At 38.6% G+C, this 120,557-nt stretch overlaps 4 protein-coding genes across 7 annotated transcripts; 2 read left to right on the top strand and 2 right to left on the bottom strand.

The window, feature by feature from the left end:
• The first annotated feature begins 2,101 nt into the window (after positions 1-2,101).
• Positions 2,102-15,454, top strand: LOC108678719 (cell wall protein DAN4). Of its 3 annotated transcripts, none has more exons than XM_018167183.2 (13): positions 2,102-2,340; positions 4,388-4,466; positions 4,867-4,999; positions 5,244-5,750; positions 5,953-6,057; positions 6,599-6,733; positions 6,903-7,025; positions 7,744-7,867; positions 8,470-8,530; positions 8,700-9,959; positions 10,608-10,901; positions 12,280-12,443; positions 13,795-15,454. In XM_018167183.2, the coding sequence occupies exons 1-13, from the start codon at positions 2,299-2,301 to the stop codon at positions 13,918-13,920; spliced, it is 3,153 nt and encodes a 1,050-aa protein (XP_018022672.1). In that variant the 5' UTR covers positions 2,102-2,298; the 3' UTR covers positions 13,921-15,454. The 3 variants fall into 3 exon arrangements, with proteins under 3 accessions (XP_018022672.1, XP_018022670.1, XP_018022673.1); XM_018167181.2 differs by having other exon boundaries at positions 6,392-6,733; XM_018167184.2 differs by lacking the exon at positions 12,280-12,443 and having other exon boundaries at positions 6,392-6,733; positions 13,795-13,893.
• A 45,773-nt stretch (positions 15,455-61,227) lies between these two features.
• Positions 61,228-103,569, top strand: LOC108678720. Of its 2 annotated transcripts, XM_018167185.2 has the most exons (15): positions 61,228-61,505; positions 90,339-90,430; positions 90,838-90,981; positions 92,774-92,885; positions 93,382-93,550; positions 94,763-94,901; positions 95,217-95,420; positions 95,673-95,791; positions 96,169-96,236; positions 96,603-96,686; positions 97,083-97,247; positions 98,366-98,986; positions 100,673-100,870; positions 101,252-101,446; positions 101,815-103,569. In XM_018167185.2, exons 1-15 carry the CDS (start codon positions 61,454-61,456, stop codon positions 101,901-101,903), a joined length of 2,451 nt encoding a protein of 816 aa, XP_018022674.1. In that variant the 5' UTR covers positions 61,228-61,453; the 3' UTR covers positions 101,904-103,569. The 2 variants fall into 2 exon arrangements, with proteins under 2 accessions (XP_018022674.1, XP_018022675.1); XM_018167186.2 differs by lacking the exon at positions 98,366-98,986.
• On the bottom strand, positions 103,333-106,227 carry LOC108678714 (forkhead box protein J1-A). The gene is made up of 4 exons (XM_018167173.2): positions 105,632-106,227; positions 105,229-105,355; positions 104,784-104,850; positions 103,333-104,539 (listed from the first exon to the last, which is right to left on the bottom strand). The coding sequence occupies exons 1-4, from the start codon at positions 105,957-105,959 to the stop codon at positions 103,583-103,585; spliced, it is 1,479 nt and encodes a 492-aa protein (XP_018022662.2). The 5' UTR covers positions 105,960-106,227; the 3' UTR covers positions 103,333-103,582.
• A 6,686-nt stretch (positions 106,228-112,913) lies between these two features.
• LOC108678722 (TAF5-like RNA polymerase II p300/CBP-associated factor-associated factor 65 kDa subunit 5L) lies at positions 112,914-118,099 on the bottom strand. The gene is made up of 8 exons (XM_018167187.2): positions 117,897-118,099; positions 117,479-117,612; positions 116,382-116,529; positions 116,066-116,157; positions 115,562-115,655; positions 114,337-115,259; positions 113,858-114,079; positions 112,914-113,465 (listed from the first exon to the last, which is right to left on the bottom strand). The coding sequence occupies exons 1-8, from the start codon at positions 117,963-117,965 to the stop codon at positions 113,339-113,341; spliced, it is 1,809 nt and encodes a 602-aa protein (XP_018022676.1). The 5' UTR covers positions 117,966-118,099; the 3' UTR covers positions 112,914-113,338.
• Between the last annotated feature and the right edge of the window lie 2,458 nt (positions 118,100-120,557).

Here is a 120,557-nt window from a genome sequence, read left to right as displayed (position 1 = left end):
CTCCCTGCCTTCGCCCAACTCCCCCCTCTTCCGGTGCCGGCTCCCCGCCCACCACCAGAGCCTCCCCCCGGCGAGCGTGACGGTCACAATGAACAACAACGACGACAACCTCACTCGTCCTAGGCCATGTCATCACTGATCAGTAATCAATCAAGGATCATCACTCTCGTGCTCATATTGCACTCAGCACTTTTGTTAAATGTTAACAATTAAATTGTGTTTATTTCATCAAGCGGTAAACTTGCGGTTCCAAAAATGGTTGGAAACCTCTAGTTGCGTCGGTCTGAAAGTAATCTATATAAACCAAGCCTACGCTGGAGGAGGAAGTTCAAACTTCAGAGATGGAACTTAACGCAGTAAATTTCCAGTAAGTCAGACAATACCAGATTTAGGCAAATATACCAGATCTAAAATATTCATACCAGACACCTTCTGAAAATATACCAGATCTAAAATATTCATACCAGACACCTTCTCCTTCTGAAAATACCAGATTTGTAAAATCTGGTCTAGAAATATACCATCCGGCAACGCTGTACTGGACTAATAATCAAATAAAACTGCTACTTTCGGATTGGCTAGTGTTTTTTTTTATAATTTATTATTATTTATTGAAATTGATGGTCACCTAAGCTGGTAGTATAGACTGCAGAGTTTTTTCCATGGACGAGAATATTCCATTTTTTTTAACTATTCTACAGTATTGCATTCGTGGAGTTAAACACTCGATCGACAATTCTACGGAACCGCCTGCGGACTCGCGCAACTGGGACTCTCATAATTCCTTAAGGGGACCGACTACCTAAAACCGAGGTAGCCTATAACTCCTACATATATTATCCGATCATCATGAAACTTCACATACATACGTAAAATGTAAAAATAATAACATTTTACTTCTATGAATTTTTCAAAAAAAAAAATTGATAGAAAACGTGATATTCATATAAAACGGACAAATAACGGGTACTATAGAAAATCTATCTCCTCCCACAAATATCGTCCTACAAAATGGATACCAAACTACAGGCTTCTGTAGCTTAATCCACTCAAGGATGCTAGCAGCAACTTGTAGCGCACCTCTACGTACAATGTTAGGAGGGTAACTGAGCTCAGATGCCAGCAGCCAGATACACCAAGATATGTAGTCTTGTCGCCTTAATTTTCTTAGGTCTATTTAGTGAAGGAACTCCACCCCCGCCCCCCATTAAAGCCCGGCCATCTGCGTCAATATTGCCGTACATGGATCGCAGTAGTATCGTTGGAAAGCTCAGAATGTCAGCTTTAAGATGAAACTAAACATGTAACTGCAGCACAACTCAAGTAGAGACTATATTCAAAGATTTCAGCAGCTAATTACTTTATATCTAATTACTTAAAGAAATCCACCACCCGTTTCCCTTTAAAGAGACGTCATGAACGTAAATATTGGCGTACATCGATGGCAGTGGTACCATTGGAAAGAGCAGAATTCCAGCTTTCAGATGAGCACAAAAACCGAAAAACGCCAAAATTGAAAATTTTAGGTAGCCGGTCCCCTTAAATACTTAACGGATCTGTATGAATTTTGGAATGTGAATATTAATTATCGATACGCTGCCGCAGGAATTATTACAGATTTTCACATGAATTATTTTTTAGTTAAAACCAATAAACGTATTTTTTAAGCACATCTCGAACAAATTTACGGCCTTAACTGTGTTATAGTGTACAACCATAGTATTTATTTATTTAGCTACTAGGTAGGTCATTTTGTTAATGGCAATATGACGATAATTTAATTTATGGTAGGACGGGTAGATTGATTTTTTCTCAAATCTACAAAAAATATGCAAAGCTGGTTTTATTAATAATGCCAAATGAATGAAATTAATGCTTTCCAACCTCTGATTCTATATGTTAATTTGTCAATATTCGGATTTAGTTTCCAAGATTAGACATTTGGGATACCTTGACCTTAAAATTTTAACGCGCAATTCTCGCAAAAATTGTTAATATTTTCTAATTTTACCGGGTTTATCGTAACCAAATTATACTCATGGTGAGCGAGTTAATCATGACAAAATTATAGAATTTGGATATTCCGGATAAATTTGAAGTCGAGGGCGGCCCGGCGAAATTGTAAATGCCTCCATAATAGCGCGTTATTCGTTCTCGCTCCAATGGGACTTGGGAGCAACGTTTATGATTCGTAATCTGCATCGAGTTCTAGCTTTTACTTTACATAACTCAGAAATGTTGTGCACCTTTGCATGCGATTAAGCTTTACAGGCTGAATTTACTCCGTTCATAACAATTATGTCTGCGCGTGTGTTTCAAAACTTGCCTCCTGCAGTTAAGGTGAGCGTGAGCCGTGAGCGCTGGCCGCTGATTAGTGATTAGCCTAGTCGAATGGCTTGTTGCAATTGAATTTTTTATTAGCAATGACAATGCTGAATGCAACAGCCAGCATACTAAATTCGCCCTTTTATAAATGGAGTCGTAGTTGTGTGTCATTTGTTATCTGTTGAAACTTGGTGTTGGTGAACTAATGAACATTTTTCAGAAATGTGTAAACCTTAAATGACTTTGAAATTGAGTTATCCTGATCTTGCTTGTAAATTTTTAAAATAAAGGCTGGGGGTTCATATATTCAGTATTGATCCAGCCTGAACGTAGCCTATTTGATCAGTTTCTAATTAGGTATAAACCACACTCAGGATGATGTATGTTTTTGGTGAATTTTCCCGCACATTTTCACTTTTTTAAGCTATTGCTGTGCACAGTTGGCGCAATGTAATGAAAATTGATTCTCTTCGCGCACGTGTTCGCGCAATCCCGGCCATCAATTCTATGTCGCGCTGCCGCGCACAAGCAGTTTGTGGAGGATCAGATTCAGACGTAATACTCACATTACTCAGTACAGTACCGGTATGCCTTTAATTATCTTTCAATAATATATGATTTTTCTTGATACGGAAATTTGGTGAATGAGAAATCTAGAACTTTATTTTAGAAGAAATTTTCTCCAAAATCATATGGCAACACTGAACACTGTCTGTTTACATTTTGTATGTATATTAGCCGCAGTTTACAATTACCGTACGTTCCGTATCCGACAAGGCGGACAAGCGGAAGAGTCAGAAGTAACCCGGACATGTCTTGCATTTTATTATTGTCAGTTCGACTCACGTAGTCAATATACTCGCGTATATTTTTGACTAAAATAGTAGAACTATTTTAGCTTTCTAAAGTACGGCGCATGGCGCATTTTTTTACCAGCATAGTACGGCGCACCGCGCAGGTCGTTAAAATGACGAAATAAATTCCCGCGCACCTGGCACATCTTCCTGACCATGGGGTATAAACTAAATGTAAAAAACCTATAGGTACATTGTTATATCAAGACCTAATTAATACGTATGATGGCAGATGGATTGGAATTGTCCTACTTATGAATGAAATTTTGCTGCTCCAAAGTGAAAGTGACAAATGTTTCCTGCATTTGAAATCTTGGGGACCTTGCATCCAAAAAAGGGTGTTTTTTTAATTATATGTTTTTGGGATGTAGATTAAGAATCTGAAATCCGTTTTTGGCGGTCAGCGTCGGAAATTTTTAATGGAGCCTGTTCCTAACTGGACCTAACCTGCGAGGTTTTTGTTGATTGGCTAGGTTTTTTCTATGTTTGGAGTCCGTGCGGCGGCCGGAAAAACCTAGCCAATAGGTTTTTTCTATGTTTGGAGTCCGTCTGGTGGCCAGAAAAACCTAGCCAATCAACAAAAACCTTGCAGGTTAGGTCCAGTTAGGAAGAGGTTCCATTAAAAATTTCCGATGCCAACCGCCAAAAATGAATTTCAGATTCTTAACCTACACCCCAAAAAACATATAATTAAAAAAACACCCTTTTTTTAGATGCACCAAATTTAAAGTATTACCATATTTTATTTTTCCCTTGCTAATAAACTTATGTCTGAGAAATGGGTCTTCAAAGTTTGTTTGAACCAGACATCACAATAACTGCTTCATACTTGTAAAATAATAGAAATAATTCTAGCAAAAACGGGGAAATATCTTAAAAGCAAAAGTGGTATACCTATATTGATTGTATAGAACTAGTATGGGTCTGCTCAGAAAAATGATCTTTATGTTGCATTGAAAGTGCTATATGAAATTCTCTGTTTTTTTTTTTAAGATTTACTTCCTCTTGATAGGCTAAACTTAGTCAGAACCCAATAGAAAATGGTTTGATTCTATGCTAAAACATTTCAAAATAAAGTTATTTTTTTATTGTTATGATGGAATGTTTTCTTAAATAAAGAACTAGACAGCAAATATAACTAATGTCATGATCAAGGAGAATTGAACTAGTTGTTATTTATTTGTTCAAATCTTTTTTTTTAATTGCAGCAGGTTGACGATTTGCTCCGTTGTGGCATCTGCTATGAGTTTCTGCAGACTTCTGTGATGACAACATGTTCACACAACTGTAAGTTTTAAGGCTTAAATTTTTTCAAATGTGCCTTACTTTAAGCATTTATATAATAATAACAGAAATATGAATCTGTAGTTTATTAAATGAGTTGCTTGCTTGCTTATATTGTTGCCTTTATGATCATGCAATTTTTTCAATAAAATTCAGATAACTTTTTAACTGTTCATTGTCTTGTGTAGGAAGTTATTTTAAAGCTAAACTAACACTTTGACTTCATAAATGGTAATTTAAAAAGAAATTATCAAAACCAGTTGACAGAAGAAAAGACTTATATTTCATGATTGTCCATGAAAGTGTTTGTTTCAAATTTTCACCATTCATTAATTGAAAAATATGAATATTTATATTTGTAAATGATTTGAATGTTTCTTCTAAAAACCCTTGTGTATTCCAGATTGCTCCCTTTGCATTCGGCAGTCTCTACTGCATAGGCAGTCCTGCCCTACCTGCCAGTCGTCCATTTGTGACTCTGAGTTACGTCCAAATAGAACTCTGGACTGCATAATAGAGCTTTTCCCTGCTATCAGGTAACATTTACTTGTGTTAGTTTACAAATTATTCTGATCACCTGAATGAAAATTCTGAATTACAGATTTCAATGATTACAACTTGAATGATTCCATATTATGATTTAAGTTTGTTTCACTTTTGGATTAACAATGAAAAATTATTCAATGCAGTTGGATTTCAACTGTATTACTTTTACAAAGATATTTTATGACAAGAATTTTTCATTGATGATGGTGATCTATTATATATCACGAATTTCAGAGATGCTCTACAGCGTTACTATCATGAACAGCTAAGTTCCAGTAGCTTATCATCCTCTGCAAACACTGAATCTAAACTGACCCCAAGGATTCCAGAATCTGGCAACAAACATTATAATCAATACGACTCTAAACAAGATGATTCTGCTCAAACTGGTCTCCAGTGCAACCTTCCTAGTAATTTCTCTGTCCTACAATCTGGTGAAATTAAAAACAGTTTCACTTCACAAAATAATTCTAAACATGGAAAAAATCTTGATCCTAGCATGTGTTCCTCAACTTCTAAAAGGAAGCTTAGTGTTCATCCTAGCTCACAATTCTCTGAAGATATTATATGCCTCGAAACACCAAGCAAAGCAAATTATGGTGCAGGATCCTCCACAAGTTCCAACAAAACTCCTCAGAAGAGCGGGGGCAGGCTGACTGCAGCTCTCAACTCCATCAATGATGGTGTGGTTGGGAGCCCTTCTAAGAGAACGAGTCTGTTGGATTATTTCTCTCCCAAGAAGTTAGTTATTTTCTTGTGGGAAAAGCTCTTTTTGAGTTGGCATGTTGATTTTCTGATACCCTAATGTGTATTTATTAGCTGTACAAATTTTGTGTGGCATTTCACATACATGTTGAGATGGATTCTTATTAAAGTTGAGATGATTGAACCCAACCATGATTAAAACCTTTACCTATATTCTAAAGTAATGTTTATTTTGTAGGTGCACTCCCACAAAAGTGGCCAGCACCATAACAACGTCATTGACCAGCTCTCCTCAGCAGTCCTGTGGTAGCTTGGCCTCCATTTCTTCCTCTCCTGTTATTAGGTAGGTTTTTTTTATACTTTGCTATTAACAGACTATATTAGTTTACGCAAGACTCTTTATGTAGACCTTGTCAATATGAGTCATCTTTGGGTATGGATGGAAAATATGGTGAAATTAGAAAAACATTTGGACAATAACCAGAAAATCATCTATGTAACATTTTTGCTGGGTTTAATTTAACATTAATTGTTGTTAGGCTAGAATTAAAGGTCAAAGTGAGAAGATAGTGTATGTTTTGTTTTTTTAACATAGTAATTTTTTAGATTACTTGAGTGAAAATGTTCAGTTATATTATTTAAACAAATTTAATAAATTATTTTTGTTCCCATGACAGCCATATAGAAGATAGTCCAAGCAAAATAGGAAGCACTTCTATGAATGCCCTCAGCAGTAACCATCATCCTCCTCCATCAACCTCCACCAGTAATTCATGCAGTTCCAAATCCATCATTAATCCAAGCAGCATAACTACTAATGCAAGCACATCAACATCAATCAATCATACAATCAGCAGCAATCACACCACCAACGTCCTGAGCAGCAAGGAAGAGACAGTGTCATGCCCGGTGTGTGGTGTTGCTGTAGCCCAAAACAACATCAATCGACATCTCGATGCTTGCCTCCAGAGAGATGCTGCTACTGGTGCTGCTGTTCACCCCAATCCTGCACAGTTGAAGTACATTACATCATGCCTGCATTCATATTGTATTTCTCTTGATATGAGATTATGTTAATAAAACGAATTGCATGCATGCATTTTTATGTTTTTTTTTACTGTAAACTCCAGTTTTGATCTGAAGTTCTATTAATTTAAGTTATCATTAACGGCATTTCTATCTTAACAGGCGACCTCCTCTTCCAAAGTTGGTTTATCATCTGCTCAGCGACACCAAGCTACGCAATGAGCTGAAGAAAGTTGGCCTCTCAACCAACGGCTCAAGAGATACACTCATTAAGCGTCACAAGAAGTTAGTATTTATAAATTATAATGCTGTCTAAAGAATTAAGTAACTTTCTATAGACAGCATAATTTTGCAACGTAGCATCATTCATGCCTTGTGTGGGTGTAGTTGTAACTGTCCAGTGTGAGAAAAGTTAAACTATTAGCTTTATGCTGATAATTATGGTGCCAGTTTGTTCAATTAGTGTTTTCATTCACTCTACTGATTCTAACTGTAATATTAATGACAAAAATACTTGTTAGGTAATAAAATTAGATGAATTTATGTTTTGGCATTGCTTGAGTCAAATATGGCAAGTTTTAGTTTCACTGATAATTAGTGTCATGAAATAGAATCTGACTCTTTGGAAGCAGGTATGAGTAAAAGAAAAGTCGTGTAGAATTGAAATTCGTCATTGATACCATTCGATAGTTTTCTCCCGACGCTCTAATGGTCATAGATGCTGAGGAATATCCATGGATAACATATGAAAAATATAAATAACTATGTGTGTGAAGGCGTAATACAAGAACAGTGACAACGAGGCTGTACAATATCGCCAACCTTACGATATTTGTGCCGCCGTGAGGTAGTGCACACGCAATGCAACATACATTAGCTGTGTCACCATGTGCACCAGCAACACCACATCACCATACATTAGCTGTGTCACCATGTGCACCAGCANTGTACAATATATCTCACGTGCAGGTACGTGGTGCTGTACAATATATCTCACGTGCAGGTACGTGGTGCTGTACAATAGCGAGTGCGACAAGCTGGAGCCCCGGCCTATACAGCAGCTACACAGACAAGCAGCGCGTGAGGAGCAGATACAACCTACACAGTCTACTCAGACTATACAGTCGGTGTGTGTCTTGCTTGACTGTGTTCTTTGACTGAATTCAAAGTGAGTTTGTGTCTTACTGTGACTATATTTCTCACAAACAATGAGCTGTTTGGCTGAAATTTCAGTTCAATGTTTTGCTTGTATAAGCAAAAATTCAATGTTTCATAGTTCACTTCATTGTTCATATAAAAATTAACTAAGCTGTTAAGTGAAAATTTCAGTTTAATAAATTACACTTAACTGTTGGACTCGAATTCAATAAGCTGTTTGATGAAAACTTCTGTCAATAACCTTCATTGTCTGAACCACTTTCAAGTTCACTATTAGAATCACTCCTCATTTCACTATTTGAATCACTCTTCACACGATGATAAAATTTCCCTTCAGATCACTGTTTGATTCACTCTTCATGCAGTTCACTGCTTGATTCACTCTTCAGTTCACTGCTTGATTCACTCATCAGTTCACTGCTTGATTCACTCTTTAGTTCACTGCTTGATTCACTCTTTAGTTCACTGCTTGATTCGCTGTTTAGTTCACTGCTTGATTCACTCTTCAGTTCAAGTTATCACACGCGCAGTATTTTTTTCTTTATGATTCAAACACTTTTCCTCTTTACAGATTTTTTCTTACGATTGTAAGTCGTCTCCTACCGTCATTGAGGAAGGGCAGAAAAAAATTCGTAAGCTATGCCTGATAATTTAAATTTATTTAAATCAAATTAAAATTAAGTAAGGTTAATTTTTGATTTGTGATATGCTTTAATTTCTAAAAGTATACATGAATAATTCACTCTGGTATTATGTGTTTTCTGAAACTATCTTCTCCCGATGATGCTCTTCATTTTTCAGAAAAAAAATTCAGCAATCAATTTGCTTCCCTTTTGGCTGACCTGAAGAAGAGAAGAAAACTTGAAGGCCGCGCTAATACTGATGTCAACATCAAACCTGAAGTCAACATCGAACCTGAAGTCAGCATTAAACCTGAAGTCACCATTAAACCTGAAGTCAGCATCAAAACTGAATTAAACATCAAAACTGAATTTCCTCCCTCAACAATGGTCAGTGGAAGTGCCGATGATGAGGCTCGTCTCTTCAAAATTGAGCCTGATGATATAAGTGATCCAAGTGATTACCTCTATTGCGAGGTACCTGGTAACTCGAGTGTAAATCAGCCAACGCTTTCCTCTAAACTCTCGGCACAAAAATGGAGCTCGCCTCCTAGCCATTGTAACGTTGCAGGAACTCGTGAAATTCCTCGTTCAAGTCAATGTGAGGCTCGAGATGAAATTTTCACTCCTAGAAGATCCAAATTGACTGTTCAGCGAAGATCAAATTTAAGTTATGATATTATTAATCAGACTCCAGCAAGCAAAATTTGCGATATTCCCGCACCTACGTCTCCGATCTTCAGAACTGGTAACAGTAAATCGTTGGAGAACACTTCCGACTCGAACTTTAATAGAGCTACTAACGTTCCTCCATCCACCAATGATTCAGTGAGAGTAATGCCAAAACATTATTCTTTTGATGAGGATGATGATGACTTTGACGATTTTTTATTTGAAGATATTAGTAATGAAGGAAAGTCCAACGTGTCAAGAGGCAGCGACACCGTTTATGGAGAGCAGGATTCTACTAGGCTTTTGTCTGCGAACGAGAATCTTGTTGATAATTTTGAGCCAAGTGACCGCAAATCTAAGTCGCCTTTGGAGACGGTAAGAAAATGCAAAAGTTTCCTCTCAAATTTTCCTTCTACTAGCAGTGCTGGAGCAAAGGAAGCTGACACTGACGATGATATACCGTCGTATGACTCAATGGAAGCTTCCTCTAAGCTACTCAGAGTATCTGCCGACAATGCCTCTGCTGAATTGGAGCCTTACGTTCGTTTGGAACTTATAAATGGCTTATCTGCATCGACGCTCAACACAAAATCTTTAAATTCCGCACCAAACATGATCATTCAAGCACCATACAACGGTCCCAGTGCTGGCAGCTCTTTGCCTCCAGGCGCTCGTTGCAGTCCTGATCTCTTCACGGCAGACGCCGAAGACTCTGATGCCTCCAGCGAATGCAGCTACAGCCTCCTTGATGACCGTGCTGAACAGCTCAGTGAGTTTTGTTCTGTCTTGACGTATATTTAGCTCATTAAACGAACATTATTATCATTAGTTTGGTTAAATCTTAAATTTACTAGCAATTTAAAAGGTTAGAAAGTGACAAATAATTTCACAGTATTTCACGCAATGAGCTCGTGCATGATGTAAATGTTATTTTCTTTGCTTCTAAATCCTATGACGAATATCATGTCTCTTTTTCATTTCAGCTACCTATTTCAAACGTTATTTGCTAAGGCATTTTCACAGTTTTGTATGGCTGTCCGCTTACTCCCCAGTTTCCCTTTCTCACTGATAAAAATCGAATCATAATTCTTCATTTTATAATTAAATGAATTCTCATTTACCGTTTGAATGCTAATTTGTGTCGATTCCTTTTTCAATATTAATATTGTGCTGATATATGATGGTCCATACATATATCACCTTTATTTTCATGCTGTTCTAATGATCCAAAATATTGCTTTTCTAAGTAAGGGCTCATGGTCCCCAACGCAAGGGCGCGTAAGGGCTCATGGTCCCCTCCGTGTACCTATTATAATTTAATTATTGATTGATATTGATCCTACCACTCGGAGGACTCCGGATTAAAAAATATTCGTGCCGTGTAATGTGAAGCTTAATCCTCGCCCATATCCTACAGTGGATGTGGACATTTTGGAGGATTCTCGCCCACCTGCAGTGCAGTCTACTGAACATCCTGATACTGAAGACGATAGTAGCGATGAAATTCCAGCCTCGCAACTCAGGCTAAAGCAATCCAAAGTGTCTCCTTCTTTAAGACAATCGGAGGCTGCGAACCTGATTGTTGAACAGCTTCCCTTGGACGACAATCACGCAGGGGCGTTCGACAGGTCCTTTGAAGCCTACGGACGCCTGCATGAGGAGGACAGCGATGACGTCTTGGGTGCTGCTGATGCAGATCTTCCGTCGCTAGGTGAAGATAACGGGAGCCTTGCCTAGCGAAATATTGTGTAGGAAATGTGGAAATGTAGGACATGTGGATATGTAGGTATATATGTAGGATATGTAGGAAGTGTATATCTAGTGTAGAGCTCTTCATTTAAGCAAGTTTTATTAAAAATTAAGCGGTGAAATTTATTAACTTGTTGACCCTACCACTAAATCTATAATTGGACCGCTATGGAAACTAAACACTTTAGATAAAATATTATGTAGGAACATTGTTAATACAGTTAGTTAAAACAGTTATGTTGCTAATGTCTCAGCTTACCGCATCGTGGATTCAACAATGCTAAAAATAATTACCATACGTGGGTTCAATCTGAGTTAATCAGCTTTACCAAGTGAGAATGTATGCGTTTTCATTACCAATTTGAGAGTTGAATTGAGAATGGATAGTTGGTGTCTCGATCTTAGATGTGGGTCTTCATATCACGCATGAGTCTATGTGTGCGAGTTGAATGTTTTTATGTTACCATTTTCAAGCCAGAAACTACTAATATTTCTTGCTGCGCTTTGCTATACCAATAATTAAATCTATTGGACGCCATTTACAGATTATTTTCAGCATAAATTTGTTAAGGATTATACTCTATCGGATGGAGTTCTCGATTCCTAACTTACTTAGATGCCCAGCGCACGTGGTGGGAATTTTCTTGTATAAGACATACAGAAAATTGTTCTCCTGTACTTAATGCTGAGAATCGAACTAGGGGGATTTCCAAGCTCAATCGTTAGCATTAGACAACTGAACTTCCATGAACATAACTTTCATGAACCTAAGATTAAAGAAGTTTTATTACTGATAAATATTGCGCTCTGTTATTATACATGCGACCGCTCTTCGTGCTGAATACTTGCGCACTTTGATATTCGCTGTTCAATTGTTTATTTTCCATGACTCGTCACGTTTAATTAATCTGTCCTTGCTCTATGGAAGCGTTATTTGTAAAATTTTGGCCTCGCAAAAAAGGTTTTGATGTTTTCTTTTCGGTTAAAACGTGTCTGTTATATATTCAGAGATGTGCTTAAGAAATACCTGAAACAAACCTAGCGGTAGGAAAATTTCTTTTCAAATCCCGTGTTTCAGAAATGGAACAGTAAGTCATAACATCAAAATTAGTTTAACCTATGGCGTTAAGTTGTACGAGATGATTGGTTTAAATATTCTACATTTCCTTGATAACTCTTGCAGAAATTTCTATCCAATTCGATACGCTCGATTCATTTAATGCTAATTTCCACACTTAAAAGAAAAAGTATTCCTAAAGTGTTTAATAACAATCATTGGCAAATCATAACAAAACCAATTGGCATATAAATATTTTACCTCATCTCTGTGTATGTATCAGGAGCAACGGGATGCGAGAGTCCCGTGGTGAGGCGGTCGGGACGCCGGCCTCCCGCCCGCTTAGCGGCGCTGTCGCATAAAGTGGCGCTCTGTCGCAGAGACGTCGCTCCTGTCGAGTCCAAGCTGGACAATTCCGTGCCTTTAAAGTCCAAGCGAGATAATTCTGTGAGTTCTGGAGTCTGGTTTTGTTAGCGGTCATGGACTCTTTACCTGGTTTACCTCGTGAGGATTCTGGATTCTGGTCCTCGGATCCTCTCTGGTTTACCTCGTGAGGATTCGCATGGCACATGTTTAGGTTTCTTGTCAGGGTCATGCTGGTGCGTGTCTCCTGATCGGGCAACCCACCTCGCAGTAACGATATTATGGCTTGTGGCCTGCAATGTTAGTGGCGTCTGCTCCCTTGTAGTCTGTTTCCGTCACCTCCTCTCATTCAAGTGAAAAGCGCTCTGTGCATGCGATACCTGGTACGAATGTGTAGCTATTGGCTTTTTAATTTTTCAATTGATCATTCATTTATTTAGATTATTCTCTGCCGTGCTGTCTATGTATCTCAGTTCCAGCGCTTATCCTTCAAGATCTTCCATTTCTTTGTCGTGCGATTTGATCAACTGAGAAGTCTCTAGCTCTCTTACTACGTTTAACCTCTATGGTGATGCATAACTCGAAATATAAAGGAGCAATTTCATCAACTTTGATATTAGGACATGGTAACAGGCATTAGAAAGTTGATAGTATTAGTAAAAATTTTGTTTACCGAAGATTCCCAAACTTTGAAATGTTGTCATGGGAATGGCCTATATTATGTCCGATATCAACATTTTCATCATTCATAAGCTATTACAATAGAAATAATGATATAACATTTGAAGGTCGTATATAATTGACCGAAAAAGAAGCACTTGCTTCTAAAAAGATTGACTTCTTTGTCGCCTGAACTTGTGATAAACATTCGGTGTTCTATGTTCACTGGCCAACATGGAAAGTCTTTGGTTTTTCACAGGTTTCACTTTCAGTATCTACCCTTGACGATTGTATTGCATTTGTGATTTTGGGTGTAAAAATGCATGTTGTAGAACCAACCCAAAGCATTTTAAGCAGAATACTAAGTTTTTTAAGTCTTTTTTTTTGTGCTGTTTCCATTAAAGTATAACTTCATTAGCTCATTGTGTTGTTGATCTTGCATTGCATTTTTGAAGTTCGCTCGCTTTCGTTGTGTGTTCAAAGTTCCATTGCGTGGGCAAAGTTTTCGAAGTTGTCCGTTTTGTTTCTAGATTCCAATTTTCAGTAATAACTACTTTTCACTGCAAAGACTCTCCTTTCCTTATTTTAGTCTTCAAAGTTCTCTTTGATTCATGCAATTTTCATGACGATCGTGAATAGTTGTTTCATACCTCTGTCTTTTTCCTTTCACACATTTTATGTCATTAAACTGTGTTTTTTGTATGTATGGACATGATTTGTGTCCTGTCTGATTCTGTAATGATTCAAAGGAATATACTAACCTTTTTTATTTCAGAATTCGAGTTCGAAGATCGCTGGACGTAAACGAAAATCTTGCGAGCTCTCCAGCGGGCCAAGCACCGCGCCCCGGTGCGACGAAACCACGGCCAAGAGACGCTCCACACGTCGCAGGAATTTGTGATATTGTGTGCTTGTTCTCTGAAAACGGGAATTTCATGTTAACTTCTGAATACAATTTATTTCTCAATTCACCTAAGCAATTTTTGAGAAATATCCCGTTTTACAATCGGAATTAGCGTATCAGGTTCTTCAATTTATAGCTAAGATTAACTTTTATTTCACCACGAAAATCAGTGAAAAATATTATGTGTTTTCTCACCTACAGTCAGTATCAATGCTCAAGATCTTTCACGTTATCTTCTGACTAAATTTTATTCCTCACATTCAATGTAAGTCAATTTATGAACAAAAATTTCAGTGTGAGTGAAAAGCTCGTTTTAAAATAATTTGGTTAGCTGTGATCGCGAATTTTGATTGCGATTCAAGTTATTATGCGATAATGAATCGGTTTGAAATGTACAGTCTTTCATTATATGTGTTTAAGATCAATTGTGTAGCGTGCGTGCGTCATTCGTTATTTGGATTTTTCATTAACTAAATTGTGGCCAAATTGGGTCGTTAATTTCGATGCCCAAAGCTTAGCTTTATTAATAATACTCCTTTTCAGTAATAATATTAAAATAGCTGCATTATTATTATTATTATTATTATTGAAGAAGGCATCTCATCACCGCAATCGTCCGCAAAATAGCCGGTGAACGGATTCAGTTACGTCACCTCATTCTTCTTGCTGAAAAACTAAAATTTCATATCCGCATGTTAATCTAGAGTATTAATTGTCTCTTCTTTCTGTTCTGCTTGTAATTGCCTTTTTTCTAATAGGTGCTCTTTCTTGTAATGTTGCGGTAATTTTTGTGTATCATAGGTTGAGAAATTTTTCGCCAGCAAAACTATGACGAATACTAAGTCTAGAATTCGTCCTGTGACCAGGAAGCGGCTATCCAGATTATAATAATTATTTCATCGCGATTGAAGTGAATAAAGTAGAGACCAACGAGTAAGTCTAAGCATTTCGATATTTGCTATGCAATTTGCGCATATATTTGCAGCCCACTTAGTCATTGAGAGGTTACTCCAGCCCACGAATTCAACGATGTACAAAGGCCAGAATGTTAAATATTACACGCCTTCCATCAATAAAAAATCCGATAAGACACGTAAAAATCCGCCAAATAAGTGAAAATTAGAATAATCTTCATTCGTTGGTATTTTGTAAAATGTTATATTCCTACAAGTATTTTGTAATATGCTATATTCTTAAAAATATTTTGTAAAATGCTATATTCTTCCAGTATTAGTGTCTTACTTTGTTCGAATTACTCACCATTATTTTTCTTCAATTCGGTAAACTAGATGGCAGCTCTAGCTTAGCTTTTTTACGTACTTTTTCTTGTGTATCACTGAAACATTTTTTCTATATTCTAGTGATCGTTAATAATTAAACTTCTTGTTGTGTAATCATCACACATTCTCACATAGAAATGCGAAACTAGTAGCTACTGTGAGTATCTAAATGTATATATAATACATGATGTATTGTTAAGTACTGTCATACCTTTTGTATGTTTTTATATAAACGCATTGTTAAGTTCAAATGCGTTTTCTTTTCCCCACGTATGCATACAAAGGATGTGTGCCAAATTTTTGTCTCGCTGTCGAATGAAATTTGACATCTTTAACGGTATGAGCTATTAGTTTTCGTCTTCAGCCTAATTTATTGTGATTAGAATTTTCCTTTTTTCAATTAGTTATAATTTTTAATACTTATGAGTTAAATTATATAGTTACGTTTTACTGCTTACGTGCCTTCACGGTCGCATCGTTTGACATTAACTATTGAAACGCGCGCGCTCGTTTAGGTTGAGACATCAGTAGATAAAACTGTTCAATATTAAACAGCCGGCATTTTGAATAATCATCTGTCTTATCATTTTTCATTGATGCCATCTCGAAAAATTTGAACAGAAGCTCAATTTGTTGATTGCTAATAATTGTGGTTCAAATATAAGCTTCTACTATAGTAGTGCCTGAGCTACATTTGTTGTGCTTAGTCACGAATAAAAAAGAGTTCATAAAAATTACTTCATTTGTAGGCTTTAAGTCATCCATTTGTTCAAATTTTTTTCTCATTAACTGTGTTTGATGTTATCGCAATGAATCGATAATTCGTCGCAAATCTGGCGATAACTTGGCTGTAAAATATAGTTAAATGAATGGAACGCGCTTGCTTGATAAGACAAATTAATGATGCGGAGACCAATAGAGGCTAGCAAGCTCGGTTTTTTGGTTCCTTGACTTTAAATAGTCGAGAAACACTTCAATGTAAACCATTGATGTTAAATAGTCTGAAGTGAATAGACTATTGACGCTCTCATCTTCCTCTCCACCTGCCCCACCTCTCCACCAACTCTCCCTCTCCACCTGCCCCACCTCTCCACCAACTCTCCCTCTCACCGGCGTCGTGCAGTAAGAGTGCTCCAAGATTGGCTTCCTGAGCGCGTGCTGAGATCTACCTCAGCTAAATTAATTCTATCAATGAGACTCCTTGATATAATATCATATTTTGCCTGCTGTAATAAAATCATGTTTTCTCTGAAATCGTATTATCATATATTCTCAAATAATATGCTATTAAACACAAAGCAGTTTCCATTATTGGTGATTGCTCAATTTGAAGTTTGTTTGTCTAAATTTGTCTTAGAAGTCAAACCAGTTATTGACTATTGTCCAACACGTATTTGCTTTGAATAAAAAATCACATTTTGTCAACTAGAAACATTTATTGACTGAATAATAAAATTTATCGTTAAACTAGGAAAGCAACAAGACCTCCGCCGCCGTTGGTGTTTCAGTGCGGGCTGCAAGTTGGTAGTTTGCTTGACCCTTGACCTCGCAGACCCCTAAATGAGTCTCTCTTTACCTCAATTATCCCCTTTACCACCTCGCCATTATTCAGACTTACGAGCTGCCGTCCAAACTAATCTCCTCGAAATGCTTCCCCAGGATCTCGAAGATTAATTACCACAAATTCTTCACAATTTCTTTACCGCCCGTGGGCGAAAATTACATTCCTGGGACAATTTATGTATTTTATGATCAAATTGCGTGAGGTTTTTAAACACATTTTTATTTATATTGCCTTTTTAGTTATTTCAAGCGCGCTTTCAACGCACGAGGAAAAATGTGATCAGCTGTTACTTTTATTCGTGTTCCGCTGTTACTTTACATGTTTATACACTGTATATTTATACACTGTTATTTTAAGAGCAGTCATATTAGAACAAGTAGCTGTTTTCACTTCATTCTCGTTCTTGCTGGGAGGTCTTCTCCGCTTCAGTGCCTCTAAGAACCTTTTTTTGCGGTTCAATTGTGTTTTTTCTCACTTTCCCTCCAGTTATATATTTTTCCCTTCGCATAAATTCATTAACAAAAGAGTGTTTATAAACAAACTAAATCGTAATGTCTTCTTCGCGACTTTCTGGCTGTACGAAATCAAGATAAACAAATTTATTAATGCTGGAATGGGCAATGACGTGATCATAAATAATTAAACTTCTCGTCGCCACTCAATAAAAACCGTACAATGCTGGTCGAATCAGAACTATGATTTGTAGGGCCCAATTATCACTGATTAACTATGAAGCTTTTTCGATCTCGCTTTAAAGTTGTAGTTAAATAAAAATATTAGTTAAGCTAAATATTTGTTTATAAAATAGATCGTTTTCTATTGAAGGCCGGCGACACAAGTACTCTGGCGACTCAAGTGGCATTGACGGTACCGTACGCATTCAGCATTCCCATGCCTGTCATATGAGTGTAGGCTAATGAATATTTGACTTGCATCCTAGCAAAAATATTCAAAATCTGGACGTTTTCATGATTTTATAGAATGCGTCAATTATTTCGAACTTTCTCAAGACCATTTACACATCTATAGATTCATTAATAATTCCAATGAACTATGAGTTACAATATACAATTTGTTGCCATTTATAATTAACTTGACTTGAATCAAGATGCTCACTGAAGCAGGAATATAACTGCGTATGGACACACTGAAAGCTTTGCGCGACGGGAATGTAAGCATGAAGTAAATAAGTGGTAATGAAGTAAAAAATTGCGTGCACTATCATCATGTCTGCCATTTGCGCGCACTATCATCATGTCTGCCATTTGCGTGCACTATCACTATGTCTGCCATTTACGCGCACTATCACTGCACTATCACTATGTCTGCCATTTGCGTGCACTATCACTATGTCTGCCATTTACGCGCACTATCACCATGTCTGCCATTTGCGCTCACTATCACCATGTCTGCCATTTGCGCTCAATATCACCATGTCTGCCATTTCGCGCACTATCACCATGTCTACCATTTGTGCGCACTATCACCATGTCTACCATTCCTATACGCTATCACTATGCCTGCTGTTTGATATCACTATTCCGGCCATTGTGGAATATGAGTTATCAATCAGTGTGGACGCAACATGAGCGGGAGGCGCCTTTTTGCGTAAGTTTTTGCCCCGTGGAAAGTTTTGTGTCGTGCGAATATGAAGGAAAACTACGCATTGCAGCGGATGTTGCAGGATGGCTGGGCGTTGGTCGCACGGAAGGAAGCAATTCAGCGGAGACTCGTGCAGCTGTCGGGGGCAACCCGCCGGGCACTGGGCGAGCTTTGACGGCAATTATTCCCCAGCGATTAACTAATTTTATACGGGGACATAAGATCTCACAATCAGCATCGTAATCAGAATTGGTTTTGCGATTAAAATCTTTGTGAAATTTTAATGCTGAAAAAGCGTTTGATTGTTATTTAATCCAAATAGCAATTATTACTGTAAAACTCCATTTAATAGGTATGATTATATAAACGAAAATTCTCGACTGCAGTCGCGTCACTGCCATCGTGAAGTATGAAGTATCGATTTGAATTTCAAAAATTGTTTCTGCAAAACACGACAAACTCCTAATATTCTACAGAAAATCAGTCGATTAAAGTAAATTCGCAGGCTTCTGCCTGAGCTATCGCAATGAAGATTGGAGGCTGGAAGTTGAGCCATTACTTGAAATGCCGTAAAAGGTCACAAGATTCAACTCACTCACAGTGAGCTGATAAACAGACGCGTGTAGAGGTCGCATGCATAATGAATCAACCCTGGTATTTTCCTATGTGTGGCGCAGTTTACGTTTTCTAAAACCTTACGATCGGTAAACATAAGTGTTTCCATGTCGTATAAAAGTCACTTTAGGTCGGAAGACTAATGCCTTTTTTTAGCAGGAATGTTTTCAAAGTTTTAAAATAGAATTAATCCCTTTGATTACATCCTAGATAAATATTCGGTCAGCGTATGAACTAAAGCGTAGGTATGCCAAATAATATTTATTATTTTCCATTTCTATCCGAGACGAAAATTCCGAATTCTTTGCAGCGTTCGTCTGATAATTGAATTCAATGAATTAATAATTCATTGCATTACTATCTGTGTTACTTATCAAACTCGTTATTAAATTACCTTAACCTAAGATTTATAAATGAAACTGATTAGTACAAAATGGAACTTTTTAATGGTTTTGAATATAAACTATACTTTTATAGCTGAGTTCTCTATAAATTGAACCTGGCAGGTATAATAAAATGCTTGAGGATGGATCAACTAGAACCCACTTATGCTAACACTATTAGCTAATGATTAAAAATTATTATGTAGGCCAACAAAAAAATTCTACAGTAAAAATTCGCTCTAATGCTCTCGCAGTCCAAAATAATTTTTTAAAACGGCCTTAAAGTAATCGTGCGCTTAAGCTTCACTTGCCACTAATAATCTGTAGGTAATGGTTAACTAATATTACTAGTTCAACCATGACCTAGCTAGTATTGATAATGGTTGAATATTACGTATAATTAATTAATAGTTGAAGAAATATGATGAGTTCAACTGTAACCTAGTTAGCTATATAGTTACGTGTCTTCCGAACGCAGGCCCCGAATGCCGTTGTCCGCATTGGTCTAAATTTCCCCCCACGAGGTCGCGTTTCCTCCACTGCGGTCTACTTCGCACATCGTGAATTACCGTTACAGTTTGATTGTTGTACGTGGTCTTGATAGGCTATTAACTCCCGGAAAACTATCATGCAAGTGCTTATAATTTATGAGGTTATGGTGTTGTATATGTATATAATAATTTGTTCAAGTTATTCATAATATATTCTACCGACTAGATTCTTGTATTATATATGACATATTGTATTGATTCGCATGACTTTTAAGCGTGTTTTAATCCAGGGGCGTCCACACACTGCAGGATCGAAATCTTACTATGACAATTAACCTATGAAAATGCTAGAGTGATGGAATTTAAGTGGTTTTCAGAGGAGTTATATACTGCAGTATCTGCAGAACCTTCGCCACTTGCATGATGATAAAAAGCAATGGCTGGTCGTAACAAAATTTAATCTGGCACTTGGTGGCAAAGTTAATTACTATAACATTTACATTTTCCTGCAATAGACGGCATTTCTCTCCGCTTTTACGTGGTTCTCATGAACTGGTGGTTGGAGCATCTGTCCGAGCAGCATGGCTGTCGTAACCGCAAACAGTTCCGAGGCTCCAGCACGAATAACAGCTTTTAACCGACTACGTGGCGAGCATTAGCGTTCCGTGAAAGGAAGATCCGTATTTTAGGCAGCACTAAGATGCGCTTGCTGCACTGCAGTCACGTTTTCTGCGAGGCCAAATTGATGTTGGTAGCCGAGAAACCAAATAAGGTGCGATGCTTAACTCTCGGTACAGCGACTTGTATTCGTAACATTCTTGAAACATTGTGCGCTATATATAAATATGGCGGCTAGGTTCAGACCAGTTAATGTGGGTGAAAAAATGTCTCGTATTCAAAATTTTATGTTATTATAGCTTTATGTTGTAGTCATTATGTTATTTTGTTATCTTAGTTATATAATTATTTACTAAACCAAGAATTTTTTACACAGTTCAAAGTGGAATAAACTGCTGTAATTCGACTAAGTGAGGGATTATGAACTTATATACGCGCGTCATGACTCAAGTCTAAGCGACTGCATGGTGTTATTAATGCATTAGTTGCCAATAATACAATAATAACAGAGTTTTCTGAAATTCGATGCATTAATCTGGGACAGGCAATAAACTTGATATTTTTATGTATGATACAAATATCTATTAGTTATATAAATGCCTACTTAGATTATATATAAGCATTTATATAAGCATTTATATTAGTTATATAAATGCTTACTTAAAACTTACATTTTAAAATCTCATTCCTGTTGAGCTGTAAAGTAGCCTTGCAAAAAGTAATAAAAGATTGTTCCTCTTAAAATAACCAACTCTCAATATTATAATTTACGTAACCACTTTGATTGCAGGATGGATAAGTCTTACATTACACATCGAAATTGAGTTAATAAAATATCTAAACTTTCGACTCAAAAAACAAAAATACCAGTCATAGAATTGCCGTTAGAAACGCTGTTGAAAAAAAGGCTTTTTCTCCTGGTTTCCTCTTATAAAGCAGTTTTTTATACTTCAAAAACTTCCATAAAACAGTAAATAGATGACGTGAAAGGCATGAACTTGAATACCATTAGTGCTAATGAGATTAAATATTTAATGACTTCAATAAACCCTTAACCTTCCCAATCCTTCACTCACTTCAATTCAGGTGAGGATCGTAAATTAAATTAATTACTTCGACCGTTTTGCGGTTTACCTAAGTACAGCGCTTAAGGTTTTAGCGTCAATTGATAAAGGCCCGTCTTCGTTGTGAAGAGAGTGCAGGAACATTGACGTAGTATATACCGGTTGCTTTTCTTTCAGCATAAATTGAGTTTATTATTATCAAAAAAGGTTAAAACAATGTTAATGCTGACCCAATTTCTACTTTTCTACAATCACGGCTTCGAAAGAAGCCCTTGCATTTCAGTCGACAGAGAACGACGCAAAAACTTTTCAGTGCATGACATGTATGGGCAAACGCTATAATAAAACAGGCGCCAAAATGCCGTAATAAAACATACGTCAAGCGTAATGACGCACAATGGCTGCTTTTACGGAATGAAAAACTCCTGTACTGTGGTTATGGTCCCATATAGTGTAGTGCGGCAGGTTGTATTTTTATTTTTCATTATCAAAATACCTTCGTGCCGATCGGTCCCAGGTATGTACATAAAGAATTACTTATTCTTGATCAAAATACCTCTGTACCGATCGGTCCAAGGTATGTACATAAAGAATTATTTATTCTTTTCGCAGCACAGCAATGGCACCGCCTCTTGTTCAAAGTTAAACAGCTTGCCCGGCTCCTCACAAAGGTTTCTTTGAAAGTTTGACGTCGCAGTTAAGGCTGAAGGTTAATTTATAGGTTCTTTTGTGAATGTAACGGAGCGGTGACGGGATCACTGGAAACGATGGTTCGGTGCAACGGAGTGGCAAATTTGAGTATTAGTAACGGCGGGTCTTAATTGTGTGGACATTTGAATGCGTCTTTGTTGCGACTTACATGATTTTTCAATGAAATTTGTGGACACATGCACCGACGTCGTCTATTGTGGACCATGCGCACGGCTTCTGTAATTGATAAGGAATTGGTGAAAACACGCCGAGATTTCCTTCTAACGCCTTGGTGTCTTTTGGAATGCGGGGCCGGTGCAAATATTAAGCGTTACCATGAAGCCGTTTCAGTGACCAATTTTGAAAGCATGGATATGAAATGAAAACAATGAGGGACTCGTGTAGAGTCCTTGCATTAGATTTGAATAAAAATGTACAACTAAAATAGCCATTCTGGAACAACTAAAGGCAGACTTTTACTCGGTCGTTAAAAGTCTTGAATTATGACATTTTTTGATCGTTTAGTCGTCTTGTTAAATGTTCGCACTAAATTTTGAAATAAATTAATTCAATTTGTGGCTACCGCTCATTTTTTTTCAAACCATAAAGTCCATGGCCAGAAAGGTCCATAGCCATGAAAAAATTTCCAGAAAGTGGGCTGGTATAATGTCCCTTCTGAATGAGGGAGCCGCGGTGCCGTCATAGAAAAGTATGATCTATAGAAAATTCTGCTTTACAGATCAGCGTAGCGTTATTCCTGGGGGCTGAGTTCAAGGGAGGTGCGTTTCAAGGCGCTGTAAAGTGATGTGCAAAGGAATTAACGAATAATTTCATTTTTTATCTGGCTGCTTAAACGAGTAATGATATTTTTTTAACTTTGTTTGATCTAGAATGAATATAATGTGGTTTATAATTTCATAAACCGATAAAAAAATTGATTTCATGCTTGATGGACAGAAAGATTGTCAATTGTAATTTTGGGTACTCAAAAGAAATTATATAAGTTTGCCTATAAACCCCAGATGTTCAAGAGTCTGATCGATTTGGACCAGTCGCCGTGGTGCGACATCAAAAGTATTTACTCGCGCGCGATAACATGCTAGGGCGCGAAGCCTGCGGTCACGTTTAAGTGATGCTCCTCAGATAAACTTCGCTCTGATTGCGGATCGGCACCGTGGGAAGACCAGCTTCGGCGTTTGAGCAGGATTTTTTTCAGCGGATCCCAACTTCGTGATGCAGAGGGTGTGTTCGATCAGTCGTGTGGCGTGTTGAAAATGCCAAGGGCTCTCCAACCCTTTGATAAGTCTTAGGTTATCTTTGGTATGACGGTGATTGGCATGACCGCGATCAGCATGACCGTGAATGGGATGACTGTGATAATCATGACTTTACGATGATATTTAGCTTTCCTTTGGTCGCAAGATAGGATTCTTCACTTGCGATTGGCAAGATTTATAGGACAGAACTGATGGTAACGTGATTTTCATTACCGTGACCTTGTTTGAATTGTAGTTGACATGAAATCGCAGACTCGCAGAGCTCAATACCGATGAGCGGAACGATTTTCAGTGCTAAATCCTTAAAGACTTGAGATTTAAATGTTCATGAACTCTCAAAATAATAGACAGGTTTACTTAATTGAAGGCTGGGATGTATTTAAAACAAACCATTAAACAGGATACAGTCCACAGGTAACCACTATACTGAACGTTCCAAGTCGAAAGCGTTGTTTATACAAGAATATTGTAAACAGTATGCGTCAAGTTCGGACCATCTATTCTAGTTCACAAATAAATCAGCATGCAGATACAGCAATTAGACCGAACCAATCCTCGAGCAGGCTGATGGCCTGACTCAGTGCTAATTGATGATATAATTAAGTTATTCTTTCTTGCTCGTCCACCCATTTGCCTGAATTTGAATTCCACGTCAGAAGTTAATTGGCGATTCGTTTACGTAATTGAGTTATATTGAAGAAAAAAATTATTGCTGCTTCGATTTACTTCGCTAGCATTAGCATCAAATATCCTAATGATTTTACTTGACAATTTCTACTTGCTACTTAATTTGAATTACTTCACCCGAAGCTCATATCGTAACGAGTTTCCTTTGCGATGAATTCCTGCTTTGAATCACCTCGCTCGCAGTAAAAATCGTAACGACTTTTGAGTATCCAGCGCTTCATCGTTCACCTGATCTCGCTGGCCTCACTTACACTTCCAATTTCCGGCCGTATGTCGTCGGCGCACGTTGCAGAGCGCATTTTGTGGTGTTTTTGCCCGGATTCCGTCATTACAGAGACGAGTGTACGAGTCACTCGGTCACGACCGACCGACGGCCATAATTGCGTCGTGTGAGGTGTCATCAAATCCAAACTTCCACTACGCTAAAATATCCACCCATGTTGTATGTCTTTGCAGGCTTATCGTTTGCCATTGGACGGCCTAGTGGGGCTTTGTATGTGTCTAATTTTGATCTAGAAACGCGCAGCGATGGTCGAACTGGCGCGTGGTATACGTGACCGCTCGAGGCCACCTCACCGTCCATCGTTTCTATGTGAGGTTCATGGAAATGATGATTGCAATGTTCAGTGGTCCAGAAAGTTGAGAAATTTTGTGGTCAGTTGTTTCGAGAAATAATTTGAAATTTCTGTAGCCACCAATGTAAAATAAATTTATAGATTTCCACGAAAGGCATTTTTTCAAAATTGATACTCCATGATACTGCAAGAAAAAACGAGTTTTGGGCTTGAAATTGAATTTAATATTAATGATAAAGTTATGAATATTAGGCGTGGTTTTGGGTTTGGTAAATACCGAAAATTACGCTTCATTTAAGATAAAACTCTCGATCTCATATTGCAACCGCACAGAAATATGCGAAAGCTGAAACAATCCGATAAGTTGAAATAACTAGAAAAATCCTATTGGATGCTATTAGGATTGTATAAAATGAGTTTATGAGTGCAGACACTCTCCGCAACGTTGTTCTCGCTCGAATTGTGCAATTACTCCAACAGTCAAAGATTAATTTGAAGGAAAAACTCGACACGCATTGTTCGTGTCGACCTTGCGTCGCGAAACTGACGTCGTAATTCCCATGACCCGCGACACGAAAACTTGTCTCTGTGCGAGAAAATTCCTAAAAATTGGGATAGTGGAAAAATGAGAGGTGGAATTGTGAAATTGGGAATTCCAAAGCTAAGCGGAGTGGAAACATCAACCAAATTCAAAGTGCTGGCGGGAAACGACGAAGTTGAGTAAGGGAAAATAACAACTAAATACTTAGAAGAGATATTAAACATCGATTTAAGGAGTCCGCTTATTTTAGGACTTCACAGTGTAGAATACCACGTGTCCGGCACTAGATTCTCCTGCGCCGCAGTGGCAGAAATGTGACATGGTTCTAGGCCAGGGCTGTGGTCAAGTAATTATTTACGTTAGCGTCAAAGAAAACCAAACTCGGAGGTAAAGAACTAGAGGGAAATACTGAGAAATAAAGCGAGAAGAAAACAGGGGGAAGAGTCTGATGAAACACTGGGAAAAGTAGAGTAAGATTGAGAGAGAGAGAGAGGGCGTCGACAGAATCAACCGCCCTAATGGTCACCAAGAGTTCAAAGGCCACGTTTATAAAAGAATAAAGAATATTCTATCTAGATCAGAATATCCGCTTGTTGACGCAATGGAAGACCCCAAGATAATTGGAATACCTTTCAAAATTGAGCCAATGTTTGCTATGTTTCTTAGAATATATTGGGCAATTTATTTACCATATTACGTTGTTATTAATTGGAAACAAGATCATTATGTTGGTCGTAAATAATTTCAACGCTTTATGTTGTTGTTAATTTCAGCCAAACATGATTAGCGAGTGCTGCGCGATGAAACACACTGAACCACTTTGTAATTTTTTAAATTATTTTTAGCAACCTACGTTGGTGATCGTCATTCCCATTGATTCAAATTGAGGAGACGCCATGGCAGCAAATTCATTAAAAAAAATAATAAATACGGTCTATTTATTCATGGTAGAACCAACCAATCTATATATATTATTGATTTGAAATGAATCGATTTTTTAATCGATTATTTCGCATGATCTTGCAAATCGACTGTTTCAATTAAAAGATATTTGTTTAAAGACTTAAGGGATATATTCATTGATTAAATTGATTTGCACTACTATTATTCATTACTGGCTATTGAACAACGTTTGTCATTTGTTTTTCTTTACAAATTAAGACCATGTGAAAGGTAATAAAAACTTTTCAGGCGCATATAGCCAACAACGATTAATTTTATTTTTACTGTTGAACCTCGAATAATACGCAGGTTTGCAAAGGTTTGAATGCGTCTTTGTTAATCTAAATACTTCATTATAGCTCCTACATTTTCAATACGTATTGTTTCAAACAAGATATTTGGTCAGTTTTGCAGAGGCCAAATAGGTGCTCGATGAATCTGTTGACAGAGGGTAAATTTGCGAGTCCTTAGTATTATTTTATCCCATATCAGGTGCATTAGCTCACAAGTTTGTAGATCTTCTCGATTACCCTGAATGGTCCTTCAGTTACAGGTTTAATTCGTTCTTCGTTATACCCTAAATACTCCTTCATTTTACAGATGTTGAATACGTTCCGGAAAGCCCTATATGCCCCCACCAATTTACAGTAGTTTATTACGTTTAGGATTACTCTAAACATTCCATCACACCCTAATAGTTAAATACGTTCTGGATCACCTTAATTACCACTCCAGTTTGCTGAGATGACATGCATTTCACGAGAAGTATGGGTGTTGTGGCTCGCCGTGACTGGCATGAGAAGGTCACGCTTTGTGCTTCACTATACTCAGTGGTTTGAAGGAATAATCCAGCGGTCACGAGCTCATCCATCAGATCCAAGAACAACAACCAACCCCAAGACTCCTTTGTGTCCTCTCCTCTGCTCCGTTGCTGCAAGGACTGAAAGTTTTGGATTGCGACTGGCATTACCATTTACCTCAAAGACTAATTTCATAACTCTGGTGGCAACGGTATCATAAAATTATTTTTCTGGTTAATTTTGAAACAAAGTTAAAAAAATCCGGGAATTTTTGAAACTGATAATATTATAACACGAAAAAGAATATGAATGGAATCGGCAACCTATAATAGAGACTAATACAAACGTGGATGTTGTGGCCACCGGGACATAACCTACTACGGTTATGAGATTGGTATTAACTGATCGGACAATAGAATTTTCCCCTAATTTCCTAAGGGGAATGAGTTTATATCACTAAAGCTGTTCCAGTGACCGAACTAAAAGCTGTTCCAATGACCGAAGCTAAAAGGCAAATATAAATAAATACAAAATTGCGCTGACAATGCCTTTTTGAGAATATTGGTTTTTTAGTGATTTCACGTGTAAATTAAAATTCACATTTGAAAGAATTTTCTGGTTAAAGATTCGATGAGTAGACAACAATCGTGACGAGACTGTTGGCTTGGAATGCAGAAGAGACTCGATATCCATTCCGCATGTGTTAGGGTCGTGTACGGAAAGATAAATAAAATGAATGAACTAACAATTTAAGGAAAAAATGAATGGAAATGACAGGTTATCTCCTCTATAAAAATATCTTTACCTGAAAAATATCTGTCGTGTCCGCTTCAGCAATATTTTTTCCCATTCCATTGTAAACATACCGAACAATGGGCGATCCGAAGCAGCGCAAACTGAAACATCTTTCCGACATCGTAGATCAAAAATATTAATGTGGATCCCGACCATCATAGGTACGAATTTCCTTTTTTTGTACGGTGCTAGAAGGGCAGGTCTGGAGGGAAAAACAACATAGATGCTGTGCGTAGAGCGTCAATTTATTGCTCATTGTTAGAAGGTTTGTTCACGCGGTTCTTCCACACTCGCTTGCTCTTGTACGAATTTAGGAACATATTTTCTTAAATTATTCGAATTTACTTCAAATTAATGAATATATTCATGTGAACGGTAGGTAAACTGAATGGCGATTTCTAATAACAATAAATCTTTATCATTTGCTTATTTCAGTTTTTCGAAAAAGTTTCCCATTTAATCGTTTTGGAATAAGATGTTCAGTTCCTTTACCATTTTGCTTTGAGAGCACACTTCCCGGAATGTGATAGTAAGCATTTCATTACATGTTGTATTATTTTTTTAAATTCATATGTCTTAGAAGCAACTGAAGACAGTAGATAGATTATCTCTTGATTTGATTAGACTTGAGAATAACTTTATCCTGCAGGAATCCAGTCCCCAATTTACTAACTCAAGTGATGATTAGAAAAAAACCCATTAGAAGACACTTTAAGTGTGGAATTTTATAATTCCCAGATCAAAGCTCGTATAAATCTTGAATTGGAAAATTTAAGAAAAATTAAAACTGTTCCTCCAACCCTTCTTCCTCCAATACTGCGAATGCCTGGCGAATCCTTCAATTTAAAAATATTTTAGACCAAAAATTTACAAATCTCCCATAACTTTGATATTGAGGTTACGGGCTCGAATGGCTCAAGGCTTCGAACACACCACACACACACATACACGAAATTCAAAATAGTTTTGTTGACTTGTAATTTTAAAGCAAATAAAATGAATCGTAATTTCACCATATCTTCATTGAATTGGGCGGGCTCATTTTTTATGAAGCCTTTCCAGTAATTTTCAGTAACTTTCGCCAGTTTCAGTTTTTTCGCCAACTTTCCATGTATGCAACCTAATGATATAGGAGTCATTTAACAGAATTGGGCGATTTGAAGTATGAAAACTTGCACAGAATAATCAAATTTGCATTACTATTCGTTCCGAGCATGAGGTCTCAAGGCCTGTCACACCAAGATTAATAAGTTTTCTGGAATAACTGCTATAAAATTAGGGCACATGTAATAATAATTGATTTGAAAATTTCACGTTTAATCTTTTTCCAGGACTACAGACATGAACGGCAGCAATGGAGACACGTTTCCCGCAAATAAGCTGTACATTTCTCCCTCATTCTATCATTCAAAGAAAAATTATACGTTTGTTCTTATGATTGATATTCCTTCCTTCTCTTATCATCGTTGCTCATTTCTCAGTTCCCATCAAATTTTATCATTATTATCATTATCGTTATTTGTTGCTCGGCTTTACTGTATATTACAATTGTTTATTTCTAAAAAATGAATTTCATATTGTTTAAATAATGACACACTATGCACGTTGCACTACCCATTTTTGTTAGGCTAAATTGGGCAGGATGACCCACAAAAGGGGTAAAGTGCATCGCTATTTGGCCAAAGTTACTCGCTCCTCTAACTCTAAGTGTACTGTACTACCAGTCAGGTCAAGGCTTTAGGGAGAATCTGATCCCATGAAAAAATTATGGGTGAATTATTGATGACTTATCTTCGACCAAGGAAATGGAATAGAATTGGAAAACAAGAATATCCGTACAGTTTAGCCAAACTGTACTGCCGGTCAACGAGAGAGGGCTGCATGCTCCTGTTTCTTGACAACTTAAAAATCATATCTCAATCGCTCCGTTGTGGGAAAAAAAGAATGAGGCTTATACGGACCTCAAGAGAGGCTTATACGGACCGTTCTCAAGTGCGCAGTTTTAGTAGCGTCTCCGTTCGGTTTTGTTTGAATTCAACGGTTCAGTACACTCAGAGAAATGAGAGAGAATTGTCCAAATAGCTAGGCACTCTTTACCTTCATATGGGTTAACCTGACCCAGTTTCGCTCAGCAAAATGCGTATCAGTGATACGACCGCTCACTGCTCGTGCTGTGTCGAGGAAAGTGTCACTGTTTGGACAATATGATTCGTCAATTTTTATGATTGTAGCGACCTGTTTTAACTAACACTGAACAATGTTTCGATAGTTAAATTTTCCTCGTTTATTTCAGCATATATGATTCGTTGGTGACACAATAATAGTTCTCTACAGCTTAAAGAGCGTCTCTGAGCTGTCCGGGATAAAAGTTCAGAGGCTAGTGAGATTCAACGATTAAATTACCATTGAGCCGTATGCGTATTTAGTGATACAATCTAATGCATGTGAGCAATTCGCAGCTTAATGCCACAAAAATGTAATCAGTTTATCGATACGTGACTTTATCGAATGAACTAAATACACTCCAAATGATTAATGAACTGCATGCGTGCGAAAAGATTTATGCTCGGGCGGGACTCGCCGCGGGAGAGCTCGTCCCAGAAAGATCTCGCCCCACCGCGCGGAGAAGTCGTGCTCGGTCTCGGAGAACTGCTTCGCTCGCAACGCATTGTCCCGAGTTTTTAGACCAGCGAAGCGTTAAGAAACACCAAGAGTGTGGCATTGGATGTCGTCTCCCACACTTCAAGCTCATCTCAGGGCTCGGCCCTCACCTCCGCTCGCAGAATGTCGCGCCAGGAACGTGATCGAGTTGAACCCGTACCATCGCTAGCTGCACGATGTGATTTGGTTCACCTAACTTTACTTTCAACTTGGGTGAGTCAGGGCTTAATTAAGCAACCAATTTATTGTAAATATTCGATATATGTGCAAGAATATTAAATTTCATTATAATTCATTTTTAAACTAAGTTTTCTCTGCATGGATTTCACTTTTTCGGTTAAAGTTGAAAGACTCTCGCTGTGATAGTAGTCTTGACACACCAAGCCAAAATTGGCTATATATCATTTCATGGATATGGCCATGACTCTGAATGCAAAAATAATAATATTCGTTCGAAACGCGACTCGATGCTCAGTCATTTACCTGAAACTCGTTGTTAATCTATGGAATTTGCAGTGCACGATAAAAATGATCTGCGACTTCTTCAGGATCCGTTTTAAATTCTGTTCTTGGTGCGTGTTGAAAATTTATTAGCATCAGCCAATTCAGTGTAAGTTATTATAATAGAAACCCTGAGGCAAGCTGGACAACGTAACATTTGTGATCTTGTATTGTCAGTTATCTAAGCTGGGGGATGGCGGAGCCTTTAGAGTGAAGCGACGGAAAATCAGGTATACTTTGGCGGAGGTGGGAACCGATGGCAGCGATAAGAAAAGGGTAATGACCCTGGCCCTGGGTCGCATAGGCGTTATATTGGAGCATTTGATTGACATTTCCCACTTGAGGGCCACTCAATTTGGGTCAATCCTTTCCTTGATGGTCAATCAAGTCGTATTAGTCCAGCGCTCAAAGTCCAATCAAGTAGGGTCAGACCTTGACGTAGGAGCGAATCAAGTCGGGTCAGCCCCTCGGACATTTCCGATTCTCGGTCATTACATATGTCACAAAGCTTCTTAATCACATAAATATTAGGTGCATGACTTCTTCTTAATGTATAATTACTATGCAGTAAGTAGAAGGATGGTCTGAAAGCTCCAAGATTAAAGGTGACTTTGTTTTCATCGACTCAAGAGATCACGATGAACGTTCTTGATGAATTCAGGGTCATTATTTAGTTGAATAGATCGTAAATTAGACTTTTTTGTCCATTTAGTTGTATATGATATTTTGATAACTGCTCGTTTATTTCAAAACTACTGCAAGAGTATCTATAAAAACACATTATTTCACTTCTATTTCAATATGTTCAGTATGCAGAAAACTCTCACTCCAACGTCCGTCTATTTAAAAAATACGCCGCAAGAGGGCAGTCAAGTCTACTCTTGTTTTCGAGCTTCTAGTAAGATGCGCCCGCGAGCTTCAGTTCAATAAACTTCGTACGTTAATCATGTGTAAAATTACAGCATATTTATGGGTAGCTACGAATCCATAGATGGTGCCTTAGTGATGCCCATACTATAAATCCATTCTCCCATCATGCACGAAATGGACATGCACTGAAATTTTCTGCATCGAAACCAGACTGTCTTGAGAGTTGAGAGCGTGATAGACTACGAGTGGGTTCGTGATGACGTGATCAGCTTAGTACAGGTGTTACCGTGTTTGTGATAGAATTCATGATGAATTTCGATGTGGACTTAATGTTGGACTTCTGATGAATTTTGTGGACACCAACTCTCTCAAGTTCAGCTCCAACGGATCGGGAAATGTCTGGTTAGGTGCCGTCCTTTACGGTCCTTAGGTCCGTACGGGTCCGGGGTCCTTAAGGTCCTTTCCAGCCTTCACTGATTCAGGTAGGAAAAATTGTCTGCTGACTTGTTTTGTCTGTACTAAATTGTTAATTGTCATTTATTGTTTAGTGATGCCAGTGGTAGCATGTAAACATTTCTGAATAGTGTCAATAAGCCTCTGCAAAAAATTGGAATAGACTTTTCATTTGTTTATTTTATTGCTTGAATAGTGACTGACCTACGGTAGTCATTGGATTGATCGAAACTAGAGTAGAGCTGAATTTTCTTTTAACTTATCACAATCGACACTTTTATTCGACAGTAAATGCTGTAGCCCAATTCCTTGCCAGACCCTTGGTATATTTTAATGAAATCTTCTTAAGTTCTTACCTCAAGTTCTGACGAGTTCCACGTTTTTTTCATTGAAGAACTCATCTAGCTCTTTTGACCGTTTCTTTGAGTTGGTTTGATCACCCGGGGTTCGACAAAAGCGCGGGTAAAGTAACTTTGAGAGCCCCGATTGTCTCAGCAAACTTTGAAGCGGCCGAGTTACCCTTTTGTAAATCCCGGATGGCTTTTTGGCGAATAAGCCAAGTCCATTTAGTGGCCTCAGATAACCCACTCTTTATTTTAAACTGTATTTCGGTTGAATGCGTCAGCGTCCGTCACGCAGATTAAACGTAGAATTGCTTTCATTAACTGGCTTCCGTGGATACATGGACGCAGCGGCGCTTTAGTTAGGTGCTTTTGTTTCAGGACATTCTGCTTCTTAAACGTTCTTGCCTGTGAAAAGTTAACATCGAAGTGACGTTTGGCCGGCTCTCACTTCCCTTTAATTTTCAGTGAGGCTAGGGAAAATAGAGAATCTCGAGGATATCCTTTAAAATCTGATTGTATTAACTTTCAATATGCAACATCTTTTCGCTCCAGCAATATAACTAATTCTGAATTAGGTCGCACTTTATATCAATAGCGCAATTATTCCTTAAATATTAATGAAATGCCACGTGCGATGTTGTAGCATTTTGTGCGTAATATCAGATGAATTTAACTGTGCGAGGTTTAAGATTAAAAACAACAACTTAAAATGTATGGAAATTGTTCGTAGTCGAGTCAAAAACGCTGCTGAAAATAAAAACTTTATTGGACGATGAAGGGCCTGGTGAAAATATTGGCTAGCTATATTCAATGATTGGCTGTTTACGGTACCCAATCAATAACTGATTACGAGGCCGCCGATGCGTCAGCCAAGAATTTCATGAAAGTAACCTAGGAAAGGTTAAGCCTCAGGAAGCAGGGAACAATTTCTCTAAAGCCCCGTCGGTGGTCAGCGTTTGGCCGCATCACGGCAGGCAATTAGGTAAGGCACCTCCAGCAATTAATCTTGCCGACAAAAAAAAATGAAGAAAAACGAACTAAAAACGAATCAGCCTACGCTATGCCATCGCTCCCGAGGTGCAGCTCTCTCCCTCGCTGCCATGATACAGAGGCGCCATCTCGCTACTCCATAATCGCAATGACTATTAAATTACACTGAATTAGTCGTAATCGTATGATTAATAACCAGTAAAAGTTTTCCCGTATGAAGTGAAGTTCTTTTACCTGAATTTAGTGTATAATTAATTAATTTAATGTATGCACTATAGAGCTCTTTTAATTGAACGAATCATTTATAGCATCGGATGGACGGAAGATTGCGTACACGATGTTATATTCATCATCGTTTGTGGTGCGTCTCTTATGGATAAAGCTTAACCCTTAAGACACTGAACATACGAATCGTTGTAAGGCATGAACAGATAAACTACCGAGATATTAATTTTCATTTATCAATAATAATGGTTGCTTTATTTTCGTATCCCGTGGAGGAAGCTCCGCCGTTTGTTGCGGCGAGGCCTAAATGCCGTCTATTGGAAATGACTAAATGACTTGTGCCATCACAAAATCATCACTCAACATGTTGAGTGATGATTTTTGCGATGGCAGCAGGGATGTTGTATTGCCTCAAATGTATGCCTTTCACTAATGTTAAGTAATGAAGTAATTTGAACTGTTAACACTTCAGGAGTAATTTATATAACAGCGCGGGGATTTTCGTGTCCGTTATAATATGGGACCACCGGACCAGTAGAGTGAGAGATTGGTTACAGCTTTTACTTTACACGTTTCTCGTCGGAACTTTGAATTTATTTTATGTACATTGAACTTCTCCTGAAGAAATTAAGATAGAATTAAATGCACACAGCTCAGCAGTACTCACAAAAATTAGTCATTGTTTATCCAAATAATGATGCACTTTTTGCCGTTGCGTGGGTCATCCTGATGTAGTTTGGCCCTGCATAAGGCTTATTAGTGATATGTCCGCTTTCTGCTCGAGCTTTGGATTAGAATCTGCGTTACTATCTTGACAATATTACACATTCATTTTTATTGTCTGCAGTAGATTTAGAGTTCCTATTCACAAATGTTCTTAACTATTTATTTGGCCAGACCAAGGTTCGTATATGCAACGATCGTAAACATCACTATATTGCAGTCGTCAGAGCTCATGCGGAGAGAATAAAGTATCATGGAAGCTCATTATTCCCTGAAATTTAACAAAATAACAACTTCGCGTGCATGTTCAACTTTATCGCTGCGAAACTAATTTTTTCTATTAAAGTTTCCTGTATGCATCGCAGAGCGTCACATGTATACGTACATTCGTAATATATGGTACAATTTTTATAATTCGAGGTATAGAAAGTTTATGCTCTTGCCCATCTTCTCGCGAGCAGAAACATGCAATAAGTTCAATTTAAAATAGACTTTGTCCGTATAAGCTTCGGTCGTATATCGTACTTCCTTTTTTATAGGAGAGGAACATATTATCCATCCCTAAGCATCCAGAGGAACATAATTTCTTTACCTTCGCATCCGAAATGGAGGAGGAAGAAAAAATTATATTCTCTTCCCCTTAACATCCAGAGCAACATATTCTCTTTCCCTTAACATCCAAAGCAACATAGTATTTTTCCCTTAACATCCAGAACAACATATTCTCTTTCCCTTAACATCCAGAACAACACATTCTCTTCCCCTTAATGTCCAGAACATTATTCTCTTTCCCTTAACATCCAAAGCAACATAGTATTTTTCCCTTAACATCCAGAACAACATATTCTCTTTCCCTTAACATCCCGAAAAACATTCTCTTTCCCTTAACATCCAGAGCACCATATTCTCTTTCCCTAAGCATTCATTGCCGCATCACCAAACGTTGTTTAGCCCAACGCAGGGGCACTACAAAGATTTGTGACACGCGTCCTAATGGGACTTGCGTGCTGAGGTGAAGGTCACTGTTTCGTTTAACACGCACTCGTGTCACGCATGTTGGGGGAGCCTCGGTCCCGAACTGTGTTGTGAACCAAATAACCGCGGCCATAGGTGTTCAAATTTGATTCATAGCCTCACAAATAAGTAATTAAAAATGCAAAGAATAAATACGACGTTATTACAAATAAATCTCTGGGTTGAAGAATAAATAAGACGTTGAAATCTTCAACCGGAGCACTGTTAACACGGGAGAACTTTTATTGCGTACGGCAAGTGCGTTAATTGGATACTTTTATATTTTTTCAAAGTGATACTCTGTTTAGATGAGGTAACTGGAAGTAATTTAGAGTAAATTAAGATTATAGAGGAAATAATTGTTACTATGGCCAATTCTGATTACTGTTGGAAATGCGGACATAAAAGTGAATCTAGCCTATAGATTCATCGTATTTTATAAGGGACGAAAACTCTTAAGAAATATATTGGGGAAACTGAATACTATAGGAAACCAATTGTTATTTAGAACGCCGTCTGCTAGAGGAAAATATTTGCTATAAAGAACTCCGACTGACGGTGGAAACATTTTCTCATGAAAAACTCTGATTTGCCCTGATTTGGTCGTGACTGTTAATTTGTGACCTGGCAACTCAGGTTTTCTACTGCGGCAACTAGATCTGTTTTGCACTGGCAACTCATCGTCGCAGTCACCTATATTTTGTTACGGAAATTATGTTTATTCATGTCACTGTGACCTGTGGTTTGTTCACTAAATAAAATTTGTACTGGCAATTATATTTTGTTCAAAATACCTTCATTATTTCAGTCAACTCTACTCTGGACACGGGCCACTATTTTGTTTTTTACGTACTGCTGGCAGCTCTGTTTTCTTATTGGTTTCGTATTCTGTTCTCTACTGACAACTCCATTATGCCTTTCAATTTTTTTAAATGGACTCCTTATTAAACAAATCAGCCGAGTTTCTCAAAAGAAACTTAAACGAATAGAGTGAAAATTTTAACGTTCAAATCGCACTGCAAAGCAACAATTATGACTATATTCTACTTTTTATCAGAGTTTAGCATTCACACACATGCGAAACAATCAAGGCTGACCCACAATAGAGGCTGACCCACTTTGTTATCAGCCAGGATGCGGATGCCACGGATAGCTGGAGCAGCGATATGGAACCTGGAAATTAGCTCAGAAAAAAAGCGTTGACGCGAGCATACTTGATCATGGGTGATTCATATACTGGAAGGCGCTCGTGTGTATTATACTATTGCATAACAATTTCAGTGTTATTTGAAGTATTTTTGAGGAAACATCAGAGAGAATATACTAAAAATTCTTTTTATAAAAATACAAAAAAATGTGAACATAAAAGTAAAGTGAACCCGAGCTTCTAAATATTTTGAGATACCTATAATGCTTGCTGTCGCTTGTGGCGTTACCGTGACAACAGAACTACGGTTGAGTGCCTCAATCAGGCAAAATGCTGACAACGGCAGCGATTCAGTCAATAATCAACTGCAATGATTCAGTCTTCAATCAACTGCTCTGATTCACCCGCCAATGACTGTATAATTAATTTCAAGTCTTTCGTGCACCAGGATTCAACACTTATCAATTTTGCTGCTATTCCCCATTTCCCCTTAACATTCATCATGTGGTGCTCCGAATATTCATCACGATGTGGTGTTCAAAATATTAATCATAATGAGACGTTTCTAATTTTTATCATAAGCTTAGCAGTACTCCTAATATGATAATATAATGTTCTTAATATACATGATGGGATGGTGTTCCTAGTATTTCAATCGTGAGTCAGATAACGTAGTATGTTGAAAAATTTTTTATGTCGATCTATGGTTACTTAATAAATGACTGCTGATCGATGACGAGAAATGACTCGCCTATAATTTTCAATAAAAATTTGAAAAGAACATCTCAAGAAGAAACTGTTTAGCCAATTCGAGTGTAAATCGAGTCAGTCCCTTTAATCTACTTCATAGCTTGCCGCTGAATATGCAAAACTAGCGGTCTGCATTAACAAGTGAATTTTTTCTGGAATCCATTCATTCAAATGTATGAACATTAAACCTTTGCCATCAAACTCTCATCCTAATATGAATTACTCTTGGAATTTAGCTTGAAGGAGAACTCCTGGACCGTTTGTACGTTAACGGATACATAAGCAGTTTAATTACGTATAACCACACGTATCTGGAGACTTGTTAAGCACCATAAGGAGTAAACGAGATACGAAAATACCCTAGTTTGTCGGCAGTCAAAGGAATTATGTAAATCAATGAATTTTCGCTTAGAAATTCTCGTAGTAGAGAAACTGCGCCTAGTCAGCAATTATAAAGTAAGAAAGGCGGGAGAAAGTTCCATGGCGCCGTGGGCTTAAATTCGATGCTCTTAGGTGACCTCTCGTCTTCGTTGACCGGCCACGAAATTTGTGAACGAAACCTGGCGAGATCTGGCAAACAGCGTCTGTTTCGAAGCAGCTGATGAGGAAACTGTGTAATTTTCAATTTTAGGGTAGACGCTCCCCTTAACTCTGCATGCAGACCACGCAACTCTGCATTCATTACTCAAGGTCTGTTTAACTCTGCATGCAGACCACGCAACTCTGCATTCATTACTCAAGGTCTGTTTAACTCTGCATGCAGACCACGCGACTCTGCATTCATTACTCACGGTCTGTTTAACTCTGCATGCAGACCACGCACCTTCTACGTTTACTTTAGGTCTGTTTAAAATTGCATGGAGTCACGCAGTCCACGTAACAAAGATTCTGTTGTTATGCTCTCCTAAATCCACTGGCATAATTCACGTATTGCCCACGCAGACTGGGTTGCACTGCCACTGTGATTAATTATATATAATTATTAATATTGTGCGGTATTACGTGATACCGCATGAGGCGGCGTTCGAACGTGGCCTGGGGCTGCTATATATATATATATATACGTACAGAAAGTATACCAAGGATACCTACAATAGGAGGAGACAGCTTGATATTTGATATTGAGTCTTAATTATTGGCATATTGTGACACCAATATTGGCATATTGTGACACCAATGTAATAACTGCCACCACTGATTTTTCTTTGAAATATTTTTATAAAATCACGAACAGACGGTCGGAGATTAAATAACTCTAAAGTTCAATCAGGAATCATTTAAATTCTGTATAAATGTTAGTAATAACTGGATACGGACGATTGTAATTTGTTTGCAACCTTTCAAGGCTTACTTTAGGGTGAACTTTAGGGCGCTAAACGAGATACTAGTTTATGAACGACTCTTATAATCCCTGTTGGGGCCTGCGTACCATATTTTTTGACCTAGCAAATACGCACTCAACTGTGGCCGACCGTAGACCAATGAATGGCCGCCGATAAAACAACCAAGATTAGAAGCCTGCGTGGGAGCTTCGCGTCTGCGCGAGAGGGACGAGACATGAGCGCTGTTACGGTCAGATGAACACAGGACGCTGCTTGTGTGCTGTATGTGTGTGGTGCGTGGCTTGTGTGTGTGTTGTGTGTGCGTGGCTTGTGTTGTGTGTGTTGTTTGTTTGTGTGTGGCTTGTGCTGTGTGTGTGTTGTGTGTGTTGTTTGTGAGTGTGGTGTGTTGTTTGTGTGTGTGGTGTGTTGTTCGTGTGTGTGGTGTGTTGTGGCTGTGTTATGTGTGGCTTGTTGTGTATTAGTGTTGAGTGTTTTGTGTGTAGTGTTGTGTTATGTTTGATTGGTATTATAAGTGTTATGTTATTCGTTATTTGGTGCAAATGGTTGGCACAGAGCAACTTTTTAATTTGAGTTTGGCACTACGGAGCAATAGCGTCGCACAAGACGGTTCGGTCCAGACATACTCGACAACGCGGGAGATAGACTTTTTTGGTTTAAAACCTCACGTCGACATTTTGTATATTCGTACGTTATGAAATGGGCGAATTTAACACGCGTTTTTGCTATGGAGGCATAATTTACGAAGCTAGGTTACGAGGGGAGTAAGCTGCTCTGCCCACCATGCAAATGTTTATATATTGCTGCGACAATTTAAAGTTCAACAGTTATATAGATATATGTATACTTATATTCAACGTGTTAGTTACTTGAACAGTGGCCGTTGATAATCGGTTCTTAAGGTTTTTCTGAGGAGTGTAGCATAGATCATTGCTGCATCACCAGTCTTCTTAAATCACAAGTTCAAGAATTTGAAATTGAACAAAGCACTAAGTTAATTCATCAAATCGTCACTGAAAACGTTACGCGGAAACCAGCTCTATCATCAGATGATGGAGCTGATGATGTTCACTTTTCTAATGAAAAAGAATTGTTGAATTTACTTGGCGTTATCTTTGCATTGAAAATTTGAATACATATACCTATACCTATAATGACATGAATATATCATTGATATGCAATATGCATGCAGTATAAGGTATACACCGGGTGCAGTTCTAGGTGAACTATGAAAACTGCAGCGTAAACTGTTGAACTTTCATTACAATCTACTTACTTATGCAGCTCCTGAGGAAGCTGACATTATTTGGTTACATCTCAAAATACCGATGGCGCTATTTTGCTGCTGCTATATTGTTGCAATTCACGATTATAGTGTATATGACTGTTTTAAGTACGGCCTACGTCGTTATAGGTGCCTTCGTAAGTACGACTTACGTCGTGGAGCGCAGTCGTAAGGATATAGAGGCCTACGCCGTATAGGCTCGGCCTCAAGCATGGCTGTGCAAAATTTAAAGATATTAAACATATGAACAAGCATTTTCCTCGTGGTATTTCTTTGCAGAGATGTGGTGCGGGATGTGAAGGCTATCGCGTATCCTTCACCTGAACTCTGTGTCTGTAGGATATCTCGATCTCTCCTCTGTTCGACGTCACTCGTTGCTGCAATCGACGTCAAATAAATTGCTAAGCTGAGGTTGGGCGGCATTTTTATGGAGTAAGGAACAATGTGTGTGCGTAATGTGCAATACGATGAAATTGTGTCATGGTTATTTGGTACTCTGTATGCAAGAATGATGTATGCAAATGCATGCTGATAATAATAATGTGTGCGTGTGATTTCTCCCATAATAACTAATATAATAAGCTGCAGGAGCGATAACTTTCTATCAGGATTGCTTCAGGTTTAAAAGTTGCCAACCTTAAATGCGTAAGCCGCATTATTGTTCAAAGGAGTTCCTGCATGCGTAATAAGCATGCAGTTTTATGCATTACCTCCTGCGTAGTCTGCAAACGAGTTAACTTCCGAATAATAAACTAGTTTGCATTCAACAGTAAACAGGTTTTGCATCCTCGGGACGGGCATCATATGCTTGCCCGGAGTGCAAGACTTTGCCTCGGTGAGCAGCGATGGCGAAAATCATGGCTGGTTTATACGCGGCCATTGCATGACCCTTGGCTAGCTACATAAGACTAAAGGCTTTATACTTTCACGAAGATTAAGGACGCTGTTGTAGTACCAGTAACCCGACTGCGTGTAATCTAGCTGCTTTTTTTCATAAATTACTTTCTGAGAATCGAGATCGAGACGGTATTGCAAATTAAACCTATAACAACTATTATCAGTACAAAATAGGTGGTGTATATGCTGGAGAAGGGAATTTTTTCCATGGAGGTTTTAAATTCACATCATCATAGTTCCATACCGTAATTGTGCTGTCATTTTACCAGGGATGGTTTAAGCGAGATGGATTTTGGTTGCGATACAACTAAGATGAATACCGCGATGCCCAGACGCACATGCTACGGACCCTTGTGTATCATCAAAGCATCATTCATTATCATCAAAGCATCATTCATTATCAAGGCATCATTCATCCCGAGTGATTGCGAACACGTCTGAACCCTCAGGTAGCCAAGTGTCCCAGTAACAAACTCGTGTGTTCTGAGCAGCGGGGTGCGCCTTACTCTAACCTCATGGAAATGATGGACGGCTTTTGGGTGGCCAATCATAGGAAATGTTGTTGGGTGGCCAATAATTGTCGGTTTATTGGTGGCCAATCATAGGATACGTTTATTGGTGGCCAATAATTTGCAGTTTGTTGGTGGTCAATCATAGGATACGTTTATGGGTGGCCATTTATAGGCTGTTTATTAGTGGCCAATCATAGGATACGTTTATGGGTGTTTATTAATGGCCAATCATAGGATACGTTTATGGGTGTTTATTAGTGGCCAATCATAGGTTACGTTTATGGGTGGCCAATAATACGCAGTTTATATGGGGCCTATTATAGAAAATAGGCAATTCATGGGTAGCGAATCATAGGAAATAATCGGCCGACGAATATTCGGCTTAAATTTATGATTCGGCGTGATGGACCGAGCGAGTTTAATGATTGAAAAACACGTTGTGCGGTGGTGCATCGTGTTTTTCGACTCAAATATTTTACCTGTTTACAAAATTAGGCATCTGGAAATACTATTTTTGATTTCCATAGCAACAGTTAGCAAGCCAAATTCCCCTTATTTTATTATCAGTGACGGGAAATGCATACTTGCTTAGGACGCGATAAAAAAAATGTTCAGTTGGTTTGACGAGTTTCAGCGATGGTCTCTACGATGCTTTAATATTGAATTACATATAAGGTAATCATGTACTTCAACATTGGTTTTATTACCTTGACTTGTATCGATATATATGTACAGTATGTACCGATATTGTTAGATACATGTACCACTAGGTACACTATAGGTACTTGTACCACTGGTACACGTTTCATAGACGCGTTGTAGGAATTTGGCCTAACAATGTTGGTTGCCCTTTGTTATTAGATCTTTTCGCGACTTGTGATACTATCTTCACACTTTCAACAATATTATAAATAATATTTATAATTTCAAGCAATGGCAGATCAAGACCGTAACGAGTTATATAGCCAACCTCCCTTATCACAAACTTACCGCAAAAAGTTTTTCAAAGAGCTCGGGTTCGATAGGATCAATTAGGCATGTACAGAGATTGAAGATTGTCATCATGCAGAGGTGCGTCTCGCGTAACAATCTCCGCTGCCGGCATCAATCTCGGTCATTACCGTGGATGGGAGATCATCTCCAGTGCGCATGCGCCGACTCTCAATCATGGAAGGAATCAGCCAACCGTGCTCAGCAATCACTCAGGAATTAATGCTACACTTGGGAGAATAATATGTTACCATGATGAAAAATTTTCAGTAGTATGTATTTGTGCTCACATTGCAGCATTATGCAGATGATATACGCCAAATAGTAAAATACGACAAATTCATATATGTCGTATAGGTATTATCACTATATGCCTTTGAATTTGTGATCTGCACTCGAGTTTGTATGATGAGTTCGCCCCACAAATATAAAAAACATGGCTGGATTACTTGCCAGATTGCTGAATTTATTTAAATTTTTCTGAGGGACCCTGTCCTTTAAATGTAAATAATTACCTATCTTCGTATCTATCGTACCGTAAACTAGACCATTGTTTGAAGTGGATGGGTGAACTTCACATCTTGGACGGTGTTATTTTTATATTGAATGCATTTAGCCCGAGTAGCGAGTGGTTGATGAATGTATAGCCTCCCTATTATTACATGAGTGGTTGTGCTCAGGCGAGTGGTTGATGAATTTATAGCCTCACTATTATTACACGAGTAGTTGTGCTCAGGCGAGAGGTTGATGAATTTATAGCCTCACTATTATTACACGAGTAGTTGTGCTCAGGCGAGAGGTTGATGAATTTATAGCCTCACTATAATTACATGAGTAGTTGTGCTCAGGCGAGTGGTTGATGAATTTATAGCCTCACTATTATTACACGAGGAGTTGGGCTCAGGTGACCGATGGTGATCATAATTATCGGCAATTTACGCTCTGACACGCATGAAGCGAGTGAGTTGTTCCAGGCTTCAATGCGCAGCGGCGAGGAGCTATCACCGCAACGCATGAGCCATGTGCTAGTCGAAATAGCAGCAAACGCTCAGAAAATGAACGGGTAATATTGTCCAAATAACTACACACTTTTTCCCAAAAAAAAACGAGCAGAGAGAGAACCTTGAATTGATATGCCCTCTTTTTCCGGACCAAACTAGGTTATTATGACCCGCATTAGGGCAAAATAGTGTGCATCGCACTATTTGGACAAAGTCTCGCTCATTTGTTGAGTGTAAGAGTGTGATTAATAACCGAAGATCAATCCGCGATTAAAAGGCTAACATTTTACCGGAAATTTTGATCGATACAGTGTGACATATGGAGCCCTGGTCTGAAGGGTCTTACGGAGATAATCCTCAGCCATCTGTCCACTGTATTTATGGTCGATTGTTGGCCACCGGTGCATGATCTCAAATGTTCCATCGTTGTGCATCGGTCTACGTGGTCTATGATGGTCCATCGCCATTTACTGGAAGATGGTCTCTTATGGTCTATCATCGACCAACGGTGGATGTGCTAGAATGGCCAATCCCCAGCCCCAAGTTATATAAAATTTGGTAGGTTGTTCTTAGTCGTCACGCAGGTATGATTAGATTGTCTCGAAAACACCTTTGATAGATGCTTTGCCAGGTAAAAATCCGGTAAGTTGTATTTTTTCGCAAAAATGTATGTGAAAGTTTCCAGCCATGCGTTCCAAGTCCTTACCAATAATCGCTGCGCTCCTGGAATGTTCATAATTACCGAAGAATAACCGGCAATTTATCCGAAGGTCTTTTAATTGCGACCGGCATTCCGGTCGCAATTCCAATTTAAGGGTGACCGTTTCGGCTACATTCAGAGAGAAGAATAGATCATATTATCCAAATATTGACTCGCTTCCTACAGGTAGCAGTGATAGGCCCTTTTTTCGGCCAAACTGGTTCAGGATGACCCACGCAAGTCAAATAAGTGCATCGCTATTTTGGTACAAGGTCTTATTCATTTCTCTGAGTGTACGCGCCAGGCACTTCGTAGAGGTTGGGTACCGGCAGGTTCAAGAAGGTAACCTCGAGCCGTATATTACGTACGGCAAAAATGACGCGGCATGGAATCTCCACTTACTTATTATCGGCCTACACGCGAACAGCAGTGTGGAAGAAATCTAATTACGCTTCTTCACCGTAATTACCGTGATAAACTATGACACTTTGTCGCGTGTACAACGAGGTATCGGTATCTTGCCTGGGTATTGCAATGAAAGGGGCCGCTATCATTTGTAAGAAGCGTTCCTGTACGCAGTTTCACGGCATCAATGAGGAATACTTCAAAGACAAGATAATTTACACCCAATTTAATGAAATCTAATAAGGTAATTAATTAAACGTCATCATTAAAAAATTAGCACCAGGAATATTTATTTATATTCTTTATCTGGTATGTTAGGTAGAAACATACAATTTAGTTTACAATTCACGATATTTTCTTGTTGTGTTGAATTTTTTATAGTTTCCTTGAAATAACTGAGCTATTTTGTTTGTTTTGTTTTTTGTTGCTTGTTTTGTTTTTGTTTTGTTTGTTAAATAACTGAGCCCTACGTTTAGTGACGAAACTGGCACGCCACAACCAAGCCAAATCAATCTATTCGTTCCTCGCAAACCATTGAAATTCATCATGATTTATATATCTATACATTAAACTTTCTATTCCACTTATTCGGACACCAAAAAAAAGCAATTATACTTCCGTGAAATTTGCATCTATTATTCTATGGGAATGAAACTTTTTTAAAAGTTGAGTTACTTGTTAAATAATTTAAAGCCTCTCGAATCAAAGGACACGTCATCGACGAAAGAATTTTTACATCCTGATTTTGTCAATAATCGATAATTGACTTCCAGACCGTAACACAAATCGACAATCTATCTGCATTTTTTCTATCTATCGATTTTTGCTTTGCGATATAGTACATGCGAGGACTATACCTATTTCCAAGCAATGATTTTAAAATCTCAATTTCTTGAAGATGGCGACTAGTTGCCTATGCTCTGGTAACTTTTCCAACAATTCTATTTCATCAAAATGATGATTTTTCGCTTTATTTTGAGCAACTATCCTAAAATCTGTACTTCATTTGGACGGGGATTGCTCACGTTATTTTAAAGTAACTATTCTAACATTCCATCAAAGTGAAGATCGCTCGTTTACTGAGGAATTTGCTGTAATTTTCAAACCTTGGCGTCGTCCTCATCCGACGTTGCGGAAAAATCGGCGCAAGTCAACCAGCGTACATCCGGCCCGACCGCGGACTGCTGGTGCCGGGGGACGTTTTAGTTGGGACAGGTGTACCTAGTGAACCCTGTTAAGGGCGTTCCTGTACCTAGTGAACCCTGTACCTAGTGCATCATGTTAGGGGCGTCCTTGTACCTAGTGAACCCTGTACTTCGTGAACCCTGTACCTAGTGAACCCTGTACTTAGTGAACCCTGTTCCTAGTGAACCCTGTACTCAGTGCACCCTGTTGAGGACGTTCTTGTACCTAGTGAACCCTGCTAGTAGCGTTCCTGTTCCGTAGTGTATCCTAGTGATCCCTGTTGTGGTTTTTATTGGTATAAAAGTGAGCGTTACTTTCAGCTTAACATTTCAAGTCTTAGCTTCCCTCATTGTAAAAGACAAATTTTATTTTCCTACGAACATTCAAAATTTAAATGGTATATTTTACCTTCTCGATGATTGTGTCCTTACAGTGGTAAGATCTGCGCGCCACTGAATTGACGATTATTATAACCAGTGCCCTGCTAATAAAATGTCTCCTGTAAATCTTGACACGAGTTTTGAAAGCGGCGTAATTGTAACGAGAAACATCTCGTATAAACTCGTACGAAAATATAACCCCGCGATTTTAATTAAAGGTGTGTACCTGGTTACGAAAGGCTTTCTCTCACTTCAATATCGGTAATTAGTGAGTAATGGACGGCCATTGACGGATAATTAGATGACCATTAATTGGTGATAGGTGGCAATTAATTGGCAATGCACGGCCATTAATCTGTAATAGGTGGCCGTTAATAGGTAATGGACGGCCAATAATTGGTACTAAGCCACTATTTCTATAAAGAAAAGCGTAACCAAACGCCATCGTTTCATTCTACAAGGATGTCCATGTGATATTTGATCTAAATATTTTATCTTCATTTTCTTTGAGGCGGCAAACTTTTCATTGTTGCTCGTTTAGTCGATCCTGCTCTAAAATATGATTGTTGTTAATAGGATATGATGAACTTATGAAAATTACCCTGAAATTTGTGAATTTACGACTATTTAATTAAATTTATTTGTTTAGATGGTTTTGAATTTTAAATCTTTAAATGGGCCTTACTCTAGCTGTTATATAATGAAATAGAAGTCGTGGTTTTGGGAAGATATAGATACGTATTACTCTTTAAATATTTGCATTGTTTTAATTTTGAAAATTCTGTTTGACTGAAACATCTCGTACGTGTTCTCGCTGGTGGATAGACTGTAACGGACTGTCAGTGAAAGAAATTCAAGCTTCGCGCTTGACTGTTCGGTTCTGATTGAGTTTTCGGGGTGGTCCGCTCTCTAGAATGAATTCCGTCATTTGCGCTCTAGAAAGAATCAACTCAATAGTTTTTCCTTGGCTTCCGCTTCCGCTGCTAATAACAATAATAAAAGCGTCCGTTTGAGGATAAACGTCTTTGTTTGTTAAGTTTTTGTCCAGAATTCCATTTTCCGTAGCAGGGCAGAAGCGTTAACTGGGCACAGTATTGTGGTGCTAGGCGGGCTGCTGAAAAGAATACTAACACATTACGGCATCTTTTTAAATCCTCCACAAAAGGACCGTAAACTTTTAGGCAACTCGGCACCCAGGATTTGGAAGGCGGCTATAAATGAAGAGGCGCTGTAGTGTTAAACAGCCGCCGCAATTACCCTGCAGGGCCTCCAGAAATAAATAAACGGTGAAGTAAAGGATAGACCGCTGTGACGACGGACAGACCCGGAGAAACCGTCCTCCGAAACCGCAGTTCTCGGCCACTGCGACCGCACTCATGTCCGCTCTGGCCAAAAACTCGTCCGTGGAAATCAAGAAAATAAAATAGTCAGTTTAGTCTGCAGCATAAATGCTACAGTTCCATATTATTGAGATGTCCCATGCCCCCAATCATCGTTCATCTTCATGAACTAACACCTTCAGAGAATAAAGCTTACACCTCAACTCGCCAAAAGTCACTATATCGCAAAATTTACAGCACAACTCGCTAGAACTTACAGCTTACTGTACCATAACTTACATCATAACTTACCAAAACTCACTATACCGGAACTTACATCATAACTCGGCATCACAGGAAGCCTATCCGAGTTTACAGCACCTGCTGCTTCAGTGGGCTGCACCTTTCAAAATTCGTACATTCATCTTAGGTGCGTCAGTGACAGCAAATTAGATACATGCCTAATAGTCCGGCACTTGCACGTCTGTTATTAGTGGCGTTAGGTTAGGCGGTTGAGGTGTAACGATGATGTGTGTGTACCGCAGTGCAAATGTTTCATTTCGATATTGGAATTGGTATTTAGTCAAATATTGATTTCCAGCGATTGTGGTATCAAATTGATAATTATGGTTACGGATATTACTAAGATTTTTCTAACTCTCAAGTTGAAGTACAAGAACTTTTAGAATTAGTATCACCCGATTGCAACATTCGTTATTGATTAGCTCGTCATATTTATTTATGTTACTTGTTTACTTAATTAACGGTATCATAATTTCTATCGCCGCATCAGCTGCCTGAAAACATTTCGTATGCGACTTGTCAACAAATCTTGCTCATATATCGATTAACCTTTAAATCGTAGTATTTAACTCACATTAATCAGTTCTAAGTTTATAAGAACATTCTCACGGAACCCATTCGTTGCGAACGCTCGGTGTCTAAACAACGAATTGACACTTAAAGTTAGTAACTGGTGGAAGCGCTACTCTTATTATTTAAAAACAATAAATAAGACCGATAGAATCCTGTATTATGAACTTCTGTATTTTACTCTAAGGATTGTATCGTGAATTAAACGTCCGTTACAACTGTACCAGTTTTGCTTTCACATCTATGTTTGTCATTTACTTGAAAGTGTTGTGTGTTTATGCCTGCCTAGGTGTTCTACTGCATGACTGCCATTCTGATCGCTAACCGATCGTTATTATAGTACTTATATTTATTCTGAAGTTGTTAATTCAGTTGATAACTCGCATTTTTGCATTTGTCGGTGAGGTAAGGCGCGATTATTCACGTGTTCTTAGGCCCATTGATAGAAACTTCTGTTACTAGGTTATTTATCGAATGCATACTTTTTTTATCGGTATTCAATTCTCATTATTAACTTATCACCTTGTTACCTGACGAGTCACATTTATTTCGTTTCAGTTGAATAACTAAATGATCTGCTGCGAAGAGAACATTTGATCTTTCATTTAGTGAGTTCAATTATCTTACCTTTTACATTTACCTCTGCTATCAAAAAATGACATGTATTGTTAACATAGAAGAAGACATCCCACTCTGTAGAGTTGCTTCCTTAATTAAATATGACGTTGAAACTTAATTACTTATTATACACGTTAAGTATTATTAAACTTCATGGATACATTAACTAATCCTGACAACGTTAACGTCCATGCAGATTTCTTAAACCACTTTTTACAAATTTTTCCTCTTTCATCATTATAATATGGAATACACTATGGGCAGGTTTCTTTCTGTGCAAAGTGTATATTAATTATTAATATTCTATAATTTAATTAATATATTTTATTAATTTATTACTTTTCTCAGGGTTCTTGAGACTCCTTAATTGCCCAGGAATTTCACCCATGCACTTGGTGGGTCGAAGCGTTAATTATTTTGGGCGCAGGTCTTCATGCTATTCATTAATAAATTAATGACGCTGTCAATATTCATGAAAATATTTATTACACCATCAATATTTATGAAAATATTCATAACGCTGTCAATATTAACGAAAATGTACATTACGCTAGCAATAACAATGAAAAAGTTCATTGTGCCATCAATAAAAGTGCAAATGTTTACTGTGCTATCAATATGCAAGAAAATATTCTTACGCTGTCGATATTTATGAAAATATTCATTACGATATTCAAAGACCAGACAGATACACTGTTGAAAGATTTCGTTGTAGCGAAGAGGTTCGCTAAATAATCGAATTTTTTAGTGTTGGAAGTGAATTGCGATCTAACGCTACAGAATCCTGTTAATACGTTGGTTCTTTCCTAAAATCGATATTTTGTGCCAACCTAATGCAAGATGCGCAAGAAACTTTAATAATTAGCAAATTCTCTTTAATTTAATTGCACTTATATTAGCTATTATCATGTTGTTCATTTCAAAAAGTTGTACCGCTTGAACTTTGTCAAGTTTTCGTACAAGAACATTACATTCAATTTAAATTTTTAGTAAATGATTATGTAAGCGGTTAGATGGACTGATGCTGCAGTCTTCACACTGATGCCTCAGTCTCCACACTGATGCCAGAGTCTTCACACTGATGCATGCTGCTGTCTCCACACTGATGCCAGAGTCTTCACACTGATGCATGCTGCAGTCTCCACACTGATGCCAGTCTTCACACTGATGCATGCTGCAGTCTCCACACTGATGCCAGAGTCTTCACTTTGATGTTTCGGCGGCATATGTCTTATTTTTCAGTTTTCTAAGGATTTGATGAATTCCCAGGCAAACACTAGTAACAAGAAAGCCATTTTCAATGCAATGCACGTGCGGCCTATGGTAAGTTCAGTAGAAAAAATACCAAATCTGCCGATGCACGAGTTTTTTAGAAGTATAATTTAAAGATACTACTTAAAATATTGTTTTATTTATCATATGACTAAAACGCAAAAAAAAACTACTTTTGTTCAGTCGTTCTCTAAAACGCAAAAGAACTCTTCGTTTTTTTCTTTGTGTTTTCGGCGCACAAAATTGTTGACATTGTTTACCCAGAGTTTGTAAGACGGAGGCATCGAAGTGCACATCGTTGGCAATTTTCCCATGCGGTTACCTTCTTGAATGGCACGAGTTTCCCAAAAGTTTCTCCATCGGCGCTTCCTCGATCACGACAATAGAAGGATGGCCTTTCCAGCTTGGTTGCCTTGTGCACCCAAGGATGAAGATTCATGCTTGCACAGTGCACACTATCTACAGTTTGCCCAATATTGGCCATAAATAAGACAGCGTTGTAATGGTTCATTTAAGCAGAAAAAGAATAATTTTATAAATAACTGACATGGCTACTAATTGGCTACTAATTGGAAAGTAGAATATGCAAGAAGTTTATATGTAACGAGATGATGCTCATGTGCTTTTGTTCATTGAAAACGAGAATGTGCAGGAATGTAATTACATTTCTTCACAAGCTACCGTAAAATTGTGTTGTGATTGCTCTAATGACTTTATAATAATAATTGTTGGGCTTTGTAAACAATTAAGTGTGTGGGGTGTCAACACTCCCAGTACCCTATGGTTTTCTGCGAACAATGCACTCATTTAGGAGAGTTTATTGAAGAATTATGCTGTCGGAATTCGAATAACTGTTTGCTCAAAGCATTATATAGGATCGGTGTAAAAAGTGTATCTCTTATAAGCGTGATACTGCACAGTAAGGCTTTGAATTGACAACCGCACTCAATATGTATACGGTTCAATTGTATAAATGAAACTACAACAGTTGACGGAACGTTCTAGGTTTTGTCTACCGTTTTATATAGTATGTAAATATTTATTTTTGATTAATATATTGAGCCCGGATTGAGCTCATCATGAACAAATGAAATCCTTTGAATGTTCTTCATTTCTCTTCAGGCTGCATTAAGTTGATTGCTTCCTGAAGCCATAAAGGCATGACCCCATTGCACGGAGTCGGCAATACTGCTGGCATTAGAACGCAGTTAGGTACCGACAGTTTCCATGATTAACACATGCGTACGCGCGTGTCGCGTAGTAAGGAACCGTATTGCTGCTACGTAGAGGCTAACGTAGAGTCTTGAACTTTCCTGCTATGGCTGTCGTAATTCGTAACTTAATGGTACGGTTGTATGATGTTTTATGAAGCACGATGAGTATTTTTGGGGGCACGGTTGTCGTGCACATATAGCGCATTACATTGATCTGACTCTTGGGGACATAATATAGTTTGAATAATAATAGTCATAGAGCTATTAATAAGAGCACAAATAAATTGTGAGTCACAGGTTAATTTTGTGTTTGTGAAACTTGCTACCTCACTATGGTCTCGGTAGCAAGGATGTCGAAATGCTTTTCAAATGATAATGAAGCATTGTTAAATTTGTGTTTAACAACAATGTGTGTGTGTGTTTTCATCTTGCTGAAACGTTCGAGAAATGTCATGAATTGAACTGCCGAATTTCAAACTCGTGTAGTTCCAATGAATAATTTCGCATTATTCAATAGTAAGTTTCACCTTGACGGTATATACTTCATCAAACCATCAATGTATCTTCTTGCTCTGTTAAAAAATATTTTATTTCTGATTACAAACAAATTGGCGTTTGCGTAAAACCTCCCATTTATTTTCTACTGATAGGCCTACCAAGATTTTTAATAAGGAAACTCATTCACAAAGATGGAGACATTTTCCAAATCGTGATGCACTTTTTGCCGCAGTGCGGGTCATATTGACACACTTTGGCCCGACAAAAAGTCGTGTCACTGCTACGTGCAGAAAATGTGTCACTATTTGGACAGAATAACCCATAAATTTTTGCGCGTGAAGGGACTGTGAGAAAGTACTGCTGCTTCCGACGCTCGTGTACCGGAGCCGCAAGACTGTGCTCTTCAATAATAGCAATCGAGCATCCGAGTACGCGGGTTGGTCAGTTCTCAGCCTGGGACAGGAAACTTAGATCTGGCCTCGGAAATCCAACATTATATATTCGTGTGAATATATACTCATCTTCAATAGCTGGGGACCTACATCGTCGTGTGTGTAAATTGGAGCGTGTGAATACACGTTCGGTCAAACATAATTTAATAATTTACAATTCGCCTTTTGAAAGGAACTGAACGCGAAAAATTAAGCACGTTTCATTTGTGGATATGAAAACAATCGCGTAATATATTTTAAAGACGTAAATTTCTCTCTGACTCATGGGGAAAGTCATAATATCTAGATAATTACATTTTAAATTAACAATTTTGTTATGAATCGCATAATTGGTTAGAATATAGTGAAGCTTAGAATTTATTGCAGGTATTTGCCTAGGATCCTTATATTATTAAAATTTCTAACGAGTGTGATTATTTTGTAAAAGCAAGAGGAAATCAATACGTATGCTAATTCGAAGGCAGATAACCCTGAGGAGTTGAAAATAATCCATACTGTGCCAGCAATCGTGATTCAATTGCTGAAAGCATTCCCCACGAAGATAATTAACTTAAAATTCATGGAGGGTGAGCAGGAGGTTATTTCATATGGAGGTTAAGGGGACTTAATTTTACCGTAGCACATGTGAGTCGAGCAATCAAATCGTACACTCAGAGAAATGTTTGAGAGTTTGTCCAAAAAACGATACATTTTTTTTTACCATGTATCATGGTCATCCTGACCCAGTTTGCCGTGGTAATAGGTCGTATCAGTGCTGCGTCCTCTCTCTGCATTTGCTGTGGCTAAGGAAGTGTGTCACTATCTGTACAAAGTGACGTATTATTTTTTCTGTGTGTATTTAGGTAAGCTTCTCCGATAAGGGATTCGTGTCCACATCCACTGTAGGCTTACGATTCGTTCAGGGAGAATAATGGCTTTATCAGCGAAGCCTATGGAGGTAAAAAGTTTGTATTCGAGATAAGAGTTACTGGAAACCGGCTAAGAGTGCGTCGGTTTTATCCTACTGAATTATAAAGACGGAGAACTTGATGGGTGTTTGTGTGTACAAAGTCTGTAGGCCTAAGATGTTGTGTGCACGAGTCCTGGCCTTTTGTCATACTCATGTGATGAGTCAGTGGCTAGCTCAGGTACAGTTTCATGGACACATTCTGCTTCATTGAGGTGTTTATTCTTGCTTCATGATATACGTTCTGCTTCATAGAGCTACACATTCTGCTTCATTGAGGTATTGATTCTTGCTTCATGCAGCTATACGTTCTGCTTCATTGAGGTATTGATTCTTGCTTCATGCAGCTATACGTTCTGCTTCATTGAGGTATTGATTATTGCTTCGTGCAGCTATACGTTCTGCTTCACGCAGCTATGCATTCTGATTCATGGAGCTATGCATTCTGCTTCATTGAGGTATTGATTATTGCTTCATGAAGCTATACATTCTGCTTCATGCAGCTATACGTTCTAGCTTCATGCAGCTATACGTTCTAGCTTCATGCAGCTATACGTTCGGCTTCATGCAGCTATACGTTCGGCTTCATGCAGCTATACTTTAGGTGTTGTACGATAAAATAATTAGTGGTTCATTATTTCAAGTACAAAGTTTAAATTACCTTACTTTTCAGTTACGAAAGCTCTCATAGGATTTAAATTTTATAAATTCGAAAAATGATGTGTAAATGAGCTTTTATTTTTACGTTTCTGTTCTAAGCTTGTTTTAGGGCTAGAACAAATACCTTTAAAGCTTTAAAATAATAATAAACATTTTAAACACTTTGTTATTATACATTTAAAGCTCTAAAGCTTTAAAATTATTAGAACAAAGTGTTCTTCCGCCAGTTGCATGCTATTCAGTTGAAATGACTAAGTGTTCTTCCTATAGTGTATAGCTATAAAATTTTCTCAATGGCCAAGTTCTTCCTCCAGTTTAAAGCTATAAAATTTCAATGGCCAAGTTTTCTTCCTCCACTTCCAAGCTATTTAATTAAAATGGCCAAGTGTACTTCCCGCGTCACAGCTCAGCGCTCAAATAAGTAGCAGCTCTTCAAGTTTCGCGGACGCCAGGCACGGCCTGCCTAATGCGCCGCGTCTCCGCTCGGCGTTTCTTCCCAGGCTAATTTCGCTCAATTTTGCGTGCAAAACGACGAGGTGCCGGTGAGCGTGGCGCTCGAGCGTGAAGCAGACACGCCTGCTCACTACAACGACTTCACTCAGAGAAATAAGTGATGATAATAAAAAACCTCACTATTTGCATAAGTACACCTAGCGACCTAAGTACACGTAGCGGCCCAAGTATACCTAGCGGCCCAAGTACACGAAGCGGCCTTAGTGCACATAACGGCGTAAGTACCTATACGTAACGGTGTAAGTACGCCTAGCGGCCTAAGTACACGTAGCGACCTAAGTGCACGTAGCGTAAGATTTCTCTTCGTAGTAGATGTCTCTTCAGTGATTGGTGGTTTAGCTTGAAAAGTCGTCACTGATTGGATTAGTTACATTACTTAATATTTAAGATTCCGTAGCTATTTTTGATAGATAAGGGCTCCGCTGGCAGTAGTTCTCGCGTTAAGATGACAGCGGCCGAGCCTTCCTGTCCGCCGCCGGCCTTCCTTCCTCGTGCGGTTCCCACGCACTGGACGTGCCTCAGGCCGGCGATTAGGCGGTCGCTTCTGCTGGGGAGGTGCAGGGTCTAGTGTTGGGGCTAGTGCATGGTCTAGTGTTGTGCTAGTGCAGGGTCTAGTGTTGTGCTAGTGTAGGTTCTAGTGTTGTGTTATTGCAGAGTCTAGTGTTTTGCTAGTGCAGGGTGTTTTACTATCAGCATACACTATTATCAGCAAGTGGCAAACATGAGCTTCACATAGTGATGTCAGCGCTGAAGAGTAGGCCTGATGTGGCCTGTCGCCGATTCTAACTTTTAGTGACTTGTTCACAGAAGATCTAAAATCCGTATGTAGAACGATGTCTTAAACTTGTCATAAGCAAACAGTGTTGTGCTGGTGCAAGGTCTAGTGTTATGCTATAGCCTGCTAAAACAAAAATCGGCTTGAGTAAAAAAAATTAATTTCGCCGGAGGCTTTGCCTCAAAATATCAGAAATTGTAATAGTTTGTTGCATGTCACACAGGAAGACTTGACGTCTTCTTGCGCCTTTTATCTGCTTCTATTGTTTCCTTGTCTGCTTCGATTGTTTCTTTATTTGCTTCTATTGTTTCCTTGTCTGCTTCTATTGTTTCCTTGTCTGCTTCTATTGTTTCCTTGTCTGCTTCTATATTTTCCTTGTCTGCTTCTATTGTTTCTTTGTCTGCTTCTATATTTTCCTTGTCTGCTTCTATTGTTTCCTGTGCAGGGTGTTTTACTATCAGCATACACTATTATCAGCAAGTGGCAAACATGAGCTTCACATAGTGATGTCAGCGCTGAAGAGTAGGCCTGATGCGGCCTGTCGCCGATTCTAACTTTTCGTGACCTGTTCACAGAAGAACTAAAATCGTGCTTGCTCAGCTGAGGGCAGATGCACGGTTATAGTCACGCTCATCGTTACCTCCGGACCCCGGTAGCGACAAGCTTCCTATCGATGGCTTGAGGACGGCGGATGACGAAGGCGGGCCATCAGCATGACTATGGACAACGATGTCTTGAACTTGTCATAAGCACAGTGTTGTGCTGGACAAGGTCTATTTTATGCTGAAGCCTGCTAAAATAAAAACCGGCTTGAGTAAAAAAAATAATTTCGCTAAAGGCTTTGCATCAAAACATCAGAAAGTTAATTTCTTCCTTGCATGACGCACAGGAAGACTTGACGTCTTCTTGCGCCTTTTATCTGCGTCTATTATTTCCTTGTCTGCTTCTATTGTTTCCTTGTCAGCGTCTTTTGTTTCCTTGTCTGCTTCATTGTTTCCTTGTCTGCTTCTATTGTTTCCTTGTCTGCTTCATTGTTTCCTTGTCTGCTTCTATTGTTTCCTTGTCTGCTTCTATTGTTTCCTTGTCTGCTTCTATTGTTTCCTTGTCTGCTTCATTGTTTCCTTGTCAGCGTCTTTTTTTATTTCCATCGTCTTTCATTTCCTTGTGTGTGTAGCGCAGGGACCGCAGGCTTCAGGATAATGAGTTTATTATTTCCCCATAACTTCATTAGCTGAGCTCAACCAAGGATACTAATTAAGCTAAATGGCCTGCAGAAGAGGAGACTCTCAGGCTGAGCCTGCCGTTCCTCCTGCATTGTCCTTGTTGGGTCCACCTCTCTGACAAGCATGACGTGCATTTTTAATATTGTAATATTTATTTTTCATGTTGACTAAATAAGACTTAGCGAAAGATCATTTATGCAATTTATGCATCAACGTGTGGTAAAATAATGAATTATAAATTCTCATGCTCGTTGAGGAATTACCTCGGTGAGAATTCAGCACGAATTAAAAAAGTCAACTGAGTTAAGTTGGAAATTCATTCATGAATTCATTATTTGTAAATAATATAACTATGCAAAATTATTGTTCATTAGACTTTGCCAACAGAGTAACAACATTGCATTATCCCTGATAAATATTTTGTTATGTTTATAATGGAACTTTCCGAAAGGCCTCGATGCATTATCGAAAGAAGGACCCGATCGAAAGGCCCCGAGGAGTTATATTTATCTGAAATGTTTCCAATCATGTACCGTAGATATGAACATGGTGAAGCTATTTTAATAATTTGTTCATTGTGTATAACAATGTCATTAATTTCTTGTGCGACCAAATCCCTTGCAGGAATATGAACATTAATTAGTGACTGAGAATCTATCGTATTTCAAACTCCCGTGGAATTCAGAGCCGACGTATAGTTTCGTGGTCGAGGTATGTCTACATACGCAAAAAAGCTCACCGCAATCAATTTAACTTCAAAATTTAGTTCTTATTGATGACAGCAAACAGGTTTTAATTGCTTCGTTATACAGCTTATTGTTCAGGTACCTGCTCAATAAATGAGCGCTACATTTTAATTGTAATTTGATATTAGCTGTGCCACTTAATGAGAAGCTTTCGATTTTTTCGATAAGCCACCACAATCAAATTCTAGGTGGCTTATCGACGGCCAACTGATGGCCGACTATTTGCCGGTTATCTTTAACCAGCATTTACATATAAAAAATTATCAATAGCTAACCAGAATTATGCCATAAGATCGGTCTTTTAGCACAATTCTGACAATATTCCATATAATATATCATTCTATCTATCCATAGGTTCCATTTATATTGTGATGTTATCATGTTGCAGATGTGTGTGTAGACGTCATCAACATTCCTCACTCCTGCAGTCAATTATTGTTGCTGTCCAGTGTGATCCTTCAGGTTATTCACTTCGACACCACAAACCAAAATCTCACCGGCGAACCATGCTTACAATGGCCAGGTATAAGGCAATTACCCCGTTTACTCCATTATGCTCCAAATTACCCCGTACATTCTATTATGCTCCAAATTACTCTATTGTCCCTCCACGTACATTTCCGTCCTTCCATAAACAAAGCTCGACAATAGGCTTGCACTGCAGCGGCTTTCACACGAAGCTAATGCTGGGAATCTTTACGGTGCTGACGTTGACGTTATAACCTTTCGAAACAAACGCTGCACTCAGAGGAATGGGGAGACTTCGTTCAAATTTTGATGTACTTTTTGCTCTTGTATGGTTCATCTTGACCCAGCTTGGTCCATCAAAGGGTGTATCAGGGACCTCTCTCTGCTTGTGCAGTGGTCAAAAAAGAGCGTCGTTATTTGAACAATATGACCCATCCATTTTGTTGTAGGCAATAATGTGTATGAAGTTACTTCATTCATTCAGCAGCCATTTGTGTACAATTTACGTGCAGGGAACTCCGTTTGTGTTCTTAGACTTGGAGGAAATACGTTGTGTTGACAAGGAAAATATATCGTAAATGTTATGAATGAGTACTTGATAAATAAAATTGGTGAAACCTGTAAATAGAATTCCGTAATGGTCTCAAGTGTTTTTAAATCGACACCGAATCTTTTTTATAGTTATACTTTAGGGAGAAATCATGCATATAACACTCGTACATTCTATTTCGGTAGAGGCGGCATGTAGCGGTTATCCTAAGTAAAGAGCAGTTACCTCGACTGGTTGGAAAAAATATTTGATAAAAACTGCTTCGAAGTAAGGCAAGAGGCTCGTGCTAGACTGAACGAAATGCCGTGCCTGATCCAATATCTGTACGATCTTGAATTATTTGCCAGCCAAGCGTGTATCCCATAAGCCGTCTGTTGTCCGTACACTTCTACTGAGACTATAAGTTATAATTAAAGTCTTAGTGACGCTCTTGTTAACCTCAGCCAAGCATGAAAGACCATTTGCTTGCGCTTGAAGAACCGGGCGTTGCCCGAGACACCATCGCTCGTGCGCTGCGGGCAATGACGAACTCGTCTGACCAACACGATGGTCATCATGACTGAGATTGTTCTTGTTATTCCTTATGACCAAACTTGTGCGTTGTTGATTTTGTGATCACACTATTGAACTTGGTGTTTGAACACTAGGCAGGACTAACAATTGTCCTGGATGATTCCAACATGCCGATTGGTGCTGGTTGTTTTTGATTGGTGTTGTCAACACCACTGCTTCAGTTACCACTGACTAGTGGTAGACGCTTGAGACTGGAGAAGCGAGTTGGGGCTAGAGTACTACAGCATATAACCCGACCACTTTCACTGGCTTCGTAATGGGTGGTTGGAGCGCGTGCGGCAACATCAAGAGCCCCGCTAAAGTACAGCCTATTCGCTACAGCCGACCATGCATCCAACTCGCATGCAGTGCCAGGCACCGTAAAACTCTCTAAGTAATGCACGGCGGTTATGATGATACTCTCGCTCGTGCTCCAGCGTCCAGGGCAAATCCAATTTGTGCTCGGCGGGAAATTATGCATGAATCGCCGATGGCCTGCCGATGACCGTTTTGATTCATGGGTGAAAGATCGACGGCCGACTGATTGTTGTATGGGGTTTACCCTGGACAATGTTGTAGATTAACCTCCAGATGTACGCTGAAACAAGGTTATAATTATTACTGATATGTTATAAGTTAGAATCATAATTTTTATTACGGTTTCTAATTATTTAGTACCTCAAGATCTTCTATCAACCGTTCTTCTTATTTTAGGTGTATAGGATCAGAAGATCCTTCAACTTCAATGCATGCGATGGGTGCGGTCTCTGCCCGAGGATGTAACAGAAAACAAATTATACATATTTTTTTTCTATTCAACATATTACATTTGTGTGTGTATTTGAAATAGTGAACGATTTAAGTGTGTTTTCTTGTCCTTTATTGTTGCATTTGAGCTCTGTCACTTAGCCAAAAAAATCTATTTAATTTAAAGATGAGACAGAATTAGTTTATGGCAAAAACCATAGTCCCACACTCGTCTTACGCTCGCCCCTGCAATTTAATTTTATACTTTCTCGCTACCATTCAAAACATTTTTGTGAATGAAACTTTCGTGGCTGTCGCTTTCTCCCGCCAAGAAACTGGAGGCATGACTTCTTCAGTGGCGTTTTTTAGCACCGCTTCTCTGGGCGAACTGACCGCTAGCTCTTGTAGAGGCTAAGCTACTCTCTCCATGATCAGCGGTTGCATTTTATACATGTTTTATAATCCGTATTTTAGAGAGAAATAATTGATGGTTATGCGTGTACGGAGCAAGACGATTATTTCCAGTCCAGTTTTTGGGCTGCTGGTTGACTTGGCGCCTTTAACGTTTTTTTTTCATTTCTGAAGAAATAGTCAATAATTTACACGATTCATTTTAAATTAAAAGCCCAGAATTTCTAAGAATTTACAAATCTGCTCAAATTTTTTTTGTGGGGAGATGAATATTTTGCTTGTTTGATAAAATTGATGCTTATCCTATTTTAATTTTTCGAAAAGTTTGTAAATATATTTTGAATATGTAGGATTACGGTAAGATATATTTTGACCAATGACCAGGATATAAAAAATATATAGGATTACGGTGCACAGTTGGCGACATTGTATTATAAATTTAGCTTATATGATTTTAATATTGATACACGCAATCGTTTATCATTTGCATATCAGGAGGCGAGTTTGTTATGTGCATAAATGTAATTTCTTTCGATATTACATCCTATGCGTTTGAATACACTATACTTTTTATTATTTCCAAACGTCTTTTTACCTACGTACCATAATAAATTATGCCTTTTTGTATAAATTCATTCATTCAATTGTATTCACGATTTAAAGTTGAAGAATTAAGAAAGAATTCGATTTCATACGCCGGTGAAACGTTTTTCGAGATTTCAGTTTTACAATTTCGGCGTTCTGACGTAGTACGCAAGTTGTAGGTCATCGTACTACGCCGTGCCCTGCAGGATTCCAGGTCACTCAGGACTCTTGCTGTTTTACGCTCACCTCAGCCAGACTGTCGTCACCCTCTCCAGTGCCCACCAAACTGGACCCAGCCACGCACCTTACCCCCATACCCACAAGCTATGCCCATCCACCCACCCCACTCCGTGCCTACCAAACTGTACCCAGCCGCCCACCCTACCATCGTACTCAACAAACTGTACCCAGCCGACCACCCTACCCTCCGTGCCCGCCAAACTGTACCCCGCCCCGCACCTACCCCCGTGCCCATCAGCTGACCACACACGCACAAGCACGCTAGACGTTCCATTCATTACAGCTGCTGCAAACTGCCCGCGCGGCGTACACAACAACACACGACGCGTCAGTGGAGTACTGGATGTGGTAGGTGAAGGTTATGCTGTGTCGCGCTCTGATCGCTCAGCCTGGAATCTCCCGCAAACGCCTTGCCGTGCTTGTTGATGTAAGCTTCGACGGAAATTGTTGGGCGTCAGATGAAGAAAAAGCGATGACTGATGCTATAGATATTCATAGAGAACAGTGTTAACTTTTGAGAGATATTGATAAAACACGGTTAAAATACTGAAAGAAAAAATATTTATCAACAATGAAGTGGTTATTATTAACAGCGTTCACTCTAGTGATGTTCCTTCCTTCGGGTAAGTGTCTTTTTCTATTGTTAAATTCATCAGTGATTAAATTATGTATTCATATTTCTATTTTATCCCATTCGATACGTTTTAGTTGCATTAAAAAATGAATTGGTATTTGGTATAGCTCCTGGCCTAGAATTGCGTCGACGCATACTTATAATAGGCATCGTCCCGCATTCGCTCGATGGTTCAGTTGCTCGAATTCGATACTCGTTTCCATTTAGAGTTAAGAATCTAAACTTATGGTGACTGGGAATATAACACTGTTATATATTATTCATAGTCAATATAGTCACAAAATGGTTTTATTATGTTTGTGCAATTAATTGCTACTCTCATTCCACCTAAGTAAATTAGTATTCAAGAGTGATCTTTCAAACGAAACACAGTTTTAAAACGAAGACTTTAATATTTATTTCATAAGTTGCTATCATTGCTTAATTTTAGTTTTATCATTTAAGAGAGCGATACCTCAAGTTTTTGCGAGTAACTAATTTTGAGGATCAGGGCCTATACTCTCAAAAAAAGTTAAGAGATCGTAAGTTCATCAGCCAATCATTGACGGCCTTTCAAGCAAAATCCACCAATCATAGACAAGAAAATAGAGCGTAAGAACTTACGTTCACTTAGCGAGTTTTGAAAGTATGGCCAGGATTATTTGACCAAGCCATACGCGATGGCAGTCATTCAATGAAATTGCCGGTGTTTTGTATAAATGTATTCGGGTATCCTGTCATTTCGCATGAATATTGAATAACTGTGTGTTATTCTGTCGATATATCGATAAATGTATTCTGGATACTGTGAACTAGTCGTATTTTTCTCACCACCGTATCTGGGACTACAAATCTTTGTATAAGTGTACTACTACAAAATTTATTATATTTGCACTAAATAACTCGTGAATAATTCACCTGCCGCAAATATGATAAGATAAATTGCTATAATAAAGTAAGCATTCGATGATTTTCATCTGGCACTTCCATAAATATCTTTCATGTGTTGATGCTTCGTGCTAGCATATACATCCGCTGGGAACGATTCTCTGCGGAGCAAAAAATTTCGGAAGTGCCCCTTGACCTGCCGTTCTGAAATGCAGGATTTCTCGTCCCATGCTTCTTCTTCATCCTCGGATCCCCGATGCAAAAACCTTTTGTTTATGTTTGTTCTTATCCCTCGAGGATGAAGTAGTAAAATAACTGCATTAAGTTATAGAATTAATCGATGTAGCAACCTCGTGTTTGGGTCTGATGTAGACTCTTGAGGGATGAGACTTAATATAATATTATAATAATATAGACTTGATTGGGATGAGCTGTAAAATAAATAAAATAAAAAAAATTAAATAAATAAATAAAAATAAATAAAATAATTTAAGTTGAATGTTTGAGATTGCTCGGTTAGATAACGAATTTCTCAGTTCTTGAAAGTTTGGGCGCTCGACCGTGAATACAGAATTTGAATGTATTTTATAGGCAAGCCACGCACACATTATTAATTTTTTTGTGTATTTTAAATTCATTTTAGATACAGAAACGCAGTGATTTGAAGAAGAGGTTAGAGGGAGAGGGTGATGGGAGCTATCAAATCCGTATCTTAGTCGTTCGTCATAAATTAACGTGTTCATACTTACTAAACTTTTAATTGTGTAGTTTTTACAGTGTCGTTGTTTGACCAAAGGTTTTATTTCCAAAAGAAATATTTCATTTATGTTAAAAGTTTTTAGGAACGCGACTGTAATCAAGCTTGAGTAGTAAGATGTCCTGATTACAAAGAACAACGAGTGTAGGACTTCTGGAGAAAATAGGAGAAGTAAGGCTCAGTTTTTTTTTTGTTATTTCTCTTTTTCATGCTGATAAATTTGTCCTCGGATGCATCATGCTATTCTTACCAGAATTGAGGAATTACCCGCTCCTCGAATGGTAAAGCAAGCGTCTTTTAATGTACCTGAGGAGCGTCTTGGCCTTAGGGTAATTATACTCTACCCTTAGGGTAATTCACTAATCTAGCGTGGGAGCTTTGGCTCGCAGTGAAGAATGGTGAGGAAGTGGATGTAGAACTCAGCCACTATCATGAGGAAGGTGGGAACACAGCATTTTTTTTTCTGGTTTGCTTAGAAATTCGATGCGAAGTTCAACTCTTCTGCTTACTTCCGTAAAAATTATTAAACGACTCATTATAAAGAGGGCGACGGTGGGAGGTATTTCAACGAGACGGGCGAAAATGTCAACTATTAGAATATAATCAAATATAATTTCATATAATATAATATCATATAATATAATTTCAACTAATATAATCAAGTATTATAATATTTTCTGGTAGTAATAAATATTTTGTTTATACTTTAGCTGTGTTCGATAATTTCCGTAAGTAAGCTACACGACACATTTCATCATTCAAACTCTGCTAAATAAAACCTACCAAATTTAAGCAGGTACTCTCTTTTACTCGGTGATTATATAATACATTTTGGAGGGAAAGTTACCAGGTTATTATAATACATTCTGTAGCGAAACTTTAATTTGGAAGGTTCCCCTTGTTCTCGCCTGCGTTGAGCCTGAAGGTTGTGAGGTTTCCTTGTGCTTGCTGGGCTTCCCGCTACACTTTGATCTTCCTATTTCCTTTTGTTCGGCTTCCGCCTGCTACAGTTCTACTAAACGAGATATGGCTCAGGTTACACGTAAAGAAGTATAAATATAAAAGCAATTTCCATTCAAAACTATTTCACCAATCCCGCAAGTGAAACTCGGAATGTTAATTAATAGAATGGAATTTTTTTATCAATGTTAAACATCTCGTGAACAATTTTTAGACACTATTCATTTAGATTCCTGACGCTTCCGTACTTTTTAACTTCGATGGGAAAAAATCACAGTTCTATTTTTTTATCACCGTACATCTGAGATCGCGACTGTTAGAATGTGGGCTTTCCAAGTCATGAATAATTAAAATTAATTTAATTTAATTGTTTATTGCTTTTTTTCGGGTTTCATAATTTTGAAAGTTATGCAGTCTTACCTTCTTTGGTAATAGTCTCCACTTAAAGGTATATATTATACAAGGTCGAGTTCAAAAACTCGTAGATGTTAATGAACAAAACTATACGCCTGTAATGCTTTCGTCACCTCTCAAGTTATTCAAGATTTATCGCACTTCTCACAAAAGCGAGACCGGTACCTTGTTTTTATCTCATTTCGCTCCTATAGTTCACATATTCCTGCGTTCATTATCTCAGTTTCCATAGCCGGCAGCGCTGAGCTTATCGATTCGCAACGTTCGAGTGTTTTTGCTGAAGTTGTAATCGTTGGCTTCCTATATCGTCGCTACGATGGAGACTGGCAGGATGTTGTTAGTAGCTATCAGGCCCGCTAATAAGCCACACATTCGTACTCAAGCATTTGGCTTGGATGAGACCCGCGCTAATTCGGAGGAATTGAACACGGGCATGAATTTTAACTCTGATGCTTCCAAGAACGAAAAATAGGAGTAGCCGTCAGAGGTTTCTAGTAGGCAACGCATTTGCTTCTGAAAAGGGCCATGTGTACTGCAATGTAGTATTTTTTGTTTTTTATATAAATATTGTTTTGCTGTACCTGTATCTCGTTTATCTCTGGAAAGCACTAACTCAAAAAGCATGCAGGAGCTTAAATGTATTGATTCAAACTTTCGAAGTCCGTCTTAATTAAAGTGTTGCTACTTAGCTATACTTACACCTCAAATACTCTTATAAATCAAGCTCTTCTAAACTGAAGCGCGTAATGTTTTGCCCCCAACACCTCCTATACTGTTAAAAATTATATATTTAAACATTATCGGCAATATTCAAATTTTACCGCATAATCGTTCGTGCACGCTCGACCAGTGTCATGGTGACACCTATTATTCTAGCTCAAGGCAAATGACGTTAAAACAACGTTAATTACGAGCTTTATTTTTGTTAAAAACGTTAAATCGACGTTATTTGAACATCATTTGCCTGTTAGCACATCATGCCCAGTTGATTCACTCAGCAACGCGAAGCGTATTTTAGTAATAGTATTGAAGCGTATTTTAGTGTTCGGATACGTATATGTCCAGCTGATGCGCTGAGCAGCTGCCAAGCCGGCGTCGTGTTCCGGGCAGATGGGCAGCGGCGGACGGGCAGGTATGAGCGGCAGATGGACTGCGTTTCCGTCCATTTGGCGCGCGTCCATGTCCTTCAATGCCACGTTTGCCACGTTTCAGGTGGACGCAAAAAAGTTTTTACGCTCTAGTGGACGTAGTTGAGTTATGAACAGACCAGACAGATGAGTAATAAAACACAATTGCCGACTTATATAAAAATGAATCTATTGTGGCACGGAATTTATTTAGAATTATCTGATTGATAACACTGTTGAAGTTTTACGACAGTGGAATTGATTAAAACGTACCTATTACGATAAATAGGAATTAATTTTGTTGATCGCGAGTAAATTCAGTAAAAATGTACAGTGATGTAGAGTCTAATGAAATCATTAAAAGTACCTATACCAACAGATTTTCGTTTACTAAAGTAACGACATAAAAAGTTTCAACGTGATTTTTTTTCTCGTCACGTCGCTTGTTTTTGCGGCAACGAGGACTAGCAGCAGCTGCGCCGTGGCGTCTGTTCGCCACAGTTCGCGCTTGCGTTCATAACCAACGTGCGAAAACTTACCGACCGCGGTCCGTGTTTTACGTCGGTTCTAGACGTTATTCCTCCTAATTTTTTGGGATATATTTCTATATTTTATTTTATTTTTAGTTATTTTTTTATCATTTTGGATGCAGAATTAAAACTTTATTAAATAAATGGGATACGGTAACCAATGCTTTCAAAATCTTGCATCGGGATATCATCTATACTTTATTGAGGTGCTATTTTACTAATTTGTTTGAGTGGGAGAATTTTTACGAGGAGTAACTTTCTTAGCACGAGCATTGTTTGTGTATGGGACATGATTATTTATTTGAAAGTAAAGGTTGTCAATGTAGCGTAGAAGTTACTCGATTATTGCACCATTTCTTTCATGACTCACCCGGCTGACTTGTGCCCGCCCTTGGACACGTTGCTTCGTGTTCGTCGTGTTCTTCGCAAAATTCAGACTCCAGTTTCTGATGAAAATTCAACACTCGTTGATATGAGGAAATCTGAAGTAAGTACGTTCTAGCGGTGAAGGGTATTCCAGTAGTGAAGGGAATTCTACAGTAATGACGGGTATTCTATTAGTGATGATTATTCGAATATTACCGTATGAGTTGAACTTATATCTATAATACCGTACAATAATAATATTGCATCATGTATATCAATTTGAACATTAGCGTCTCACATAACAGCGCGAACAGTAATATTACGAGCCGTACTACTTCTCAAGTGCTCAGTCTGCTGATTTTTTTTTCTACATTCCTGAGTGGCGGCTTTACCAGACCATAGTCTGTTTGTAAGGCAACCAAGACTCCGTCTGTTCCCGCATGCTTGAGATCTTCTAATAACTTGTTATGTTGTCGCGAGAATTATTTCTATACTTTGTTTTTAAATTTTGTTATATTGTTTTCCTTATTTCATTTGGTGACGGCGAGAAAGCAAGGAAGTGAACACTGTTGTAGTTATTGTTGCATAACAATTATTGTGATTTCTAATAGCAATGCAGATTGATTTTGTAGAAGTTTGAGAAGTTTATAAATTGAGCTTTGTTTTTTTCGGAAAACAACGTAGCCAAGGAAGACTCGTACTCGAACCGGTGCTCGCTTCTCAGCCTGTTTTCTAAAATTTATCTGTTTAGCTGGAAAGACAAAAACGTTAATTGGGTCTAGGACAAGCGACCCATACTAATTGAAGCTTTTAGCTTCATGTTTACCTGTGGAGCGCGAATGGCCTCTATGCGTTCATGGTCATCTCATGGAACGAATCAGAAGTTGCGTGTTAGGCTTGTGATCTTTTCTGTGGCCTAACAAATTTTATGGCGTAAAATGTGACCGAATTGGAGCGAATATTTTTCGGTGGGCAAGTTAATCCCACCTCAGCAATGCATTGGTCACCGCATGTGGCTGAGGTGCGGCTATAACTTCATTTTTTGTATGTAATGAAATTACTTTTTGAGGATCGGTCTTCTCACTCCTAGTGATGTTTTTAATGGAATAAAGAGCCCAATTCGAGTGTCTAAAAAAATATATTTGTGTACTTGCCGAGTTCCGGGCATTTTTCTTTTGAGTGTTGGACTTACAGAACAAACAGGCACTTTAGGTGTGGTTTTTAAATTCTATTATGTTAACAAGCCATTCAACTCCAACGACATCAATATTTTGTCCAAGTTTTCCGATCAGTTAAGAATGTTTTGATTTTCGTTCTTACGAATGAGCAAAAAGTTGCTAATATTCGTTCAAAATTCACTTATGATGAATTTGTTGATATTTTTTTATGCTTCTTGGCACTATATCTCCTATAAATTTTTTTAAGCGCAAATTCATAACAGAATCCTAATCACGTCAAAACTTCTAACTCAAAATTTCCTACATGACCCACGCCAACTTTTTCCATCGAAGATCGTTTTTCATTCGCCGAGAGTCTTCGTTTTTGGACAGAAATTCGAGTGCGTAGATGTGCTGTACGTAATTTTGATGAGCATCTCTTGTCTCTTCAAGACATGAAACTGATGGACGACTCGAGGCTCTGTATTGTGCTACCGTCTCAGGCTTGTTTCCTAAAGCCACAAAGTCGTTATTCTGGAAAGCCGTCCATTGTCAATCTCATCCTAGAATGCGATCAGTTTAGGTCACTCCTCGACAGATTCTGAGCATGGTTCACAGTTTCAGCCGCTCTGTAATGCTGGGAAAGATGCTTAGTTCACATTTCCAGCGGCTTTTTACTGCCAAAGAAGTTACTTGGTTCAAATTTTAAGCCTCTTTTTGAGCCATAAAAGTGTCCTCGTAATATTATAAATTTTTTATTGTTATGAAAAAACTCCTTATAGACGTGGTAACATTACCTCCTGAATCGACCAAGAGCCATCGATGCTCATCAATTGGGGGTTTTATTTGTGAAATTTTGAAATAAATGCGTCCCCGTTAACTAGTAACTTACTGTTGCATTGTCCAGCGATGTAAAATAGGTAAAATAGTTGAGTTAGGCCACAAAGACGATGTTAACTGTTGTCAATGGCAATGTTCTCCAGATAACAGCTTCACGCTTCTTGCTTCGATGTGTGTGATGGCGATGTGTCATGTACATGTGTACATGTGTGTGATGGCAATGAAGTTAGGTTTACATTTTCCTGCAAGAACGCGAATTTAGATCATGGTTTATAATGAACTTTTACGAACAAGTGTATTTAAATTTTTGTAATAGAACAAAAATTTAATGTTTATGTTAGATTCGTTTCCAATTTTACCTTCGTTTTCTATGGCATTCCGACTGATCACCTCAGTCGATAAAAACGACATCCTTATTCTTTCAATAAATTATTCGCCTTATACGAGTATAATAATTCACTTTCGTAAATTTTTCTATATTTTCTTGCTCCTGATTGTATACACTAGGCTAACGTTACAGATCAAATGTTTAGTTCTTTATTTGTTCGAACTTTACGGATCTCATTATCCATCGGCAGCGGAAATGGTGCACAGGTTAGAGTAGCATGAAATTCTAGCAACGCCGTCGAGTTTTTCGTGATCGTGCGGCTGATATGGCGCCCCTTCTAAGTGCTCCAATACTACGCACCGTTCCCGTCTTCTGCATTGCTTTGTTTAGTATCTGAAATATTAAATAAGGCCACGTTATTTTTTAATAATAGGCCTAAGAAACTCTGACACTGGGCTATCCCTAATCCCCTTCAATTTTTGTAAAGGCATGCCGCTTGGAATTTATTTACGTTTTCCTACCATAATTATCATAATTCATTGTAGTTTGCGCTTATTGAATTTTGTGGCCAAGACAGATACATGTGTATTTCTGCGTTCACCTCTTATTCTAATAACAGATAAACAGTGAGCGAGTGAGTCATTCAAGTGTTTTTAAATTTTGAATTATTATTCTTCTTTTCTTCGCCTGCAGTGCACGCTTCCTTTTGCGGTTAACGGGAGCAGTGAGAAGCGTTCTGCGTCTCACACGATTTTCAGGATTTCTTAAGACACGTTCGTTCTAATAGCCCTTCTGGTGTACACATTTTGGGAAGTCTGGGAGCTCCTGAGAATAAAGAGCTTCTGTCCCCTGAGGGAAGTAACCTCAAGGGCAGCCCTGCAACAATAAAACAACCTGAGGAAGTGGTGTCGCTCCAACAATTGCCTTTGAGAAAAAAAATGACGCCAGTGTTGTGGAGTCATGAAGAGCTCGCGGTAGCTCGGAAGGATATGAGCTTCACAGGAACTTGACTGTCCCCGGGGCTCTTGAAGCCAGCTAGTGAGTTCGAGGTTAAAAGAATGACGGGGAGTAGCTGGGGGATTAGCCGACACGTAAATGGGAAGACGAAGAGGAAGCAAAGCTGCGTCGATGGTGGGGAAGAAACCACTCTCTCAGACCGGCTTGAGCTGACGTGAGATTGTTACGTAGACTAAAGATAAAGGCCTCAAGCTCGGACTTCTCAAGGTTACCAAAGATAGCATCTCTGCGAGAGACCGACTTTGGGGACTGACTGTTTCTTAGCAATGAGGGAGGGAAAAAGTGTGGCAGACGAGAGCTGGATTTTATTCCCATCTAGCTGATGATCTAAGAGATGCACATGCGCAGATGGATGCATGGAGCGTGAGCAAGGTTTCCATTGACCTGTTACAACTCGTAGTGTTGTATGTGTAGTGCTGGCGTTCGCTAACCTTGCAACATCACGTATCTTACTTGAAATCATTTACATTCACCTTCAAAGTTTAGATTGAACTATGAAGTTGAGCATAAGAAATAAACATTAACTATTTGTGATCTGACTTCGGTGACGCGGATAGCTCTGTTTATTTTAGTAGCTATGGCACCGAAAGTCTTTTACTTGAAATCACTTCTGAGAATCCTTGTTCTGAACTTTTCCTGCCTGATGAAAGTCGCAATTAATAACTAAGTGAGATCGATCGCCGTGACCTTCATCATAGCCACTGCATGCTTGACTCGATTGCAATACTCGCTTCTAGAGGCAAGGATAGGCTTCTAACGCTGTTCCAAGTCAGATTTTTTGGCAACAGCAACGAATTCAAGCACGTTGCACGTTCATAATTATGATGTACGTTAATTTTTATTATGTGATGTACGTCCGTACATCACCGTTTTTCTTTTTTGTGCATGTTGCCTTTTATGTAAATCGTGTTTTTAGTCATTATTGCTCATCTTTTGTGCCAATGCGCTCACTCTTTGAGAGCCGTCTTTGCAGTGACCAGGAATATCCCGACAGTAATTCTCAGCAGATTACCACTGCATACGCTTAAGAGCGTCGCATCGCTACAACACGCACGCAGAACGCGCTGTACGCTGCGCAGCACGTCGAGACTGCGGTTTAGACGGCACATGATGGATGGTCCGCTGCCTCCAGTAGTTTGACTATTTCGATTTCCTTCAATTTGTGTGAGTCTACAGTCGTAATGGATGCTCTCAGCCTGGCTGAGTTCTCAACGCCGGTTGCACTGTCAATAATTTTGCTGAATTATTGCTGTGATTTTCGGGCTTGCTTCCCACATAATTTTCTTAAGTATTTCTCGGATGCTATCACCTCTCGCGCTTCTAGATTGCTAATAATTGCCTAATTTTTAACTGAAACTCATGATCATTGACGACTTATGCGAATTTCGGCTTTCATCATTTAATACTAAAGCGTTCAGAACAGCGGGCCTGATCTCGTCGGGGCGACACCACTTCGCGAGCCTGTCTGTCTGTCTCGTTTCATGTCAATTGAGGCTACTGCTTACAGTGGACTTGGTTTACGCCATCACATGCTGGGATATGTCTTGCTTTCATTACTGATACGATTATATTCGAGGAAGAAACAATCCAAAAGATCAAATGAAGCTTTCAACTTGTTAAAAGCAAACAGCCTAAAATTCCGAGCTCTAATTAGATTGTTTTCGTTCCTCAAACGAAAATATTTTTGAGCGAAATTTTCAGGATTAATGCTGTCTTGAAAATTAAACGAAATCCTGCATCCGAAAGCGTCATTCAATTCAGCTTTAGGTAGGGATAGAATAGCATCATCAAGACGTACAAAAATATCGTGAGGTGCAATTCAAACTAGATAAGCGTAAAATTAATAACAATTGGGTAGTAAAATAAATTCAAAATTCATGTTTAATTCCAAATGCATAATTTAGCAATTGCTTGTCGGGGAGTTAATGATAAGAGCGACAGCTGCGCTGGGCGAGTAAGGGTCACCGTCCTGATGTCGTGGCTACCTCCGAAGCGCAACACCGGCGACGTGTATCCTGTTTGTAGCTACGAACTACGTCAACACGTCACGAGTATCGAAGGACAGACGTACGTTGTCCGCACGAGTGTTGAAACACACGCGCACTGTACGTGTCAACAATAACAAGGAAAAATAACAATGACTGCATGAGCTTGAAGTCCTTGAATTGTGTGATCACACCCCGGGAAATTTGGTTGCGTTGTGCGTGTTTTCAGGACTTCGCATGTCATCACTAACAAGTATCGAGCTAGGAGTCCTTTAATTATGTGACAGGGGAATTATTTTAGTCTGTGTCGTCGGTTAATATTCGAATTCACAAAAATACGGGAACGTTGGACTAAACAATAGGATAGAGAATCAACTAGAATATATAAAAGGAATTCAACTCGATTTAGGAACTATAATTTCTGAACATTGTTGCATTAATTAGCTACACATTCTGCTGCGGCACTGTACACGCAGTGACTGAGAGTCCTGCTGGTTTAATGACGACAGTGAAACTCTTAAAAACGATCCTGCGACTGCAACTACAGGATTATTATCGGAAGTTATATGCAATGAGAGCGTCCGGAATGCCGACAACGCTGCTGATGCGCATGCTCAAACCCCGCATTCCGTGCGATGCAAGAACTGCACATTCCGCGCGATGCAAGAACTGTGCATACCTCACAACGAGAACTGAGCATGCCGCGCAATGCAAGAACTACGCATACCTCACAATACGAGAACTGAGCATGCCGCGCTATGCAAGAACTGCATACCACGCTACTACCGAACTGCATACCGCGCTATTAACGCTTGATTATCTAAACGCGCATTCCACGCAGTAAACAGACTGCGCTTCTTGCGCTATGTGCGATCGGATCGGCGCATACTGCACAACAAAAAATGTGCGCAAATTTTTTTCGGAAATTCCAGCATACACAACGACAACAGCATATATTCAGACAACAGCATGTAGTCAGACAACAACGTGTATTCAGACAGGCATGTATTCAGGCAACAGCCTGTTTTCACCAACAGCATCGAATTAAGAGGGTTTCGGAAGGCTCATTGATCATTCCTGTTGATGTCAATTCCGTTGTGTATGAACACAAGGCACACAGCCGGCATCCCGCTATTGTTTTCCATCCAGAGTCTCGGTTGCCTCTAAATAATTTTCCATTCTGCCGTCGGCTGCATTGTTTTGCTTCAGGATTGTTTACAGTCACGGAACTTGAGATTCTTTGCTTTTGATATTTCTCTTTGCTTTGCTCATATTTTTGCACTTCGTGTATTCAAGTTTTTACAAGTTGGTATTCCAGGATAGTACATGTTCAATCCTATTTACTTTTATAAATAATTTATTGTAGTCTATACATTTCATATATTAATCCTCCATCTTTTCTTATGTAGACAATAATAAACATCCATTTGTATTTTATAATAGTGAATGTTTAGAAGAGGTATATGAATTCAGGGATTCTGAACCCGCAAGCAATGTCAGCCGAAAACCGGTAGAGATACTCGCCATTTTAAATATAATGAGCGTTTTATTTTTAATTTTAAAGTATGGAAAATTGAAGAAATGTATAAACAAATAAAACTTAAAAAAATTATTTTGACTCACTTTTATATCCCGGAAAACACGTGTAACGGCCGAAAACTGCTGATATTCTTCCCTTGCATGTCATACATCCGTCCGCGCGCATCAGTTCCTTCCACCGGATTATGGCCAGTCTGAAGTCCGTAAAAAGTCTGGCGAACGCGTCTTTCCAATCTCTGATTAGTCATCCTGACTCGGCTTGACCATTACAATAGGAGCCGCAGCCATCTCGCTCACGAATCTAATTTCCTCTCTGGCTTTCCAGTCCTGGGCTAAGAGCTACTTGAACATTTTTATCAGGAAATTCTTGCGTGCGTCGTGCGTTGAAGTGGAAAGCAAAAAATTTCAGGGAGAGCGAAATGGTCCGTCCTGATTCGTCNTAAGATATTTTGTCTCTGCTAAAAATGAGAGAATTGAACACAAGGAAAGCACAAGCTATCGCGAAAGAAAAAGCTTTGCAATTAATTATATCTTTATTCATCGAACTAGCATTTAACTTTGTTCTAAATGAAATTTTCGTTTTCAATAGTTTTGAGCCAAAAAATTTCTGCTGGGCAAATGAATACAATAGCAGATGACGTCCTGTAAAATATTTCCAGTTCTCATATCTTAACAAAGTATCAAATAACTATAATATGTTCTGTATAAATGTCATCGCTGATTCTACTAACATGTAAATTCTAGTGATAAAATGTCTGAGGAATCCTTTTTAAATGGCCGCTAGACGAAGCGTCAAACGGCTCGCGGGCTACGGACAGGACGTGAGACGTTTTGTGGCTTTAGACTTCTTTTTATTTTCACTGGACTGGAATTCTTGAGTCGGAGCGACAGGGTAGCTTACTTCCTGTGCCTAATGATTTCTGTTTGCTTAAGTCTTTACAGTTCGCTGCGGCCGCCGACTTCAATCGTCGCTTATTTTTAGTTTCAAAAGATCAGCAAAGAAATGGTGTTTGCTCGACACTGAACGAAATGAGGTTGCCTACGTTAAACATGGAAATAATGGGAGTTGTGCGTGACTGGGAATGTGCCAGCGAACAATTCGTAGTTTGCATTGACACGATGTCTGGGCTTCACGGTGAAGACTAATTGCGGATTGTGATATTTTTGTGAAAACTTTGAAAAAAGTCCTCAAAAAATCGCGACATTCGTTTCACCCGCAAGTAACCTACTTTAATCTAGGCGTTATGAGAAGTTTTTCTTCGTGGATCGAGATGGTAAAATGAAAATGTTTTTAAGTTTGTGCATTTTTCATTTTTTTTGCTTATTTACTTGTAATTTAATTCGTCTAAATTTGATCGCTCTACTCTCAATGCTTCAAAATAATCCCGCCTATTGCGAGTTTTGAAAAGGAATTTTCCTGATATATGGTGCGCATATAAAATAATTGGAACACTAGTAGTTATGTTGTGTGGTTCGTGAAAATTAAATAAAATCAAGATACATCTAAAATCCATTTTCGTTAATAAATCAGGGTTTACTTCCAAAACTATGTATTTTTATTTCGATCAATCCCGTCTTCCAGGGCAAATCTGGATTCAATAAACTGTACGCTGCATGTAGGCGTCAGAAGACAACCCTTCAGTTTGGTTAAGCGACACTGCCATCACTGTCATGATGTAATTTATGTAATTACGGAGCGAGTGCTCTACGCTTTCTTATTTTTTTAAATAATAAAGTGTATTACGACTCACAAAAATTTATTAATTGAAATTCAATGCCATATCATCGCTGGCCGGGCATCGGCCATCTGAAAACCACTCGTTATTTCTAACATGACTTTAGATGTACTTTCATCTAGAATCTTTTATTCCAAGAAAGAAGTTCTTTCATCTGCTGCGCGATCGTCACTCATTAGTCGGGCTCTGGGCTGACGTGTCATTCTTCCATTGTGTCCTGGTGTCGTCATGCCTGAAAATCATGACTCCATTTATCAGCGGCTTTTGTATGAACGGCGGTTGGCCGACCTTGTTTCTTGTATGTTATCTATTTGGCATACCTCAACAATGCCCAGTTTGTGGTCGCTCATATCTGTCTTAAGTGTTTAAACTGAGATCACTGTCACTTTAGAGGTATTTTTAGGAATGAGATGTCACGACCACTGTCATCCTAAGTTCTTTCGGGATGACAGTGCATCGCTTTTATCTATTCTTGTCATCTGGCTGCCAGATTTTTTCATTTGAGAATAAAAATTTCACTGATATATGGTATGTATTTGCTCTGGTCGCATATTTGATGCCGTCGTGTTACAAAATTTGAAAGAAAAATTATTAATAAAATGAGAATATTGATTTAAAAGTTATTATTTTTCTGAATGAAATTTGAATGCATTTAAACTCTTTTAAATCGCGTTTTGAACCGACGATTTTTTCAATTGTATTATTACTTACTGGAAAATGTCAATAGTCAATAAATTATCGTTATTTATGGTAGACAACACCAATATTTGTTGAACATTCTAAACCAGAATCATTGTAAATGTATTGGAAATGATTATCGTCATGTAAAAATTAGTAGTTATTCAGAGATACAACATAAATCTGTAATATCTACTGTATTGCTCGCGGCTGAAATATTTCTTCACATGTGTTGAATGTAGAACCGCCGGTCGTCGTCGACGTTATAACTCTTCTTAATTCATGCTTACAAATATAATCAATAAGGCTCTTAAGAAAGCCTCATTTCCTGTTCAGTTCTCCCCAGACACTCCGATAAAGATCTTGAAACGTGAGGAATTTACCTGAGCAGCTCTGCTGGACCGTCTGGCCAGGAATAGACGACGGTGGTTGCTCGATCAACGAAACTCCAATGCTCCGTAGGATTATCATTGCAACGGCGAAAACACATCGAGTCTGCGGGCAGTCGTGCGTCCCGTGTCTTCTTTGATTATTCTCTGTCATTATGGAATTCCGGGCGTGTTTTTATAGGGGATTCTTTTTTTCCCGTGTTAAGTTTGCTAGTTTTTCCTTTACTGTGGACTTGGGTTCTGAGTTAACGCTTGAATGCGACCGCGTATGCTCGGCGGCGGTGTCTGTGAAACGTTGTCCTCCTAATGCCCTGTATATTTAATGAGCCAAGTGTAATTACCAGTCCTTTCTCGGTCCACGGGGACCAGATAACTCTATTATTTATACCCGCCGCATTTTCCTTCTTTCCTTTTGATTGCTGACAGACATAGGATTGCCCAAACAGACTTTTGATCAACGACTGAGAGGTATAGAATCACTGATGCGACATTGACTGAGCGACAAGCAACACCAATTTACTCCTTAGAAAAATAGACAAATCGACGACTTGCCTTGTGAACGGTAGAGGTAACTATTATACAATTTATGCAGGCTTCAATATGACTCAGCCTTGGTCTTGACGCTCTATTAGGCGTTGCTGATTTGTTGCATTCGTTGCTAGCGAAGTCCCTGCATGTAGTCCCTCAAACTCTACATTGTCTTGATGCGGATAATCAACTCTAGATTTAAATAGGAATGTGCAAAGAACGTTTTTTGAAGTAATAGTTTCAGAATTGTAAGCTTCCGTTTGTCTCTTGAATCCAGTATAGTACTTTATTAATACCATTGCCCTTATAACGCCACACTGATGAATAATTGGATCCTTAATCTTGATTGTTACAACAACACATCGCGTTGTAGCCAAATTTCGGCCATTTACACAATTCATTGATATGGATGCCTAAGCACTCAGATAAATGACTACACGCACTCTCTGCATGAGGCAAATGGCTGGTTGATTAGCGTAGAAGATGCTGTTCCGATGCCGGGCAAGATAAGCTTTATTCTCACGCTCGCCCTGGCACCGTGGGACCGCTGGCGTATCGACGCCTCGCGTCCGCGCGTGCCGCGCTGTCGGGAACGCGCTGCTGGAGAGCACTTCGTTCTGTTCTTCGGCCTTATTTGCACGTTCTGTTGTGTGAAAAATTTGTTTGTTTGCCTTATGTGGACTTTCTGTTCTTAGACGATTCAGTTCGCGGGTCTTGTGTCGATGTTCTGTTTAGTGAAGGTTTTGTTCGCGGGGCCCTATTGGGTGGATTAGTTCTTGTTACTGCAGTGGTTGGTTTTGAAACGTTCTTAACTCATTAATTTTTCTGTAATATTTAGTGGTTGTTATGACTATAACCGGTTCTTCACATTAACAGTAACATGGGATTTTGATTTTTAAATTTACATGGATGCGCGTTGTCCTGCATATCGGTTAGATCTATCGATTGATCGACCGTTATGTATACGTATATGTTTCTCACTGTATTTTGGAAGAAGTGGGATGTTATTTTTTACTATCGTGTCGTGATCTAGTATTCATAAAATAATTTGTAATAATTTTTAGCCCTTTAAAGAATATTCATTGATATCATAGATCGCTCCACGCACCACTACGAAACTGTGAACGTTACATGCTCAATTGATGTCTACTTAGATTATGTTTTGTAAAGGCCATTTGAAGACGCATCCTACAAATCTAAACCACCATTTCAAGCAATCAAGAGTTGCATTTATCGCGGGATGATTGATTTTTTCATTCTGTCCGCAGTTAACTTGACCTGCTCGTCGCGTATAAGCTTTAGCGTTGTTTTTGCGGCGTCACTGCAAATGTTGACTTTGTAATTAGGTTGTGGAAACTTGGTGATTCTGAGAATTATGTGCTGTGGTCATTAGTTCTGTAGGAAAAACTTCTAAATTTTACAATTGATCATCAAAGGAACCGTTTTATTTATGTTTCACGGGTTTTCGGAAGAAATAGCATGAACTTTAGTTTAAAAAGCGCGATCTAGAAAAGACCGAATGATTACGGACGACGCTCTAGATTTCAAATAGATTATCCTATGAATTTGTCAAATAATTGTTTCAAACTAAGGCAAGACATTTATGTTCACTTGATATTAGCTGTGTGAGGGATCATAATCTTGATAATTAGTTCGCAGCACATAAGTTCGTATTGACTTTTACCCTATTCATTGTCATTAACCTGATGTTAACCTTGTCATTAGGGTGGTTATGTACGAAATTTACGCACGCACACGAATTGAGAGTCTTCCAAGTGCCATGATGGCACCACCATATACACATTAGACCTGGCGTTGCGTGGCCTCTTTAAAAGGCTTAGCTTTGTTAGGCTTTCTTATAAGGAAAGAATGGCGACTGTGAGAGCACTCGTTTGGCCCACACGCACCTTTTAGGGCATCACGAGGAGACGCTGGGGTAGGCGTGTGGGGCGTGCCGGGTGTGCACTGCTCCGCCCCGGCGCTGATCTGCGCTGATAGCGCACTCGCGCTTCACCATACTCGCTTGCTTGCTACTCTCGCCTTAGTGCTACTTTACTGCTGAGATTATCTCTGGTACTTTACTGCTAAGATCTCGGATACTTTTTTGTTAAGATCATCTCGGCTACTTTATTGCTAAGATTATCTCGGCGATTTAATTGCTAAGATTTCGGCTACTTTATTGCTAAGATTATCTCGGGTACATTACTGCTAAGATCTCGGTTACTTTATTGCTAAGATTATCTCGGCTACTTTATTGCTAAGATTATCTCGGCTACTTTATTGCTAAGATTATCTCGGCTACTTTATTGCTAAGATTATCTCGGCTACTTTATTACTAAGTTCATCTCGGCCATTATATTGCTCATATATCAGCTCTGCCACAAATTCTTGCGCGAACGTTTCGTATTATTTTTTGCCTTCAATTCTCTTTTCGTGCGTTCCTGAAAATTTTTTATTTTCTCATGTGACGAGAAAGTTGGTTTTCTCAATGCGATCATCGTCCTCAATTAGCAAGCATGCCTTCTGAAAAATGTAGTGCGCCGCGTGTCTAAATTTAGCTACCCGTTCACTGCGCGCTCGACTCGCTTGTGTGGAGTCTATAGTCATGAAGTTAGTACGTCGACATTTTTTAAAAATTGTATAATAAACGAGGTAATTTAACATATCACGGTTTAAAATTGGCGCAACTTTCTCAATAAACAGAAGTTTCTCTTTCGCGAGTACCATATTGTATCACAAGATGGCTATGCCGTTGTGACCGCATGCCACTACAACGACGTAAAATTTCACGATCACTTTCTTACATCGATGCTATTGTGCATCATCGAGTTTGATTGATAGTTTTCAGAGCACGGTTCAAAGAGAGCTGGCGCCTTCACCATGCAGTCTGTTGACATGGTGTAGCAGTTCTTTTAACGACAGTTGCGGTGTCGAACAGTCTGCAAGTGCTTCCCTTGACCAGCAGAGCTACAATAACCACATCTGCCACCATCTGTTCTGCTGACCGTCTTATCGTCGTCTTTTGCGCGCTTGCGGTGCCGCTCTTCGTTTTTTTCCTGCTCGTCGTTCACCGGAACGCCACAAAAGCCGTACTCGCTTCGCCGACTTCTACCTGCCGTCTTGTTACTTTAATTATTACGGGGCCAACTTCCCAAATATGATTACCGTGATAGTGAGTTCCATGAGTAGCGCATGTTAGTGTTTTACGATTATGTTCACTATGTGATAACCAAAGCCTAAACAATAGCTGTGTTTATAATAAGTTGATAACAGTTTGTTTTCTTCTTGTAAATTTTAGTCTCTAGGCATTTCACTAGAAAAAAGGTTTCAAAACTACTCTGCGATTGAAGGATAGATTTAAAATAAAACTGTATTTAATATTGTATTTACGATTGTTTGTGTAATAATGTTTTGTGAAATATAGCGATGGCGGTCTACAAAGGCAAGTAACACACGCGCATTTCGTGATAATTTCAAGTACGGAGAATCACAATGCCGAGGAGCTCTTGGAAATTTTAGAAGCACATGCAATTTCCTTTAATGTTTCGGGGTTTCTAACTTTCCCGTATAGCGGTGCGTGATACGTGGTGAACATTTTCGTCCGTGACACGCGTAATTGGAGGGAAAGCTCGTTGGTCGCGGTGCTTTTCAAGATACTGTGCAGCAAGCGCTGGAAACTTTTGTGCAGTTGAATAATTATTTCCTGACATTCGGATCCAGACGATTATTGCGTTTAGATCCGAATTATTTCTTTAAGACCTGAATGAGCAGATCTAAACGGACCTTCTACCTAGCTGTAATCCTAGTTTCCCCTACCATTGGCCTTTGATGCTGAAGCTGAAACATTGAGACCTTGGAAGGTATGAACAGGTATACGGACAATCAACCGCCGATAGCTGTTGTGTATTTTGTGAAATATTTCAGGATTGCTGTTTGTTTAAATTTCACTAAAACATCACTATCAATATAATTACAAGAACCCGATTGCAACCTTTATCAAGGCAGGTGATCGAATGAGCCTAAACTTACTTTGAATCATTTGAATCATAGAATTGGATAATAAAAATATATATATAGCAGGTGATCGAATGAGCCTAAACTTACTTTGAATCATTTGAATCATAGAATTGGATAATAAAAATATATATATACAAAAGTTGACTGCAACTCTTTCAGAACACCAGAAACCGACTGACAAAAAACAAAGGCATTCGACGATGTTTCAAACTGTCTTATTCGCTGGTCACAAAAACCTGCGTGAGCTCCCGAACTTTGCATGTAGTATGCACGGAATCGCAAGGCGGCAAGCCTGCAGCAGTGAGCGCATGGTCGACAGAGCAAGGAAATAAAAAAACGCATTTGGAGCTGCCTCGAAAATGAAATTACCTGTGATCAGCGACACCGCCGCTAAAATTGTACAGTCGCTCACGAGTTGCCGGCGAAGCGCGAACGAGTGTTCATTTTTTTATAATGAATGAGAAGAAGAAGAGACGAAGATCCCAGATTGTGGCCGACAAAATCACACGTAGTGTTCACGTTACTCGTTCTTGAACGCTAATCAAAAAACGTTTACGTTCAAGAAAATAAAACTAAGTGTCTCGATGTTCACCGTGAAGGGCTTTATTTTTTTTCCAAATCACAAATGAATATCGAGTACGGTAATACTGTTATCGTTATCGCAGGGGAATAACAACCATTGTATAGGAAAGTAATTCCTTTATCAACTTAGACACGCCACCGAGATCTTCGACTGAAGATAGCGTGGGTTAAGCTCAGGCTTTGATAATAACAATTCAAAGTTTCTCACGATTATCTCGTTTGCAGTGAGCCAGAAGTACACACTGCGCATGAGAGTTAGGTGGCGAGATTGTGTTTGATGTCATGACCATCTGATGCAGTCATTTCTGTCGCGCGTGATCCTGCACGCTTTTAAAGTGTCGACCACGCTCATCAATTGCCATAATCTGTGAGGTAATCTCGATTTTTCCGCTTCGTTTGTTCACATGTCCCGTTTGAGAAAACAATTGAATTGCCTTCTCTTATCTGCACGATAGAAGCCATTAATTGGACTCGCGCGATGACAGCTATAACCCCGCTGTTAAACCGCAACGTTGTACCCAAGTGAATTCTTTTTAGTAAAGATTGGTCTTGTCTCTTGATAAAGATCTATTCGGAGGTTCAAAGCACTGGCCCGCCTGGATGACTCAAAATAAATGTTGTATACTGAAGGAGCCTTATAGTATACCGAAGGGGCCTTAGTATACTGAAGGTAGCCTTAGTGTACTGAAGGAGTCTTAGTATACTGATGGTAGCCTTAGTATACTGAAGGGGCCTTAGTATACCGAAGAGACCTTAGTATACCGAAGGGGCCTTAGTATACTGAAGGTAGCCTTAGTATACTGAAGGAGTCTTAGTATACTGATGGCAGCCTTAGTATACTGAAGGGGCCTTAGTATACCGAAGGGGCCTTAGTATACTGAAGGGGCCTTTGTATACTGAAGGAGTCTTTAGTATACTGATGGCAGAATTAGTATACTGAAGGGGCCTTAGTATACCGAAGGGGCCTTAGTATACTGAAGGGGCCTTTTAGTATTCTGAAGAAAGCTCAGTTTCGAATAGGGAGGAAACTGCGAGATAACTAATTCGGGTGGCACCATTTCATCCGTGTTGTCAAACTTGCACAATTTATTCATGTTCAAAACTCCTGATATTTTGATGTCTCACTTATTGTTGGTTTGCATGCCTGCGTTCGAAAACTTTTTTGTACTAATCCTGATGATTTTTTTTCAATATCTCACTTTATCCTAGAAGCTGTTCATCTGTTATAAATTATCCTCTAGAGTCTAGAGTGCCACCTGGCAAGTCCTCCTGAGCTCCTTCCATTAAGAGTCCTAAAGATCCTTACAAAAAACAATCTTAGGTATTTTTCATACAATAGCTGAGCTACTAAGCAATCTTCATGCTTTTAAGGTCGCCATTGTTCGTGGGTGATTGGACTCAGCGGCAGACTCAAGAGCAGAAACGGAAGGTTATTTTCGGTCGGGCCATGCATTTACTCCGCATACTTTGCTGCATCATTATGGTGGTTCAGATCTCATGGTGGACATGGTTCTTATTAACTAGTCTGTATAATCGTCAACTGCTAAGTATATGGGTGCTATAGAAACTTTCTATTAAAATAGCCTCATTAATCTGGCATGAAATACGGAACGTTCTGGATTACAACACAAACTTCATCTGTTATGTTCAGTTTTAAATGTTCTATCGTAAAATCGCATCCGATAACCCAACTTTCATAACTTTTAATCAAAACAGCAAAAATTTATTTAAGTTATGGAATTTTCTTCTATCTATCGGATGATCGCGGTCGATTTCGAAATAGAATAATTGAACGAACCTAATTACGCAGTATTTTGCGTGTTTTTCTTGGCCACATTAAATATATTGAAGAACCTAAGTTCGGATGATCATGTTCAGGGTAGCAGTTCAGTCGACATCACTTCTTAACATCCTGTATTGCAGGTAAATAATCCTGATACAGTTAACGAGAGTGTCAGTCTTGCTATTTTCTCTCACAAAAACGCGCAATCTTTCGATTTTCCTTTTCACAAGAATATTACAACCTTTAAATTTTCACTACCAATTAATGCCAGTAATGGGTCTGTTAATTTTAATAGGGAAGCATCACATTGTTCTGGTGCAATGGATGCTATAAGAGAGACCGAGGCAGCCTCCCCTCCCAGGCCAGGCTGCTATTTCCTTCCTGTACAGTCACTGTCATCCAGTCTTGCCTTCACACGCTCTGTACAGTCACCGAATCTTGTCTCGTCTTCATACACAATACTTTTATTCTTTTATAGTCTGTTCAAGTTTAAAACGCTTAACTGCCTGTTCACGTTCCTCATACCCGTCACAGCCTTCACGTTCGTCACACGTCACGGTCTTCACGTTCGTCACACGTCACAGTCTTCACGTTCGTCACACGTCACAGTCTTCACGTTCGTCACACGTCACAGTTTTCACATTCGTCATACGTAAATGGTCGCAGGTTGCGCCGAGTCTCTAAACTTGCCATACGCGATTGCTGCAGTTTGAGGCTGTTTACTGCACAGCATGGGAACTGCCACGATGACTCACACCGTCTAACCTCCTTAAGCCTTTAAGTTATACCATACCATAGGATATGGTTTCAATTTTACGATTACAGGAACTAAGTACTACTTATTCATTCTTTTTTGCGCCACGGTATGGCGAAAAAATAGGCTATTTAAGCCGCTGTATAGATGCGGCATGAAAGTATTTAAACCTGCATCTCTCATATTACTTCTATACGACGCCTGCGGCATGGTACTGTGGTGCTTCCTTGCGCCATGCGATGCCGCATGAGGGAGCACAGTTCACGATAGGCGTGAGCGTACGTCGGAACAATTGTCCGAGGAAGCGAAGCGTGTGCGACGCACCAGCGGAAATACGCACGCCTCCCGCCTCCTACCTTCCGTCCTGACGACTCTCAATTCGGTGCACGCATTCCTGCTGCTGTGAACCACCTGCTGTGAATACACTGCATATCTCATGTGGAACATTACATAAAGAAAGCGAGTATTTCGTTGTTCGGTATGCTGACAAATATGGCCGGTAGTTTCAACCATTTCGTCGGTACGGAAGACACATCACATGTAACACGGATGCTCAATGCTCGTGCTGGCTCTGTTGTGATCGAGCTCGTGAATTTACTGCCATTACATGACGGTTTGAGTTACCACGCAAATGCTGTTTAATAAATTAACTTATTTTATTAATTTCTTGCAGTGTACATTAAAAACTTTAAACTTGCTATCGCAACAGTGGTTGTTCGGACGATCAAAAGACGCAAGCGCGTGCAATCGACGTGGTAACTTGCATAGCGTCATCCTCCAGGCCAGCTCTCCAATATAGATCAGCGGCGATTAGTAGTGACGGTGCGTTTGAACTCCAGTGTACATCTCGATGATAGCAGAAACGTACAGCAGCGCAGCTTGGCAGAAAACTTCGAAGCATTTTCGCATAACATATCAGGTCTCGTAGAGCTGCTGCCATCAGCGTCTCTTAACCTTATGTTAATCCTAAAGCAAGAGAAATACTCGTTTTATGAATAATTTAATGCAGTTATTTCTTGCTTCTTCTTGATGCAAACGATCTATTTCGCGAAAGAAGCTGAACCACAACGTTTAAAGCGATATCGACACAGCTTCATTATTATAATGTTGTAATGCCACCCTACAGATCATAGTTCTTATCAATATTAAACGGTTTTTACTGACGAGTGGCGAGTTAAACGCAGTATATGATGAGTAGCGACTTGTGTGCGATTGACGGTAAGTCAATATGACCAGTAAACCGTTTCAGAATTCAAATTTGAACTTCAACCATTTAATTGAATTGAGATGGTACGGATATGGTGCTTCTCAGTTGTTTGAAACTTATGAATGCAGTTGATAAAGTTACGAAAATTTTTAATCAATCAACCCGTTACACTAACGCGTCAGCCGAATAAAAAATCAAAACCGAATGTTTTGGTCATTTCTATATATATATATTAATTTGACTCACTATCGAGGTTGAAGATGAGTGTGAGTGGCGAAATTATCGCAGCAAAGTAATTAATATTAAGCTTTACTCGTTACAACGTTTGCTTCATTTCGTCGGAAGTGTTTAGACGGTTATACGGAAAACAGTTCTCTGATGAACTCTTAGCTAACGCTTGATATCTTCATTTACATTTCCTTTCTTTTCAGAACTAATCCGAGTTCAGTGTCTGCCTATCTCAAGATTCTATCTTCATCTGCCTGCGGTTCTTTTGTATCTAGAAATTAATCTGCTGATGCTTACGTTAATATTCCTGTTTGCCACGCGCGTCCACTGCTTTGTGGGCATCGACTGAATGACCGTCATTAGTTTTACGGTCAGTTTTGGGGCTTACTTGAATTCATTTGCCGTCTCTAATTAAAATTTTTATAAACCATTTCTCTTTGATGTGTGTGTTCTATTATTAAATTTGTATTTCGGGTTGTGCGTTCACTTCTCAAATACTTGATTTTTTTAGCTTGGAAACTATCGCTATTCGATATGTTAGTGCTTTTTACAAATTATTATCATTTAAATGCGGGGAGCCAAAATTATTTGATGTGTGCGTTATTCTACTAACATTTTTGCTCTGGTAGACTTGAAAATAATCTCCTTGGATGTTTTACTTTTTATCTTGCCTTCTGTTTTAGAAATCTTGTGGCCAAACAGCCTTCGTTTGTGTGTGGCTCGTAGGAGAGATTGGTGTCCTGGGGTCAAATCCTGGCTGAGACCCGAGCTTCATAACTCTTCTAATTGTACGGCGACTCTAAGATACCCATGCCTTCGTGCATATTAATGAACTACCAGTTCACTGCACCTCTTAGTTTTGAACAGAATTTAGTTTTTGAGCAAAAAATTGTACTTTTAATGTGATAGACCAGAAGACGCTGAATGTGCTCCTAACTGTTCTGCAATGGCAACAAATTTATATTCATTGCAAGCGCTACAAGTCAAAGAATGATCCCTTCACACATTAAGTTCATTATAATTATTTTCAGTATGATTAATTTGCATTTTTTCGTGACACATGAAATTTCAATTTTTGTTCGAACATAGTACTTTATGTTAAGTGTAATTTCATAGGTAATTTCTAGATTCATTTCTATTAAGTAAGAATCGCTGGTATCCAGACATTTTTTTCATTTATACTTCACGAAAGTAACAGCATGTGCGAATTTGGATCAATTTGTTGGTCAGGTAGGCCTGTGCTGAATTTAGTTCTTCTAAATGGATACCTACGATGTCAGGGAGTTACTATCTAACTTGTTAAGGCATACATAGCGGCCTATAAGAACGCGAAGCGACCTTAGTACACGTAAGCGACCTATAGGTACACGTATATAGCGGCCTAGGTACACGAAGCGGCCTAAGTACACGTAGCGGCCTAGGTACACGTAACGGGTGATTTCTCGTCTGTGATTGGTGGGTTTAGCTTGGGAAGCCGTCAATGATTGGCTGAATTATTTACAAATTCGTAACTATTTTGATATTATGTCCCCTGAACCGCGCTGTTGCAGCTCTGTAGTTAGTTAGGCCCACTATCCACGTAGCCCGCATACATCCAGAGAAATAAGTGTGACTTTGTCCGAATATCGATCCACTTTAGCCCTTGTGGGAGTCATCCTGACCTTAAAGCGCGTATCAGTGCTACGTTCGCTTTATGTTCGTGATGTGGATAAGAAAGTGTGTCATTACCCATTCATTTTTATGAGTGCGCGTGACCTCAGACGTGACCTACCAGCCCCAGGGCGGAGACGAGCGACCCTCTCACGCTCCTCATTAGCATTAAATGCTCGTAGATATTTGCTTATTTCACATGTCTGGTTATTAAATATTTTTCGGTCGGTCATAAACATCAAGTAGGAATTCCTGCTATCAATTTAATGTCGTTTAATATTCATAATTTTTTAAGGTATGCTGCCGGGTTCATCCCGCTCATTCCCGTCAGCATGAAATAAAATGCTTTAAAAATTACCTTGTCAGGATCTGTGACTTAATAAGTGGACGTTTATCTTTATCCTGTTATTTTATTTGCAATTTTGACTCTCTATCGTTCACTTACTTTCCTATACCTTATATACCATGTTACCTATACCTGCACTGACTCCGCATGTTCTTACACTGTCATATTCGTTGAATCATTTTACCACAATTATTTTCTCAACGCCGTTTATTTTTAGTAAATTAAAAGATACACAAACATTTTTTAGAAATCTAAACTCGGAAGCTGATAACTCGTAAATCAATGTCCATCTCGAGGTAATTTTTCATGCCTCCTTGATTTTTTTTATACTTTATTTCAAGATTTGCGTTGTCAGAATCACCTCTCAGCCTCATTAAATTAAATATGTCATGATGCACATCTAAAAGCGAAGACTTCACTGCCGTAATCTGTCTGAGGTAAGCAGCGACGTCTCAGTGCGCGTGTGGTACTATCAATTGCTGTGTCGAGAACGCATTGCCTATCATTCCTCGCACCGCAGACAAAATGATGCCATAAAACAATCATCACTCGTAAAACGATGTGATTCGTAGTCATCATTGCTCGTCATTACATGCAAGTGCCTTTGGGAAGTTACTGCGGTGCTCTGTGGTTAGGATGAATGACTTTTGTGGTTCATTCGCTAACTCAGCAACCTGCGTAAAATATTTTTTTACTGTCACAGGTGTTGTCGTGATAAACAAGTAATAACACTAATAATATAACATAATTACATTAATAATACATCGGTGGCATCTGATCAACAACCGTATCTCAAGCTTTGATGAGATACGGTTGGTGTTCAATCCGCTGTATAAGAGCTCGCGAAGTATTTTTAATCTTTTAAGAATATTTTTTTAATATTAGTTGCACCCGTGTTGCCAATACATACCACATTTATACTAATGTCCTTACAATGAGTCAAAAACGCTGTTTTTACTGAATGATCTAAAAAATTCTTATGTTTTAAAAATGTTATTCGCCTGCCAAGAAGATCGTAGACTTGGAGTGTATTTGTGGTACTAAACTACCCACAATCCTCTTCCGCACATCATCCCCTGTGGCGCAAACGTGCTGTGGTTATCCCGCAACTCTGGATGTGTACGCACAATGACTCGTTTCCTCGCTATCGCCTCGAGATCGCGCCCACGGTGCTGCTCTACTTGACCCGATATCACGGTCGAGATCATGCGCGCACGATAGCTCAGACCTGAAGCATTAATTGGGGCTGTACGGTGTATGTTAATGCAAGTTATGATAGCATCACGAGCAACCATTTATCACAATGTCTCTGGCCATCAAACATCTGCCATAAATTTTAGGTCTAGATTATAATGAATTTTGTTTATTATTAATATAACGATTTGTTATTATGAAGTCTCCGCGTAAATTGTTGGTTTTCACAAGGAACACAATAATGTGGAGTGTCTAGATTTCAAAAAGATTGCCGCAAAACTCTTATTTCATTTTTGCAAGGTTTTTAGTAGAATACTTGCAACTGTGAATGTGCAAGGTGCGAAATTTTTTAAATTAGAAGTTGAAGTACCTGTGAGCATCTATTATAGTTGATTAAACCGAGAAATCAAAATTGAATATTATTTTTATATAACAAATTTAACTAAAATTTCTATCGTTGAGGATTGTTTACGAAAATTTTTGGTTTGTAATCATATACTATGCGCTGAACTTAACTAACCAGTCAAATTTTGAGATTTTGTTGATTCGTCTATATGGTCCGTCTGTAAATGCATCGAAATGTTAACGGACCCATGGAATATTACTCGTCTAGGAACACTAAATTCACTCCAACTACGTGCGTGCTTGCAACCACGAATGCATATGTAGCACACATGCATACTGGATGTTGTTGCTGCAGGAAGTCACGAGATGACGAGAATAATTTTTTTTTATGTCGCTGACTTGAATTGTTGCAATAGGAGCACATGCAGCACACAACAGTGGCCCATTGGCGGCTCATGTGTGCTAGCAAAACCTGGGCTATTGGATTTCTTCCTTTCATGGACAAAATCCTTTGTGATAAGCTCCCCTATTGTAGTTCCGACCACTGTTGGCTCTGGCAGCTGATGACTCATGTGTCATTCACTGTGAGCTGAACGGGGCCATTCATTTTTTGTAACGAGAGCAGCGTATGCTTTGGCCGACCGTCAGCCAGCTTTTGGCCACCTGTAAACCGCCTGTAATTTTTAACTGTGATAAGCACCATCGAACACACCTATTATTCTCGATGATAATAGCAAACTGTGTTATTTTTGTTCGAAGGATTTAATTGAACCCCAAGTGTTTCCGGGAATTTAATTCCTTACATCCGGACGGATTGTTGTATTTATATATCCGGAATGTATTCAATCATTTCGAATTATGCAGCGAGTATGGCAGGTTAATCGTTCATACATGTATATGCCAAGTATGACTGAATTATTAGGAAGATAATCCTTGATAAATCCTCATTTGAACTGAATTATTCAGAAAATAATCCACGAAAAATCCTAATTTGGACTTTGATAATATGTCGGTTTGAAATTTGCTAATTCACATTATTTGCTTTTAAGCTGATCCAAAAGTTCCACAGAATAATATCAATGTAAAAGTTATTAAATAAATGTATTTCTGCTATGTGAATACAATTGTCATAAATAAGTTTTAAAAATATAATTGTATTAAAAACGCTTATTTAAAGATAAACTTACTGAATTTCCCTTTTAAATCTTGAAATTGTATCTTTTGCTTAGGTACTATCAAATTAATATTGAAACGATTAAGTTTTATTGAAAGACGGTACGGTACATTCTTCAGTTCTGAGCTTAGCTAAGTACAGTGATCGCTCTGGGGGTCTGGCCTGATTTTAAAATTTTTGTATTGCTGTGCAAGTAGATGTTCTTCCTTCCTATTTCGTAATATTCCTGCGTCTGTTATAGATTTTTATTTTGCTTATACTTCCTTTTGATTTAATGTATACATTATATTTAATATTATAAATGCATTATATTTCTGTGTGCAGGAGAGACTGCTTGCTACTTCCCAGTGGAGTACCAGGGGGTGTTCGAGACGCAGTCCGCAACCACGGACGCTAAGCTTCACAAATATTCCTCCGTGAGTTGCTTAACTCGTTTAATATCTGTTTCTTTTGCAACTGTGATTTTTTTTAAATTTTATTCACGATAAAGTCGCGATGTTTTGTTTAGGAGAGTAGAGTTTCATGTTAGTAGAGTTTACTCGTTTTATATTACTCAATCTCTTGACCACTCATGAATGCAAGTGCTTCATGCCTCTGAATGCAAGTTTTTGGAGTGGATTAGATGTTGTGTGTACTTTCATATTTAGTATGTCCATTCACTTTACTGTCAAAGTTCAGCTAAAAATCCCGTCAGACTAATCGATCCAATAGACCGCAATCGTTACAGTCTACGTAATTTCAGATATACTGCTATATATGCTCCTATTTTATAATAAGTTTTATTATTTTATAATATCACCGTCACGCTCTTGGATCTGCACAGATCACGATTCTGCCAGACGCGATCCCTGGTTGGGGCGTGTGTAAGAGCAGACACGGCTTGTCCGTAGTGCTGCACGACCGGACTACTGGCCGTGACTGCTTCAGATGCTTTCATGTCTTGCTACGGTCCCCCAACGTCATTCAGGTATATTAGATAATGCTTGCTCGCCACCTGTAAGGAACATTATAGCGGTAAATTTTATACAATGAAGTCTGACCAGCTGTTTAATAGGTAAATACAATAATGCTTGCTCTCCATCTATAACTTATAAGGAATGTTATAGCGGTAAATTTTAAACAAAAAGGTCTGACCAGCTGTTTGGTAGGTAAATACAATAATGCTTGCTCTCCATCTATAAGGAATGCTATAACGGTAAATTTTATACAATAAGGTCTGACCAGCTGTTTAGTAGGTAAATACAATAATGCTTGCTCTCCATCTATAAGAAACGTTATAACGGCAAATTTTAAACAATAAAGTCTGACCAGCTGTTTAGTAGGTAAATACGATAATGCTTGCTCTCCATCTGTAAGGAACGCCACATCGGTAAATTTCATATAATAAGGTCTAACCAGCTGTTTAGTAGGTAAATACAATAATGCTTGCTATCCATCTGTTGTGAACGTCATCAAGGCAAGTTAAATACTATAAGGACTCACCTGCTACCTGTGATCCAAACCCACGCGTGTGGTGTATACGCTCTTTTTCTTTCGAGGTTCAACAATGAGATTAAAACGGAAAATATCGTTCTGTTCCTCTGGCTGTCTAAAATCATTTTGAAAGCTAATCTTTGGTATATAACGTGAAGACTTTCAGCTTTTTTATATAAGATGAAACTGTTGGTATGTTCCTCTTGGTATGAAGGATACGGAAGAAACATAAAGTATAAATAGGACGGATGGTTTTCCTTTTATTGCACGTTCCCATTACACGTTTTGCTTGTCGTCATTTACTGTTGGTGGGGATCATCCAAAAATCCGCATCAACTCATGAACTTTCTCATAAATTATCGTGGAATTCTCACAACTGTAAAAAGTTACGTCGTTTTGAGCGTCCGCCAAACTTTTTCGTTGTTCATACAAACCTGAGTCGGAGTGGTTTTTTACAATTCTGTTTTTCAAATCCGTGGATAGAAAGCCAATGAACTTTGTGAACTTTCCCACTCGTTACCTGTGAGGAAAAAAAGGAGCTGGCCGCTCTGCGGCTGAGCAGCCGGTAACTCGAATCGAATTGCTTAAAAAAAAGATGAAGAAAGCCGCATAAACTTGGCGCAACGGTTGACGTAGTTTGAACTCGCCATGGGACGTGTGCTCGGTTCCACCCTGCAGTTATCTCCTTATCTCGACCCTTCATCTACAAGAGGTCAACCTCAACATGCGTCGCGCCGGCCATGCTTTCAATGATTGACTGCACCCCGGCATGGAAGATGTATGAGTACATTTGCAGGCCTCGCTTGTGTGCGCAATGCACTTCAACTTCACTTTGTTCCCTTAGAAAAATTGGTACCTGAGATTTTAGATCAATTGATACGAAGCTGTGTGTTAATTAAGACTTGGCACATTGTACTGTCTGCACACTTTCTGAATGGTTTTCTGAAATATGTTTGTAACGACGACTAATAAAAAATAGTCATTAACTAAATGGTTTTCAAGATCGAAGAACATATGTAAGATCAGATTACAAGTTAGACCTCGATATTATAACGTAATTTATTGATAATGCTTCAGCCCACATACTGATAGAAATTCTTTAGATGATTAATCATGCCTTGCAAATTCGTAGAGAAACTCAAGTCTCAGGCGATCTTGGTGTCTTCAAGTTAATGTTACGATTGAGATAAGCACTTTATTCTGTAAATCAATTATGAAAGAAACTAAACCTTATACTTGATTTAGTTTATCAATCAGTTATTAATAAAGAAATTTTTTCTACTCAGGTCTACACAGAACCGTCGAGCCAGTGCTACCAGAACGAAGTGTCAGCGCGAGCCTCGTGCCCGTCTGAGCTCGACATCTCGACGCAGCGCGTGAACGAGATCATGCTTTACAGTCAGTAAAACATGCTCTTATTTTACTGAAGTTTTCCTCGTATAGTTTCTTTACTGTTATTGTTTTATGTTCATATTTTACTGGTGTATCCTTTTTAAAGTTTCGTTACTGTATTATTTCAGGAACTTATAGTACTGACGTATTTTCTGTCTAGTCTCTTTATTGTTATTGTGTCGTGTGAAAATGTTACTGACTTCGTTCCCATTTAGTTTTCTTTCCTTTATGGTTTGATATTGTTATCGCCGCTGGCTGATTTGTGCTCCTGAATTACTATCATGTGCTATACCTATAATGAGAAGTTAGATTTATTTTAAAACTATGCAATTTTACGAACACTTCACGGTTCTTTGATAAAGTGGCTGATGAGATATGAGTATGCATTTATTTAAACCTAATCAACAGTCTCTGAATCCCGTTTTCATTCTGGCCGATTTTTTTAACGCGTCGTTCATGGATTATCGAAAATCATTCGGTTTATTTCTTCATTTTTTCACAGAAAACAAGACCTTCACTTTCGAAGGCACAATCGAGCGTGTGTTCTGCCCTATCAACGGCGCTTACGACTTCACGTACGACGTCAACGACGGACTGGAAACGGTCAATGAATGTCCACAGTCTACGTCAGCGCTCCAAAACTGTCCTCGGGGCTCCGAACTCAGCCTCAAGTGCGTGTTCATATTTGCACCGCTTTAAAATTAAAATTATTTAGCGATCATTTGTCTGAGGTGCTACCGTGCTTCTTGTTATTTGCTTCGTTTTAGAATTGAAAATATTTAGCGATCATTTGCTTCAAGTGCGTGTTGATATTTACTCTACTTCAAAATTTAAATTATTAAGTCCAAGCGCTGAAAACTATTTGGTTGATCATCAGTGTACATTTAAAGTTGAACCTCCAAACGACGACTGTAGTACATATTAGCTTTTCTCGTTTTCTAAATGGTAATGAATTTGTATCGAACTTACTATTGCTAGTAATGTCTGAACTCGTTAGGAACCATCGCAGGCTTCGCAAAAATCAATACTTTTATAATAATTGGCTAATTGAATTACGTCCCCTGTCTGTATATAGCAATGTTGTACGTTTAAAAAATTATGCGTACATGTCGCGATTCTCATTTTTGCAAGAGGGGGATCTCGTCTTCGGTTTAGAGTTTAAGAGGCTCGTGTCGAGCTCAGCCTTATTCGGCGCAACACCAATTACCGTGGTTCAGTCTGCGCCTGACGTGAATGGCCTCGAAGAACTTAGTGCTCATCAATTGTGTCGTGTCTCATACTTTCCTCGAGGTGATCTCGACTCGAGCGTCGTACATCTCGTGGACACTAGACATGACATTCATTCGCCAAAAGCATCCATGTCTCATGATTCTTTCGGCGTTTTCTGAAGAAATTTATACTCAAATGTGTCACTCAATTCCAGCGTATTTAAATTAATGAAACCCTTCACGTATCATCGATTGTAAGATTCAATTGTAAAATGGATTAGTAACGTTGTTGCTGAGTTGAGATATGTGCTGAGTGGGTGCTAAGACAGAATGGCGTCTTAATTAAATCGTGCCGGGTGATTCATGTACTAATGACACTGAACTGAGTTAAGAATTTCATAAACAAGAAGTGCCAATGCTAAAAAATGAAGAACTGATCACAACTGATGACACATACGAGTTACGACACTCTTTTTATATCCGTTGAATAATATTCTTGCGCAAGTCTTCGCTGTTACTGTTATCTTAAATACCTCTATAGAAAATTTTAAAACAGTTACTGAAACCATAGCAATTCTTGTAATTTCCAAAGATTCATGCCCCACAATAGCACCCATTTTAATTTTCCGAAACATAATATGCCAAATTACTCACAAATTTTTCATATTATCGCAGCTTCCAGCGGTGCACATTTTCGGACGTGCAAATGAGCTTGCGGTGCCTGGGCGACTGGCCGGGGCGGGACGGCGCGCGCTACCTCGCGCTGCTCGACACCTCGCCTCAGAGCCCGGACCAGCCCAGATACAGATGCGCTGTTAGTGTACAACTGAAGAATTAAACGATTAAACTTATATTCATTATTAGTTGATTGTACTCGACATATTACTAAACGATTGTACTCGACATATTACTAAACGATTGTACTCGACATATTACTAAACGATTGTACTCGATTTATTATCAAACAAATGTATTCGATGACTTGTTTAACGATTTCAATCGCCTGACTTATACGATGATAAACATTAGAACAATTATAATATTATAACTATTAAACGATGATAACCTACTGAAACGATTAACGATCATGACACCTCTGATAGCAACTAACATACCTTTCTTATCATAGATGTACATCGAGGACGAAACAACGGGAGTGATCAACCTAAGTTTCAGCGTTGACGCGACCTGCAACAACCAACTGAAGTCGCCGTATCAAGGATACGAGACGATGGTGCTCACCCCGCGCGCTGTCGTCCAACCCCCCAACGAAGTCAAGAGTCACGCTTGCGTCTTCCCTGACTGGGCGCGTGGCAAGTGGCAAAATCTAGAGGTGATTATCTCGCTCTTTATTTCATATGTTTTTTTTCAATTGTTATCTGTAAAATCGTTCCCGGTTTTACCTTTCCGAATCTTGTAACTTCAAAACTGCTCAGCGTTTCTGGCTTTAATTGCTTACAGCTTAGCATTGAATAATTCCGTCATGACAATTTATCAATATTAACGTATTCAACAAACTAAATCAGTCAAGGTCTTTATTCCCAATGGCTTGGAACATTCATAATCGCACAATATTTGCCCACAGATTCTGCGTCACGACGTGCGGCTCAAAGACAAGACCTCAGACCGAGTCTTCCAGATGGAGTGTCTCTCTCAGCACGCGCCACACGGGGAGCGATATGCCGTCTTCGCCAGGGATCAGTGGTGAGCAAACTGCAGGCTGCTAAACATCGATGAATTCTTTGTAGTTGCGATACATATGATAAATTATGACATATTAAGTATGATGAATTATGAAGTTACGATAAGTTATAAGAGATATAAGATATCATATATATTATAATATATAATAAATATGATATGTATATAAGTTATATTATTATCATAAGATAAGATGAGTTATGAAGTTATGATAAGTTAAATTACAAATTTTCTCGAAAGAGAGTTGATTACATGTATAAATTTACTGGTGAAATATTGTATGTACATAACGAGAAGATTGATGAGGCTACCCCGGAACGAACAGGATAACATGGCCCACGCTCGCCATTTTTGGTAATCGATTTATTGTTTCATTGCAGCGGCCGGGAAGAGTTCACCTGCATTTGGATTAAGAAGAGAGCTGTTAATGTCATCGAATTCCAAATGTGTGAGTGAAATAGGCCGAGGTTCCGAAAATAATTACTCCGAAATACACTGGAATTTTTATCTTGTACTTTTTCCGCATTTCTCTCCCTCGACACATTTTCAGTAGTTAAGAGACGATAAGTTTAACTAAGAGTCTAAGTCTATTAACCAGGGTACTTGAATGACCTTAATTGGAAATAAAATTATTTTATATATGACCAAAAATTTTGCGAATATTTCAAACTTTTTTGGGCATTTCGTTACTTTATATATTTTTCGGCATTTATATTCCATTTTCTGATACGCTCAGCTAGTCTAATAACTCAACATGCATATCAGTAAATTTCAACTGAGTAGAAATGTTTTTATCGTTTAAATTGCATTACAGCAAACTACCCGAGCGATCACTACAACCAGTCGCAGGTGTGTGCCGACGCCATGTTTGTCGGCCAGCATTGGAGCACTGAAGGACGTGAGTTAATTCTAGCTATCTTATCGTTCGGTTCTATTTTGTACACAGTTAAGAAAACGTGCTGATAAAAAAATTGAAATAGTTGAAATTAAGCTGCGTTTGACTTGATTTGAAGTGTTTCTTAAGTGTTTAGTATTATTTGAGGTCTATCTACATGCGATTAATTTCAAATTTGAAATTAGGAGATTTAAGGGTATTATGCTTTTACAATAATTTGGAGCGTTTTTCACTTTTGAAGTAAAGTCTGAACTCTATTTACATGCAATCATTCCCGAAATATGCAATCATGATATTATTTACATGCAATCATTTCCGTAATTGAGTCATTTATGAGTATCAGTATTCAAATTCATTAGTATTCAGCATTGAAAATAACTGTAAGCTCATATTCTGCAGGCGTCGGTGAGCACGAGGTTCCCTCGTGTCCTATACAAGGCGAGCACAGCGGCGTCCTGCCCGACGCTACAGATCTCTGCGCCAAGCTCGTCTCAGACTGCAGCTCCCCACAGCGCATGCATTACACAGTCGCGTCTTGCTCCAATTCTTCGGAGGTTTATGAAGGTATGTTGTAACTATGCTCGTAAATAGTGGTGGTTAGTTTTTATGATGAATAAGATATGAAGGTATCTTATACCTATGCCTGTGAATAGTGGTGGTTAGTTTCTATGATAAATAAGATATGAAGGTATCTTATAACTATGCTCGTAAATAGTGGTGGTTAGTTTTTTTATGAGAGATAAGATATGAAAATAGGTTATAAGTATGCTCGTTAATCGTTTTATTAGTTTTTATGACATATAAGATATGAAGGTACGTTAAAAATATGTTCGTTGTTTGTACGGTGTATAGTTTATATGGAGGATAAGAAGGATTGAAAATGTCTCATGTGGCAGGTTGTTGAAGGTATGTTACTATCATGTTCGTAGTGTGAGGGTTGAACCGAGAATAGGAGGAATGAATAGTTTGTATGGTGGATAATAAGGGTTAAGGGTTGTGAGGGATAAAGGTTTAATGTGACAGATTTTTTGGAAGTAACATTGTTGCATGTTCCATCTGTCGATTCTGTTTTTCTCGTGATATATTGAATTCGTATGCAGTCTGAATGATAAGGTGTCAACGGTATTTATCTTCACTGTAGGTATCTTTCAGGAACTTTTTCTTATAATACCGTAGTAGTTACCACTAAGTTAAATGAAATTTGGTAAAAACGAGGCAATTTTTTTTAGAATAAAAATATATTGAATATCAGGGATAAATGAAGCGGTTTACCTGAGCATGTAATAAACAACAACTTACTTCCTTTAATAAGCAATACTTTCTTCTTTTCTGTCGTTATAATTTTCCGATTAATTTCTACTCAAAAATTTATATCGAATTTTTTACCTATTTGAGAGGAAAACAGCATGTGGGCTCTTGATTCAGACCTATCTTTTATTTATTTTGTTGGCCATCGGCCTTATCATTTCGTTGCCGCCAGGTGCTAAAATAAGCAAATTACGCGAGGAGAGGAATTATCTTTATGGTCTTCTTGTATGAATGATAATCGTGTCTTATTTTTATACCATCGTGGTACGTTCCGATGATTTTGATGCTTATTCTCTCTAATAGATTAATCATTTGGCTTATAACAGTTTCTGTATTCTGTTCCTTGACTGGTTCTTCATTTTTCTCTATTGAAGAATCATCGAAAATGTCGGCATTTTATGCATCCAAACCCCGGTTGCGTCGTGAAGTTTACAGGATCAGAGACATAGGAAAACTCTTGCGTCGACATCACTCTCATCAACCGACGACAGTTTCAAGTGGACCAAGAAACAGTGACACTTCATCCCAGTCTCAGAACGGTGACCCAGCATTGCTATTTGATTCTATCCATACTCTAACCGCCCGTGATCTGCTACAGAACAGTACCGTCTTCATATCTGCAGGAGACCTTTCACGGGCAGCTCGACTTCCCGACCATTCTTTGCTGGCACTCAAATTACAAGATGATACAGTTGAGATTCCGACTACAGCATCGCAAAAAGAATCGCTAGGCACGAGTTATCGTCAATTGGTGCACGGGCCCGGATTTGCATACCTGGGTGGTTTCCAAGTTAATTTAACAGACACAACAACCGCGCGACCAACTACAGAGACCGAGTCATTCGTGTACCCTGGAGGATTTGTACGGTTAACTGAGGTCTCCTCTACTACAAGACGACCGTTGCCGCATGAAAGTCCTTTCTACCGCGTCATTCCTTCCATCAATCAACGAGAATCTGAACAAATCCGGGAAGTTTTCGATGGTCTAATGGAAGGTCAGAGTGCAAGCTCACGTACATGCCCCTGCATAGTTTGCAAGGTCGTTTTGATCTTAAATGCGTGTAAACTTTGCAGTGTTGACCTTAACTACGTGTAGCACTTTGCTGAGTTGACCTTTACTGCGTGTAGCACTTTGTTGTGTTGACCTTAACTGCGTGTAGCACTTTGCTGAGTTGACCTTAACTGCGTGTAGCACTTTGCTGTGTTGACCTTAACTGCGTGTAGCACTTTGCTGTGTTGACCTTAACTGCGTGTAGCACTTTGTTGAAAGCCTCCTCCAGCAGTTTGCTCAATATTAATTATTTTACTTTGTGTAACACTGCGAATTATTTTTTTTTATTTATCACGCTTACGTAATCTTTTTAATGTGGACCACTCTCATGTATTCTATGGACGCTACTTTTTTAGCGCTTCTCTGAATCCTTCAGATAAGCGTATCGCTGCGATGTATTATTCACCTATATTACGTACGTATCACTTTTGCGCCCTTGCTACCAATGCACTACTAACGAATACTAACATTTATTGGCGTATCATGCCCTATCAAATGGATCTTCTTGAGTTTTTTACCCACACTCGAAAGCTTTTATGTAAATAAATATGTATATAAGTTCTCCAGAATTAATTCACTTATTGCACTAAAATATTTTTTATTTTATATATTATACGTGAGCCATAAACGCTTCCATGAATTTTGATCTTATATTGGTTATATATGCTATATAACCACCCGTGTGTCTCACAGTCAACACCAGGCCGTGCGATGCTCACGAAGATTCCTCCGACCTTTCCATTGAAGAAGACAACCTCATATGTTTGATCTTATTATTTAACATTTACATCGCGTTCCTACGATTCAGAAGACAGGCTACTTCCATTAGTGGAAGCAAAACTGTCCCACATAATATAACCTTTAACTGCCCCATGCAATTGCATGAACTTGGTAGTTCGTAAAAACTTCTTTAATTATTTCACAAAAGGTTTTTCACGTTCTATACTTTTTTCTACTAACATTAGCCCTAGTCTTGGTTTGCATGTAACAATTTTATCCGCTGATCATTTATTGAAGTTTACGCCTGTTTTGGACCTTCCCACCACACATAAGACATCTGCATTTTAATGATATCTTCTAATTATTTACACAAATGATATCTGCTTATTAGTCCATTTCTTATCGTTTAGTTGATGACCTCGCATGTTCTTGCCGCGCTACCAAAAGTTTTCGTCATGTAGGGGGGCAAATGTAGCTTGAAAGCTCGTCATGTGAATTGATGACCATATGATAAAGTAATTGTATTATTTCAATAAAAGTTTGTTTTAGATTATAGTTCTTTGCGAAGAATCGGTGTTTTATCCAACAGATTTCTTAAAGAATGTGCATTTATATTATGCTAACTTATTAAACCGTCACCATCCATCACTTGCCTTGCTAACAATTTTTTGCAAATAACTTACATTTAAATCTTGTTAATAAATCATATGCTTTCACTTTAATCGTGTTGATATATCACGAACCCCAACTTAATCATACTGATAAATAACCTTCCCCGCTTGAATCTTATTGATAAACCACGTGCCCCACTTTTAATCTTGTTGATAAATCACCTACCTGCCCTGCTATAAACTCTATTTACTGTAACGTTGTGGAAAATAACCAAAAACTAAATATTTCCTGCCAACAGATCGTGAGTACCGCTGTCTGGGGCGGTGGTCTGAGGGAGGTGTTACTTACACCTACACCCACCGCATCGACGTTGACACTTACGAGTGTTTTGCAGGAGTCGTTGTTAACACCAAAGAAATTTTTATTATCGAGGCTGGCACGAGTTGCTTACGAGGCTTGCAACCTCTCGCACACGGCATGAAGCTCGTGCAAAGAGGTACGTGCTTTTTTGTTTCCTAAGTCAGAAACTCGATAACCCAACTTATGAAATGTACCTTTTTTTCTGCGATGTGCCTGAAATGATTAATCCCATGAATTTCTTTTATTAGTTCAATGCGCATATGGTATGTCGGTACTTTTTATCTACTTTTTGGTTCTTACAGATAACGTGTATGCTGGCAAAGCTGCAACAAAATACAATAATTTCGGTTCAATTAAATAATTTCATATGAGTAATTCATAAAGCATCGCGTCAGGCAGAGTCATAATTTACTCGCTAATAATAACACAACTAACTCGTTCATTAATTAATTTGTAAATGAATAACTTGTGACACTTGTCTAACCTTATAAATAATTTATTATCATGGTCCTGGCAGCAACGTGTAGTGACCTACGAGAGCGAGCCGCCGCCACGTCCACGACGACCACCTCACCCGCCACCGCCACCGCCAGCCCCAACGCCCCGGACAACCGAGAGGCTGAAATGCATCCGTGGTGGCGGGACGCAGCTCGCAATCCCTGGCAAAAGAATCCGCGGATTACAACCGGCCGACCTTACGCGGTAGATCAAAGTGAGTGCCTTGCTTCTTATTTCTTTCTACTCTATTTTTCATTTTAGTTTATGCTTTAATAGGCCATTATGTAGAACAACGTCGTAGACTTCGATAGTGCTGAGGCCTTGTTATTTGAGAGAGACCGAGGTCACAGTCTAAGTCTTAAACGCTTGATCACAGTTGTCCCATATCTTTACTGGGCTGTCAACAACGTTTTAAAAATAAAATTATTGACACTGAATTTCATTGGAGCATGAGCTAAAAAATCAGAAACCATGTTTTGAAAAATTAATTCTTTAATAGCTTTGATGCCGACCTCCGATAACCGTATTCATTATCTCAGCACATGGATTATGAAGGATTTTAATTTTCGCATTTTTCTCCAGGACCGCACCTGAGTTCGGGTCAATCGTTTGTACTGCACTGGTGGTTGTGGTTACCGACGTTGATGATACTAGCGTTCAGCACTTCATAGTCCCAAAAATGTCGCGTTGTTACTAGAGTACCTTATCTGTGCATTATTGTTAGGGCAGTAACATTGTATGAAAATGACTGTCAATTGTGTTCTGTATTTAAATTTGTACCAATTCATTTATGGTATTGCATTGATGTACTAGTGTTTATTATTGAATTTGGCGTGTGTGGTAAATTTTTCTTGCACGGTCGTAACTTTGTTGCAATGGGATTGTTCCTATAAAATTAAAGCGTATGCCGCCCTATGCGTTAATAAAGAAACTGCTAACCGTGAACGACTAAATTATGGCTTTCGTCTTATAGATTATCTCTGTGGAACCTTCTGCCGTCCAGAAAGACCAGAAAGTTGTGCCTTCTTAAGAACGACAGAAGTGGCTGTAATAATCAAAGTTATATTTGTATACATTTTTCTCGTAATAATCAATATAAATTCTTAATTTTTACTCGCGATCTAGAAAAAAATTTTTTACATAGAAAAAAGTAAGATTTTCCTAGCATCTCGCTAAAAATCATTAGAGTTTCAGTCAATATTTTCAGGGTATCCATCTTTGGGGTCAATATTTTTGGGATGGCACGCAAGTTCCTGTCCGTGGTTCGTTCCTAATTATCTATTAATTTAGATTATACGGTGTCGTTGAGTGGCTAATTTCTCGAAAAGAAACACGACTATCGTATATTACGACGCATTAAGCTTCTGCTTAAACCAAATATCTAAAAAGATAGGTTGAATTTGCTTATTGTTTTCCAACGTCGTGTTTATTTCTCATGAATTCTCTCCTTGATGTACACGATAGTTTCCTGCGCACTCATCTCATAGATGAACTGGTCATATTGTTAGCATATCATCTGTTAGCCTATAATTTTAGTGGTTTTCGAGGTATAATTTTTCATCATCGGTTCACCTATGTGCGGTAGAAAATTATCTACGATAGAAATTTTAACGTAACGAGATTTCTATCTTTGAATATAATCGTTTGTTCATCGCAGTTTACTTTATTGATTGAGTTGGATTTTTCGAAAAAAAATTAAAGCGCTTCATACGCCTCCTGTTCTAGTCATGCCACTTTTACCAGAAGTATTGCGCTTCTTTTGGTTACATGTATTTTTTTCCTCTTGTATTCATGATGAATTAAGCACGTCTCTTGGTTGTAATATTAGGTCACATGCACATGTAGCGTCTCTACAATAAGTATTGGCAATTATTAACTTAAATTTCCCACCTTAATTAATGGCATCAGTGTAATGGTAATTCAATCTAGTTAGGTCACTAAGAAATCTACCTCCTTACAATTTTGTTTCGTCTAATGCAGTGCTTATTGTAATAACGAGAAGTTCATGAACTTCAATTTTAAGGTTTAGCGTATTTAATTTAATTCCATAATTTTTCTATTTTGGAATATCCTAATATTTAGCAGGTTTTCAGGGTATTCAAAAAGTCCCAACGAATAGATTTTTTTATTGTCATCCACTATATGGCTGCTGTGGGATCAACGGCGGCGATAGTCACGCTCAATTCCTGTCTATTCTATCCGATAATTGTTGACAATATTTAACTGTATTATACATGCACTGTACATAAAATTATAGTACGTTAATCTGTGATTTCTCTTGTTATATGTCTATTTGTTGTAGATAAATTTGTTATTAAATAAGACTTGAAATCAAAATTTGTGTTCTTCATTATTTCATCATGATATCGTCAATAAGGAACTTCGTCTTTGGAGTAATTGAAGGTAAAGAAGATTCTGACTTAAAATCGTGGTTTCTGATTGAATTATCTTCAGAAATAAGATTGAACGATGTCGAAGCTGTCATTGGGATTAACTTTTCGGGAGCGGTCACATCTTGTTGATCAAAAATTTCGTTTTGTGAGCCCGATATGTTGCATTGCGGAACAATGTTCTTTGGTGCTAAAAAAGAACGAGTAAAACTGAAGGCTTCACCTAACAAATTGGGTCTTGAAACGTAAGAAAGAACGTTAGAGTGATATTGGTGTAAGGCATTCTGACTGCTGTGAGCAACATGATCTAGCCATTCAATGAGCTGCATTTCGTTGCACTCAAGTGTACCTGGACAATCTTTCCGGCTTATCACTTGAATGTTTGGATCCGCGGGCTGAGTTTCTTTTTTCATTTGATTGAATTGTGACTTGAATGTCAACAATTCTTCATCGCGAATTAATATTTCTTCTGTTGAACCTTCTTTCCCGATGGCGATTGAGTTGAATTTGGTTTCCATATTCAGATTTAAAGCTGATTGCAGGTCTTCTTGCTCGGTTGCTGAAGGATGTCCGGTCGAAAATGTACTCTCAAATTTTATTGGCATTTTTTTGTAGTTACTCGGACTGCTTTGGTCGCCATTAGTGGCTTCTCCGGCAATCGTGTTCGGAAGTATTGATTTACTTTCCTGCACAAATTCATTTTGTCTTGTCTGATGTATTCGGCTGGTAACCCCAGGCAAATTTTCCGTAAACTCAAATTTGTTGCTGGTCGCCATGTTGTCCATCATGAAAGCGGGCGGTGGTGGCCTGTGTCTCCTCTTCCGTCGTCGATAGTTGCCGTGTTCGAACATGTCGATGCATGTCGGGTCCATCGCCCAGTAACTACCTTTCCCAGGACTGCCTTTCTCTCTGGGGACCTGTAACCCACGACAAAATTATCCGTTTTTGAAGTCAGCAAAAATTCTGCACTTGAGGGTCCCAATTAATTTCAAAATTTGTTTTTTTATTGCAGTCAAGCGGCATGCAAGTTTAAAATACTTACGGTACTTGAAGTAAGAGTATTTCATACCTGCTCCGTGGAATATAATGTTATTACTGCACACTATAAAATGGAGAATTTGAATTCGTAAGTAATTTCTATGAATTATACAAAAAAATTACCTTAATGAAACAGTCATTGAGGCTGAGATTGTGGCGTATGCTATTCTGCCAGCCTTGCCGATTGTGTCTGTGAGACGACGAAATATTATATGCAATATAATCTATGAAAGAGCTTTATCATCGACACATATTGACCAAATAGAAGGCGTTTCTCAGTCAATCACCTTTTTGGAGATTGTTGGACAACAAGCTTCAACAAATAACGAATGAGAACGTTATGGATAATTAGTTTATGAAACTATGCAATTACAATTCATTAATCAGACCAGAATGTTACGTAATTTATTCCTATTACTTTTATCACAGCAAAATCGACGTCGTTAACAATTACTAACTCTGAACGACTGAAATGTTTGAATGGCATATCAAAATTCTATCTAGAATGTTACCTAAAATATGGTGAATATGGTAAATAACCATCAACTGTACCAAATGAAAAATTTACCTATAATACGGAAAGTTATCCATGATGAAGCTATAGATGCCGGCGAGGGTAGTCTTGCCTTCCCTCGAGCTCCGTATGGCCATGGCGATGAGGGCGATGTATGAATACGGCGGCTTCTGCTCACATGCTAGCACGGAACGTTAATAAGTCATTTGAAAATAATGTATTACACAAAATGTTATATATTCATACTGCACGTACTGTATATATTTATGACGATAAATGTTTAAATAACGGTTAAGAAGTTGTAAAATAATACAGTATTGACGTTCTCACTTGCATCTCGTGATGGTAATATACATTGCAGTGAGGTTATTTCATGCAATTAACAGAGAATAGCGTAATCTCATATGCATTTAATTGACAAGAAAAATGCAATGGCAAATACATCTAAGAAACTTACCTCCCGGACGCTTGAGCGTTTCCTGGGCACTGGAAAGTGCGTTCAAAGAAGCAGTTCCGGTTGACATAAGTGACAGCTGAGCCGGCAGGTTAAAGCCGTTGAGAGCGGCACAACCTCCCAAACACGTGAATGGCCAGCTAGAAAGAGGGGCTCCGTATGTGACGGGTAAGAAGTTGTCAGGAACTAAACTGTTTTGTGCTAAATGCGTTTGAAAACCAGACAATGAAGATGCCGGTAAACCGAATGAGGCGTCCATCGACATACCCGCTGGCGCTATTGGCCAGATGTACGGCGCAACATTTGAATAAAGAAATTGGTTTCTTTCCATGGTGGAATTACCTAATGGTACTTATACCATATATCAGAAGTATTATTCTACTTCCTTGATGCCTCGCCAGGAATCTAATTAAAAATTCGGAAAATCGGTTTCTACTTCCTTCCTTGATGTCTAGCAAGGAATCTAAATAAAAATTCGGAAAATCGGTATTTAAATTTCAGTCCATCATGTGACTTCCTTCGTAAATCTTGTCGAAACATACGACCAAAGACCTAAGGATATTCAGCTTATGACGCTAAGCTGATGTTACCCAAGGGGTGTCAGAAGAGCAACTAGAGGACTCGGTGGTGGGCTGAGACAACATATTTGAAGGGCAGTCTCGCATGTTTGTTTGAAGTGGCGCGAGCTGTAGGTGCATGTTTACACAGAAGACCGGGAGTTGTCGCGCCGATCGTGTGTGGTGTTCAGTAAACCTATACAAACGTATTATTTGCGTACTGCTTACATTTGTTTAATGATTGTTTTTATGGTGGCTGGTATGTCGTGGTCATTCCCGACGCTGCGCGTTTGGACGTGTTGGAAGACAGACCACGTATAGTTACTACAAACATCAAAATCGGCTTGTTTTATCAAATTGGCTTTGGTTCTATTTCTATTCTGATGCATTTTCATAGAAGCAAAGTATTAGTTTTTTGTGTTGAAATGATATTCTTTCAAGTTTTTAACTAATATTACGATAAATGACTATGCAAATGCGTTTATCGATAGCGCCACATAAAGGCTTCGTATTTTTCAAGTCGGTTCTCTATTAAAAAAAACTTTAGAATTCGGATGAATACTCATCGACCAATGAACAAATATTTTAGCTTATGTTCTCTGTCGATTAGCTTTTGAAGATTGAGAGATGAAAGATGTCTAGGCAGTTAAACATCAATATTTTTTTAAATCCAAAGGCTTTTTTAACAAACGAAACTGACCTCATTTCGTGTTGGAGACTTCAATGCTCACGCTTGATTGTTATGTGAGTAGGGGCAACATTCGCTGCACCGACCGTGTTATTTGTGTGAAACATGAACATATCGGCACCTCATTATCTATAGTGTATGATTCTGCCGATGATAACTTATGCTCTACCGCTAACAAACTTAATTTATAGCTCTTATCATTTCTATCCTTAATTCAAACTTTCCAAACGCACAATATTAGACGAAAGATTGAAATAAACTGGTATACGAGACCTGATAAAGGTCGCATTCTATAACCAGAGATGGATGTTTATTATGAAGTCTGATAATAAATAAATGTACGTCAATAATTAAAGTTTAGCATTGGTTTCGTAGAGTTTGTGTTTTAACGGCTGCCACTAACTTCACCAAGACAACTAAAATATATATTTTTTAAATACTACCAACTTCTGCGAAACTTCCTGCAGACGTCACAATTTTCAATAAAATTCTTGTGTTGCCAACAGATGCCTTGAAATGCTTCTAACAAATCATTGCTTATCCGCTGCGATTCTTTGTCGCTGCAAGTTGTTTTTTCTTGGTGGTGGAACAGACGCTCCATTAACTGAGTCAAAGTTTGCTCGTCCCAAACACGATAAGAAGAAAGGTTACAAACAGGGTCTCAAACAAGGTCTTTATGAGGTTGCTGTGTCTTATGAATTCGAAGAAATACACGCAAGTTCCCCCTTTGCTTACATCTAGACGCGGCCTCTCAACTTCCCCGTTCTCAATCACTCGACAAACCATATTTTTTTTATTGCACGAGGCCAATTTTTATCTTTTCAGCGTCACAAAATGTGACATCTTCTCCGCGTAGAAAGATCTCAATATAGCGTTCACTTTCTCGGTGTTCAGTGAAGATGTTAGTAAACGAATGCGTTGTTGACGTCCAGCTCATCACACCAAATTTGTAGTATATCCCAAATCCCCGAAATCCTTTGATGTTAACGTACCTATACGCGCTGCCTGCGAGAGGCATGAATCAACCGTCGTATTATTACTGCCTGCATTTAATGCTTGAAATTACTGATTTCAGTTATTTCACAACACCAAGTTGTTTTTCATGTCTGGTTTTGATTAATTAATCAATTGCTTTCGTTAGGCAATCTTTTCAATTTATTTTCGTTGAATAACGTATTTTATTCTCGGATTGTTTTCCGGGAACGATTTTTTGGAATGATCAACAAGTAATCTTTTATGTTCTAACAAAACGAACAAACAACTATTTCATGCCACTTGTAACTTTCAGACTGTTTACCATAATTTTCATTTCGTATAGGCTCAATTACGTTAAAAATTACGCTCGACGATATTCTCACCGTTTTTTTTGCGACCACTTACGGCCGGAGGGTCGAGTCAATATCACTTATTTATGCTTGACAAACAAGGGCGGGCATCTAAAACATACGCCTCATTACTTGGTGAAATAAATACATGGCCACCCAAGACCACACTCCATTTAAAAATCCTCCGAGTTTCTTGACGCCGGTTAACAGAACCGGCTTCTATTGGATAAGAAACGTTATTCTTTTAAAATAGATACATTTATAACTTATGCTTAACCCGTTTATTGTCTTAAATTTACTAAAGAGAAATACTCGTTTTCCAAAGAATTTTATGCAAACCTTTAGCTGACTTGTTAGCTACCGTCAATGACACTTAAGTCACCCCAACACTTTTTTCGCCAGTCACAAATAGAAACAATCTATTTCATGAGAGAAGCTGAACCACAACTTTCAAGCGATATCGATACAGCTTTGTAATTATAATGCGGTAATGCCACCCTACAAATCGTAGTTCTGATCAATATTAAATGGTTCATACTTACGAGTGGCGAGTTAAATGCAGTATATGCTGAGTTGCGAGTTAAACGCTGTATATGCTGAATTGCGAGTTAAACGCAGTATATGCTGAGTGGCGAGTGAACGCAATATATGCCGAGTGGCGAGTTAAACGCAGTATATGCTGAGTGGCGAGTTAAACGCAGTATATGCTGAGTGGCGAGTAAACGCAGTATATGCTGAGTGGCGAGTTAAACGCAGTATTGGCTGAAAATTGTCCCGGTTTTTATTGCGAACCGGGACAGAGCCTGTTGTCTCGTCTCGTCTCGTCTCGGATTAAAAAAAATACCAAACGCAGGAGTCTAGTATATGCTGATTGGCGAGTTAAACGCAGTATATGCTGAGTGGCGAGTTAAACGCAGTATATGCTGAGTTGCGACTTGTGTGTAATTGAGGGTAAGTCAACTTGACCAGTGAACCGTTTCAGCTTTGAACTCCAAATTCTGCTGTCGGCGCCTATGTTTGTGGCTGTTATAAATCGGCTTGCCGTCAAATTTAAGAGTCTTCTATGCTAATCTCAATTGCGATTTTAACCGTAAATTTAATCTATCCTACGTATATTTGATAACGTTTCTGTGCATGGGTGTTTGATGCCTGGCGTCACAAATACATATGGGCTGTTGGGTGGGGCTCGTAAACGTGATACTTTTCGTGTCAGTGTATTGCTTGGAAATTTCATTTTTAACATTAAAATTTTTTTAACTTTCAAAAATGAAGGTGCGAATCAGATTTACAAATTAAAATTTAATTTTTTCTTCAGCGTGAATTTTATTCATAAAGAACCGTTCATATCCATTGGTTTAAAAACGGGATTTCATCGGGAGTTTCATGCAGAATGCAAGTTCGAACGGGTCTCTTATATTACGGTTATTTAGTTTAAAATTTATATTGTTTTGAGATGATGGGGTTCCGAAGGACGGGATTTGGATTAAAGGATTCTCAAATTTCATGAGTAACCTAGCCTCGGGTAACGCGGGCTAACCTGCTAGATATTCAATAACTTGCATACTTAAACTTGCCGAACTATCGCAGTGAGACAATTCTTTGTCTACATTGATTATAAACCGTTAATTAGATACTCCAACTTTGCAGATATTCTTTCGCGCTAACGTCATCTGCAGCTAAATTTTATAGAATTTATGATTGAAAACTAAACGAAAAATATTGCTAAGTTCTCGATTATTCATTCAATTGGTCATAATAACGTTTTCCGACAGGTTGTCATCTTGTGCTTTGCGTCTGTATTTTTTAGAGAGCCAACACGTGTAGAAAGCAATCTATATTTAGAAAAGGTGATCAGTAACGACGAAGCAATTTATAATTGATTACTCGCCTCTCATGATAAAAAATCTAAGTAGCATCGAGACATTTCCTGCAACTTGCTATGTACTTGTGTACAACCTGTCTCTTATACACATCTAGATGTGTATAAGAGACAGGCTATGTACTTGTGTACAACCGTGCTTCACTTCATGCCTTTGCTATGTACTTGTGTACAACCGTGCTTCACTTCATGCCTTTGCTATGTACTTGTGTACAACCGTGCTTCACTTCATGCCTTTGCTATGTACTTGTGTACAACCGTGCTTCACTTCATGCCTTTCCTATGTACTTGTGTACAACCGTGCTTCACTTCATACCTTTGCTATGTACTTGTGTACAACCGTGCTTCACTTCATGCCTTTCCTATGTACTTGTGTACAACCGTGCTTCACTTCATGCCTGTGCTATGTACTTGTGTACATCCGTGCTTACTTCATGCCTTTCCTATGTACTTGTGTACAACCGTGCTTCACTTCATGCCTTTCCCATGTACTTGAGTACAACCGTGCTTCACTTCATGCCTTTGCTATGTACTTGCGTACAACCATGCTTCACTTCATGCCTTTGCTATGTACTTGGGTACAACCGTGCTTCACTGCTTCACTTCATGCCTTTGCTATGTACTTGGGTACAACCGTGCTTCGCTTCATGCCTTTGCTATGTACTTGGGTACAACCGTGCTTCACTTCATGCCTTTGCTATGTACTTGCGCACAACCGTGCTTCACTTCATGCCTTTGCTATGTACTTAGGTACAACCGTGCTTCACTTCATGCCTGTGCTATGTACTTGCGTACAACCGTGCTTACTTCATGCCTTTGCTATGTACTTGCGTACAACCGTGCTTCACTTCATGCCTGTGCTATGTACTTGCCTGTGCTATGTACTTGCGTACAACCGTGCTTCACTTCATGCCTTTGCTATGTACTTGTGTACAACCGTGCTTCACTTCATGCCTTTCCTATGTACTTGAGTACAACCGTGCTTCACTTCATGCCTTTGCTATGTACTTGGGTACAACCGTGCTTCACTTCATGCCTGTGCTATGTACTTGTGTACAACCGTGCTTCACTTCATGCCTTTGCTATGTACTTGCGTACAACCGTGCTTCACTTCATGCATTTGCTATGTACTTGGGTACAACCGTGCTTCACTTCATGCCTTTGCTATGTACTTGTGTACAACCGTGCTTCACTTCATGCCTTTGCTATGTACTTGCGTACAACCATGCTTTTTTTATTCATGCGTTCGTGTAAACTGTGCCTTACTTATCGCCTTGAAAACAATTTTCCTATTCATGCCCAATTTCCCAACTTGCTCACTATGATTGCTATCCACACTCTTCACCCTATCCAGAAGATTATTTAAACAACTTACCTATTGCGTTTAACGGGACTAAAATGTCGTACTAAATTTCCGTCAGTTTTAGGTATTGAACGAAGAACCTGCATCTGAGATAAAATTATCGACAAATGGGGAAATAAGTAACAATGCATACTAAGTGGCATCAAAATATTACGTGTTAATGTAGTGCAAATGTGTCGGTTATTGCCCAAGGGCCCGGATATAAATAAAACACCATTAGATACGATGTTAATAAATCATGTTCAAACGTGTTGAAAAAAAATCTAAAAACACTTTTATTCGGTTCAAGATGAAATTCATTCTAAATGATACAGCATTTCAGAAATTTCAGTAAATTTAGAACATCGACCTCTTAATAAACCGAATTCGTGAAAACTAGCAATCATGATATTTTCCTCCAAGATAAGATCAACCAAACGTAATAATGCAATAGCATTCATTTAATGATCTCTAAACAAAAAGGTTTCTTAGAAGACCGCCAGAATTCAGCTAAACGTAAACAGTCATCATTTATATATTTATATATACACTATATATTCAATATATATATATAATTATACAAATACATTTGTATACATATATACAATTCTGCGACTTGAGCTACAGAAACAGATCGTATAAGTCCATGTTGGATTATTTAAAGGATATTATATTCATTATTATAATTTAATAATTTCAATAAGTTTCACGTTTAATATCATTCCTTCTCTCGCGTGGACAACTCATTTGTCTTACTTAGTCATTCAAACCTTACAATCAGATCTTACATAGTTTTCAACAAAATCCGAACTCGAGGTTTGCTGCAAATTACCCTAAAATCTTAGCTCTATTTCTTTAATAATCACGAAAGGTAAGGATAATCACAGGTAATTTATTTCCAACAATGCGCTAAGAGTTTTGGTGTGGAGCACTAATACTTCACAGCGTCGTGAAGTATTAGTGCTATTTAACAAAGATAATTGCTTAGCTTTAAACCCAAAAACAGAAGCACTTGTCATTAAAAAATGACCTGTCTCGTTTGATGTAAGTACTCTTATTCCAGCTTTTAGGCGGTACATGAAATCGGGATATTATACTAATGTTTTTGATATTAAAAGACTTTTGTGTTTATGAGGCGGCAAGAAAAAAGCTAATTTTTCAATATCTAATAGACTTTCATCCTCGTCGTGCTGTTACCATAGGGTGAGACTCTCATTTTATTTATGCTCGTTACAGATGCATGCATGACGGGCGGTATATAATAGCTACATAGACTTTATTTCACTTAAGTGACAGTATTCCTCTTAATACTCCACGATAAACAATACACAAGCATAAGTTGATCAAATGTGGTTTATCATATGTCGATCAAATGTGTCCGATCATACTTCAATCAAATTATCTAATGCAAGAACATAATGATTACTTTGCGCTGCCTGAAGTTTATCGGTCAGGTCTCTGCACCGCGACCGCAGCAATGAAGTTGTTTATTATAAGGCTATTGTGTCTACGAGGCGGCACGAAAAAAGCTCATTTTTCAATCTACAATAGACTTTCATCCTCTACGTGCTGTTACCATAGGGTCTCACTTTATTCATGTTCGTTACAGATCCATGCATGACGGGCGGTGTAAAATAGCTACATAGAGAGACCATATTTCAATCAAGCGATAGTATTCCTCCTAATACTCCACGATAAACAATACACAAGCATAAGTTGATCAAATGTGGTTGATCATATGTTGACAAATGTGGTTGATCATATGTTGACAAAATGTGCATAATCATATGTTGACAAAATGTGGTTTATCATATGTTGACAAAATGTGGTTTTTCATATGTCGATCAAATGTGTCCGATCATACTTCAATCAAATTATCTAATGCAAGAACATAATGATTACTTTGCGCTGCCTGAAGTTTATCGGTCAGGTCTCTGCACCGCGACCGCAGCAATGAAGTTGTGCTTGGTGAGCGCAGCGTGCAGCAACGTGGCGTCCACACCACACGTCACGCTGTGCACTTCACTCGTCTCTGCTTCTCTGTCGCTGAGAAAAACATACCTATTTATTCGTATTTTAACCAAATAAAAAACTAACAATGATCTGAATAGTAGTTGTATGGTCTATCAGCGCTTCAGATGTCAAGATATTTCGCATCGAAAGTTGAAAATAGCCCTCACCAGCAAGGAAAGAAGGCCTAACTTCGTGAAAATTTCTCGAATCATCTATCAACCACACTGGGATGGGAGCTCTCTCAAGTGCGTTAAATAAATTCAATAGAATCTCTGTTAAATTCAATAGAAAGAACTTCTGATGAGTATAGACATATGTCAGAAGACCCATCAAGGGTCTTCCATAATCTGAATCTGGCAAAAGTTTTCGTAAGAAATCATCGCGTTTATGATTTATTGCTTGTTTGATGCATGGTTTGGCGGTACCTTGTGTCCGCATCGATGGCGATGGTGCGCACTAGTCCGTCCATGGAAGAGATGACGAGGAGCAGCGAGTCCAGCGACCAGCTGAGCGCGACGACGCTCTCGCAGTTGCCGGCTGACGGGCCCGCGTCACTGGTGTTCGGGTAGCTGATGTCAGCAATCACCTTGCCCGCTGACAGATCCCATACAGCCACGCTGCCGTCACAGCTGCCTGACGCCAGCAGGCTGGAAAATAGACACTCGTTTGGACAATTGACGCAATGATCTTTAATACTGCCGAAAATATCATTCGTTATTGCTTATTGGTGCTATCCTTAATTAATATCTTTAATTTTGAAGGAGGAAAGATGCATGGTTCTTAAATTAGATTTCATTGATTCATATACGACAGTCCAAATTGCACAAAAAAAATTGTTCGAGAACATTGAATATATAAAAGAGAGCAATTTATGTGATATTCGAATTGAACAACAATGACGTACCGGCCGTTCGGCGAGAAAGCTAGGCTGGTCACAGGCGCTGTGTGATGCAAGAATATTCTGACGGCGCAAGCATCTGTGATCTGCCACAATCGTACACTGTGGTCCCACGATCCTGTAGCTAAATAACTACAATTCGAGTGGAAGGCAACCGCATTCACTGACGCAGTATGACCAGCAAACACCCGCAGAGGATGCAAGTATTCCAAGTTCCAGAGTCGTGCAGTAAGGTCTGCCGAGCCAGTTGCGACGTGAAGGTCACGAGCTGAGTTCGTGACTCTAAACACAGGATAATTGTGACCGGAGTATTTAGCTACACACTCGCCGTCCGACAAGTTCCACAGCCGCATGTATGTGTCTTCTGAGACGGTTACCAGATGAGAGGACGAGCTAGTAAAATCCATGTCAAAAACTGGCCCTGAATGACCTCTGAGCGATAACACTTCTCCGCCACTAGCTTGTTTACGTGACCGACTGCTGCTTGTTGCTGTACCAGAAGCAGAACTTTCTTCCTTAAAATTACCATCTTTCACGGGCTCATCAATTCTAATTTCGTCACACGAGAGATAAGTCGTCGCTTTATTCTGTTGTGACGTATGTGGCCAGTGGGGAGTCAAAGACCAAACTTTTACTACGCTATCCTCAAAGCCACAAGCTAATATATCAACTTGAGGTGAGATGCTTGCACAGCACACGCCATTGTGGGCATTAAGTACGCTGTATAAAGCAACGGAATAGCCAGGGTGTGGGAGTTGGCGGGTGTTTGAGATGACGGCCTCCACGGCCGCTAGCTGCTCAGCACTGCAGTCCCTAACAGACGTGGAACAAGCGCCCGGTTTTTCCTCCTCTTTCTCTTTATTTTCGCTGAATAGCACAGAAGGAACGAGACCGTCGTCAGCTTCCACGTCTATGTAGCGACTCATAATCTGAATGTAATTAGAACATATAAAAAAAATTATAGAAGCTAAGGGACTACCTATATTCGGGAAGAATCTTCATACCTGGTCCAGTATTTTTCTCTGTAGTCAAAACTATCGAAGTTTAAAGGAGCCCAGCTAGATCAAAGCTCAGATAATTCTTCATTGTTTTTAATGTTGTATGGTGATTACAAAAGACTGAAACAAGAATCAAGCGTCTGAATGGAAGTTTTTATCGCGCGGCGCAGTGTCATTGGCTGTAACTTATTAAGATCTATATTCAACAATAAAATATGAACAATTCAACAAACCTGTAAAAGAGTTGGGTTGTTACCAGAACGCAGATAGCGTAGCAGGTATTGTAAGGTGCTTGAGTCACTCACGTGCACCAGATACTTCCCACTTCTGCAAAACAAGGTCAGAAGTCAAGAACTAATATTGAAACTTAGCACAACATAAATAGATCTAGCAACAATTTATAGATTCTTTCTAGATTAGATTTATAAGTAAAATATGTATTAGTATTTTTTAAATAAAATATCGGAATAAAACGTTGCATGATCAGAAAGCAATTAAATATATACAACATGCCTAATATGCAAGTAATGGCAGTGATGCTAGGTTATGGTTAAAGATAGAGGTAATCCCTCAGTGATGGAGATAATCACTAATTTCCAACAGTAGCTTACAGAATTGAGCACAATTTTAAGATTATTAATAGCAGACTGGCGGTCAGTTAGCAGACCAACTTTTGTTTGTATTTCTGTGTTTTATTACATAATTATATTATCAAACACGGTAGATTTGGCACTTACTTGAGGCAGCGAATTACTGTCTGGCTGGCATCTCCTGTGGTGCTCACAAGCTGTCTCAATGTGAGCTCATACTCACGGTTCACACGAAAAACCTGAGTGATGAGATATTGATGATTAAATTCCTTTATTAACTTATTTCCCTAAATGATTGTTTGATATGATTGATAATCAAAGACCCACTAAATATAATTCTACATATTTTGCTATACTTGGTCCTAATTACATAATATATCACTTGAATATTTTACAAAATACATTCTAAAAATCATTACCGTAGCAGTGACAATTTCAAATAGAATTTCTGAAATATAGTAACCTGGCAGTTTTTGTTAAAGAAATTGCTGGCAGCTGATTTTCCAGATGATGCTCCCAGCTCAAGGTAGATGTGAACAAAGAGAGGGAACAGCAACTGAGACAGCTCCGAGCGGCATGGCTCACTAGCTTCCATCATCCATGCCTTCAATCTGACAACAGAAGAAAAATTCTGCTGAAATGTGACAATTGAAATAAATTAAGTTATCTAAAATTTATCTGAAATTGTTGATGATGTGAAACTAGCATCCCAAATAGCACTAGAAGGAGCTGCAATGTATTCAACTAGACTATTGGCGGAACATTCTATTATACTTTCTCATGACCTTACATTAGCAAAATTATAATTCAAAATAATCAGAGCATAGCATAGGGTGAGGAGCTTTTATAGAGGGCCATATATTTCCAACTAACCACAATGAGGAATTATATACACGTGTTGATGGCCAGACCAAAAGTCTTATCAATGCTAGACACTTGTACATCTGCCCACAATGGTAAGTTAAATCAGATGATTTCTAAGAATAACCAGACTTGGTAATTGAGAAGAAATTCATGACTGCATATAGAGCATTCATGTAATATGCAGGCTTTATGCAAGACTAAAAAATATAACTCAGTACTCACGGCAGTGAGTGACAGAGCGCATTTTCTTGTGCATAAATCAGTTTTCATTGCGATTAGTACAGTGCATTAGAGCTAAAGATGTATCTTTCATACAGGCATGCCCGCTTCTTAAAATTGACAAAAACGTGAAGTCACTTAAAAAATATAACTCAGTACTCACGGCAGTGAGTGACAGAGAGCGCATTTTCTCGTGCATAAATCGGTTTTAATTGCGATTAGTACAGTGCATTAGAGCTAGAGAAGTCGTATCTTTCATACAGGCATGCCCACTTCTTAAAATCGACGAAAACGTGAAGTCACGGACGGACGGGCGGACGGACAGACGAACAGACAGACAGACGGACATGGCGAGCATAATAGTGAATTTTTTCTATAAAGAGAAAATGCGCTAAAAAGAAGGTTTCCAAAGTTTTCAAGACTTCTCTTGTAAAGGAAAAGAAACAGTATAATTGTGTAGCTGTCAAAGCAACACACCTTGCAAACTGATGCTCTATGTGCAGATGACTGGCAGCAGGTGCAGTGTAGCTAAGGCTGTTGGGTGTTGAGGACTCCAGCAGTCCGAGCATTCCAACTTCCCGCTCTGATGCTTCGCTCACACTGCTAAATACCTGCAAATTAAAAAATTGCTCATTACTTTAATATTCCTCATAATTTAATCAATAGAGGCTAACACATTTTTAGTGGTCTTATCTGTATTTCAAAATTGTTACTTTTATGTAACTGGTTATAATTTTGTCAGCATAAATTGCTGCTAATATCATTGAACCTAAAGCTAAACTCCTACCAATTACGACCAGAAATATGGTGGCAAAAAATCTACTTTTTTTTAGCAGTGGAATAAATATATTTATTTATAACAAGGTGAAGGTTACAGTACCTCATTCAAGCTTACCTCATAGTTTCTCTTTTTTAGATATTCACTAAGACTATTTTGAATTTTTTCAACTTTTTCCTTTTTCATTTTACACTTGTTATGTTAAGGAAAGTATATCTAATGATTCAGTATTAGCTACTGTGTTACACTTAAATGTACAAACTGCAAATAAATCAAATTAACAATTTGTATTTAGATATTTCTCAGTTTTCATCTAGAAGCTAAAATGATCATCAGTAGGAAAAAATAATTTCATGGGTGATTTTCAGAGTAGAAGTTAACAGAAAAAATGCACAGATTTCCCTAATTACAACACTTCTTGTTGTTTGTCTGCTACAAATCTTAGGTAATCAATATTGACACACTTCTACCTGTCAATCCAATCGATCTGAAATTTTGCACACTTGTATAAAGTTGGAGACAATGCTTGAATCAATTGATAGAATAAATAATTTAAAATATTTAAATTTGTTCAATATCAAATAAAGATTGTAAAAAAATATATTTTTTAATAATAAAGAAAAATGTAAAAAATAATTTTTTTAATATAAAAGCAAAATGAAAAAATAATTTATTTCAAATATTTGAAAATAAAATAAGAAATTCATTGTACATGTGTAATATTGGAGACACTGGCTTCTTTAGAAGTGTTGTCTTAAAAAAGTAATTTTTAAAAGCATATTAACTATTTTTCTTTAAGAAATTGGTCAAGGGCCAAAGGAAAAGGTGAAATTAACCACAATCATTGGTGTTTTTGTCATTTGTCAAGCATTAATGGTAACAAGTGGCTTCTGCCTTTTGCTTTTAGTGCTTTATTTGTCAACTTGGAATGCAGTGAATTAGCAAACATCAACAAATCATTGGTAGCACATTAGCATCAAACCTATGTCATCAGAAGATTTTGCCAGCATTCCACACTCAGGAAGATTTCGGTTTTTGGGAAATATTCCGCACAAAATGGGCTTCCTGAAATCACTGAACCATAAAGTTAGCACAGGGCTATCTCAAAACTTTTCCATACAACACAAAACAATTTCAATACTGCGCAGTGCTGCATAGAACCGCACAGTTGCAGGACGAAATGTGCAGATTGGAAAATTAGATTGGAAAATGAAACCATAAATACCTGCACACCTGCTATATACCCTACATCTGTCTGCCTATGGCCAGCACAGTACTGTCAAGTGTCAACACTATTCTCTTTGCCACCTTGGAATATCAAGCAAAAATTTCCTTAAATTACAGGTAAAAAACATCTTTCCAGAGCGATTTTTTAAATTGTGGTTGAAATATGCCATTTTTTACTGAATAATCTAAGAAAAAGACTATAAGATGCTGAGACCAGGTAAAATTTGCCAGATTTACAAGCATTTTTGTTAAAATCACAGTTTGCTTTTGGTCCTAACTTTGCACACAGCACATTGGCTTTTTTAAATGTATTTTTGTTTCTTGACAAAGAATCATTGAGGTTTAGATAATTCTGGTTACAAATTCCTAATAATAGTAGTGACACATTAGGCCAAGAAAAAAGAGGATTTTTGCAACAAAAAGAACAAATATGTAATAAAAATCAACAAAGTTTGCATAGTCATCTGACATCTGTCTTTCCTGATTCATTTGCTAGAAAATATCTTTTCTGGATTCTCAAATCATAAAGTACTATCAAAGCAAAGATCCCATTTGATTTTATCTAGCAATTTATTGAAGGAGAGCTTCATTACATTCAGTGCACTGAAATGACTGAATGATGGAAAATCTGCAGGCGGCCTGCTAATTCTGCTTATCTGCAAATTGCAATGAGATGAGCCAGCTTGTGCCTGATGAGGTAGTGCAGTTGTGACTGTGAGATTAAATTTGTTAACATTTTGGAGTTTCTAAGATCTATTTTATGCTATACGGTACTTATTTTAGTAATCCAATTATTACTTTGTGAATGTAAAATTTTCTGTGTCAAATCCATTTTCATAGACACTAAGCTAGTGTTCTGCCAGTCACAGTTGGTCTTGTTTAGTTGTTGCAATTTGGATTAGTTTCACAGTGGTAAAAGATGGAAAAGACAATGGCATAATTGTTATCAAATAAATTAAAAATGGTTAACTTTCAGAGTTCTGAGAAGATTGAAACAAATAAAAGAAATAATTAGTCATTAATATAAATCAGTTTTGACCGTTTTGTATCCTTGAGCTTGAATTGACTAGTTATTTCATTTACATGTGGAACAGCCTCCCTGATAGCATCTGGCTGCGATCCTGTCTTACCCCATTTGACTATACTTTACTGGTCTACTTCTAGGACTAGGACTCAAAAATGATATTCAGGAAGAGTAAAAAAGTCTGCTTTGACACCATGCCAGGCCATGCCCACAGCAACTGTTTTCATGGCAAACAGCACGATTGTAAACTGAGGTCGTCATCGCGTACGACGGGCATAGTGGCAAAGCAGAGAGTTTTTTAGACTCTCCTTCAAGTTCAATAGGTAATAGCTAGATATATACATCCTGCATAGCATAGCATAGCAATGTAGGCCACATCAGGCCTACACTGCAGCGCCGAGATCACTATGTTATGTAATACAATACCCAGACTCAACAGTAGTGATGTCTGATGTTAGTGTTTAAGTGTTGTTTAGGGTCCAGGACTTCCGACTTTGCACAAACTCAAAGACCAAAGAAGCAGAGGC

This window comes from Hyalella azteca, unplaced genomic scaffold, assembly GCF_000764305.2.
Source record: "Hyalella azteca isolate HAZT.00-mixed unplaced genomic scaffold, Hazt_2.0.2 contig15162, whole genome shotgun sequence".
NCBI classification, from domain to species: domain Eukaryota; kingdom Metazoa; phylum Arthropoda; class Malacostraca; order Amphipoda; family Hyalellidae; genus Hyalella; species Hyalella azteca.
This window is presented reverse-complemented; position numbering and strand designations above follow the sequence as displayed.

What these genes read in the sequence shown, in the direction of transcription:
- LOC108678722 (XM_018167187.2), bottom strand. Translation starts at nt 117,965, where the DNA reads ATGAAAAAGGAAAAAGTTGAAAAAATTCAAAATAGTCTTAGTGAATAT. An exon ending in ATAGAGCATCAGTTTGCAAG is followed by an intron (nt 116,530 to 117,478) that starts GTGTGTTGCTTT and finishes TTCTGTTGTCAG; the next exon opens with ATTGAAGGCATGGATGATGG. An exon ending in TCTTTAACAAAAACTGCCAG is followed by an intron (nt 116,158 to 116,381) that starts GTTACTATATTT and finishes CTCATCACTCAG; the next exon opens with GTTTTTCGTGTGAACCGTGA.
- LOC108678714 (XM_018167173.2), bottom strand. Translation starts at nt 105,959, where the DNA reads ATGGAAAGAAACCAATTTCTTTATTCAAATGTTGCGCCGTACATCTGG. An exon ending in GATAACTTTCCGTATTATAG is followed by an intron (nt 104,851 to 105,228) that starts GTAAATTTTTCA and finishes GTCGTCTCACAG; the next exon opens with ACACAATCGGCAAGGCTGGC. An exon ending in TCAATGACTGTTTCATTAAG is followed by an intron (nt 104,540 to 104,783) that starts GTAATTTTTTTG and finishes CGTGGGTTACAG; the next exon opens with GTCCCCAGAGAGAAAGGCAG.
- LOC108678719 (XM_018167181.2), top strand. Translation starts at nt 2,299, where the DNA reads ATGTCTGCGCGTGTGTTTCAAAACTTGCCTCCTGCAGTTAAG. An exon ending in CTACTCAGACTATACAGTCG is followed by an intron (nt 7,868 to 8,469) that starts GTGTGTGTCTTG and finishes TCCTCTTTACAG; the next exon opens with ATTTTTTCTTACGATTGTAA. An exon ending in TGCAGATCTTCCGTCGCTAG is followed by an intron (nt 10,902 to 12,279) that starts GTGAAGATAACG and finishes TGTATGTATCAG; the next exon opens with GAGCAACGGGATGCGAGAGT.
- LOC108678720 (XM_018167185.2), top strand. Translation starts at nt 61,454, where the DNA reads ATGAAGTGGTTATTATTAACAGCGTTCACTCTAGTGATGTTCCTTCCT. An exon ending in GAACGAGATCATGCTTTACA is followed by an intron (nt 92,886 to 93,381) that starts GTCAGTAAAACA and finishes ATTTTTTCACAG; the next exon opens with AAAACAAGACCTTCACTTTC. An exon ending in GCATTGGAGCACTGAAGGAC is followed by an intron (nt 96,687 to 97,082) that starts GTGAGTTAATTC and finishes CATATTCTGCAG; the next exon opens with GCGTCGGTGAGCACGAGGTT.